This window comes from Vicia villosa, unplaced genomic scaffold (genome assembly GCF_029867415.1).
Source record: "Vicia villosa cultivar HV-30 ecotype Madison, WI unplaced genomic scaffold, Vvil1.0 ctg.000177F_1_1, whole genome shotgun sequence".
Classification (NCBI taxonomy): Eukaryota; Viridiplantae; Streptophyta; class Magnoliopsida; order Fabales; family Fabaceae; genus Vicia; species Vicia villosa.
The window spans coordinates 1236140-1380318 of NW_026705051.1; the positions used below are offsets into that span (position 1 = coordinate 1236140).

At 35.3% G+C, this 144179-nt stretch overlaps 8 protein-coding genes across 8 annotated transcripts; 2 read left to right on the forward strand and 6 right to left on the reverse strand.

The window, feature by feature from the left end:
• Positions 1 to 32802: 32802 nt before the first annotated feature.
• LOC131625014 (DEK domain-containing chromatin-associated protein 4-like) lies at positions 32803 to 42730 on the forward strand. Its single transcript, XM_058895932.1, has 12 exons — positions 32803 to 32951; positions 34361 to 36042; positions 36138 to 36171; positions 37030 to 37109; positions 37351 to 37410; positions 37583 to 37696; positions 37927 to 38004; positions 38124 to 38204; positions 40215 to 40695; positions 40938 to 41047; positions 41574 to 41604; positions 42270 to 42730. The coding sequence occupies exons 2-12, from the start codon at positions 34444 to 34446 to the stop codon at positions 42428 to 42430; spliced, it is 2829 nt and encodes a 942-aa protein (XP_058751915.1). The 5' UTR covers positions 32803 to 32951; positions 34361 to 34443; the 3' UTR covers positions 42431 to 42730.
• A 24378-nt stretch (positions 42731 to 67108) lies between these two features.
• LOC131625000 (uncharacterized) lies at positions 67109 to 67492 on the reverse strand. Its single transcript, XM_058895913.1, has one exon. The coding sequence runs from the start codon at positions 67490 to 67492 to the stop codon at positions 67109 to 67111; it is 384 nt and encodes a 127-aa protein (XP_058751896.1).
• Positions 67493 to 68051: 559 nt separating this feature from the next.
• LOC131625001 (uncharacterized) lies at positions 68052 to 68966 on the reverse strand. The gene has a single exon (XM_058895914.1). The coding sequence runs from the start codon at positions 68964 to 68966 to the stop codon at positions 68052 to 68054; it is 915 nt and encodes a 304-aa protein (XP_058751897.1).
• A 14092-nt stretch (positions 68967 to 83058) lies between these two features.
• Positions 83059 to 84524, forward strand: LOC131625015 (nuclear transcription factor Y subunit B-3-like). The gene has a single exon (XM_058895934.1). The coding sequence runs from the start codon at positions 83620 to 83622 to the stop codon at positions 84187 to 84189; it is 570 nt and encodes a 189-aa protein (XP_058751917.1). The 5' UTR covers positions 83059 to 83619; the 3' UTR covers positions 84190 to 84524.
• A 10443-nt stretch (positions 84525 to 94967) lies between these two features.
• LOC131625002 (uncharacterized) lies at positions 94968 to 96848 on the reverse strand. Its single transcript, XM_058895915.1, has one exon. The coding sequence runs from the start codon at positions 96846 to 96848 to the stop codon at positions 94968 to 94970; it is 1881 nt and encodes a 626-aa protein (XP_058751898.1).
• Positions 96849 to 104603: 7755 nt separating this feature from the next.
• LOC131625003 (uncharacterized) lies at positions 104604 to 106340 on the reverse strand. The gene has a single exon (XM_058895916.1). The coding sequence runs from the start codon at positions 106338 to 106340 to the stop codon at positions 104604 to 104606; it is 1737 nt and encodes a 578-aa protein (XP_058751899.1).
• Positions 106341 to 110368: 4028 nt separating this feature from the next.
• On the reverse strand, positions 110369 to 116437 carry LOC131625004 (glycine-rich RNA-binding protein 5, mitochondrial-like). The gene is made up of 2 exons (XM_058895917.1): positions 116077 to 116437; positions 110369 to 111114 (listed from the first exon to the last, which is right to left on the reverse strand). The coding sequence occupies exons 1-2, from the start codon at positions 116435 to 116437 to the stop codon at positions 110369 to 110371; spliced, it is 1107 nt and encodes a 368-aa protein (XP_058751900.1).
• Positions 116438 to 133164: 16727 nt separating this feature from the next.
• Positions 133165 to 137412, reverse strand: LOC131625016 (uncharacterized). The gene is made up of 2 exons (XM_058895935.1): positions 134807 to 137412; positions 133165 to 133470 (listed from the first exon to the last, which is right to left on the reverse strand). Exon 1 carries the CDS (start codon positions 137153 to 137155, stop codon positions 134981 to 134983), a length of 2175 nt encoding a protein of 724 aa, XP_058751918.1. The 5' UTR covers positions 137156 to 137412; the 3' UTR covers positions 133165 to 133470; positions 134807 to 134980.
• Positions 137413 to 144179: the final 6767 nt, after the last annotated feature.

The window sequence follows — 144179 nt, forward strand, 5'->3', positions numbered from 1 at the left end:
AAGGGTTTCACGATGGTGATCATCCATTCTAGATTATGCTGCATAATGTCTTAATACTAAATTCAATTATTGAGGAATTAAAATTGACTTTTAAGTATTAAGAAGTTCTCCACTAAGGAATTAGGGAAAACTATTTTATAGACTTGATACTCAATCATAATCACATTGTTTCGTTAACAACGGTATTCTCAAGGAGTTACGTAAGATTTATACATCAACCTTAGCATGTCTTCTCATACTTGTATTAAGTTATCATTTTCTCAGCGTTCTTAATTATAAACAGTTAGTTAGCTTTTATCAAACAAACCAAAAACCCAACCATAGCTTTTTGTTCAATTGAAATTTAGTACTGGCTTATACTTTACTCGCAGTCCTTGTGATCGATACTTGGATTCAACTCCATTTTAATAACTACATCGGTATCAAAAGTAGTACACTTGCTATTTTCCGATCAGAAGCCCTGATGAGAGTCTTAGATCAAGCTTTTGTAGATCATGATGTGACTGTTGACCATTTTGATGGGATAATAGCCAACATAACAGCTTGCAACAATTTAAGCTTCTGTGATGAAGAACTCCCCGAGGAGGGTAGAAATCACAATCTTGCTTTGCACATTTCTATGAACTGTCAGTCAGACTCTTTGTCCAATGTGTTGGTAGACACCGGATCTTCCTTGAATGTGATGCCAAAGACGACTCTTGCTCGTTTATCTTACCAAGGAATGCCTATGAAGTTCAGTGGTGTAGTAGTCAAAGCATTTGATGGATCACGAAAATCTGTTATCGGCGAAGTTAACCTTCCCATGACAATTGGCCCACATACATTTCAAATCACTTTCCAAGTCATGGACATTCAAGCTGCTTATAGCTGTCTGTTAGGACGACCATGGATCCATGAAGCAGGGGCAGTGACTTCTACGCTCCATCAAAAGTTAAAATTTGTAACAAAGGGAAAATTGGTAACGATAAGTGGAGAACAAGCCTTAATGGTGAGTCATTTATCCAATTTCTCTTTCATTGGTGCTGATGATGTGGAAGGAACTAAGTTCCAAGGTCTCTCTTTAGAAGACGAATCTTCCAAAAAGAAAGCATCAATCTCTTCTTACAAAGAGGCGGTAAAAGTAGTGAAAGATGGAACTACCACTGGCTGGGGGCAAGTTGTGATCCCTACCAAGAATGAAACTAGAGCAGGACTCGGATGTTCACCAACATTCTCAAACTGCACCAAGAAGGATGAAACCCTTCGTCCGATCAAAGAAACATTCATTAGTGGAGGATTCCTTAACCCAATTCCTCAAGAGGTCAATGTCCTTATCGAAGAATGCATCGAAGAAGGTCTCTCCGATACTGAAGAAGAATGGAAATGTTATCTCAATGACTCAGGATACATATCTCAGGAAGAACCATATCCTCCTTCAGAGAAATCCAAAGGCAAAGAAACTGAGCCTGTTCCTGCAGAAATCTGGGACACCTTGGGACAACCAAGTGGAAAATATGATTATATGGTGAAATATACTGCACCTGAAAGTTCAAAGATTGCGATTAAAGATATTCAACCAACTGGATGGGGAGATTCCTTTGAATATAATAGTCAACCAGGAGAGGCTTATCAGCCCTGTCAATTTTCTCAGCAGCCTGAAATTACTGAAGATTTCGGCTTCAATGCATCTACCAAGATTTACAATCCTGAAGATGGTTATTATCACATAAATGCCATTTTTGAAGATGAAGGGGAAGATGGTCCCTCAGTTGACTCGGAAAGTGTCGCTGACAATGAGTCTCTTCATCCTGAAGACTGGGAAATACATCCTGAAAATTCTGAAGATTGTGACTCATCTTATGCTCTTCAAGAAGTAGAAGAAGACCGTTTCAACTCTACAAAGAACAAGGGTGACAAACCAGGACCTTCAAATCCTGCTCGACCAGCGGTCAATGTCAATTCTGAAGATAATTCTGAGGGGAATTTTCCTGAATACATAATACACAGAGGAGTTCGTTGCTACTGGAAAGCTGTCGACGTTCCGAATGTTGTTCGCCGCTCAAAGTAACCACCCCGCTGTTATTTTGACCTCCTGCCTTGCCCAAAGCAGAGAGATGTTTTATAGGGCTTTGCTTTTAAATGTTCCGCCCAAATAACTTTGTGTATAGGGCTTTGTTTTAAAAGTTTCCCTCTTTGTCCCGCCCAAGACAAATGAGTTTGTGTTTAGGGCTTTGTTTCAAAAATGAATCATAAATAAAGTGTCATTTTGAATTCCCTAAATTATATGTTTTATTTTTGCTTTTTTCTGGAAATGGTAATCCTAAAAAACCAAAAAAAAAAAAAAAAACTTTTTCAATAATCTGCATACACTCTTGCATTCATAAATTTTCTGAAATAAATATAAATCATATGTGCAGATTAACTATTAATAAACCCATTGAATGCAATAACCCTATGCCCTCTCCCAACTTTGAGTTTCCTGTGTTCGAAGCCGAAGAAGAGGAGATCCCGGACGAGATCTCTCGATTACTTAAGCACGAGGAAAGAGCCATTCTGCCTCACAAAGAGCCTTTAGAAAAGATCAACTTGGGTTCTGAAGAAGACAAAAAAGAAGTGACCATTGGATCGCTGCTTGATGCTGATATCAAGAGTAAGTTGACAGACCTTCTCAAAGAATATGTTGACGTGTTTGCCTGGTCCTACCAAGACATGCCTGGGTTGGATACCAATATTGTTCAGCATTACTTGCCATTGAAGCCAGAATGTCCGCCGGTTAAGCAAAAATTGCGAAGGACTCACCTTGATATGGCTAACAAGATTAAAGTGGAAGTTCAAAAACAGCTCGACGCAAGTTTTCTTGTCACCTCTGAGTATCCTCAATGGTTGGCCAACATAGTGCCAGTTCCGAAGAAAGATGGCAAAGTCAGAATGTGTGTTGACTACCGTGACTTGAACAAGGCCAGTCCAAAAGATGACTTTCCATTACCACATATTGACATGCTGGTTGATAACACCGCTAAGTTCAACGTCTTTTCTTTCATGGACGGGTTCTCTGGTTGTAATCAGATCAAGATGGCTCCTGAAGACATGGAGAAGACATCTTTCATCACCCCATGGGGTACCTTTTGCTACAAAGTGATGTCGTTTGGATTGAAGAATGCAGGCGCAACTTACCAAAGGGCAATGACTACTCTCTTTCATGACATGATGCATAAAGAAATTGAAGTTTATGTGGACGACATGATAGCCAAGTCCAGCACAGAAGAAGAACATATTGAATACCTTTTGAAGTTGTTTCAACAATTAAGGAAATATCAGCTTCGCTTGAATCCTAACAAATGTACTTTTGGGGTTAGATCTGGAAAACTCTTGGGTTTCATTGTCAGCCAAAGAGGTATTGAAGTAGATCCCGACAAAGTCAGAGCTATTCAAGAGATGCCTGCACCAAAAACTGAAAAGCAAGTAAGAGGATTTCTCAGACGATTGAACTATATCTCCAGATTTATCTCTCAAATGACTGCTACTTGTGGGCCAATTTTCAAGCTTCTCCGCAAAGATCAAGGGGTTGTATGGACTGAAGATTGCCAGAAAGCGTTCGACAGTATCAAGGAATACCTGTTAGAACCACCAATATTGATTCCTCCAGTTGAAGGAAGACCATTAATCATGTACCTTACCGTATTGGAATAATCCATGGGTTGTATGCTTGGACAGCAAGATGAAACCGGTAAGAAGGAGCATGCTATCTATTACCTGAGTAAGAAATTCACAGATTGTGAGTCTCGTTACTCCATGCTCGAAAAAACATGTTGTGCTTTGGCCTGGGCTTTAAAACGTCTCCGCCAATACATGATCAACAATACTACCTGGTTAATCTCCAAAATGGATCCGATCAAGTACGTCTTTGAAAAGCTTGCCTTAACAGGAAGGATTGCCCGATGGCAAATGCTGTTATCCGAGTACGACATCGAGTACCGTGCTCAAAAAGCGGTCAAAGGAAGCATTCTCGCCGATCACTTGGCGCATCAACCAATTAATGAATATCAATCTCTCAAGCTTGACTTTCCTGACGAAGATGTCATGTACTTAAAGATGAAAGATTGTGACGAACCGTTACCTGAAGAAGGTCCTGATCCTGGATCAAGATGGGGCCTAATTTTTGATGGAGCAGTAAACGCTTTTGGCAATGGAATTGGGGCAATCATCATCACTCCCAAGGGTACTCATATCCCGTTCTCCGCCAGATTACTATTTGATTGCACCAACAACATCGCAGAATATGAAGCTTGTATCATGGGTCTCGAAGAAGCCATTGACTTAAGGATCAAGATCCTCGACATATATGGAGATTCAGCCCTCGTGATCAACCAAATCAAAGACAAGTGGGAAACTTACCACCCTGGCTTGATTCCTTACAGAGATTATGCAAGACGTCTGTTGACTTTCTTCAACAAGGTTGAATTGCATCATATACCTCGAGATCAGAATCGAATGGCAGACCCCTTGGCTACTCTATCTTCCATGTTCAAAGTCAATCATTGGAATGATATGCCTACAGTCAGAATCACGCGCCTTGAAAGGCCCGCTTATGTATTTGCAACTGAAGCAGTCATCGATGATAAACCGTGGTTCCACGACATCAAATGCTTCCTTCAAACTCAAGAGTACCCGCTTGGGCATCAAACAAAGATAAGAAAACTCTAAGGAGACTTTCTGGCAGTTTCTTCCTAAATGGAGATGTGCTATACAAAAGAAACTTCGACATGGTTTTGCTCAGATGCGTGGATAGACACGAAGCAGACATGTTAATGCATGAAGTGCATGAAGGGTCCTTTGGAACTCATTCAAATGGGCATGCAATGTCCAAGAAAATGTTAAGAGCAGGATACTATTGGTTGACAATGGAATCTGACTATTATAAACACGTGAAGAGATGTCACAAGTGCCAGATCTACGCAGATAAGATCCATGTGCCACCGACTCTACTCAACGTTCTCTCATCTCCGTGGCCTTTTTCCATGTGGGGTATCGACATGATTGGGATGATCGAACCGAAAGCTTCAAACGGTCATCGTTTCATCTTGGTAGCAATTGATTACTTCACCAAATGGGTCGAAGCAGCATCTTATGCCAATGTTACAAGACAAGTGGTTGTGAGGTTTATCAAGAATAACATCATTTGCCGATATGGTGTTCCCAGCAAGATCATTACTGATAATGGTTCGAACTTGAACAACAAAATGATGAAAGAATTATGTGAGGAATTCAAGATTGAGCATCATAACTCTTCTCCTTACAGACCAAAAATGAATGGCGCCGTCGAAGCTGCTAACAAGAACATTAAGAAGATCGTCTAGAAAATGGTCGTCACTTACAAAGAGTGGCATGAAATGCTACCATTTGCTTTACATGGGTACCGTACTTCAGTGCGTACTTCAACAGGGGCAACTCCCTTTTCTCTAGTATACGGCATGGAAGCTGTGCTTCCCGTAGAAGTTGAAATCCCATCAATGAGAGTCCTCATGGAGACTAAGTTATCAGAGGCTAAATGGTGTCAAAGCAGATACGATCAGTTGAACTTAATCGAAGAAAAACGTATGACTGCTCTATGCCATGGACAGTTATACCAAGAAAGGATGAAACAAGCCTTCAACAAAAAGGTTCGACCTCGTGAATTTCAAGAAGGCGACCTCGTGCTTAAAAAGATCTTGTCTTTTCAACCAGATTCTAGGGGCAAATGGTCTCCTAATTACGAAGGCCCGTATGTTGTCAAAAGAACATTTTCTGGCGGCGCCATGACTCTTGCAACCATGGATGGTGATGAACTCCCACATCCTGTGAATGCTGATGCAGTCAAGAAATACTTTGTCTAAAAAAGAACAAAAGAACAGCTCGGTAAGTCGAAAACCCGCAAAGGGCGACTTAGGCAAAAATGAGCGTCTCGATGGACTGAAAACCCGAAAGGGCGGTCCAGGCAAAAATTAGAGACAATAAATAGAAAAAATTCATCCTGGTAGATTGAAAACCTGAAAGGGCAATCTAGGCAAAAATTAGGGATTTATGACAAAGTAACTGCATCAGTCCGTACTTCGTCACCTGAGGAGTCTTTTTCATCAAAGGATCTTCAATCAAATCATCGCCAATCTGAAGCGACAGGCACAGTTGGAACTCAAAGTTGTTAGGGGGAATAGTGGTTATTGCTTTCAATGTAGCCTTTTCCGCATAATTACCATTTTCAACTTTTGTAAATACTCCGTGGAATCACGCCTTTAGCTGATTACCATCCTATTAAATAAATTTGAGCCTTGTGCCCATTTGTTTGCAATTCTTGATCTTTTCCAGCTTGCAAAATGACGCTTTAATTGTGTTATTCGTTTTTGAAAGAAAAAAAAAGTTTTAAATGAATTTACTTTCCTTTTTCAAAATAAAAGCGAAATTTTCCTTTGAGTTGTGAACAACAGAAGGAACATCAACAGCTATCTCCATAGGATGAATCAAAGATTATGATAGGAAAAGCTCTTCTATCCCCAGTGAAGAAGCTCTTCTATCCCCAGTAAAGAAGCTCTTCTATCCCCAGTGAAGAAGCTCTTCTATCCCCAGTGAAGAAGGTCTTTTATCCCCAGTGACGAAGATTTTTTATCTCCAGTGAAGAAGTTCTTCCATCTCAATAAGAAAAGATGCTTATCTTCCCCGGAGAAGTCTAAAGCACGCAGCATCATTCATCACCTGTGTTATCTACACCGTGTTGAAGAACATTTGCCAAGTATCTGGTTGTATTGCGACGTCGGTCCCTCTCCAGTATACTTCTTTGTCTGTCAGTATTGTTAGCATGCATGCGACATTCATGACATTCATCATTCATACATATTTGCATCATTTATGCATCATTGCATTTTTCAAATGTCTGCCTAAAATCACTTGTTCAGGATATATCTATCCCAAAAAAAAAGAGAAAAAGCAAAAAAAAAAAAGAAGAAAAAAGAAACAGGTACGGGCGTGTCATCTCTCCATTAGGTTGTCACCCATAAGCAGAAAGAACATCTTCTTTCTCCAGTTCCCCACTGAGATTATTCCTCGTGGAAGAAGGTTGCTTTAGTTTTCTCCTCTCAAAACGAAGGAGAAAATCCCCAGTCGAGTTCATTCCTCATTGGGTACAAAGTCTTGTTTGACTGTTCCTTTCCAATTCATTCTTGGTTAGAACCTTGTCTTTACCAAAAGTTCAAATTCCGATTCCTCAAACAGAGTTGTGAAAAACAGGCAATAAGCAATAGCCTCATCATCTGAGCAGCTTATGTCTCTTTCAAAAGCTTTTTCCTCTCAAGGAAATCAATCATGAAGACTATTTGACAATCAGGGCCTTATTACTGTTCACAAGGCTGAATAACCAGTAATTTCCCTAGCAAAGTCTCCAGAATCATTTTATCACTTGGCTGATAATTGATCATGTCTTCAGAACCACTATCACGAGGCTGGTAGTCGGTAACTTTTTGTTCTGGTTATATTATTTAACATGTCTATCACCATGCTGATAGTCGGTAATATTAACCGAACCTTTGAGATGTATTTACCTTGTCAAGTCTATCACAATGCTGATAGTCGGTAATACAGTTTCATACCTTTCACCTTCGCATTATTAAACAAGTCTATCCCCATGCTGATAGTCGATAATGTCGATAGGTAAGCTTTTCTTACAAAGCTATCATTTCTCGGTGAAGCATACACTTGCTTTCCCGAAAAAAAGAAAAAAACGGATTCTCTTCCTAAAATGGATTGAGACATCCTTCCCGGTCTCTTGTCCCCAGTGGAGTCAGTTCTTGATATCCCCTCGGTACAGATATCCTTGCATCATTCGCAATTTTGGTATCTTAGGTCCAAAATTTGCGTCTTCTGATATTTAAGTCTCTTCCACCCTATCAAAACGAAGATTTTCAACCTTCATGTCTCAGGTTGAAGAAACTTAAATAGGGGCATCTGTCATACCCCAATTTTTGACCTAAGATACCACCTCATATCATAGCATATGCATCATTTGCATCTCTAACAAATTGCATAGCTTGTGTTTGCTACTTGTGACTCAGCAGGGTTTAATCAAGAAATCACTCATCAGTACAACCAACAATCAATTAGGGTTTTGTTTTCCCTTCATCTCAAAAGAACCATCTTCATCAACAATCAACATCTGGTCCTCAAAGATTCATTTCAACAAGCTCAGAGGCTTTGAATCAACCAGATTAGGGTTTTGTCTGAAGATAGCACACCCCTGACTTTTGCTCAGGATTTGATCTAATGACTTGGGACATGACCTCAAGACCCAAGTACATCATTTTGGCCTAATCTATTGGCTCAAGACATCTCCTACACAAGGATTGATCAAGAGTGAAATTTCAAATCATCAGATTAGGGTTTTGAACTATCAGGGACTGAAATCAGGGATCACATTTGGGAAACCCTAAAAATCCCCAGGAAGTCAATCAAAGGTTTCAATCATCCTCAAATAATCCCTATGACAGCATCCAATGGGAATTGCATCTCAATTCAAGATCCACAGTCATCAATCTCATCAGGTCGACAATTAGGGTTTTTGACCTAATTCACTGAACAACTGACTTTTTAATCAGAACATGGTGCCATAACTTAAACCATGGCTCAAGGTCCTCCAATAACTCAATGTGATCCATTCATACCATTCATTTGGTGAGGATAGCCTGGTTCATTTGAAATCTTCAGAAACGCGATTCGTTTGAAAAAGTCAACTGTACAAGATCACCATTGACTTTTGGGGAATTTTGGTCAACCTTGACTTTTGAAGTTTTGAATCATCAATATATGATGTATGAAGTCATTTGATCAAGAAAAATCAAGAAAATCAATCAAGAATCAAAAAGTCAAAAGTTTGACTTTTATACTTAGAAAAATTTCAAAGTGTTTTTCAATGGTTTTTTCCAAACTTTGGAAGGGAATTTCTCAAAATTTCACCTACAAACTGAAAAAAACTTCCAACATGAAAGTTGTAGATTTTGATCCAATAAACAACTTTGACACATATAATTTTTTTCCAAAAGATCAACCATTTAAGAGATATGGAGCTTCAAAGTTGGTATCTTTTGAAAATTTCACTTAAAATCTCACTTTCTTCAAAGTTCATGGATCTTTTTCACCCATTTCCTTAAAGGTCTTGAAGAAACTTCCAACTAGAGTTTTGAAGTACATAACATGAGCTTTCCAAAATGTCCAAGAGCATGAAAAAATATGGAGCCTAGCTATGGTTTTGAATTTTGTCATTAGAGGTCATTATGCATGAAATTACAAGCCATTTTCAATAAGTTCAATACTATATGGCCTATAATCCAAGTGATGACACACCAATGCAATAATTGGAAGATATTTTTCTGGTTTGAGATCAGAATGGAAAGAGATAAGAAGCTTAGAGAAATAACCATGGTTAAGTCACTTTTAACCATATGCATTTAATGGTAAGATTCCTTTCTATCTCTTAAGTGCCAAATCACCATTCTTGGATCAACTTGCAAGGGCTTGTATTCAGAATCCATGGCCTATAAATAGAGGTGCAAATCACTCTTCAAATCACACCAAAACCTCACAATCATGGGTTTTCTCTCTTCTTTCTTGAATTGCAAGTTTCAAGTTTCAAAGTGAGGTAGAAATCCCAACCTCCAAACCTTTGAAGTTCTGAGCAAAGTGATGCTTCCCACAACTCATAAACATCATATGTGATGTGTCTGATCCATCCATACACCCCAAAAACACCAAGAACTCAGAATCACTACCTCACTTCTCAAATATGCATAACATAAGCCTTATCATGCCAATTTTCATTCAAGCTCAGTTCTGTCCAATCTAACCATCCAAACACATCCCATATACCATATATGAACTATCCCAATCATCATCCCTGACCTGTAACTCCAAAATCACCAAGCTTGATCCTCACTTGAGCCCTACTGCAGATCGAGCATCACCAACTGGTCCAGAGGTTTTCAGTTCATTCCAATCATCCAAACATGTTCCATAAGGTCCACTGAAGCTGTCCAGATCAAGAAACAACATCTAGAACCTCTCATTTGCAGAATTCGATTCTCAGTTTGGCCGTTTTTGAAGGTAAGCCTCATGAACTTCAAACTCATACATACATGCATCATAAATGAAAAATTGAATTGCTATCTTGTTTCTGCACTATCACTGATCAATAACCCTCAATCAATTTCATAATTCATCAATCCTACACGATTTCATGTTCAAATTCAGAATTAGGGTTCTTAGTGTTCATCACAAAATTGATCACCTTAGAGCAAAGATAAATGAATTATGAGGGCACCATCATGTTCCTCGTCCAAAACCGAGCAAGATAGACTATCTACTTGATCAAAACAATCCAGTTTTAGAGATTTTCAAAAATCAAATTAGGGTGTGTTCTTGGCGCCATTTTTTGTTCAGAAGTTTCAAATACTTGTTTTTGAATATAATTAAATGAGTGTGTATCATAAACAAGCTGCGCGCGCAGCTCAGTTGGTTGTTGTTTTGAGTAGTGAACCTCAGGGCGTGGGTTCAAACCCTGGCAGGACCAAAACCCAATTTTTTTTGACACTTATTTTCTTCAATTTCTTTACAACTTCAATTAATTATTTAACCAATCAAAATTCATCATTTTCACTTCATTTTTTTTACACTTCTTATTTAATAGGTATATTTTAAGAACATCCAAAAAAATCACAAAAAAATATTAATTTAATACATTTTTAATTAAGTTTAAAATGACATATTTTTAAGTATTTTTTATACTTTAAAATTTGTTTTTTTCATTTGATTTTTCAAACTTAATCACTTGTAAATATTTTGTGATCAAACCCTAATTATTTAGGTCTTAATTAAGCATGAAATTTGTTTTTTATCTTAATTAAGTTGACTCTTGTCAAAATTCAAACCGTTTTAAAACAAACGATCACAATTTTTCAAAACGATAAACCGTTTCTTTTTGGTTTTTCTTTTCAAAAGAAACTATTGATTAAATCTTTTTGGATTGATCAATTGATTTTCCACCATGGGCCTCTCGAATATTAGAGAGTATAAGTCCCTTTCCTTTTTCTTTGTACAATTTTTCTTTAAAAACAAAACTTTCAAACTGTTTTCAAAACGACGAAACCTCGCGTTCTTTAAGAAAACAATCAACCATGTTTTAGAAAATATGGGCCTCCACATAGGTATAAGTCCCATTCCTGTACATGAAATTAGGTATTTCATTGTACACACACCTCTTTGTATATATCTCGTTCAATTTGATTTTTAACCTCGATTAACAAATCAAAAATGAAGGTTTTCTTTAAATCTTCCCAAAAATACCATGGGCCTCCATGTAGGTATAAGTCCCGAGCCCTTTTGTAAATACTTGTTTACATAGCTTTTGAATAAACTCAAGTGGGTCTCTCCCCGAGTATAAGTCCCGAGCCCCCGTGTTTACAAACGGATCATGCTTACAGGTATATTTCCTTCATAAACTCCATTATATACACACACTTTGTCATATATATGTATAACTGTTCATAATTGTTCATGTACTTGTTCATATTTGTTTGTACTTGTTCATACTTGTGATTGTGTTAAATATACTTGTTCAACTTAGTACAACACTAGGTTCCCCATAGCCTCCTATTGGGCTTCGTGCAAAGAATCTCCCTAGTTTAGGTTAGGACATAGAGTATGGTTTCCCGGTGAAATCGCTCTAAGAGCTCAAACCAACTATACCATGCCTCCTCTTGGGCTTCGTACAAACGACTTGTCCCTCCCATAGCCTCCTCTTGGGCTTACAATGCAAGGACCCTGGATTGTCCCTCCCATAGCCTCCTCTTTGGCTTACAATGCAAGGACCCTCGGATAGCCTCCTCTTGGGCTTCGTACAAGGACCCACGGGCTTCTTATAAGCATCCCCAATATCCAAATCAAATACCCTAGGAGATTAGACATTTATCATCTCTATGATAGGAGTATCTCTTCTATATCATCACAAACAATCAATCAATCAAATAACTCTTTCTGCCACAAGGCTGGCTAATCAATCAAACTGTTTTGCCACCATACTGGCTGATTAATCAAAGTTTTTGTCACAAGGCTGACTTCATTGAAACTTTTGCCACAAGGCTGGCTGATTAATCAAAACTTTTTGTCACAAGGCTGACTTCATTGAAAGTTTTTGCCACAAGGCTGGCTAAAAAAAACATCTTTATCATTCTAAGCACCATAAGTGGCATGGCCCAGGGCTTATAATGAAAAGATTTTCAAACAAAAAACAAACAGATGTATGTGATGATATAGATTAGATACATCGAACATTGAGATGACATTTGTCTCTTTTCCTTTGCTTCCACTAGCATAAGTGGGAACTACGATTGCTCTGACTTTCTCAACATCCCTTTGAGAATACGTAGGCACAAGGTCGTATCCTTGGCGAGCAAAACTTCTCCCTCAAACCACTCAAACCTTAGCACCCGTAGACCTCGAGCTACAGATGCTCTGATTCCCTCTAGGGGATATGTATGCAGAGGATCGCGACGATCTTTGCGAGCATAATCAAAAAAACACATTAGGTCCCACCTATTTCACAAGAACCTCTCAATAACATGGAATGAAAAACATAGAAAAGAAACCTATAGAGTACTATAGATACGTTGGGTGCTAATACCTTCCCTTCGTATAACCAACCCTCTTACCCAAAGATCTCTCCCCCCACTTTTAAGGTTATTGCAGCTTTTTTCCTTTTCCTACTTTGGAAACAATAAAAAGTTTGGTCGGAACAAAAGAAAAATCATTTTTTTGAGCACTCGAGCCCAAAGAAGGCATCAGGTGTCTCATCCCGAAAAGGATACGATTTTTCCCCGCGACACACGCTTCAATTGCGCCACTCTAAACATTTATCCCAAGTCAATGTCCTCATTTGATTTTTGCCAACTACCAGATCTACAAGTTTTACATCTAGCTTCTAACTCTCCTTAATACCCACTAAACAATTATTGTTCACCTTTGATATCCTCAACCTTCCACTCTAAGGCCTTAGCTCGTCTAAGACCCATAGAAATACAATAGCATGAATTAGAATTTGAGAATATTAAATTATATTATGCTATTGTATTTTATTAATTTTTTTTATAATTGTCTATAAATAACACAGAATTATTGAGACCATGTCGAAGTGCTACCAAAACTCTATTAATATTAGCATCATGTTCTTATAGTTTTAATTATCCATGCAAAATATTTTTATTGTGTCAAAATTTAAATAGGAGTTTTACAGACAGACCGGGTGAAGCGATTTGACACCGTGTGAAAATTAGGGGACGAAATATTTCGAGTTTTGACTTGTACCAGAATATTTTATTAATCTATGTTGCGCGTAGATCGTGTTGGTAAGCTTATTTTATTTTTTTCGACGGTATTTACAGTCATAAATTTACTTGTCAGAGTCTGTTTAACCAAGTATTTTTATTTAAGATTTTGATCATTTTCAGTCTGTTTTATTAAACTTCGTACCGCGTAGATTATTTTAACATTTTTATTTTTATTTTTTGATAAAATATGCGCTCGACTGTTATTCGTTCCGGTCCCCTTTTCTACAGTTATATTCGTGTAAAATAGTCTTCTTTTATTTCCTAACTATAAAATCTTGTAGCCCAAGTTTATATTATCACGTTGTTTAAAGTGATTAAACTACTAAATTAATTTCTTAAAACTACAAAATATCATGATATTTTCTACTTAGCAATGATGACAAATTTCATGTGTGAGAGAAGGATCTAAGGGCTTGAGAAACATCATCATCTTCATCCAATAGCCATAAAGCACTGTAGTATGTTATAAATGCATGTAGTGACTTAAATCAAATACACACATCATATAATTTTTCTCTCTCTCTCTCTCTCTCTCTCTCTCTCTCTCTCTCTCTCTCTCTCTCGGCATACACCTATCCCATCCTTCTTTCACATTGTCTCTTCTTCCTCTCCTCAATTCCAACACTTTGAAAACTCAGTAAACTTGATATATGATCTCTTCCTTCCTTGTTAGAGATATAACTTCTACCAATTACTTGATTTTATATCTTATGACCTTACAAGCGAAATATAATAATAATGACTATTAATAACTACATGGCTATTGTAATGCTTATATTTAAACATGCTTATATTTAAACCTTGTGCTTTTAGAAAATGGTTTATATCATGTTTAAACTTTATTAATAATTTTATTAGTAACTAGAATTTTGTTAAACTATATTAATAATTTTATTAGTAACTAGAATGTTGTTTTGATTGTTGAGTTAATAATTGATTTGTGATTTTAACTTTAAAAAATGGTATATTCATGTTGGAAAATAAGAATTTCATTATACTTTTGGTCTATGTTAAAACTCACTTAGAAATATAAATTAAAAAAAAGTTTCTACTGTGAGATGAATAACAAATATGATTATAAAATTAAATTAATTCATTACTACTTAGACCAATTTTATGTTACTTATTTATAAGTATAACTAACCTGTTTTGATTAGGAGTATCAAAGTATCAAATTACCAGATATTGGAATTTGCACAAAATGCAAAAGAAAAGTATTTGGTTCTAAATTTCAAAACAAAGAATTTCATTAGTGTGTATTTTTAACTATTCTCCAATTTCTGTTAAATAAATAGAATATATTTATAGTTTTATTCTATTTTAAATAAAGGTTAATTTTATTTTGGGATATGTTTTAAGAAGAAAGTTATGGTGTCTAAAGATTTTAAGATCAAAATAGTTTATTTTGAATAGGAAATAATATTCTTGTTTTTAATTTATATATTTTTTTTATGATATTTTATTTTATAATTTGGATTAAACATTTGGAATTTAAGTAATATAATTTATTTTCAATAATTTTAATCAAGTATGATCAAAATATTTGATAATAATGGGTTGCTCGGAATATAAATGAATTTAAAACCAGTGATTTAGAAACTTCTTTGAATTAGTATTTTATTTTTTATTTAAGAGAAAAATTCATTTTCTATTTGAAAAGATATATTCTTAATATAAAATGTTTAAGTTAGTAAATCGCTATTAAAACATAAACCTAATTGATTAGGTAAGTGGTCAAGATAAATCTCTCATTATGGATGTAGTTAGGTTTGTATTAACTTAATTAAGTTGCATATTTTAAAAGGTTGAAAGTGTAAATCGGATATGAGACTTCGTCGAGAGATAGGTCGTGCTCAAGTAACATAAGTTGAACGTGTGGAAAACTTGCTAAGGTAAGGGCATTTTCTAACGATATTATATATGATTGAATGCATATGTGTCGGTATGAATGATGGTGTGCCCAATTTGGAGTTTTGTGATAATTGTGTGCCGATTGAGAATGTTTAATGTTGTGTGCCCAATTATGAATATGTGTTTATGTTGTGATGCTAAACTTGTGAACATACTTTCATATGATTTGTTGAATATATGAATTGACTGGTGGTTGTGATTACATATGTGAAGATTATGTAAGTTGTTGCATTTGAATATGTAGAGAAAGCCTATATATATATATATATATATATATATATATACACTCATGCATATCATAGTTGTGTGTATGTCGAGTGGACCAAACCGAGTGAGGACTCTAGTGGATTGAGCCCACATAATCCTGCGGGATTTTATTTAGTCGGTGTTAGTAGGGAGCGCTGCACCTTTAGTGAAAAAGGTCCATGACTCTCTGCGGAGAGGTTAAATTCTGGAATTCATGCATGTGAGGAACCCGGTTAGGGAGAATCTTACCCATGTAGAGTCTGCATTAGGCTATTGGTGCATTATTTTATTTATTGAAATAAATATTATGACTGTTGTATATCATGTTTTACCTGCACGTGTGTATTCTTTCATGTATGTTATTTTTAGATCGTGACCCTCTACTATTATTATTGAATGGGCTGAACGCCCCCAAGTTGTTAGGAATCATGATAATTAGGGTATCCAGGTGTCGTGAAGACTTGCAAAATGTGTATGTCTTTGGCGATCAAAATCATCAAGACTCAATGTCATAGTGAGTCTGTTGTACTAAGTCATCCTTGGCTTGGAATTCAAGATCATCTTAGGGGTTGTTGTTGAAGTCATTGTTTACTCTTCCTTACTGTCTTCTCTATAACTTGTATTGTGGAAAACTCTGTTTATTTATTTGTTAAAATAAAGATTGTCATTATGTTCTTTTAGACAATATGTTTGATTTGTGTTCTTAAACCTTTAATTCAGAAAACAATTTATAAAAGAGGTCTTGTGTTATGTTCATTGTCTTACAAAACTTTACTCTGATTTATTTTAAAGATGATCATAGATCTTTTATTTCAAAGACTTTGTTGTTTTAAAAAGAAAAAAATACACTCTCGCTGTTAAAAATTGGGGTGTTACAGCTCGCATATACACTCAAGTCTTCAAACTGTTCAATGTGTCCCAGCTCTTTCATATTCGCCTTCCCAATAGGTCCACACAAAAAGGTGAACGACTATCCTCTCGTTAGAACGTCAAACACTTTACACACCATCAAGCTGGAAAGACAAGTCTATTCCATCCAACACGGCCCCGTCTACTGTCAACAAGAGATTAAGGGTGATCAGTTCCTCAATTTGTCAATAGGTAGCCATAAATCACTATGGGGCATAAACTATCATTACTAAGCTATAATAGAATTCCTTTAGAACCTGTATTCAAAGTTACCAAAAGCATCATGGTCCAATAATCTCCCTCGAGGTTTATAATGCTTCCACAATTTCTGCCTCATTCGATCTTGTTGACGAGACACCATTGCCCAAATCCATTACATGATCCACTTCACACTCCCTCAGCATAACGCAAATGTTAAGTGTCTTCTAACTCAAGAAATGATATTATACTCAATACATTACCATTCATTTTGCTTCAATTTAAGTCTTTATCCATGAAGAGGACTTTCACAACACTCATAACTCTTTAATGTTCCTTTTACCATTACCTCTTCTTTCCCCAAAGCTATTGTCACTCTAATCATTAGTAACTGGCATAAGTTGCATCTCCATGCGCTTCCTCCAACACCTTCGCATCCTTCCTAATACCAACCATCACATTCCCTCAACTCATTCATTAACATCATATCATACTTGACCTCGTCTCAAACAACTATGATTGTAACCAGTTAAGCCCAAAAAGTTTCTAGTCTCAGTAACCAACTTCATAGCTTTCCAACCTAGAACTGCACCTACTTTGGATGGACTCATAGATACTATCACCCGATATAGTATACTCCAGGTAACTCATACCTTCAAACTATAATATACACCTTGACGACTTAGCATAAAGCCTCATTCCTTTCGTCACCAAATTTCAATTTGCGACGTCCAACACGTCCATATTCTTATTTAGATCTAATCATAACATTATCAATAAAACACCACAACGAACCGGCTCAAGTATCCGTAATCTTCTACACCATGCTCCACAAACTTCCCTCTAACTATCTTCACCGTTCATTCTAATCTGAAAGTAACCCAATCCTAAATCCAATTATACTGAAGACATACTCGTCTACTAGTTGGTCCATCATAGCGTCAATTATTTGAAACAGATACTCAATCTCAATAGTCGCTTGTTCCAATGTCTAGAGTCCACCCATAATCTCATACATCCATCTTCCTTCTTACTAACAACACAAGTGCACCCCACATAGAAACATTCGATCAAACAAACTTCTTCTCAAGTAATTCTTCCAATTGTTTCCTCAACTAAACTAATTGTGACGTTGATGTCCCATAAGGAGCCAATGGCATCAGACTCGTACCTGGTACTAACTCTATGGAAAACTCTACCTCTCGCTCTAGAGGTACATCACTGATGTCATCTGGGAATACATCTTGGAAATTCACATACAACATTAATCTCACTAACTACTCATTTACTCTGAGTATCAAACATAGCAATATCACGAACACCATCACTTCATCCTTCACAAATCTGTCTACTTGCTTAGTCGTTAAAACATCAGTCTTCCACCATCACCAAACTCAAATCCACACTCTAGAGGCAAGTCGCAAATATTTTCAGGAAAAACATCAGGAAATACACATCACTTGGCATATCACTAGCCGTCACATTGCTCTCTATTCTCCGAGAAACAAACATCAACAATACATGATCGTCCTTCCTCAAAGACATCCCACCTTGACAGACCGATAGGGATCTCAAATTCGTACTCACTTCAGGTCTAGAAATAATATCGACTCAACAACACTTGCACTCTTGCAATCAGTGGCACACCGAACTCATACTTGACAACTAAAACATCTCAGAGAAGCAAATGCTTCTCCCCCACTTACTTCAAACCAACTCCTGCAGACGAATAGTTAGAAAAACACTCAAGTATCAACAGTGTTTCACACACGTGTTACATACTAAGGAACAAACAACATTAAATAATCTGGTCAGAAGGACTGACTTGCTCTAATACCACTAATGTAACACCCCCTAAAACCCCGCGATTTTCATGAATATTTTTAATAAATAAATAAACACAAAACAAAAGCGAGGATGACACATCTTCATATAATTTCATATAATAATTAATCATGCTCCGTAACACGAGTTGTAAAACATTTAAACATAAATAGCATCGTTAGTGCCATTAATCAAATTATTTCAAACTTCGCAGCAGAATCAATATCTTAGAAACTTTTTCATAAATTAATCATTACCATGAAAAGTAGTTCAAACATCGATAAAATCATCATACTTCGTGTTATTACTTCGTGATTATAAAAGTAATACAAAATCTTCAAAATAACAAAATGCCCAAGGTTCAAAATTAATCGATCCAAATCCCGATGTTACATATCAGAGCAAGACCCATTAAACTCAACGAAACTAAATAGCACACATCGAAGCTACCTCTTATGCTTCCTGCACTAAACTTGATCACCTGTACGTTATCCACGTGGAGTTAACATTCAAACAGGCAGGTGAGTAAATCGCAATCATCATAAAAAGCATAAGTAATAGATATAGTATTCAGGGCGTAGGAATAACAATAAGATGGCATCAATTACGACACCTATTATACAACGTCAACTCGACAATTCTTCTTACCAAACATCACAAATCAAAACATCCAACAAACACATCAATTAATTCAAGTATTTAATACATCATAATCATTATAAAAGACATAAGGAATAGATATAGCAGTCATATCAAGGAAACAACAATCATATAATATCAATTTAATACATTACATCATATAACAACAATTACCTGTTTTTAGCGTCATAGCACCATCAATCCAAGAATAAATTAAATACATCACTTAAAATATACCAAACATCATCTTCCAAGAATCAACCAAAACATCACTCATTCCAATTTCCAAGTATTGTGCAATGCCACAATAATGAAATGAAACTTCATAAGACTCATGCATGTGGTACCAAAACATCACTGATGACTTAGTCATCGTTATTCTCCAAAGATCTCCACCAATAGGATCGATTCCCGCTTGGAACCGGAGCACCTCACGAGTTGCACTTAATCAACACTACGAGATTGAGGCCATCACTAGACCAAACCATCCTAACATCACTGGATAAATATCCTGCAAACTTCATTGGACAAAAGTTCTACAAATTCTATGAATGCATGATGCGCAACACCACATAAAATACGACCACGGTTAGTCAACACGCATCATCATTCATCATATTCATAATACATCATCACATACTTCAATTTACACACATCATCATAACATCATAAATTTATCATATTAATCATATTTCATCACATACGTCATATTACTCACATCATCATAACATCATTGATTCATCATATAACATACGTCAAGTTACGACAAGACATAGTTAAATTAATTCACAATAGAAAGCATTACATATTGGTATATCACCACATGATCTCATAATCTCATCATAAGGAAAACACACATCATCATCATAATAACATCATGTCATCATAAAGAAAACACTCATCAAGTTATATCAAAACATGGCTACATCAACTCATAACAAAGGGCATACTTCCTATGTTAACACTACATAGTTCATCACTTAATCTCAATTAAAGCACTATAATACTACATCTTATGATTCATTTTATTCCACCATGGTATATTTTTGTGTTAGCTTTCCAACGCTTCAAACGGCGCATCAATCGAAGTCTGGGAACTCAAGTTATGGCCTTTACAAGAATCTGTCAAAGTTTGGTCTATCTCGAGTCCGCTTGCACCAACCCATGCGTCGACCGCTTGCTCAAAAATCATAACTTCCCCTTGCCTCGGGTCAGATCACGCTGACCCATGCGTCGACTGCTCTCTTGCTTTGCGTCCACCATTCCTCTGTTTTCGTCGACCATACACTACACGTGTACTGAATTTTTCTGCACTTTTCAAACCAATTCCTTTGCAATTTTTACACATCTTAAGCCCTAAAAACACCCTATAATCACCATATTTCATAGTCCAAATACAATTTTATACATTTTATCTTATGGGTATCATCTATTGAATATTAACACATCTAAATCATCATATCATCCTCAAACCCTCATAACCCAAAATTCTCCAAAACCAAATCATACAATTATCAATCACTTAAACCATTCATCATAATCTAGATAAACTCCCCATACCTTAGATTGTAGTTAGCTTTGATTATCTTCGTGTTCTCTATATGAATCCTTCCGTGTTCTGCTTGCCCTAGCTCTCTACCCCTTTGTCTCTTCTCTAAACTTCGATCGTACAGAATGAATCTTTCTTCCCTCTTTTCTCTTTTTACCCCTAGGACCCCTAATATATCTTTCCTCTTTTTTCCCTCACTTAACCTCTTACAATTTACTATTTCGCCCTTATCATCCTAACACCAAATATTATTCTATTTTATTAATAAAATAATATTAATTAATTAAAATAATTCCACTCACTATTCCAATTATTCTAAAATACTCCAAAATCTCTCAATACATATAAGCATCACACAAATCACCACAACATCACATGAATCATCAAAACGTCACATAAGTCATCATAATCTCAAACACCACAGATCATCACATTTTCAAAGACTTCACAAAAATCACTAAAACATCATATATATCAAATACTTCACGATGACTCGTATATTCATGCCAAAATAATCAAATAAATAACCATTATATAACTTGGGGTGTTACAACTAACATGTTGAGCGTAGCTACCTTTCTTTAAGTAACGCCTGATTCTTCTGATGGGAAATTGAAGTCTGACTCTAATGGATATGGTCACAGCTTTCTTCGTTGGTCCTGCTACTTTCATTCCCCCCCGGTTCCTTTCTTCAATTTGAAAGTGAGATTTGAGTAATTTTTTTTACCTTTGACCAAGTCTCCAGATCTGTAAAAACCAACCCAACCAAATGTCATTTGAAAGTTTCCTTTTAGGGAATTTACAATATTACACGGGTGTTTTTACATTATTTTTGAAAAAAATATCAATGTAAGCAACATCCATGAACGTGAAGACAAATAAAACTTACATGTTAAAGAGAAACCATATCCCCAATTGTTTTGACATCCTTCATAAAGGAGAAAGAAATAGGAGGATTAGTGATTTTAACAAAAACAGTAGAGAGAAATAAACAGAAGTTAAAACTAAATAAGCAGAACTTAGGATAAAACTTTACAAATAGAATAAGTTACATTATTGTAAGGTGGTTTTGACACGCAAATCATACAAAACCAAGAAGGAATGAAAATACCTGGTGAGGAATATATGTCGTCCCATTTGAGGCCCCCATAAATATATCAATACAATTATTGAAGATAAACACATAGTCAAAATCACATAGTTTTTCAAAAAGGTTATCTCAAAACTAATCTTTATAAAAGTTATTCTAAATAACTTTATATTAAAGTGACTTTTGAAATTTTGATATAAAAAACTATAGTAAAATTTTGAAATATTTATTTAATTTAATTTTTCATCTTAATTCCATAATTGTACATAGAAAAATTCCTTCATAAAGTTTCAACTTTTTTACCTCGGTATATTAATTGCACATTTGAACTTCAACCTACAAAAAAACAATCAAATCCAAACAAGGATAAAACACTATTTAATTTAACTAGTAATCGACTCGTGCGTCCGCACGACTATAAAATATTTGGTTTAGAATTGTTTATTTATATGAAAAACATGACAATATATATATATGTTCATTGTTAATATGTATAATTTATCAAAATATATGTAAATTAACATTGAATAAAAAAAATTCATGGAGTAATAGACTTGAGTATTGAAGATAAACATATACCGTCCGTAATGAGAATGGAATAAAGTAGAAAAAACATGCTTAGCTAATACTATATTCTTAATTATCCATGAGAGAATAAACCATTATATTATATGCTTAACTAATACTATATGCTAGTACGCACGTGTTAAAACTATTTTGTACAATATAATTATACTCAAATGCACATTATTGAAAATAGTATGTATGTTTTTTATTTGAAACTAACTGGTTGTGTCCCGCACGGGTTTAAATTATTTTATACGACACAGTTGTATACAAATATATATTTAGGATAATATTTATATATGATTTTTTTAACTGAATCTAACTGTCATTTTATGAGTTATTTGAATCACGTTTTCACTCTAAAATTAATGTATAAAGAATAATTTATTAAAGGATTTAAATAAAATAAATAAATTTTGAAATTACTCATTGTGAGTAGATGAATTGAATGGATTAATGGATAGATTGAATGATAAACTAATAGATGAAATTGCAACCCATAGCATTTAGTTTATTTAAATAAAGTAATAAATTTTCGATTTAGTTGATACATTACTCTTCAAAACATTAATATGTACTATCATTAAGAAATGTTGAATATGTCCTATAAAATCATGAGTTCAACATTAGGAAAGGAAGGATATATCATGGACTTGGGGATACAAAAGGTTTTAAAAGCTAGATTTAAAAGCTAGATCAGGAAAGGAAAGGATGTATCTTAGTTTTGCTGAACATTATATCTACCTTTTGTCTGCTTTATTGCTGAGAATAAACAAAGGAATCTTCTTTCTCACAACACTTCCCTTGGTCAATAGATCATATAGGTACCTTAACTCGCCAAACAAAATGTCAGTATCTTTGAAACTCCTATCCTTTCTTCCTCAAGAACAGTGAGAAATGGTTAGTTTAATGTAAATAATATAATGCTTCAGTGTCATGAGAGTATTCTAACATACCCCAACATGGCGAACTAAGATTAACAAAAGATGTAACTTTATAAAAAGATGATGGCAACTGAGTGGAGAAGGGAATTACTCCGAGGCAGTACGACAATTTAGTGAAGTCTAAAGCGTCGACCACAAAGACTATACCAGCTGCATGAGGCAAGTATTCATCTAGTTTGGATCGAAGGCATGAATATCCAGGAACATCAACAATATGAACAGGTTTTATGTCGCCCTTTGTTAAAACCAAAGAAACGTATGATAATATTTGGCCTGTTATTGTATTTGAATACATAATTATTAAACAAACATGAGACGATACACATAATTTCAACAACCCAAAAACATTCTTTAATCTAACAATAAAAGATAAATATATTCATTTTATATAGACGAGCAGTACAATATTTGCATACCCAAAAAAGTTCCAACTCATGCATTCAAACTGATATTTGAGTGAATGTGGTTAACATTACCTTTGTTATTTCACCATGAAGAATAAAAATATCTTCATTGGGTTCCATTGATGTAACATAACACTGATGAGTAGATCCATCTCTAAGCTGACACATGCATATAATTGTGTCAAGAACATTGCGTTAGCACAAATTTGAATAGAAGTAAAATTAATGGTAATATTACCTAGGGTTTTGATTATATCTCACAGTATACTACCACCTGCTAATGTAATAAGATGCTTTCAGTTTATGATCAACCACCTAAACTTAAATCTTATTTTCTGTCACATCAAAAGAAAGAAGACGAAAATGAGCTGGTTGTAACATTAATATTATAGAAATTGGATTACAAATTGCTACAACAAAAGTCATATCAAATTGATCTCTCAATTATATGCACTTTAGATATACAACTAAAATTAATAGCTATTATAACACTATCAGATTGATTAATAGAAATTTCATTTATGGCATAGTTGTTTGAAAACTTATTCTGAATCTCAAAAGATATTAGGTTAGGTGATATAGTAAGCAAAAAGTAATGTGATAACCAGTGAACCAACTCACTAGTGTGCTTCTCCTACTGCAAAAATTTATATTTCCATCTGAAATATGAATTTCAAAATCAGTGTTGATCAGACAATGCCAATACCATTTATGTTTTAGGAAATAGCTGAATTCTTCCAATAAGAATATCGTCGAAGACTTACAATAGTAAACGTACAAACTGCTTATAAGTATAATTAAAAACAAAAACAATAAAACCAAAGAGCATTATAATAAATAGGATGTTTTTATTAATAATTTTAAACTCAACCTAAGATCGTGAGATCCAATTAACATTACTTCAAACACATTTGACAATTTCGTTACAAGTGGCAATTTAGTAGAAGGAAAAGTGAAAATTCGAAGTGTAATTAGTTAATTACTAAAATGTCATTTGTTAGTGTAATTGTATTTTTATGGAAGAGTATTAATGGCTTAATGATGCTATTTACTTTTCCAAGGTAAGATAGTTGATTTTCCAAGCTCATCATCGTTCCTAATTGCTAAGAATAAATGTCTTGGGATTATTCTATTCTTCTTGTTATCATGAGTGGAATTTCCTGCCAACTCAAGTACCTTCACATAAAATGTAATTTATAAAAATTAGGATTCAAAATTGATAAGTGCCAAAATTTTGTTATTTTGAGTATATAATTGCGGCACTTATTGATTCTATTCTTATAGTTTTTATGATAAAATCCCAACTTTTGTGTATATATTCACATACTTGAGTTTTGATTCGTTTTCTGTACCGTTTGATAGTTTTCCTTTGTTTTATAGGTATTTATGCATATCGGAGTCTCGAGAGATAAAGTGTCGAAGGCACGGCTTCGTTACGCAGTATTGGAGCAAAATAAGGAAAATTATGCAGAAGCTCGCTTAGCCAAGCTCAAGCGCGCTTGCATAGGATTAAAATAAGGGTGATAAAAAAACATAAATTTGGTTGCCATTTAGTCATTTTTAGATAGAGAATTTAATAAGCTTTCCAACGCTTTGAACCGGGCGCAATTCAGAGTTACGGTTCTCAAGTTATGGCGAAAACAAAATTTATTTTTTTCTGCTACTCGCTTAGCAACCTAAGCTCGTTAAGCGAGATTGCCTGTGAGAGCAGCTCATTAAAAAGGGGAAAAATCACATTTTTAGGTTATGTTTTGGGGTATTTGTTCCCAACTCATCAAACTATCATTTTTAGGTTAGATTAGGTTAGAAAACAACTATGGAGCTTGCATTTGGATGATTGGAGGTGGATTGATTGTCGATCGGAGCTGACAAACCGAGTGATTTTTGGTTCATTTCTCTTCCTCTTTGTGTTTTCTCTTATAGTTGGATTTTGTGTATGTATTTACTTTGAACTTATGTATATTTTTCTCCCATGGAGTTATATAAAACTTGCTTTACAAATCTGTGTTGATTGTTGTCTTAGATTTTTGCTTTGTGCTCAGGATTTGGGTTGCTTTAGAGATAAACTTCTTGAATCCTTATCTAGGATGATTATTTGTTAGTTTCTGGACTCTAGAGATAGATTTAGAGCTAACATTCATTGTGGGTATCTGTACTTAATGCTTTCGTGTTTGAGCGGCGCGCGAGAGATCGACGACGTGAGAATACGAATGTTCTCGCAACTTTGTGTTAGAGATAACCTCGGTTGTGAGTTGATCTCGTAGGTGCTATAGAGATGGACACTGATGTGAGAGATACGTGATGACATAGACGAGTATCGTAGGTTGAGTATAATTGGTCGATAAGTTTAAGTTTGTGAGAAGTAGATTATATGCAATGCTTGATAAATCTTTTGTTTCCGAAGAATGAATTCTTTTGTGTTAATATTTACTTTTCCGTTTTTACACTTTTGTTCATTCAAACCTGAGTTCGAAATCATATAAACTGTTGAATGGCATTCTCACCATCTCTGTGGACACGATAAATCCCTGAGTAATATTTTTAAATCTTTTGTTGCTTGCCGCTATACAGCTTCAACAAAAATCCAAATTCCTAACTAACAGAAGTTACAACTCAAATAGAATAACAAAAGAGTTATGAGTTTACCTCAGCATCAAGATATTCGAGAACAATAACTAAGGCTCTATTTGGTAAGAAAATTTTTGAGCTTATAGCTTATAAGCTCATATGACAATAAAAGACCAGTTTGGTAACTTTATTCTTATCACGAGCTTATAGCTTATTTTACTGACTTATAGCTTATTTTTCAAACACTGTTTCAAATAGCGTTTTAGCTTATAGCTTTAAGCTAATCATTTTTTCTCCTAATTTTATCCTTATTATTTTAACTGAATTCCACTTTTACCCTTTATAATTTTTTCTCCCAACCCAATTTAATTAATAATTTAAATAGACCTAATTTATACTGTGTGAATTTAGGATATTGTGTGAATTGAAGATTGCTTTCAGCAAGGTGGAGCATAGTAGCATAGCAGGTGGTCAATCTCTTGCAAGGTTTTTCTTATTCTACTATTTTTTAACTATTGTTATATCACCATGATAGAGGTAGGTTTCAACATAATTCATTTATAGAAATTCTCTCTTTATAATTCTATCATGATATTTATTGTTTCTTTATATAATATTAAGTATGTTTTTAGCAGTACCATGTGTTAGATCTCTGGTTTTAGAGTTGGCTTAATTTTTGTAAAACAAATAAAAGAACTTGTATGTATAAATATATAAGAACAACAGGTACAACAAAGAATCCCACTGGAATGATAGAACATGTTATGTTAGAGCAATTCAACATATGGAATAACATGTCACATGGGATGTTACGACATCATGCCGAGCTGAAGTGAAGAATTAAATCTATGTGATTTAATTATAACAGAAGATTGTAGAATATTCTGGGATATTGTGCAAATTAAATAAAGGCGTGATATATTATATGACAGGTCTGAAGAATCAATATGAAGATTTGAAGAATCATTCAGAAGAATCAAATCAGAATATTGAAGATTATATAGTTTCTAATTATAGAGATATTCTTGCAAACTAACAGATTGAAGACCTTGATTGTAGCATAAGTTACTGCTATATTGGAACATCAAATTTACTGTGATTGAAGGCCCAAATCCAGTTGGGTATAGGTTATAAATAAAAGACTTTGTAACCTAGAAAAAAAGACAACCACTGAGCATATAACGATGTAGTCATTAGGGTTTGTCAAGGTAAACCTCCCGGCCTGTGGGAAGGTTACCTATGTGATCCTCGAAGGCTGTAGGAAAGAGGAGTATTATTCTTGGAGGAAGCTTTGAAGTAACTCCAGGTTCGTGGTTGTAACGCCCTGAAAAATAATTATTTTCTTAATTTAGTCGTTTGGAATGTTTATGGAATTTTCGTGTTTTGGGACGATTTAGTCGGTATTAGTTCGGGATAGCGGATCGACAATTAATCGAAATTTTAATATTTTTAGTATTAGAAATATTATTACAGTGTCGGGTAATATTTTGGGAATTTTCTGAGCAAATTAAATTAGACCGTAAAATATGAGGTGATAAGCAAATAGGGAGTTTTAATAAAATAAAATTGTATGGGTTGTTAGAGCGTTGCACGTGTGTTAGAGGGAGGCCCAAACTGATATTATTGAGGTAATATCTTAGGTTTAGAAACATTCAGTAAAGGCATAACGGTAGAAGGGCAAGCAAGTAGCAAAGAATTGGGAGAGGCACAGTGCACACGTGAGGAAGAAGAATTTTGGGGATTTTCGATCCGGACGAATTAGAGCAACCTTCACTCCAAAGGTAAGGGTGGGTTTCTTGCTCTATAAACGGGAACATGATAGATTGTATGTGGGTTTAGGGAATTTTATTGTCTCTATGTATCGATTGAATCCTCGGTTATGTGTGAATATTTTGTGTGCCACTGTGTTGAGATTTGCTGTGAATAATATGTTGTTGCCAATGTTGGTTGAATTGTGTTTCTGTGAATGTATTACTTGAATATAATTTCTGTGTGATGGTGATGAACTTTAATTGAATTGAAATAGTAAAACTGTGACCTGAAAACTGGAAACAAAAGTGCATCTGAGACGAAGAAGAAGAGTTGTGGGGTGGGGAGCCCTTGGGCTAGAGGTGGGCGCCCCCTGTTGAAATGAAAAGAAAAAAAGAAGAAAAGAAATAAGTGAGGGTGGGGCCCTTGTGCCTAGGGTGGGCACCCCCTTCCATGGTGAATGAGTCCCATATGGGACGGGTGTCATGTAGGTAAGGGGCGGGTGTCCCCTGTCTCACTATATATATATATATATATATATATATATATATATATATATATATATATATATATATATATATATATATATATATATATATATATATATATATATATATATATATATATATATATATATATATATATATATATATATATATATATATATATATATATATATATATATATATATATATTACTCATGCCTTCAGTAATTAGTAACCATTATGATAATTTATAATTAATACTAAGAGTGACCTATTAGATTATATTAGCAACTTAAAATTAATAAGTTAGTTACAGTAGTAATGTAAATTAGCAGAAGTATGAAGAATGATAGCAGGTATATCAGTAATAAAAATAAAAAGAAAACAGTTGCATATAAATTAGATAGCAGTAGCAGACTAATTATATAGCAGTAACAGAATACAAATCTTTTTTTTATAGTAGCAGGGTAGCCCATTTAGGTAGTAGAACCAACTTTGAGTATACTTCTAACCGAACCGACAATTAATAATAGACCCGGAAATTAAGTGACCGAGTAGTATAATTTAGGCGAGTCCAGGATTGATTTGGTGTCCGTAAATTGGCGATGTTTTGGCGATGTTGTGACGTAATGCATATGTTGAGATATTGCGAATTTTGTGATGTTGCTGGAAATTAACATGACGAGTACTTATCAATAATGATTGATATATTTTGACGATGTAGGCGAATGCCTTATGCGACATTGTTATGTGATTGATTGTGACTTGTTGCATTTCATTAGTGTCTCATGAACCGCATGTTTTATCTCTTTGCTTGTTCCTCAACACTTGTTAAGTGATTGAGAGGAGTTTTATCTCTTTGCTTGTTCCTTAACACTTGTTAAGTGATTGAGAGGAGTGTTATCTATATGCTTGCTCCATGTTATATCTTTTGTCCTTGAGACTTGTTAAGTACTCAAGGGGGGTCTTCACCTCTAAATTGATTTCACTTGTGCTTGGGTGTTTAATTACACACTTGAGTTTACTCTTTGCTATATTTTGCTTTATGTTTTCCATATTCCCTTAGGATGGTGACTCTATCTTAAGAGAAGTCACATAGACCTTAGGTTGGAATCCATGTATGCTAACACTAAGTAGAGATTCCCCCTTCATCCTTATCCTTAGGGCCACCATTGTATGATGGCAAATAGGAAAGAGATTCCTCTTAGTTTGTATGTTCCCCAATATGCATAAAAAAACTAAAATCTCTAACCCTTAATAAAACACTTAATAAAAGTTGAAACTCATCAAAAGGGAGGAGAAACTCAAGTCTCGCTTGTTTAAGTGAGTCACTTGAATGTATTTTCCCAATCAAAACACAAACCACACTCTTTCTTTTCTTTTGCCTTATGGTGCTTAGGAGCACGTTATTTCCTTCCTACCTCCACTGCATAAGTCTCCAAAGGTCGAGCTGCTTATAGGATGCGAATGTAACTGTTCACCTAAAAAACACACAACAAACAATAAAAAACATAGAAAGTAGTTAGCAGAACTACGACACACTGACTTCTCCACTGCATTATGGAGGTACGTAGGTATAGAGTTCACACTCTAGCAAGCATAATAATTATTAAAACACTTTAGTTAATCATGCATTGCATCCCCCCTACTAGCAAGTAACTAGTATAGTAGATACACCCTTTGATTAGAAACAAATAAAGAATGACCCCGTCAAGTACGACAAATATGTGAGGTGCTAATCCCTTCCTCTCGTGTAGCCGACTCCCGTACTCTTTTCTCTGGTCGTAAGACCTTATTCTTGTTCTTATTAGGTTTTCTAATATTCCTTTCTCTTTATGGGATAAATATACTAGTGGCGACTCTGTTATTTTTTCGTGGTAGCGGCACGTAGCTATGGAAAAAGTACAAGAAGCATGAAGCTATGATGGAAACTTCATCCACCCTGTACTTCTTCTTCATAGCTTCACAAACAAGATGTTTTTCATATTCTGTTGACAAATAAGTTTGCATTTTCACATGTTGATAACTTTCATGGTTATTGTAGGACTCAACAAGAACAAAATATTTTAGTTAATGAGGAAACACAAGCGACAACAAACTTCATCTAGTTTGAGATAAAATGATAAGAAATATAAGAAGTATGAAGCTGTTGTGTAAGCTTCTTCCTCCTTATATTTATTCTTCATTGCTTCAGAAACTAGATGAACTTCAGAATTGATTCTTGTTCCATGATTAATTTCAATAAAAGGTGCGTCCTGGAAATTTATAATATATTTTTTTCATTGCTCTCACATTTATAATACCTGATTCTGTTGTATGATGTTATTCGATTTTATTATATAATATGTAGAATACTTATTTTCCATACACCTCACTTAAAATACATTCATTTAAATTGACATAAATAATATAATCTAAAAATTAAATTGTATTTGAAAACAAATAAAACAAACCATTATTTTCAAATTACATGCGTCTCATCGTTCATTTGATTTTCTTTTACATATAGATTATAAATTTCGAGGTCGCATCATTGTCTTCGATTATAGTTAAGTTTCATTAACTACAAAAAATTTAACTATAATCGAAGACAACGATGTATGTAAGAAGTTAGACCAATAAACCATAATATATATGTAAAAGAGAATGAAATGCACGATGAGACGCATGCAATTAGAAAATAATGGTATGGTTAAGTTGGTTTTCAAGAATAGCTTAATTTTTAGATTATAGACTTCTTCATCGATTTGAAAGCTTGTATTTCTTTAATGAGGTGTATGGAAAACACGCAATCTACATATTATATAATAAACTCTAGGCACTTTTCACAACGATTATATATTGTAACCGTGATCAAAGATCATTTATGATTTACATAATTTGTGCTGATGAGTTTCGAACCCAGTACCTATGTGTAAGTATCACAACGGTTTATAAGTATAACCGTTGTGATAAGTGGCGCGCGTCCTGCCTTTCAATAACGGTTCCCAGACCGTGATAGAAATAACAAACTTACAACCACACCCTACTTAACAATGGTATGACACGCGTAATGGTACCCCTTTTCCAATCGTTGTGAAAGAGGTTTTCCGTAGTAGTGCAAACACCTTCATATAAAATGTAATTCATCAAAATTAGGGTTCAAAATCCAAATCCCTAACTAACAGAAGTTCCAACTCAAATAGAAGAACAAAAGAGTTATTAGTTTACCTCAGCATCAAGATATTCGAGAACAACCACTAAGTAAAAAAGAGCACCAATACCAACACGTTGAGCGTATATACATTTCTTCAAGTAACGACCGATTCTTCTGACGAAAAAATGAAGTCCGACTCTGACGGACCTGGTCACGACTTTCTTCGTTGATCCTCCTCCTTTCCTCCCCCGCTCCTTTCTTCAATTTGAAAGTGAGATTTGAGCAATTTTTCTTACCTCAAACAAAGTCTCAGGATCTATAAAAACCAACCCAACCAAAGGTCATTTGAAAGTTTTCTTTTAGGGAGTTTACAATATTAAATGAATGTCATTACATGATTTTTGAAAAAAAATTTCAATGTAAGCAACATCCATTAAACGATGAAGACAAATTAAACCTACATGTTAAAGAGAAAATCATATTTCCTATGGTTTTGACATCCTTCATAAAGGAGAAAGAAATAGGAGGATTAGTGATTTTGACAAAAACAATAGAGAGAAATAAACAGAAGTTAAAACTAAATAAGCAGAAGTTAGGATAAGATTTATAATCGAGTAAATTATATTGTTGTAAGATGTTTTTGACTAGCAAATCATACAATACCAAAAAGGAATAAAAACACCCGATGAAGAATATAGGTCGTCCCATTTGAGGTTCCCCATAAATATATCACTACAATTATTAAAAATTAACACATGAAAATCACATAATTTTTCAAAAAAGTTATCTCAAAACTGATTTTTATAAAAAGTTATTCTAAATAACTTTAAATTAAAGTGATTTTTGAAATTTTAATATAAAAACACCAGAGAAAAATATTGAAATACTTATTTAATTTAAATTATTTTAACTTTTCATCCTAATTCCATAACTCAAAAAAATTCTTTAATAAAGTTTCAACTTTTTTACCTCGGTATATTTATTACATTGATTTGAACTTCAACCTACCAAATAAACACTCAAATCCAAACAAGGATAAAACACAATTAATCAATCAAAACAACACTCCGAAAACATGCACAACACAACGCATGGAATTTCAAATCACAACCGTCAATTTCACACGTCCCTCCCAGAAAACCCATCTCATCCATCCGATCCAAATTTCAACGACGTACATCTCTTACGTGTCAATTAAATTCCAATTAAAATCCGCATTTGAAGTCCGAACTATAAATAGACCAAAATAACCCCGGACACTTTTTGTTACTGTCAGTACACCGAGAGAGAGAGAAAATAATCATTCGCGAAAGAGTGAAGAAGCTCTCTGATCTTTCTCCTCCGAATTCTGAATCTGTAAGTTTTGAAACTCTTTTACTTCGTTTTTCTTTGAAACGTTCCGTTTTAGGGTTCAAAGTTTGTGTCTTTGTGTTTTCTGGAGTCAATTTGGTGTTTTGGGTTAGGATTTGAGGTCGAGATTTTTTAGGGCTTTGGATTTTGAAGAGAAATTTCCCAAAAAAGAAAATTTGGTACTTTCGTTGTTTTGATTTGATTTTTTTGGTTTATTTTCGAATATTTGGTTTCCTTAGGGTGTAAATACGAAACATTACGATGTATCGAAGTTAGTTTCTTGCTGTGGCTGTGCTTTACTGTTGGGAATTTTGTTTAGAGTCGCGTGTTTAGGGTTGATCTTTTTAGGGTTATTGTGAGTTTTTTTATGTAGTTAATGTAAACAGAATATTCTAAAGTGAGTTTTTTTTTTGGCTGCCTAATTATACCTGCACCTGAGCTAAATATTATGTTCTCCGTAGCTCCGGCACCTTTGAAAAGAGGTGTGTGTGTGCGTCTGAGTCTGTGTCGGTGTCCAAAATTGAAACCTTTGAAAAAAGTGTCTGGTGCCGGTGTCCAAAACTGACACCTCTAAAGGAAGGTGAAGAAAGGTGTGATTGAGTCAGTGAGTCAGTGTTGGTGTCCAAAACTGACACCTTTGAAAAAAGAAAAGGCGTGTCTGAGTTGGTGTCGGTGTCCAAAATTGACACCTTTGAAAAGAGGTGTGTCAGAGTTAGTGTCGGTGTCCGAAATTGACACCTCTAAAAAAAGATGTGTCTTAGTCAGTGTTGGTGTCCAAAACTGACACCTTTGAAAAAAGAAAAGGCGTGTCTGAGTTGGTGTCGGTGTCCAAAATTGACACCTTTGAAAAGAGGTGTGTCAGAGTTAGTGTCGGTGTCCGAAATTGACACCTCTAAAAAAAGATGTGTCTTAGTCAGTGTCGGTGTCGAAAACTGACACCTCTGCAAAAAGGTGGGTCTGAGTCAGTGTCGGTGTCCAAAACTGACATCAACACTTGTTATTATTGGTGTCAACGTGTTAGTGTTGGTGTTTTGTTTCCGGTGTCCCGTGCTTCATAGATTATGCTTGATTTTTTAATTTGTGAATTGCATTGCTTTGTTTGATTTGTGGTTGGAGCCAATTTTAATGCTCTTCTTGCAATTGGGTTTCATGAAGGAAATCTAATTATTTTGTTATTATCTTTATTGTTTTGGTTGTTGTAAGGGCTGTGGAAAGTGATTTGGCTCCATTGTGGTTCAATTGTTCAAATTGTTGATTGTGATTTAAATTGAAATACCATTCAACTGTAGCCCTATAAGATTTACTTCAATGTTCTATGGAGGCTTAGCATTTTTTAATTATCTTCTTATTTTCCCTTCTTTCTTTGTACTATGCTGTTTGTTGCATGTATTCTAAATGATTTCTGTTATCTGCAGGTTGGTTTCAGTTGTTCAATTGAACAAACTGTTGTGGAGAGTGTCTTTGTGTAAAGTAATTTCTCTAGGTAAATAAGATTGGTATGGGAGAGGAAGAACCAGTGACTGAAGTTGCTAAGACTGATTCAAATGGCGGTAGCGTTGCGGCCAAGACATTAGATGAAGTTGTTGTGAAGAAAGATGTGGGAACTGATGGAGGGAAAGTCTTTGAGAGTAATGGACTCAAGGGAATTGAAGAAGATAAGAAAGCGGATGATGCGGAAGAGGTAAAAGAGGTTGAGAAAGCTGATGTAGTAGAAGAAGTAAAAGAGGATAAGAAATCTGATGTAGAAGTAGAAGAGGATAAGAAAGCTGATGTAGTAGAAGAATTAAAAGAGGATAAGAAAGATAATGAGGCTGATGAAGTAAAAGAGGAGACGAAAGATGATGGGGTGGAGGAAGTAAAAGATGATAAGAAAGATGATGGGGTGGAGGAAGTAAAAGATGATAAGAAAGAGGATAGAGCTGAGGAAGTAAAAGAGGAGAAGAAAAATGATGGGGTGGAAGAAGTGAAAGATAAGAAAAATGATACGGTTGAAGAAGAAAAGGAGGACAGGAAAGTTGATGAGGTGGGAAAAGTGAAAGATGATACGGTGGAAGAAGAAAAAGAGGATAAGAAAGTTGATGAGGTGGAAGAAGTTAAAGATGATGCGGGGGAAGAAGAAAAAGAGGATAAGAAAGTTGATGATGTGGAAGAAGTTAAAGATGAAGGGGTGGAAGAAGTAAAGGAGGATATAAAAGATGGTGCGGTGGAAGAAGTAAAGGAGGATATAAAAGATGGTGAGATGGAAGAAGTAAAGGAGGCTGCAAAAGATGGCGGGATGGAAGAAATAAAAGGGGATAAGGAAATCGAAGGTGCTGAGGAAATAGAGGTGGAAAAGAAAGATAGTGAAAGCGAAGATGTAAAAGAGGATATGGAAGTTGATACTGTAAAAGAAGTTGTGGAGGCTAAGAAAGATGATGATGACATTCAAGAAATAGAAGAGGATGACAAAAATGTTACTGAATCTGAAAATGAGAAAATGGATGTTGATACTGAGGTTAAGGAAACTACAGAAGGTAAAGAAGAAAAGGAAAAAGTTGAATCTGAAAAAGAAGAAGCAGATTTGATGGAAACAGAGGGTAGCATTGAGGAAAAGGAAGAGGGCGATGGAGAGGAGAAAACCGAAGCAGAGGTAGAGGAGAAGGAAGAGGGTGATGGAGAGGAGAAAACCGAAGCGGAGATAGAAGAGAAGGAAGAGGGAGATGGAGAGGAGAAAACCGAAGCAGAGATAGAAGAGAAGGAAGAGGATGATGAAAAGGAGGAATCTGAAGCAGAGACAGCGGAGAAGGAAGAGGGTGATGAAAAGGAGAAAACTGAAGCAGAGACTGAAGAGGAGGGGGAGGAGGAGGAAGATGACAAGGATAGTATTGATAAATCAAAAGAAGAAGATAAGGCAAGGGGTAGTAAGGGTGAGAAAGGATCAAGAAAGCGTGCGAGAGGGAAGGTTAACGAGGAGAAAGTGAAGGAGAAAAGAAATGAACTGAAGCAACTAGAGCCTAAGACTCCTACTAGTGATCGTCCAGTTCGAGAAAGGAAATCAGTTGAGAGGTTGGTAGCAGTAATTGATAAAGACACAAGCAAAGAATTACACATTGAGAAGGTATTTGTTTTTCCATGTCACATTTGAAGTAATTAGCCTTAGCTATGCATTTTTATTTACCTTAATTTGTTTACAGTTTCCTTTTCAAATTGCAGGGTCGTGGCACACCTTTAAAAGATATACCCAATGGTATGGTGCTTCTCTTTGATTTTTTATTTTATTTTATTTTATCAGTAATGGATACATATATATTTTGAGGGTGTGTTTGTTGCACACTTAACTCACCCTCGGTTAAATTTGGCTTACAAGCAAACAATATAGGGTTGCTAGAAACACTTTTCGACACTCTCTCTTGACACTCCCTTTTTTATTGGGGTGAATCCCTAATGGGCCCACCACGTGTTATGTGCGACCCAATTTCAAAGGGGAGACCAACATGTGTTTCACCAAATAAAAGACTGTGTTGAAATATAACATGCCGACTATGTATTCCCTCACATTAAAAGAAAATTTAATATGTGGATCTTCCTTCTCACTCACTGTACATTTAAAGATATTAATAATAGTGGCAAAAATTGGAGATAGTCGATCCTCTTTCTCATGCTTTTTAATGTCATTTTACTGATTTATGTGACTGTTGGAAGATCAATTATAAATCTGATCTTTGGGATCCTTAGGACTTGGAGATAATGGCAGAACATAAATATAGTTTCTTATCATTTAGTAGTTCAATATAGTTTATCCATGCTTTTTAATGTCATTTTACTGATTTATGTGACTATTGGAAGATCAATTGTAAATCTGATCTTTGGAATCCTTAGGACTTGGAGATAAAGGCAGAACATAAATGAACTGTCAAATTGACCTTAGTTCAGCAGTAATAGAAGGAGTTTCCTGTTACATATATATTTAAGTGAAGTTGACCTGATAATATGTTGTAGTTGTTTTGTAGTTTTTATTCTTATTTACATTGGTTACACTGGATACATAACTATGCTTCTTCAGAATAGCTAATAAACTTATGACTCCTGCATTTTTCTTCTATAGTGGCATTTAAGTTATCTAGAAGGAAAACTGATGATAGTCTCAAGTTGCTCCATACAATCCTCTTTGGAAGGAGAGGGAAGGTATATACACTTATTCATTAATTATCTGTGTCTTTTTGTTACACCTGTTTCAAACCACCTTATTGATTTTATTTTGTTTTTCATATCATTGTGGTTCTATAGATCAGGATTTTGTATAGTGCAAGCCTTCACTGTTGAAAAGTTTAACACTTCTATTTGTATGTGATATTTCGGTTATGGAACTGACAAGTCAGACTCATGTTACCCCATGTGACTTTTTTTTTTTAAAAATCCTTTGCAGGCAGTTCAGGTCAAGAGTAATATATTGAGGTTTTCTGGTTTTGTATGGCATGCCAATGAGGTAATTATTACCGCAACAAGTACCTCATATAATACTCCTAACATGCAACTATATCATATAAAATAATTGAAAGGTTTTGTTGATGTGTGTAGTAATTTCTTTTACCGACTTCTTGCCTTTTTTAAAGTCCTTGTCTGCCCATGGTTGTAAAATCCTAATATTGTTTCTACAGGAGAAGCAAATGCTTAAAGTAAAAGAAAAGCTAGACAAATGTCATAGAGAGAAGTTACTGGAATTCTGTGATGTGTTTGACATAACACTTAGCAGCAAGTCAACAATAAAAAAGGTTTGTTGGTTTAGTATCCTTGCTCTTGTTCTTGTTGTGGATGAAACATTAATACATTAATCCCGCCACGTGTTCATGCTTTGGTATGTGTATGCCGAAGGGTTATGAAGAATCTCCGTTTCTTGTATTCATAATGCACTGTATATATGTTCTAGCCCTAAATGGAGACCCTGTTGACTGATACCATTTAACACGCCTTTATTGTTGCCAATGAATTTCTGCATGTGCAGGAAGATATTATTACTAAGCTGATAGACTTTTTGCTTGCTCCTCATGCAACCACAACTGTGCTACTTGCAGAAAAAGAGGTTTACTTTCTTTCGTGTGTTTCAATTTTTTTTTCTAGATGTTATGGAAAATTTCTTTTACTAAGAAAGTATAGTTTCTTGTGCAACATATTCATAGTTTTATGGTTAACCTGCATCAGTCCAGTAAAAAGCGCAAGCGTGTTGTGAAACGAGGTGCATCAAGGCCTAGGACTAGTGCTTCAAGAGGTTCTTCTGCAAAGGTAATAATCTCACTACTTCAACTGCAGCAAATGTGATATTAGCAACTTGATATAATTTGTGAGTGCCTTTTATGCTTGTTTCACTTTCTGCATTGCTTGAAAAGGACTAGTTGTTTTCGTCCTATAACTAGTTGTTTTCCTCCTATGATTAGTTTCGTCCTATAACTAGTTGCTTTCCTCCTATGATTAGTTCAATTTTATTTTGTTTAGTTATAATTGTATAATTAATTTGAAAGTATATATAGTTGTTAATATTGTTGTTTATATTTTGTGGTGTTGAGAGGAAAGTGAGTTTAAATTTTCATTGTAGTTTTCATTTCCAATAAAGTACTAAATAAAAAAGCAACAGGTCCAAAAACAACTTTCGACACTGCTAAACCTATTTTCAAAAAGAGTCGGGTCAAATTCTAGCCATAACGGGCCGGTTTGTATGATGTGGAACTGTGTCGTAAATGGGTTGGGGGTTCTCAGATTTTGGCCAAATCAGAACGAAACAGATCTCTAATTTCACTTGTTTATGATCTTCATCGGTGTGCTGACCTCTCTCCCATCTCCAGCGATCTTTGCATCGATCCAACTCGGTGACTGGTTGAGGGAGCGCAATATTGTACGACCTTAGGAGTTAATGCGCGATCCTGACAATCATGCTCCTGGTCATCGTTCAACCAGTTAAACTGGGTTTGAACTAATGGCTAATAAATAAACATAATAAATTAATATAGTGCTAAACTTCATAGATAATTAATACAAATAATTTATATAGTAAAATTAATATAATTCATCAAGTATAAAGATAAGATTAAAAAAAGAATAGTTTCAGAAAAAGATAATGAACAATATAAGTTTGGCTCAATACAAGTAAACAAAGGCCCAATACTTTTTACTCTCAACTGAGAAACTCTAATTATCTGATTAGCCACAAGCCCACAACACTAGATTTCTTTTCTTGAGACGCGCTGCTACTGCTTCATCTATCTATGGCACCTGACAAAGCTCTCTCCGCAGTTCATGAAGCTCTCTTCAGGTGTTCTGCTACTGCATCTCCTCTCGATGTTGATATGCCATGGCACATGGTGTCTCAATTTGGTTTTTGAAAAACAAATAGAATAATATATATGAGATCTGAAGCTAATTTCCTCTGTACTACTGATTGCTAGTTATGAATGTATTTAACTGTGTATTCTTATATTTTTGTGCTCTTACATATGTGTGATATAAATAAGTTGCTTGTATTGTTTCTCTAAACTTCGACATAACCATACTTCTATCCACCACTGACTTTGTAAGTTTCTCACCTACCGAGTGAAAAGATATTTTGGGTCACCAAATATTGAAATTTAACAGTAATAACTGACATTTATTGAACAATCTCAGGAGAAAGTTCTCAAATCAGAGATTTAGTCGCACAATTACACAAATTATATACATCAGAAAATTACAGAGAGAAATATGAGAAATAGGACTCATTTATACAGTTATTTCTTCCAAAAATTGGAGAGCTTGGCCTTTCCCTTCCATTACCACTGGAAGTAGTAGCTTAAAGGAACAAGGAGCATATAAAAGCTCCTAAGCTTACTTCCTATGAGAGGACAATAGTGCATGTCAATAATATTTTTGTGGGCCAAGATGCATTTAAATAATAAATTGATGAAATTTATGGATGATTAGTCATCAGTGTGGCACAATATTTTATTTTGGAGATGTTGGATTGAAGGTTGTGGTCTTTATGAGGTGCTTAAGTTGAAAAAGGTTAGTGATAAAAGGCTTGGGTGGGGTTTACAAGAGTTTCTCAGATCAATTATCAGTTTCGCCATTTACCCAAAAATAATTTTAATCGGCAAAATAATGTACCAACTCATAATCTGATTATCAATATAATTGATATTACATGTTTGTATGACATTACATTTTATTCAAAATGAAATATCAATTTATGCAATATGTGAAGTTTTAGTTGTTTTTGTTGTGGTCTGCTTCTTATTTCTTAACTTTTGGCTGTATATTTTTCAGAGGCAGAAGAAAACTGAAGGTTCTTCAGGAGTGGAGAAAAAGAGCACAACTGACACAGAAGATGAATCAGAGGGAGAGGAGAAAAATGAAGAAAATGAGGATGAAACCGACAATGAGATTCCTGAGAAATCTGAAGATGAAACTCCAGAGAAATCTGAAAGGGAAGAAAGGGAAGATAAAAGTGATTCTGGGAATGAATCTGATGATGTGAAAAAAAAGAGAAAGCAGTCTAAGTCATCATCTGCTAAGAAAGAGTCCTCCGGAAGAAGCAAAATCGAGAAAACTACGGTCACAAATAAATCTCGCTCACCACCTAAGAGAGCACCTAAGAAATCATCAAATTCCAGACCAAAATCTGACGATGATGTTGATGAAAGTCCAAAGGTATTTTCTAGGAAGAAGAAAAATGAGCAAGGGGGAAAGCAGAAGACATCAACTTCAACTCCAACTAAGTCTTCATCAAAGTCCAAAGAGAAAACGGGTATATGCCATGAGCTCTCCTCCCTTGCTGTCATTATGTCATTTATCACGTTCGGAATTGCATGCCTATTGTGTTTTGTTTGAGAATAATAACTTTCAGCTGAAATGAAACATTTTAACTGTTACTCAACAACTCGGCGTGTTTAATTTTTCTTTTTCCATCAGTAAAAATTTAAATGTTTTTAATTGAAAAACTGATAATATATTCTATAAGTAATCATCTTTACTGTATGCACTAAGCAGAAAAGGTTGCTAAGGGAAAAGGCAAGAAGAAAGAGAAGTCCTCAGGTCCCAGTGATAATCAGTTGCGCGATGCAATATGTGAAATTCTTAAAGAAGTTGACTTCAATACGGTAAGATTTTGGAATTAAAGTATTACTTTTTGTTTGTTGATTTTTTAAGTTTGATTTATAAAATATTTTTAGTTGCAAGGTTCTTCATAATGGTACCTTTATTGACTGGGATGCTGTCAATTTTCCTCGACAGCCTGACAAAGAAGCATAGCTTAAGATATCTTTGCCTTTTCTTTGTCAACATTACTAGAGCTATATTAGATATTTATTTACATTCCATCAATTTATGTATGGATATATCATAAAATTATGGACAGTCTCATAAAATTAGCAAATTGGATGATTAAATGTGCACCATATTTCTTATAGGCTTGAATGTAGCAGCAGATTTGCTACATGCTAACCCCGTGTTATTTTTGGCGGTTGTATGATTCTATGATTCCTTCACATCAGTTGAATTTATAAAACAAAATTGGATGTAATATTGAATATTTCTATGTGCGTTGTTATTGGTAGATTGAACAACTTGGTACTCTACTGAATGTTTCATGTTTTCCAAAATTAATAATCCTTTTCTCTTTTGTAGGCCACATTCACTGACATTCTGAAGTTACTTGGTAAGTTTTCTATTCTCTTTTAACTTCCTTTTTCCACAATATTAATATTTATATCTTTTTCAGTTAAAACTATGAAATAGTGCAACATTTATACCTTTAAGATCAAAACACTTTTATGTGTCTATTTTTGGTTTTTTGCATTTTCTAGTGTCTGCTTATCCTTGCAGCTGAAGGGGTATAGTTTACAGTAGCTCTTTCCCTTAACAATCTAGGATATTCAGTTTTAGGCTGAATCACACTTTTAGTTTCTTTGATATCATTAGTATGCAATATGCAATTTTTTTTGTATGTAATTTTGGTCCTTGGTACTTATTGAACTCTTGAATTTTTGAATTTGGTCTCCTCTATTGGATCTACAATATTCAAAATGACATTTTTTCACCCAATCATTTAAAAGTTTATGATGAATTTGTGATGTTAAATAGTTATAACAGGTGGGACAATTTGGGATTTTTTATTTATGTGAAAACGTTTTGTGAATAAACTGGGTTAGGTCTAGCTTGAGACCAGTCTCCCACAATAAGACGAATCAGGTTTGAATCTAAAGGGATGTCTCATTTAGTGTTACTGTTGGGCTGTGCCACAAACCTTTCGCGGATGCGAAAAAAAGTGTTGTTGAATAAGCTTTGACAAGAAAACTAACAAAATTGCTCATCATTTTCCAGCTAAACAATTTGATGTGGATCTCAACCCCAAAAAGGCAGCTATCAAGCTCATGATTCAGGAGGAGCTGACAAAACTAGCTGAAGAAGCAGATGATGAAGATGAGGACGAAGAAGAGGATACCGAGAAAGACGAAGGCCGGTCTACCGGCCAGGAGTCCTAAGTCTGACTGTGGATTAGACATTACAGCTTGTTGGTTAGGTATTTAGCAAGGCATACTGTAATTCTCATGTACACTTTAAGTTGTGTAGAATTGGCTGTATCTTATTCTTAATTCTTAACATCCTTCGAATCTTAAGATATCAAACATGTATTTGTCATAATTTAGTGCAGCCTTTTGTTTGGCTGCCAGTATGTAGTTTATTGTGTACACCAACGTAATTTTTAGGTTTTTCTTTTCTAGTTTAAACAATTTGTCTATTTAATAAATATCTAACCTTTGAAGTTGACACCTTTCTGTGCATATTCATGTTGGGTGATGAAGAGTCTCTATCTTTCTATTCAATATTTTGATTCATGCCATGATAAGGACCCCTCACCCCACTTGTATTATTTGGTGTTTTAATCCAACATGTCTCTATCTTCCTTTTCTATCATTTGTTTTCAATTTCATATCTGTATTTTTAAAGTTAGGTTTGATTCTTTCATGCACGCATATCTTTTACTTATAGGGATGTCAATTTCTACCTGTATACTGTGGGGGGTTCACTGCCCCCGCTTTGGCCTATTTTACAACACTCCGTTGATGTTTTCTGAACCTATTTTACAACACTCCGTTGATGTTTTCTGAACTGTTACTGTGACCCGCATTGGCCTATTTTACATCGCTTCGTTGACTTTTTCTGAACTGTTAGTAGTATAGAACACACTCAAGGAGTCCTATTTTACATTGCTCTGTTGATGTTTTCTGAGCTGTTAGTAGTGAAGAACACACTGAAGGAGTCCTGTTGGCCAAAGTCTAACGTAAATTGTAGGAGTGCATTATTGACATGTAAGTGGAGCAAGTCAAAAAGGTTTTTGGTACAAACCTTCTCCACCAAGACTAGTGGAGCACCAACAAATCCAATTATATGGTGGAATATGACAGCTAAAGAAACACTCTAGATTAGGTCAATGTTTAAATAGGGTATTTATTTCACTAGGTACAACAGTTAATATGATAATATAACTCTAAAGGTTAGATTCTACAACATAACTTATTATACTTGGCCATGCATATTTTAGAAAGTCAGAATTCTATTGGGGATTATAAAGGAGAGATGAGATGAGTATTGGAAGTCTATTGGGGATTATAAAGGTGAGATGAGATGAGGTAGTATTTTGATCAATGTGTCGTGCATGCTTGATGGAGTTCTTTTAATCTAACTGTTTTTTATTAAAAAAATTATAACTTTCATTAAAAGATGTCAAATAAATACAAATTTACAGCTCCTATGGGGAAAGAGATATTATTAGCGCTCCACTTATATTTTGTGAAAAAGATGTTTGAAAGAGCATCTATATGGCATATTGAGTTTTGGAGAATTAACGGCTCGAAAGATGAGATGTTTGAATATTTTAAAATGAAGGAAGTAAAATACAAATAAGTAGAGTTTAATGCAACATAAAAGGTCCGTTTGTTTGGAAAATGTTTTTGGGTTAAATATACAAAAACTTTTTGTAATATGAAATTCGTTTTCTTCTTTTTATAATTTTTTTTTTCAAACACCCTCTTAAAATATAAAAATACTATGTTTTTTTCTTCCTAAATGTAAAATTTATCCAATGTAATATATATTTTTTTGTTTGAATTTTACCCTCTGATTTGGTGTTTAAATTGCACGCTTAGGGGGAAATTCAAACAAAAAAATATTATAGGGAGAAACTAAAAAAAAAATTATAAGGGGGATAAAGTAAATTTCACCTGGGTGAAAAATGGTATTAACCCTTCTTTTTTAAAAAATAAAATTTTATAGTGTTTCATAGTTCTGTAAAATAAATTTACAAAATTTTTTTTATAAAAATTTCAAATGAAAATTTGGTTTGAATAATTATTTTTAAAATATTATTTTAATATTTCATTTTTTTATTAAATTTCTTTTTAATATCAAATTTTCAAAAAATTACTTTCTGAGAGAGTAATTAAGCTTTGCTTTTCAACCATTTCCATGACAAAATTTTAGCTTCTTCAACTATATGCTCAACTGATCTATTTTTTTCTCTAAAAATTTCTCATTACACGCTTTCCAAATTATTAAAATACAAGCACACCAGATAACAATAAATTTTTCTGTCTTGATTCTTCATGTTCCGTACAATCCGCTGAAATGTTGAAAGTTTGGAATAATTGAATTGTGTAACACAGTAAAAATGCTTAACCATCGGGTGATTGCCGCCCACACACGCTAGTGTAAATCACACTAAAAAAAATATGAGAAGTACTTTCTATAGACCTGCAACCAAATGAAAATTTTGTTTGAGAACTGTTCAACACTCCTCTATTGTGAAGGTTATCCTTAGACTAAATTCTGATTTGAAATAATTGCCACACGAAAACTGCTACCTTTAAAAGGACGGATTTGTTCAAACTTCTACGAGTTTTAGTCTTTCAACGTTAATCGAGTTCTCCATAATTAAGTTTTACGCTTCTTTAACGTTATATATTTCCGAGTCCCATGTCCAATTATCTACTTTCTCAGTATTAATGACAATTTTTTAAAGTTTTCCTCCAATTTCACCTCTAATGTGGACTCTTCTCAAGATAAATTCTTATTCCAATTGAAGTTCCATTGACCTGTACCTATTTTCAAATCCTTTACTCTCAGATTTTTATCTTGACATATTGCATACAATCTATCTCGCATCTGTTGGAAAAAAACAAAGCATAGAGAAAAAAGAGGAACAAAATAACAACACAAGAGATTAATGTGGAAACCCCAAAACCGAAGAAAAAACCACGATCATTGTCGAATGACAACTATAAAATAACACTATGTGAAATTGTTACAACACATAAACTATCCTCAACCACCCCAAGGTCCCAATATAACCGCACACTCCAAAGCAAGTATTTAACTACCCCTCACAATACTCTAAAACAAGAGTATAAGAGAAAATATAAAAAGTCAAATACAAGCTTAAAGTGCTTTTGATTGGTACATCTTGTAAAGAAAAACTTGAGTCCTGTATATAACTAAACGATGTGGGACTTTTTAAACATGTAGATTTTTAACCAACCCCAACAATCTCCACCTTGATTGAAAATAATACATTAACTTTCACCGTCTTCATCGACAATCATAATCCACCATAAAGAGTATATTCTGTTGAAGCTAAACCACTACAAGAATTTTCATATTGTTTTCACCGACAATCATAATTTTAAAAACTATCATACTCCACCTAACCAAGAATATACTTCACTTGAAACTAAACCACTTCATAAATTTTCACATGTTAAAAACGAGGTTAAAACTTTATGGTGCAACTTTCATGTTGGTAGGAAGCTCTTCAACGATCGACATAATCTCATAACTCATTTTGCATCAATAGCCATGGGTTAATTCCTAGAAATAACTCATCCTTTTCCATGACAACAAAAACGTCACGAGTACACACTTCTCAATTTTTAGATAAGATCACCCTCTCTCATAGTGAGAGATACAATACTAGCATTTGACTCAGAGCCCTTCTCTGAGCTGCCCCATCAAGACACCTATATATATATATATATATATATATATATATATATATATATATATATATATATATATATATATATATATATATATATATATATATATATATATCCAATCTTTCCACATTTTCAACATTTCACACATGTTCCAATGATTTCTTCACATAAGACATTCCTCTAACAACCAACACCGAGTTTGAAGAAGTATTATCCTCACTCTTTAATCTTCTTTCTTCAGAAATAATTTTACTAGCACTTTCATCAAAACTCAAAGTTTCGTTCCCATATATCAAAATATGTTTAATATGCTCATAGGAAGATGGAAGAGACCATATGAATCTCAAAGTTTTATCTTCATCATCAATCTTGATTCTAATAGTTTTAAATTCATGAACAATACCATTTAGAACACTTAGATGATCAAATACTTTTGTATGCTCATTCAACAATAAACGATTTGATATATCCTTTTCTTGATATAGCCCTTCAAGTTTCTTCTAAAGCTCTTTGGCTGACGGCGTATGAAGAACATTCACAAAGAATATTCTTAGCCAAAGACATGCAGATTGTACTCGAAACTCTCAGATATAGTTCCTCCCATTTCTCGTTGTCCATGTTAGAAATATTTTCTTTCAACACCTTGTGTAATCCTAATTGAATCAAAACATCTTTGACTTGAATTTTTTACAAGGCAAAATTGATTTTTCCATCAAAATAACAACACAAGAGATTAACGTGGAAACTCAAAACCGGAGAAAGAACCACGATCATTGTCAAATGACAATTAGAGAATAACACTATGTAAAAATTGTTACAACACATAGACTATCCTCAACCATCCCAAGGCCTCAATACTCCCACACTCTTTAAAACAAGTATTTAACTACCCCTCACAACACTATAAAACAAGAGTATAAAATAACCTATAAAAAGTCAAATATAAGTTTAAGTGCTTTTAACTAATATATCTTGTAAAAAAAACTTCATCTTTCTTCACAAAACCAAACAATATGAGACTTTTTCAACATGTATATTTTCAACTAACTCCAATAACATTATCATACAATCTATCCGGTTGAGTTTGAGAGTTAAGGAAAAGCCATCTATATTGCATCATCAACATGACAATTTAAAACAATGGTCATTGGTCGGTGATCCACTTGATGATGTAGTAGATCAAGATTGAAAAATCATAATGAATATGTGTTTTGATTACTATTGAATAATAAAAATTTGAGTGAAGACCCATTTTAGTCCCTCGCAAATATTACACGATTCAAATTAGTCCTTCACAATAAAATAGACCAAATTTAATCCCTTATAAAATTTAACCGGATCATATTAGTCCTTCTGTTAATATTTTTCTCAAACCGATTTTTTCTTAATTTTAAATCGTGACTGGACTGCCACGTTGGATTTTATTTATTTTTCATTTTTTAAATACTAAATTGATTTTATTTTTAATTTCATTTTTAAACAATTATAAATTAATAATATAAAAAATCCAAAATTGTTTCTTATAAAGAGTTGAACTCAGACCCATGTGGTTAATCTTAAACAATTCTAAATTTAAAATAAAAAATACAAAAATTTATCAATATGGTCTCGAACCTAAGTCTCTTCAGATTAAATGACAGTCAGTTTAATATAATAGAAATTGATTTGTCAATTTGTAAATGATAGTCATTTTACTAACAATAGAAATTGATTTGTCTAGTTGTTATTGATAGTCATTTTACTAATCGTAGAAATTGATTTGTCTAGTTGTAAATGATAATCATTTTATTAACAATAGAAATTGATTTATCTAGTTGTAAATGATAGTCACTTTACATACAATAGAATTTGATTTGTCTAGTTGTAAATGATAGTCACTTTATTAAAAATAAAAATTGAATTGTCTTGTTGTAAATGATAGTCACTTTATTAACGATAGAAATTGATTTGTCTAGTTGTAAAGTGAAAATCATTTAACTTGAAGGACTTGGATTTGAAACCGCATAGGTAAAAATTTATGTATAAAATTTGTTAATATTAGTAGAAATAATGAAAATTACTTGTTTAAAAATTACTTTGTAAGAAACAATTTTGGCTTTTTTGATATTATTCATTGATAATTGTTTAAAAATGAAATTAAAAATAAAAATTAATTTAGTATTTTAAAAATAAAAAATTAAAAAAAAAATCGACGTGTCAGTCCAGTCACGGTTTAAAAGTATGAAAAGAACCAGTTTAGAAGTAGGAAAAAACGGATTTGAGAAAAATATTAGCAGAAGGACTAATATAATCTGGTTAAATTTTGTAACTGATTAATTTGGGTTAATTTTTTTGTGAGGGACTAATTTGACTCGTGTAATATTTGTGAGGGACCAAAATGGATTTTCACTCTAAAAATTTAAAAATGATGAAGATGTTAATGATTAATTAAACATTTTGGAAGAGAAATGACGTTGAATAGTTTATGAGTATTGATTAGTTGGGAAAAATATGGAATAAAATAAAAAATTGATTAATTGAAACAATCTAAAAAAAGTTAAAAGTAAATTAATATTATTGTTTTAAAATAACTTGATTATTTGTTATTGTAGGTAAAAAAAATACAACTTTCCCATGGTAGATTAAAAGTTGCTTCTCTAGATTAAACAACACCATGATTCGGGGCAAAAGAAACTCTCTCAATAGAGAGCTATGAGATTTAGTAGTTGAGTTTGAGAGTTAAGGAAAAGCCATCTATCTATATCACATCATCAACATGATAATTTAAAACAATGGTCCATTGGTCGGTGATCCACTTGGCAATTTGAAAATGTTTATTAATGGTGCTGCTACATTTGTCACTTTCCAAGTTGCCAACATGCATGTGACAACACTCACTATAAATAGTGCCATACCATGTTTGAATTTAAAGGTCCAATTAACCATTAATTAAGTTTAAGGTTTTTATACCTGAACTTAAGGAATGAAATTAATATAGTAATTTCTATAAAAAGAAAATGTACTAGTGTATAATTTCTGTCTGACTAAATTAGTACTTCAATGTATTATTTTTTATTTTAAAATTTTAAAAAATTAATAATAATAATCAAGAGTATTAAAAAAACTACATTATTATGAGTATATTATAAAATAAATTAATATTTTATATGTTCACACTTTCTATAATTTCAATAGTTCCTATTTATTTTTCTTTGAGAATATAATTTTGTGTGCAAAAGCACCATTTCGACAAAGTTTATTGTTATCGAAATATTTTGTGTGCCCAAATTTGTATAGTTGTCCAAATGGCGAAGAAGTGTATCTCGACAGAAATTTAGACTTAGTTTTATTTTGTGTTTTAAACTGAATTAGGTTAGTTGGAGATTGTTTGGTGTTCAAGCAATCTCACCCTATAAACAGGGAGGTACTCTATGATTGTAAAAAAAGCAATTGCGTAGAGAAAAGATAGAATAAAATCTCAGTTGAGAGCAGAGAGAAACTCTGCAAAAATATTCTTCTTCTTCCCCTTTTCTCTTAAGCTCTAATTTTTTTCCTCAATTCATCTTTTCTTTTCTTCTTTCATAATCATTGTGCAACAGAATCATCTTGAAACCAAAGTGTGGTTGATTCACTCGAGTGAAGAGTGAAGAGCAAGAGACGAAATGAATAGGAAGAACTGATTCCTGTTCATCAAGATTGATTCAGAATTCTCCAACATCAGGTATCTAGAGCACTGGCAGTGTGATTCTTGAGAAGCATATCGCGATGAATCATTCGAACGAGCATTTTCCAGCAAGTCTTTCAATTCTGAAAGATAAGAATTATGAGATTGGTGTAAGCAGATGAATATTGTTTTTTGTTAACATGTTCTTTGGGATCTTGTGAAGGAAGGAGTAACGCCACTTGTAGAAAACGTGACAGATGAACAAAATGTTGCACACAAAGAACTGGAGAAGAAAGATTATAAAGCTCTATTTATAATTCATCAGTGTGTTGATCCAGATAATTTTGAAAAGCTGAGTGATGTTGAATTAGCGAAAGAGGCATGGGAAATTTTTGAGAAATCGTTTGGAGGCGCTAAGAAGGTGAAAGAGGTGAGGTTACAAACTCATAAAAGAATGTATGAATTGCTTCAAATGGAAGAAAATGAAAGCGTAATTGGTTTGTTCACTAGGGTTACGAAACTGGTGAATCAAATCAAGGTATGTGGAGAAACGTTGACATCAAGATCAGTTGTTGCAAAGATCTTGAGGTCATTCGCTCCAAAATTTAATCATGTGGTAGTAGCCATAGAAGAATCGAAAGATTTTTTAACATTGAAAAAGGAAGAGCTTCGAGGGATGTTTGAATGTCATGAACAAAGAAAGGTTGAAAGAGCTGCAAGTAAGTCGAAGAGTGATATGGATTTGCAGGCTCAATCAGCAAGAGAAAAGAAAGGAAAATGGTTCGACAACAAAGGTAGAGGAGGTTACAACAATTTGACTGGTAGAGGAAACCAACAAGAAGGAAATTCGTCGAACCAAAGAAGAACCTCATACCAAAGCAACCACAAAAATGGTGTTTTAGGTAGAGGAAGAGGTGATGGATGAAAACCTGACAAAAGTCATATTCGGTGTTTCAATTGTTAGAAGTATGGTCACTACTCTAATGATTTTCTTGAAAATCAAAAGAATCAAGAAAATGATGCAATGCTTGCAAAGCATGAAGAAGAAGAAGAAGAAGAGATATTGTTGATGGTCACAATAAAAGATGAAGAAAATTCAAGGACCAATGGTACTTGGACTCAGGATGCATATCACACATAACTGGTAGGAAATATTGGTTTGTCAACATAACACCTTCGATGAAGAACATGGTGAGAAGTATGTTGAAATCTAAGCACTCACCTAAAGAATTTTGGGGAGAATCTGTGTTGACTGCAACATACATTTTGAATAGATGATGGACGAAGAAAATAGAAGGAATCACGCTAGAAGAATATTAGGCTAGTGTCAAGCCTATCTTAAGTCATCTGAAAGTATTTGGATCTATAGCACATAGACATGTGCCTAATCAGTTGAGAAGAAAACTTGATGATAAATCGAATCAAATGATCCTAATAGGATATTATTTGACTGGTGGAAACAAACTATTTGATCCAGTGAATAAGCAAGTTGTGATCAGCAAGGATATGATTATAAATGAACTTAAGGAATGAGATTGGAATAAAAGCTAATTCTGTTTGCTCATTCTAATTGCACCATTTTCTTATAAAATGCTAAAAGCTCAACCATTAAGTTAGATACAATAATTTTTAATTGATGAGCAAATAAAAAAAGCCCTTATTTAAAGTTTTAATCAGAGTTTTTCATTTATTTAACCTTCAAACAATGTACTACCTTGATTACCACGTAACTTTGATAAAGACTTCTCCTTTTGAGGGAATGACAATACAATGCCGTACATCCTTTTGTACAGACCATTGGATGCGAACGTTAGTTAAACACGATATATATATATATATATATATATATATATATATATCCACTATAGACTTATCTTCTTATCCTACTAAGAGGTTATTTGATCATTAAAGATCAGAGAAGTTGATACCATCCTCAACGAACGTTTGCTTTAATCACAATCATTGATATACACCATTAGTGAACATCCTTGGATCACCAACATCATTTCAGAAAATCACGATTGCATAATCTAAAGTATGCACTTTTCTTTACACAATTAACACTTCATTAAAACTGTAAAATATCCCTCCAAAACATATTAGATTTGCACCTTACGTACCCAAATTTTCATGGGTCCTGGTATGTTAGTAGTTGTAAGAGGTCCAGGGTTATTACCTTTAGACCCTATCAATTTATTAAAACAAAATGACTATAGATGGCAAAACCTATTGCAATGGGAACATTTATAGGCATTGTTGATTTTCTTTCTTCATATTTAATCCCCTACCATGAGTTCTACCAGACTTAAACCCTGATCCAGTTTTATTTAAGGAAGGTCTTTGACTTGATAGAATGAAGTAAAGGTTTTCTTTCCCCTTAGTAAATTTACTTAGGGTTTCATGCAAATTTTTTACTTTTTTTTCATTGATACACAAGTCTCACATGTTCCATCTAGGTTTCTAATATTAGGTATTTCGTGCCTAAGTGTTGCATTACTCATTTCTAGAAATTCAAGATAATCTTTAAGGTGTAAGTTACGCTTATTTGAACAATTGCTTGTATGATAACTTTGTTACCTCATGGTCATTCTTCTTGGATGGACGAAGATTCTCCAAAGGTTCTACTCAAGGTTCATTCTTCGAGGTTCCTTGTTGATGTCAAATCTCTGAGTGTGTTGTTCATTGGGATTTCTTCTCTTCTCTTATCTCAAATATTCCACTAGATGAAGCTTCTTCTTCATATTCTCTTCTAGATGAAGTTCCTCAAATTGACGTTGAATCTTCTAAGGATCGTTCAACTACCAAGATTGTTCTTTCGAAGGAGATTTTTGGAGTTGATTTGTCTTCACAAGAGTTTGCTGATTAAGTTTCTAGGAATTCTTCTAGACTTGATCTAATGCCTTCATCATTTGCAGTTGAATTTATTAATTTAACTTCTCAACGATTTCTTCCTTGTTGGATTTTTCTTGAAAGTTACAAGCATTCTCATCTCTCGATTTAAGGATTGGATTTGGTTTTTTATTCAAATTCATAAGTCTTATATATTTTTTAGTAACAAAGGTTCTAATATTTTTTCCAACATTTCTAAATTTAGAGAGGAATTTATGAATGAAACATTCATCGTCTTTGCCTTGTGTATTCATTCAATCTTGTTCGACACTAGGAGAAACTCCATATATCATTTCGAGAGTGTCCCACATTCTCTTGACAAATTCACAATTATTAACATAAAAGAATTGATTTTCATCTAAGGACATAACTACAAAAGTTTAGTTTTAAAATCAATTTCAAACTTTTTCTTTTCCTCTATGGTCCAAAGGAAATATGGTTCATCTCATACTTCTCCATTAACATGATGAGTAGGGATAAACAAACCATTGATAATAGTTCATAACTTTGAATGAAAATTTTAAATCTAGCTTTCCATATTTCAAACCTATCATCATTAAATGGTGGAGGTGTGTTTAGCAAAGTCTTGTAAAAATCAATGTTGGAAGTCATCCTCCTCACGAGATGAATAATTTTTGAACAAGAGTTAGGATCCGATGCCACTTGTTGAACATGTGACTCCATACAGAAGAGGGGGCGTGAAATATGAAGGTTTGAAAAACGATAGTAAAACAATGTTATTTTCTAAATTATAGTTTGAAATTTTTTTCTAAAAAACATTTGGATATGCAACGAAAAATAAGAATAAAGAAAATAAGCAGAAAGTAAAAAAGTTAACACCAGAGTGTTGAAATAAGTGTAAAATAAGCAGGAAAATAGATAACACTAGAGATTTATAGAGGTTCGATTTTAATGAAGTGACTTACTCCTCTCCCTAAGAATTATTCTTGAGAGTATTCAATAATGATTGAGAGCTTTTTGAAGGTTAAGCCCACTAACCCCATTACACAAGGAAAATAGAGATTTAGGTTGACTTCCCAAATAATGAACTGAGGAATGAAGCGTTTAGTCTTCATGCCAAACAATGAACATAGATTTGATTAGTTAGTCTTTAAGAAAAATTGAGATTTTGCTCTGGCTAATCTCAAACCAAGTTGGAGTTTTGAGTTGGCTATCCTTCAAACTGAATATAGGTTTTGCACGGGCTGAACACGAACTGAAACAAGATTTTTACCGGGTGATATGGAATCTACTGAGCTTTTATATTCTTTGAACTCATAAATTTGAGATTTCATACCGGGCTGATCTCAAACCGTTGTTCGAGAGTTTGGAGGGGAGAGCTTTGAAAAAGGGGAGGATGAGTGAAAAATATAGAAGGAATTAGATGAAGAGGATTTTGAGGGATTTATTTTATTAAAAAAACAAAAATCTCCCTCATTTAGGTTGTTATAGTATTTCAAAAATTAAAAATATGTTAATAATGAGTCATCTTTTATCATTCTATTCAAAATAGTTTTTTTTTTCAAAAAAAGGTTAAAATTTTATTTATATTTTTATAAAAAATCTTTTTTCAAGCCCCCCCCCTCCAAACTCCAAACAAAGTTTTTCTTTAATGGAGGAGCTCATGGGCCAAACAAAGATGTATACTAATTAAAAAAAGAGTTTTTATACACGTTTAGCTTCAAACCCAAACAATTACTTCTTAAGGAAAAATAATATACTCTAGAGGGAAAAGCCCTTGCTCAATTTACAATAAAGCCCTTGCCGAAAACAATTTCCTCACTAAACTCAAGAGCATTTTTCAAAGTTCTATGACTAAAAACATGTGAGAGAAAGAGAAGCAATTTAGAGTGATGTTGAGAGAGAGAGAGAGAAAGAGAGAGAGAGAGAGATATCTCACGTTTTGTGATGTGTTTAAAATGAAAGGAAATGCCTCTATTTATAGGCTAAAAAATGGTTCATTTTAGGAAAAATTCCATGGGAAAAATAAGTAACTTACTAGATTATCTAATCGATTAGGTACATGCAGTAATCGATTATTGCTTCCCAAACTGGAAGGTTTTGATAGAGAGGCATTACCATTCATTAAGATACTGTCATAATTGATTATGGACTTGATTCGCTCTCATCTAATCGACTAGGCATTTGTTCTAATCAATTAGATAGTTTAAAAAGTTATCCCTATCAATCTGACAGTTCTCAATTCATCTGGCTAGGTTCCAAAAACATTTCTTGGTGATTTTGTTTGAAAAAGAGAGGCTTCAAAAAACGTCTTGTGTTTATTTTCCTTAATGCTTCCAAAAAATCTCTTGTGTTTTTACAATACTCTAAATACTCAAACATACACAATTAAACGAGCTTTCAAACTTACTCTCTTTCACACTCTAAAGTTTCAAGTCCTTTTACTGTTAGAACAAGATTTGTTCTTATCAATTATCTTAGTTTTGATGATAACAATTATATGAATTTTGCTTAAGATAATATGGTACTCTAATCCAATGCAATTTCCCTTTCAGGAAATATATATAAAGAGTACGCATAATTCAGCGCTCAGAAGCTTTGTCTCAAATGGTTCAGCATGCAACATCAGAACATGGTCTGGCAAGACATCAGAAGATGGTCGAAGCAGAATCAGAACATGGGTCTATGGAAGCATCAGAAGAACAAGAGATCAGAAGCACTGAAGCTCAGAAGATGGTATCACGCTCAGAAGCACTTCAAGATCAGAAGATCAGAAGATGCTATGCACCAAGCTGTTTTGACTCTGATGATATTCAAACGTCGTATTCACAAACATCAGATCAGAAGGAAGTACACGTGGCAGACTACGCTGACTGACAAAAGGAACGTTAAAGCTACTAAAGGCTACGTCAGTAGACACAGCGTGAACAAGGCTCGAGGTAGTTGACAAAAGCGTATAACATTAAATGCGATGCTGTACGGAACACGCAAAGCATTAAATGCATTCAACGGTCATCTTCCCAACGCCTATAAATATGAAGTTCTGATGAGAAGCAAGGTGACCAATTCTTAACAACTCTGAACGAAAATAAACTTGCTGAAACGCTATTCAATCAAAGCTCAGAATCTTCATCAACTCACTACATTGCTGTTGTAATATTTTAGTGAGATTAAGCTTAAACGTTAAGAGAAATATCACAGTTGTGATTATCGCTTTTAAGAAGCATTTGTAATACTCTTAGAATTACATTAAGTTGTAAGGAACTAGAGTGATCGTGTGGATCAGAATACTCTAGGAAAAGTCTTAGGAGTGAACTAAGCCTAGAGTGATCGTGTTGATCAGTAGACTCTAGAAAAGTCTTAGAGGGTATCTAAGCAGTTGTTCCTGGAGTGATCAGTGTGTGATCAGAAGACTCTGGAAGACTTAGTCGTGGACTAAGTGGAAAACCATTGTAATCCGTGCGATTAGTGGATTAAATCCTCAGGTTGAGGTAAATCATCTCTGCGGGGGTGGACTGGAGTAGCTTCGTTAACAGCGAACCAGGATAAAAATAATTGTGCAATTTATTTTTATCGTCCAAGATTTAAAGTCACACTTATTCAATCCCCCCCTTTCTAAGTGTTTTTCTATCCTTCAATTGGCATCAGAGCGCCGGTTCTAAGGTGCAAGCACTTAACCGTGTTTAGAAAAGATTCAGGAAGAGAAAAACGCTTCAGTAAAAGATGGTTGATGAAAGTGAAAAGTCTACACCTACACCTGCATCTACATCTGGCTCTGCTGAGCAATACAACGGTAACAATGGTTATACTAGACCGCCGGTATTTGATGGTGAAAACTTTGAATACTGGAAAGATAAACTGGAAAGTTACTTTCTGGGTCTAGATGGTGATCTATGGGATCTTCTGATGGATGGTTACAAACATCCAGTAAATGCCAGTGGCGTAAAGCTGTCAAGGCAAGAAATGAATGATGATCAAAAGAAGCTTTTCAGGAATCATCATAAATGTAGAACTGTTTTGCTGAATGCTATCTCTCATGCTGAGTATGAGAAGATATCTAACAGGGAAACGGCCTATGACATATATGAGTCCTTGAAAATGACTCATGAAGGAAATGCTCAAGTCAAGGAGACTAAAGCTCTAGCTTTAATCCAGAAGTATGAAGCCTTCAAGATGGAGGATGATGAAGACATTGAAAAGATGTTTTCAAGATTTCAAACTCTTACTGCTGGATTGAGAGTTCTTGACAAGGGATACACCAAGGCTGATCACGTAAAGAAGATCATCAGAAGCTTACCCAGAAGATGGGGTCCTATGGTGACTGCATTCAAGATTGCAAAGAATCTGAATGAAGTTTCTCTAGAAGAGCTTATCAGCGCCTTGAGAAGTCATGAAATATAGCTGGACGCAAATGAGCCTCAAAAGAAAGGTAAGTCTATTGCATTAAAATCCAATATCAAGAAATGCACTAACGCTTTTCAGGCTAGAGAAGAAGATCCTGAAGAATCAGAATCTGAAGAAGAAGATGAACTGTCCCTGATCTCCAGAAGGCTAAATCAACTCTGGAAGACCAAGCAAAGGAAGTTCAGAGGCTTCAGAAGTTCAAGGAAATTTGAACGTGGAGAATCTTCTGATGATAGAAGATTTGACAAGAAGAAGGTCATGTGCTATGAATGCAATGAGCCTGGACACTACAAGAATGAATGTCCAAATCTTCAGAAGGAAAGTCCCAAGAAAAAGTTTCATAAGAAGAAAGGTCTTATGGCAACCTGGGATGAGTCAGAAGATGATTCAGAAGATGAGCAGGCCAACTGTGCGCTGATGGCGACAGAAGATGACGGATCAGAATCTACATCAGAATCAGATTCTGAAGAGGTATTTTCTGAACTTACTAGAGATGAGTTAGTTTCCGGTCTAACTGAACTTCTGGAACTCAAGTCTCAAATTAGTCTCAAATACAAAAAGCTGAAAAAGCAATTTGAATTTGAAACAAAGAAGCTTGAGTTGGAAAATTCTGAATTAAGAGAAAAACTTTTAAAATTATCCAATAATGTTGGATCTCCTTCTGATTCAGAAAAATCCACTCCTAGTCTAAACCATATTCTGAAAGAATATGATTTAAGTTTCAGGAAGTTCTTATCTAGAAGTATTGGCAGAAGTCAGCTAGCTTCTATGATATATGCCGTGTCTGGAAACAAAAGAGTTGGCATTGGTTATGAGGGTGAAACCCCATACAAACTTGAACCTGTTGATGAAATGAAACTCACATACAAGCCATTGTATGATCAGTTCAAGTATGGCCACTCTCATGATATTAGGCACACTTCACATGCACAAAGTTTTCACATAACACACACCAAGAAGCATGTGACACAACCTAGGAAATATCATGAAACTCATATTAAAAATTATCATGCTGTTCCTCCTATTGCTTATAATGTTAAACCCAAGTTCAATCAGAACTTGAGAAAATCTAACAAGAAAGGACCCAAGAAAATGTGGGTACCTAAGGATAAGATTATTCCTATTGCAGATATCCTTGACTGCAAGAAGGACAAAGCACAACATGTCATGGTACCTGGACTCTGGATGCTCACGACACATGACAGGAAGAAGGTCTATGTTCCAAGACCTGGTGCTTAAGTCTGGAGGTGAAGTCAAGTTTGGAGGAGATCAGAAGGGCAAGATAATTGGCTCTGGAACTATAAAGTCTGGTAACTCTCCTTCCATTTCTAATGTACTTCTTGTAGAAGGATTAACTCATAACCTCTTATCTATCAGTCAATTAAGTGACAATGGTTATGATATAATCTTCAATCAAAAGTCTTGCAAGGCTGTAAATCAGAAGGATGGCTCAATCCTATTTACAGGCAAGAGGAAGAACAACATTTATAAGACAGATCTGCAAGATCTTATGAGTCAGAAGGTGACTTGTCTTATGTCTGTTTCTGAAGAGCAGTGGGTCTGGCACAGGAGATTAGGTCATGCTAGTTTGAGAAAGATCTCTCAGATTAACAAACTGAATCTTGTCAGAGGACTCCCTAATCTGAAATTCAAATCAGATGCTCTTTGTGAAGCATGTCAGAAGGGCAAGTTCTCCAAACCTGCATTCAAGTCTAAGAATGTTGTTTCTACCTCAAGGCCATTAGAACTCTTGCACATTGATCTGTTTGGACCAGTCAAAACAGCATCTGTCAGAGGAAAGAAATATGGATTAGTCATCGTAGATGATTATAGTCGCTGGACATGGGTAAAATTCTTGAAACACAAGGATGAGACTCATTCAGTGTTCTTTGATTTCTGCATTCAGATTCAATCTGAAAAAGAGTGTAAAATCATAAAGGTCAGAAGTGATCATGGTGGTGAATTTGAGAACAGATCCTTTGAAGAGTTCTTCAAAGAAAATGGTATTGCCCATGATTTCTCTTGTCCTAGAACTCCACAACAAAATGGAGTTGTAGAGCGAAAGAATAGGACTCTGCAAGAAATGGCCAGAACCATGATCAATGAAACCAATATGGCTAAGCATTTCTGGGCAGAAGCAATAAACACTGCATGCTATATTCAGAATAGAATCTCTATCAGACCTATTCTAAATAAGACTCCCTATGAATTGTGGAAGAATAGAAAGCCCAACATTTCATATTTCCATCCTTTTGGATGTGTATGTTTTATTCTGAACACTAAAGATCATCTTGGTAAGTTTGATTCCAAAGCTCAAAAGTGTTTCCTTCTTGGATATTCTGAACGCTCAAAAGGCTACAGAGTATACAATACTGAAACATTGGTTGTAGAAGAATCAATCAATATCAGGTTTGATGATAAGCTTGGTTCTGAAAAACCAAAGCAGTTTGATAATTTTGCAGATTATGATATTGACATATCAGAAGTTGTTGAGCCAAGAAGCAATGCATCAGAAGCAGAGCTTCTCAGAAGCAAAGAACCAGAAGATCAAGTATCAGCTTCTCTGGAGGATCTAAGCATTTCTGAAGAACCATCTGTCAGAAGATCATCCAGACTCATCTCTGGTCATTCAGAAGATGTCATTCTTGGAAAGAAGGATGATCCAATCAGAACAAGAGCATTCCTTAAGAACAATGCAGACTGTCAATTAGGTCTAGTATCTTTGATCGAGCCAACTTCTGTTGATCATGCTCTGGAAGATCCAGACTGGATAATTGCTATGCAAGAAGAACTGAATCAGTTTACAAGGAATGATGTTTGGGATCTTGTTCCTAGACCAGATGGATTCAATATAATTGGTACAAAATGGGTCTTCAGAAACAAGCTCAGTGAGAAAGGTGAAGTGGTAAGAAACAAAGCCAGACTGGTGGCTCAGGGTTATAGTCAGCAAGAAGGGATTGATTATACAGAAACCTTTGCACCAGTGGCCAGGTTAGAGTCTATTCGTCTATTAATTTCTTTTGCCACTCAACATAACATCACTCTCTATCAGATGGATGTTAAGAGTGCCTTCTTAAATGGTTATATAGATGAAGAAGTTTATGTCCATCAACCTCCTGGTTTTGAAGACTCTATGTCTCCGAATCATGTGTTTAAACTAAAGAAATCATTATATGGATTGAAGCAAGCTCCCAGAGCTTGGTATGAACGCTTAAGTTCTTTCCTTCTAGATAATGGTTTCACTAGAGGAAAAGTGGACACTACTCTCTTTTGTAAAACCTTTGAAAAGGATATTTTAATCTGTCAAATATATGTAGATGATATTATTTTTGGAACATCTAATGCTACACTTGGAAAGGAGTTTGCTAAGTCTATGCAGGCTGAGTTTGAAATGAGCATGATGGGAGAACTCAAGTATTTCCTTGGAATACAAATAAATCAAACATCAGAAGGAACATATGTTCACCAAACCAAGTATGTGAAGGAACTTCTGAAGAAGTTTAATCTTCTGGACTGCAAAGAAGCCAAAACTCCTATGCATCCAACATGCATCCTAGGTAAGGATGAGGTAAGAAAGAAGGTAGATCAGAAGTTATACAGAGGTATGATTGGATCTCTTCTATATCTGACTGCTTCTAGACCTGACATTCTGTTCAGTGTTTGTTTGTGTGCTAGATTCCAATCAGATCCTAGAGAATCTCATTTAACTGCTGTTAAGAGAATTCTAAGGTATCTGAAAGGTACTACTAATGTTGGCTTAGTTTACAGAAAATCTAAAGAATACAACTTAGTAGGATTCTGCGATGCTGATTATGCTGGAGACAGAATTGAAAGAAAAAGTACTTCAGGAAGTTGCCAATTTCTTGGAAGTCATTTGATCTCCTGGTACAGCAAGAAGCAAGCAACTATTGCTCTATCAACGACAGAAGCAGAATATGTAGCTGCTGCTGGTTGTTGTACACAGATGCTCTGGATGAAGAGTCAGTTAGAAGATTATCAGATATTTGAGAGTAACATTCCTATATTCTGTGATAATACTTCTGCTATATGTTTATCTAAAAATCCTATTCTTCATTCAAAAGCTAAACATATTGAGATTAAACATCATTTCATAAGGGACTATGTTCAGAAGGGTGTTATATCTTTAAACTTTGTTGATACAGACCATCAATGGGCTGATATCTTTACAAAACCCCTGGCTGAAGATAGGTTTAAGTTCATTCTGAAGAACATCAGTATGGATTTATGCCCAGAATGAGAAGATGAGAAGTTCTCATGTATGAGTATCTTCTGAAATGAATGTGGAACATTCTTTTTTAGTCAGAAGTTCTGATTGAATTCTTTTAGAAATTATGATTCGGTTATTACTAACGTTTCATTGTCTAAGTTGATTCAGAACCTCTTTTAAAGCAAAACAGCTGTAACGTTTTATCTCGGGATGGTAAACCTGTCGTTACTATTCATGGATAAGCGCGCGTGCAGTTGAAGGGACGCCGACCATAGGTAACTGTGCTAGTCACCTCTTTTGTCTTTATTATCTCTCCTCACGTCACGTAACATTAAATGCTTTTCATCATTCGTTTCACTTTATTTTCTTTTAAATTCTCTTCAAAATGGTTTTTGGTTTCCTATCTCTTTGTTTTCCTCTTAAAGTTTTTTTTTTCTCTCTCTCTCTCTCGTTTTTCATTTCTTCTCTCAAAACCCAGCGTTCACCCTAAGCCTGTTGAAGCTCCATGACTCAAAGGCGACAGATCTCTGTGCATCTCGGGATGGCTCTTCTAATACCGCTCAAGTCAGACTCTTCTTTGATGTTGTTATCAACTTTCATCCAAAGACAGAAGACTTTCTTGAGTTATGGGAGGAGGTTAAGAATGATATTCTTGACTTCTATGTTGAGGGAAAGCCCCGTTTGCAACATTAGCTCTCTGTCTGTGAACTGTCCCTCACTTCCTCCTTGGTTCTGGGATCTCTCCTACAATGGAGGTTTCAGTCTGGAAGACAAGAAGTCCTCCGGGATTCTTGATGGGTTGACACAGAGCGTGTCTAGCTAGGGTTCTGTTTTTAATTTTTGTAGTGATTTCCTCTTTGGAAATTCTACTTTGTATTTGCTAGGAATGTTTTTCATCTTATTAAACATAGGAACCTTTTGTAATATCTTTTGATTATCAATGAAAAGTTTCTTTGTGTTTTACATTCCAGTGATTTTATTTGTCGTTTTTTGCATCTGAATCTTTTTAAATTTTCTTTTTGATGTTATGACAAAAAGGGGGAGAAGATAAATGATAAATGATTTGATTAATCTATCAGTTGCTGAGTAAAGGCTCCCACACATTCACTAACAAGAACTGCAAGTTCTATATGGTTTAAGTGTTTTGCAGGTACAGAGAAGTGAAGTGAATCTTCAGAAGCAAACACTAGTAGCAAAACCATAAGAAGCGTTATTCTGTAAAAGGAATAAGCTCTTGGAAACTGAAGCAAGCTGAGTGCTGTCAAGCTTCAGAAATCAGAAGCAAGAAAGAAGAATGAATCAGAAGCACTGATAATAGAATTTGAATATCATTGTCTATCCTGTTCTGGCAAAATTCTATTTGCTCTGATACATATAATGTTATGGCTCTGATACATTATTTGCTCTGATACATTATTTCAGCCTATATGGCTCTGATACATATAATGTGTTCAAACATACATTTTATGTTCTAACTCGTTCATGCTGACTTTTGTCGTTTAGTTTTTGTTCTGTAAACATTTCAGGATGTAGAGATGCTCTGATGATGCTCTGGTACATTCAACAATGTTCTGATACAAATCTAGCATGAAGTGATGTTGGTAGACATTCAAAGTTCTGAAGCTATCCGAGGGAAGCAGAAATCAGAAGATGTGAATGTTCTAAAAGATCCAGAAATTCAAGTTCTGAAGCTGTCCTGAATGGAAGCAGAAATCAGAAGCTGTGAATGTTCTGAAGATCAAAGAAATTCAAGTTCTGAAGCTGTCCACGATGGAAGCAGGAATCAGAAGCTGTGAGTGTTCTAAGGATCTAAAGAAATTCAAGTTCTGAAGCTGTCCAATGGAAGCAGAAGTCAGAAGCTATGAATTCTCTGAAGGCAGAAGCTTATATGATCGTCTCTACCGAAATAATCAGGGAAGTCTTTTATCAAAGTTCTTCGAGTATTTATTTCAGGGGGAGATTATTTATCTCAGGGGGAGATTGTTAATCTCAGGGGGAGACATATTCATATGCTTATGCTATAGCTGTGTAATTTGTCTTTTGCCGTCTACTCTTTCTGATCGCAAATTCATATCATTTATATATGTTTTTGTCATCATCAAAAAGGGGGAGATTGTTAGAACAAGATTTGTTCTTATCAATTATCTTAGTTTTGATGATAACAATTATATGAATTTTGCTTAAGATAATATGGTACTCTAATCCAATGCAATTTCCCTTTCAGGAAATATATATAAAGAGTACGCATAATTCAGCGCTCAGAAGCTTTGTCTCAAATGGTTCAGCATGCAACATCAGAACATGGTCTGGCAAGACATCAGAAGATGGTCGAAGCAGAATCAGAACATGGGTCTATGGAAGCATCAGAAGAACAAGAGATCAGAAGCACTGAAGCTCAGAAGATGGTATCACGCTCAGAAGCACTTCAAGATCAGAAGATCAGAAGATGCTATGCACCAAGCTGTTTTGACTCTGATGATATTCAAACGTCGTATTCACAAACATCAGATCAGAAGGAAGTACACGTGGCAGACTACGCTGACTGACAAAAGGAACGTTAAAGCTACTAAAGGCTACGTCAGTAGACACAGCGTGAACAAGGCTCGAGGTAGTTGACAAAAGCGTATAACATTAAATGCGATGCTGTACGGAACACGCAAAGCATTAAATGCATTCAACGGTCATCTTCCCAACGCCTATAAATATGAAGTTCTGATGAGAAGCAAGGTGACCAATTCTTAACAACTCTGAACGAAAATAAACTTGCTGAAACGCTATTCAATCAAAGCTCAGAATCTTCATCAACTCACTACATTGCTGTTGTAATATTTTAGTGAGATTAAGCTTAAACGTTAAGAGAAATATCACAGTTGTGATTATCGCTTTTAAGAAGCATTTGTAATACTCTTAGAATTACATTAAGTTGTAAGGAACTAGAGTGATCGTGTGGATCAGAATACTCTAGGAAAAGTCTTAGGAGTGAACTAAGCCTAGAGTGATCGTGTTGATCAGTAGACTCTAGAAAAGTCTTAGAGGGTATCTAAGCAGTTGTTCCTGGAGTGATCAGTGTGTGATCAGAAGACTCTGGAAGACTTAGTCGTGGACTAAGTGGAAAACCATTGTAATCCGTGCGATTAGTGGATTAAATCCTCAGGTTGAGGTAAATCATCTCTGCGGGGGTGGACTGGAGTAGCTTCGTTAACAGCGAACCAGGATAAAAATAATTGTGCAATTTATTTTTATCGTCCAAGATTTAAAGTCACACTTATTCAATCCCCCCCTTTCTAAGTGTTTTTCTATCCTTCATTTACTAGATATGCCAATCATATAAGCACTTCACTTGAATCTTTCAGAGACTTGAGATATCTTCAAGTTAGTCATCATCATAAGAGAGTAACAATCTCACAGGTTATTCTTTAGCTAGATTAAGAGAAATAAGTTGATCAACCATTTTGTACATCTTTGACCTTATGGGTTAACTTCAGTCATTGCTTGACTTTAAGATTGTTACCATCAGGTCTTTTCATCATCAAAACAATAATTTCATGAGTGGTAGACAAATCTTGTTTATCAATGAGCTTTGATCACTTCTTGATTATACCTGTAAGTAATCTTTTTCTAAATCTAAAAACATTCCTTATTTCCGGTGATATGATTACTCCAACCCGAGTCAAAACACCATATTTCTTCTCTCTTTGTTTGATGTGGATATTCATAAGACATCAACAAAAACTCATCTTCTTCATCCAACTCAGCATAATTTGCTATCTCTTCACAATCAAGACAGTCGTATTGAAAGTGTTCTAAGTTATGGCATTTGAAACATCCAATAATTACTTTGATTAGAGAATGTCTCCCTCTCCCTCTGCCACATCCTCCTCTAGATATGCCTTAACCATTTCCCCTACCTGGCATGTCTTCATGAACTACTTTTAACACATGTTTCTCCTCTTGGTATCCGTACATGTGTTTTTCATGTACAAGGAAACTCCTATGCAACTCATCAATGCTTAAAGTACTTAGATCATTTGACTCCTTTATCAAACAATCAACATCACTAAACTTGGTCGTCAATGATATAATTATATTACTAAGCTCTATATTTTAATTCATTGTCTCACCATTTGACTTCATCTTGTTCACCATAACCAAGGTTCTTTCCAAGAAACTGTCCATTTTTTCTCCTCCTTTCATGGTGAGCAACTCACCATTTTGTTTCCTTTAGTTCCAAATTACCTTCGACGTTCCCTTGTCAAGAACTGTTTCCAAGTTTTCTCTATCAATCGCCTATAACAAGAATTTCTCGACCTTCAAAATCGTTGAGTTTGGCATCCTCCACATTCTTCCTCCGCACTTCACTTGTCGGTCCTGTCCCAATTGTCGACTCAGAGACTCCTTTGTCCAATAGGCTCCATATCTCCCTGCTCCTCAGAAAATTCTCCATTATCAATGAATAATGATCATAATGGCCATCGAACCTCAGAATGGATGGTTGCACAAACTTCTTTGAGGTTGACATTATTTTCTCTCTTTGTTTAACTCACACTTTATTAGGCCCATTTTGTAGCTCTGATACCAATTGTTAAAACTCAAAGACAAAGATATAGCAGAAAGAAAAACTCTCTTATTGAATGGAACAAAAAGAGATTGATTATAGCCTTTTCACATAATAGGAAAGTGGCAAAAACTATGTTTACAAGCCTACAACGTGGTTACTAAGAAATTGGAACAAAAAACTAATTCTCCCTAAACAATTAGGACTTCATAACTAACCTATTCTTCCTAAAAACTAGGACTTGATAAAAAATAAAGGCTAAAACATAAATATAACAAATAATATCTAACAAAAACAAATTTGTCAAAATAAATTAATTCAAAATCAAATTTCTTCCCCGCTTAACTAAACATACACATAGTCAATTCTAAAACTTCTCCTAAAACAACAACTAATTTAACACACTGTTTGATTTATATATTCTTTTAAGTTTCTTCCAAAATTTATTGGCAAATAATATTCGGTATACCTTCTCAAAAATATTCTTTCTCAAAAATATTCTTAGTCAAACACATTTTATATTTGGAGAATTTCTAACCTCACCCCATACATTTCTCACGCACCACTGAATTGGAAAAAATACCCTCCAGCTTCCGTAGATGCATCTACGGAAGCACCTTTTTTTAACATTTACGTAAAAAAGTTCCGTAGATGCACATACGGAACACTTCCGTAGCTGTATCCACGGAATCAACCCAGACCTAGAAAACACGAAGAACAACATTTGTAACGATAAAAGAAACATTCATTGATTAAAATCGGCATTACATCAAAATTTCTAATAGAAAATTAAGAAATCTAAGAAATTACAATAGTCAAAACGATATCATCTGATCCATGCATCAATTGAATGACATCAGTATTGTTTTCCACCTCATCCCACTAACGTTCCGTTTCTCCGGTCTCAAGCGAGGTCTTTGTTCTAAGCCTCTGAATCCTTCTGATGACTTCTCCAATTTTGTAATCCCCCTCTAACCAAGACATTCGACCGCTTTTAAGTTGGTCCAAGGAATGGATGTGTCAAAATTTCATCGGCATCAGGGGTTTGAGAGGAGAGAAAATAACATGCCCATCCCTTTTGAAAATAATCGGTTCAGGAGAGGGACGCTTGAATGATGTTCGCTGCCATGAGCATGGCCTAGGGGATGCCATTTTTGTGTTTGTGTGTAATACAACCCTAGAAACCCAAACTTTATAGAAGCCATTGGTGAATATGGAACACACAATCTCTGTCACAGAATATTCCGTAGGTATATCCACGGAGGATCATAGATATTTTGCTTCTGTAGATGTACCTACAGAAAAAAAAATCCATAATATTCCAAATTAGAGCCTTCCGTAGATACATCTACAAAAGTTTCCATGTTATTTTTCTTAACAGAACAGAATGCAGTAGCAATAGAAGTAGAAGTAGAAGGAAAACACATAAACACATAAACTAATACTTGACAAAAAATGATTATATTGCAATGAGTGCATATATTACACTTAGAAACTAGAAAATACATCAAAAGAACCGTCACCGGCTAAATGTATTGGTGGTTCCAATTTTGACTTTTCCTTATTTGCTTCTTTCTCGATGTTGTTCAATCTTTCGAATTCGTGCATCCTATCAACAAAAAGATCCGACCACGTTTCGACATCTTCGATATGATGAAGATCCCATTCCGGTGACGTAGGTGGTATGGGGAATCCTGGTTTCAAGTAAAGTTGCACACAGTGATTCGCTTTTGAAAGCCATCCATTACACATAATGCGAGCATTTGAATTTGTAGGTGGTGCGATTCTGAGTGGGAAAAAGGTTTCCGAAAAACCATAACGCGTCAAATGAATGCACACCATATCATAGGCGCATGCAATAAGATGTCCCATTTATGAGAATTTCATCAATTTTGACACCGATGCGTAAGGGCCCATCCAAGGCACAAGAGCTTCGTTAACCGCTTCAAACTTAGCTTCCTCTCCATATAACCGCGTGTACGATTCTTTATGCGTATTCAACTCTTGGATGAGTTTATGACGAAAAACCATATGGCTATCCTCCCCATGACCAAGCAACGCCGAGACGGCTCAGTAACCGCAATTACCGTCCCCCAACATCTACGATCTACTCGATGTAAGGGTGCATAAAAATCGACATCTCTTCGATGAAAGGAATGTTCGGTGGAATAGGCATCTCTTTGATAACTGGAATTTTGGGTGAAATAGGTGTCAGAGGCGGTTTGCTAATGCGAGCTCCTTTGTTTGAACTTTTTTGAGATTTCGGAGTAGGTGAGTTGGGAAAGAGTTTGTCGACGTGCTCACAATATGAAGGAGACCGTGTAGTTGAGTTGTCATTCAGCATAGGATTCACTTTCTTTGGAGCATCCTTTGTCTTAACCGGTTGAGACGGCGGTTTCATGTCAGTTGTTTCTGGAAATCCGATCTTCCGCTAGTGCTCTTTGATGTATAGTTTCATGTTGTCATCGGCCTTCGAAAAACTCTCATGTATCGTCTCCAATTCGGAAGTAATAGAGATATTCGATTTTTCTCCTTCGATGTAACCATCATCATCAAAACTAAGTCTCTTCCAATGAGGAGTGACTTTATCCATTCTTATTAGCTCGCCTAGTCTCACCTTTTTAGTAATAACACAAGCACACAGGAGACCATACGTCATAGTAATAGTGCAACCACATTTTGCGCTATCGCCACCAAAAATTTCACCTCGTTTGGCCTCGTGAAAGATATAGTTCAATCTGGCCTGAGACATATTGCCGATCAATTGAGAGTAAAGGATGTTGTCCTTAAATCGATGCTCCAACACAATAATTCTCTGACCGAACGAGGTTTGTATCTCATTGTGTTGGTTTTTAATCATGAGATTTATGGTGTCCCAATCTTGACACAAATCACCCTTGCTATTACCCAACCAATTTTTCAAAGTAACATGTGCCGACTCAACTCTATTGGTGGTTGTATTCCCAAGGTGTCGGACATTATTAGTCCATGCACAAACAAACTTCTCTTTCACCTTGTCAAGAATGGTGCTTTCAACATATTTCAATAAATCAGGATACTTTTCACATACTTTTCGAAATTGCAATACGGCATCGGCGTATAATTCTTTTGTCGAAGAGCTTGCAATACATGCCCATGCATCCATTATTTGGTCAACAACCACTTCGGGCTTCACCGGTTTACCACCTTCGGTCTCTACTTGTTTCACCCCCACAACGGGTTTAACCTTACTTCTCATATTACATGCTATGTGATATCGACAAAGTAATGCATTAAAAGAAGCAAATACCTTTGCAACTGCATTCATCAAAGCGGTATCGCGGTCCATAATAATCGCCTTAGGCATCTCGACTTATTGCTTCAAAAGTGACTGGCACACCTCTAATGCCCACCTAAAATTATCCTCTTTTTCACACTCCAAAAAAGCAAAACCAACGGCGTGCGTTTTTTTGGTGGATGTAACACCGACCATCTCAAATAATGGAAGTTGATACTTGTTGGTCTTGTAGGTAGAATTGAGAAGGAGCACTGTCGGGAATGTGTTGAACAACTTTATCGAATCCGGATGATTCCAAAAAATATCTCGGACTGTAACCCCGTCATCACAAGTTTTGTACCACGACGCATATTTGTGATCATCCAACATTTTCAACAGTTGTTGCATCTCACTCCTATCTCCCCTATTCGCCTTATTATTACGGTACCGTTGATTATACACTTTCCTTATATTCGATACATTGTCGGGTTCCTTCCTTTTCAATATGGTAAATATATTTTTCGGTTGGACAAGATTCAAGGACATGCCATTAATACATGTCTTCTCTTCCAGCTTGAGCCGAAATACACTGGGGTGTCCTTGTAATTTTGCGCACAAATCATGGTTATGCAAACCACAAATAACCAAGAATATCCATTTCTTGATAGCCAACATGTAACCACGAATTTTAAATGAACACTCACACTTCCTAGTACCCGTGTCGTCTCTTTTAAAATTCCTTAGAGGAGGAGGGTATTTCCCGCTTCTTTCGCACAACATTGTTACGAAAGGGTTTCTTCTTGCCGTATATTTATCCGATCTTCCTATTACCTCAGCAAAACCAAGGTTAGTTGCATTCCTACGAATCCATGTTAGCATGCTTTCACGATCATCAAAGTCTTTCTTGCTATTAAAGTCACTGCCGACATCTACCGCCTTTACAACTACCCTTTCAACACTCGGAGAAATATCGACTAAAGGAACTACTTCTCTTGCGATATTATCGGGGTGCATCATACCTATTTGCAAACAATTGTCAAAATAAAAAAAAATTACAACACTGCTGGCCAAAATAACACATCCATTGTTTCGTAGATGCACCTACGGAAGTGTTCATCTCCAACACGTTCTGTAGATGCATCTACGGAAGTAACATTACTTTTTTTAATAGAAATTTAATGCATAATGTGAGCAATGCAATGGTTGAAGATGGATATTTACCTGAAATTCGGTCTTCTCTTGCTCCCTTTGATTTGTTGCACAAAAAAAAAATTGAGTTTTAGAGTGAAAAATGGTATTGAAGAAGTAGGATTTTTAGGTTGGGGAGAGTGAGTGTTGATGAAGAAATGTAACAATGGGGGAGTGATCAAGCTGGTTCAAACTATATCAAATACTTCCGTAGATGCATCTACGAAATAATGTGGCTCTAAGTCATTCCGTAGATGCACCTACGAAACAATCTCTGAGCTGAATTTATGTGTATTTTATCCTCATTTGTACTAGTTTATTATACTTCTGTAGATGTATCTACATAAGGTGACAATTTTTTTTAAAAAAATGGTGCTTTCAGATGTGCATCTACGGAAACAGAGGACATAATTGCAATTTCACACGACGTGTAAGAGAATTATGGAGTACATTGAGAAATTCTCTATTTTTTTTTATTTTTTATTATTTATATTCAAATTGTATTTGAATTTGTCACAAAACACAAATCTAATTTCTTTCATTTTTTATTATTTATATTCAAATTGTATTTGTATTTGTCACAAAAGAGAGACAAAAACCAACTCACTATCGGAGAGATTTCAAAATAAAAACAGGAATTGCTTAACTACCTCAATTACTATATATATTAGAGAAACTTTTAATTCAAATTATGGGGTTGTCAAAAATGCCCTCCTATTTTTGAAGGTGTATTTTTGGAAACACATTTTCTTATTCAACGTTGATTTGTTTTGTAGATGCATATACATAATCTTTTCTTAATTGAATTATTTTGGAGTTTTCCCCAACGTTTTCTAATTTAAAATATTTTTGTAGATACATTTCCGGAAAAATCTAAATTTTGTAAAAAAAATACTTTCTGATGTGTATCTTTGAAAGTAGAGAACATAAATATCTTTGAAAGTAGAGAATATAAATGTAATTGTATTACTATTAGGTGCCTAAGAGTATAATGAGATGATTGGAATATTGCCATATATTAAATAACCTTAATTAAGTTTATGAGTTTTTTCAATGTGTGGGACATTCTTTGTCTCCTCCCAGACAAATAATAGTAATAATAAAAGCAAAACTTAAAGAGGAATTTTAATAATTTTGTGAGTTTGGCCGGTTTATTTATGTTGAAAAGGCACTACATTAATGTTAGAATAAAACGTAGGCCCATATTAATCAAAATATAAAGAAATTAAAATGCTAGCTAATGCATTTCTTGAAATGATAAAAACACTTCTTTTGCATTTTCATTGTTTCTAAAAATAATACATATATTGATCACTTCAAGAGTCTATTATCTATTTATTTATAAGTAAAATTAACATAAATTTAAAAAGTAAAAATATAATTTTCAAAATAATTAGGGTTTTAGTCATTTATCAAATCATATTGAAATAACTATAATCAGACAATTCTACTGTGTTTATATGGTGGCAACACACAAGTATTGAAATAAAAAAACTAAAAAAATGCGCAATAACCTTGGAGCATGACATGATCCTTAAAGGCAAACAACATTGCGAATCCTTGAAAAATCATGTTGCGATCGTATATCAGTGAGACGCGATTCAAGTTTTGTTATGTCTGCCACGTCAGTATAAGTGATTGATTGTGGCACGATGGGTTATAGGAGCGACGTTATCGCGCAATAGAAAAACCTAGTATTTAAGGTAAACTCTTGACAAATCATAAGGGTTCCAAAATTTAAAGTTAGAGATTTTTTTTGAGCTTTTATGAACAAAGTTGTACCTTTTCACCATTGAAGCTTCATCGTTTATTGTATGATTTATGTAATACTTCCTTAAACTCTATTTTATTGTCTAACTACTCTACGAATAGATTAACTTCAAAATTGTGTACTTGATCTTAGATATTAGGAAGATCCCAAATCCCACATTGGTTAGAGATAAAACTTGAAAAGACTATATATAGAGAGTGACACCCCTCACTTTACAAGTCGGTTTTGTATGGATGAGTTAGGCCAAACTCTAATTCTAATATGGTATTTAAGCCTATCGATCAGACTATGGACCACCCACCGTTTATATCTATGCACCAAGTACAATAATTTTGACCATGAGTGGGCGTATTGAAAAGATCCCAAGTCCCGCATTGGTTAAAGATAAAGCTTGAAAATAATTTATATAGAGTGACACCCCTCAGCTTACAAGTCTGTTTCGTAGGGATAAGTTAGGTCAACCTCTAATTCTAATATTAAACCATAACTTTGTAGCATGGATGCAATTTCTATGTTAATGGTTGTTCTTTTATTAACTATCAAATATCTAGTTTTAATTCTATTTATTGATTGACAACCAATGAATTGATTAGTAATTTAACTTGTGACACTAGACCAAAAATAGATAAAGACTTTGAATTAGATATTCTAGTCGGCCGCCACCAAGAACTAGGGGTGAGAATATGAAACTCTTATATTCATGTTATTTTATCACTTAACCTCAGATTGTGACTTACTAAAGAATTGAACGGTTCTCTTAAATGGATAAAGGTTCACCAAGGACATGGGATTAAATAATCTACAAAATGAGTAATTGCAATATTGCGACTTACTAAAGAATTGGACGGTTCCTTTGTATGTGAGGCCAAACCTTGGGTATTTTTCGTTATGAAGCAAAAATTGAAAAAACCACTCGTGCAAGCAAAAAGGAGTTAGACACCAAGAAAAAAAATAAGTAAGACAACAAGATATAAGCTCCACCAGTTGATCCAAAATGACCTGAAAGAATACTTGGAGACTATGGAGGGCGTACACTCAAAGGTAACAAATTGACCATTGTTAACCAACACGCAACCACAAGTAACTTCAAATTCAATCCTTTGTTACTTTTCAAATTGGTACAAACACAATATCATAGAAAGATGAAGGAAGATGCTAAGAAGAATTTAAAGTGTTTCCTCACCATGTGCACATCTATCAAGGTAGAAGGACATATTGAAGAAGATAAGCAATTGAAATTGTTTTCTTGTACTTTAACATATAATGCAAAAGAATGTTATGATCAGTTGACATCATATAGAATCGCCACTTGGGATGAAATAGATAATGCGTTTTTGGAATAATAGTTTCCGACATCTCAATTCATTAGAAAAGATACGATAGACCCACTTTCAGATAGAATGATGGAAAATCACTAGGTGAAGTCAAAAGAGATTTAAGAGACCCTTGATTGTGTGCCCAACACATAGTTTAGATGACACAAATCAAATGTAAATCACATACAATGAACTATAGCTCAAGTGGAAGCCGATACTCGATACAACAACAAGTGGTTCCTGAAACTTCAAAATCGATATCCAAATTGTAGGAATAATCAAAGTTCTTGATGCTAACAAGTATTTGTGAAACTAGTTGATCTCAAGTTGATGGAGGACAACAACCAAAATATTGAAGAAATGATATTGGTTGAAGTGTATAACAAGTTAGCCTCACTCAAGATGTTAATTACCTAAGTTCAATAATTAGGATGTGAGCTATACGGGGGACCTCATTTTGCAAAGCATTTTTGAAGCTTCTTCAGCTATTCTAATAAATATAGCTTTAGTGAATTACCCTAAATATCAAGTAGATTATTATCAAGGGAATTCCTACACAAGAACATACAATCCATAATGGAAGAATCATCTAAACTTTTCATGGAGAGACCAATGGGTAACCCTTAAAGACAAGGGGGGTCAAAGGAGTTCAACAAAATAAACATTTAGCTCAACAACAGAAACAAGACAAAGAGATTAAATTTGAAAATCTATCTAACGAAAGTGCTTAGATGGCCACACAAACTACTAAATTTTAAGAAAAGACTAGGAATACACTAAATAATACCTTCACATCAATACAAAATTGGAGACTCGTGTCGGCTAGATATCTCCATAACTCTCACAATCTTCTCAGGGAAGATTTCTCAACACCATAATGACAAATCTAAAAGAGAAAAACAATGTGAATTCTATTACAAATAGAATTCAAAAAGTTGTCAAAGAACAACCAAGCAAGAAGATATCATATGGGAATGGAACATCTCCCAACCTCATAGAAAGGGATCCCGAAATTTTTGAGCCTACTAAAAAAGAGATGGATGGTGAAGATAAAATAATCATAGGAAATAAATAAAATTTCCAAAGTTCGAGATCATACTTATTTATCCTTAATGAGTGCAAAAACCTAAAGATGAGTAAAGTTTGAAAAATTTATAGAAATATTTAAGAAGTTACAAATTAACTTCCCATTTGAAGAAGCATTGGAGCATATGCGAACATATGAAAAGTTCATGAAGGACATCATCGCTAAAAAGAGATACAAGGCTGAAAAAAAGTAAATATTGCAGTTCCATTTAGAAATGAAAGATACATATAAACCACAAAGATCTCGTGAAACATTTACGAAGTCTCTTATCAATCTTTGTGAAAGTGTAAGTGTAATGCTTCTACCCATTTATAAGAATTTGGGTATTGAAAGAATAGGTGATACAAAGGATGACAACTTAATTTTTAGACAATTATTCAAAAACCCTTAAGATATTATAGAAGATGTGCTGGTAAGGGTAGACGAATTCATGTTTCCTGTATATTTTATGGTGATAGACATACCAGAGAAAAAAGATATCACATTTATCTTTGATTGGCCATTCTTTCTACTAAGTAGATGCAACATCAACTTAGAAGAGGGTAAACTATCCCAAAGGTTTACAATGAGGTATTCAAATTAAATGTGCTTAACACCATGAAACATGAAAAAGACAAAATATATTGCTACCAAGTCAACATGATCAACTCTAGTATGGAGGATACCAATTAAATTTAGATTTAAAAATTACCGCCTGAAAGTTCCTTTAGTATACCAAATAAACTTTTCCCAGGAAGTCATAAAGAAGATGAAGTCTAAGAAATGTTTAAGGGCATGCCATCCTACAACAAACATGCACCATTAACTCTTTTAATATAGAAGGTTCGAGTGTTGACTCCAACAACCAAGAAAAAAATATGAAAAAGCATCGTAGATGGGAGGTTGTGGACCAGTTCAATAATTTGGTACAAAGAGTATTTCCTTTATTTTGGAATAGCAACACCCTAATCCGAAACAAGAAGAGAAATTTTGCTTATGAGGTATAGTATCCCCCATAATTGCATGATGAAACATTTATCTAATGACGTTAAAAAAGCACTTGATGATAGGCAACCTATCAAATTTTCATTTTGGTTTGATTGTTATTTTCAATTATTTAAGTTTTAATAAAAGATAAAACATGTCCCTTGAAGATATAGAGTCCCAATGAGTAAAGTGTGAGTGTATTTTTTTTACCTTTCTTAGTTATTTCACTAATGTCAACATCAAAATATGATTTCATATAACAATGACGCGGTTTAGCGATTTCAGCATCAATCACAACGCTATTTACAAATAAAACGACATAAAACAATAGTTTCTAGCCATTATGTGACCGATGTCACATCCAATTGCAATGTGATATACGAAGTTCATGGTGCAATGTAGCCATTTATAGCCATTATATGACCATTGATACATCTAACTATGGCATGATTAAGATTCATATCGGCGAGATCTAAGCAATCTTTATAAATAACATGCGAGCTTTGCCATGCATAATCATTGCTCATCCAAATTATTTCCTATATATCACTTTAATCTCCCCAAGTTCTAACCTTTTTCACTTTTTCTTCCATCTTAACTATTCCAAAGGCCTCCCAAAAGAAAAAAAAACTTCAAATTAAGTGCCTTTGCAAGTGTTCATGCAACTCAACTTTCCCAACATCTAACTTACACTAAATTATTAATACTACAATTCGAAGAGAAATGACAGTCCACTTAAACTTATAAGTTTAATGGCGAATAAAGGTTCAATATCAAATACTTGTGGACTTATATATAAATCTTATACATGCTATACAATAGAAAATGGGTCAAGCTCAACAATTTTATGGGCGAGGCAAGTCGATCCATTATGTTAGATTTCTTTGCAAAGGCTTATGGGTCGGTCATTAGCTACACTTCTTAAGTGCGAGGTAAGTTCATTGGTTATTGTTCCGATAATATTAATAACTCATTAGGCTTAGAGGCACCGAAAATTTTTATTGTGCAACATAGAAGAATTTTGACGAATATGTTTGATGACGATGAGGGAATCATTGTTAAGCTCCATAGAGATATGCAGTTTGGTTCAAAAGACCAAACATGAATCCAACATGGCTTACAACTGAAAACCTAAGGCCTATTTCAATGTCTTGGGAAATTTTCTTTACTTCTACCTCAAAGAGTACTTCCAACTAATCTAATTTCATTATGAAGAAGATACTCTCAATTTTAGACATTATAAGGGGAGAAGAGATCGGTGTTACGATATTGATTGCTGAGAGCATCAAATACTTAGGTAACTCCAACTAGAGTAGTTTTGGACATTGTTGCATAAAAAATATCTTATACAAAGACAACAATGTACCATAGGAATATGGACACATCACGCTTAGTTTAATGTTTCCAATGAAAAAGAAATTTTTGCATAACCAAGAAAGAGGGTCAGTGTAATTGGCATAGCAGCACCAAGTAAGATCTTAGCCTATAAAGAGCGATTAAGAAATGCATCAACTTAAATTTCACCAGAACATGTATAAATATACTTTAGGAACAATGAGTTGGGTAAATGATGTATGTGCTTCTAATTTTCAAGATCCTCCATATTTGGAGTCTGGGCTTCACGAAGCAACACATGCATACCAAGTGCAACATCAGTGACCTCAACCGGGCATTTTGGAACAATAGAAAACATGGATGCCTAATTTAAAAAAAGAAAAGAAAGCCTTAGATACTAAAAGGGAGGAGCAAATGAGAGCCCTATTATACAAAGGAGAACACGATATCACCTATTTATACAAGTATATGAAACATCAACAACCACCACATTCTGACAAGATGTGAATCAAGCATCTCACACTGACATCCTCTTAGTTTTTATTTTTCTATAGTTTTATTTCATTTATTTCTTTTATTTTTGTTAGTTAGTTTGTTTATTTGATGTAATTTTGTTTTGTTTCTAGAGGATAATTGATTGAGTAGTCCTCGCGACACCATTTTTTTGTAATGCTTACTTGTTCTAAGGAATTTTCTTGTCTTATGAATTTTTTATATATTTAAGATGGTGAAATTTGTGATAAATTTACACTGCTTACCTTTTCCTTGTATATTAATTTTTCCATGCAACTATTTATTGCATTTCTAACCACCCGTGTGTTATATTATTATTCATTAGCCTTTTTAAGGCTTATCCAAATTTAAAGTGTTTCCTCACCATGTGCACATCTATCAAGGTAGAAGGACATATTGAAGAAGATAAGGAATTGAAATTGTTTTCTTGTACTTTAACATATAATGCAAAAGAATGTTATGATCAGTTGACATCACATAGCATCGCCACTTGGGATGAAATAGATAATGCGTTTTTGGAATAATAGTTTTTGACATCTCAATTCATTAGAAAATATACGATAGACCCACTTTCAGATAGAATGATGGAGAATCACTAGGTGAAGTCAAAAGAGATTTAGTAGACCCTTGATTGTGTGCCCAACACATAGTTTAGATGACATAAATCAAATGTAAATCACATACAAAGGACTATAGATCAAGTGGAAGCCGATTATCGATACAACAACCAGTGGTTCCTGAAACTTCAAAATCGATATCCAAATTGTAAGAGTAATCGAAGTTCTTGATGCTAACAAGTATTTGTGAAACTAGTTGATCTCAAGTTGATGGAGGACAACAACCAAAATATTGAAGAAATGATATTGGTTGAAGTGTATAACAAGTTAGCCTCACTCAAGATATCAATTACCTAAGTTCAATAATTAGGATGTGAACTATACGGGGAACCTCATTTTGCAAAGCATTTTGAAGCTTCTTCAACTATTCCAATAAATGTAGCTTCAGTGAATTACCCTAAATATCAAGTAGATTATTATCAATGGAATTCCTACACAAGAACATACAATCCATAATGGAAGAATCATCTAAACTTTTCATGGAGAGACCAATGGGTGACCCTTAAAGACAAGGGGGATCAAAGGAGTCAACAAAATAAACATTTAGCTCAACAACAGAAACAAGACAAAGAGATTAAATTTGAAAATCTATCTAACCAAAGTGCTTAGATGGCCATACAAACTACTAAATTTCAAGAAAAGACTAGAAATACACTAAATAATACCTTCACATCAATAAAAAAATGGAGACTTGTGTCGGCTAGATATCTCCATAACTCTCACAATCTTCTCCGGGAAGATTTATCAACACCATAATGACACATCTAAGAGAGTAAAACAATGTGAATTCTATTACAAATAGAATTCAAAAAGTTGTCAAAGAACAACCAAGCAAGAAGATATCATATGGAAATGGAGCATCTCCCAACCTCATAGAAAGGGATCCCAAAATTTTTGAGCCTAATAAAAAAGAGAAGGATGGTGAAGATAAAATAATCATAGGAAATAAATAAAAATCTTCAAAGTTCGAGATAAGACTTATTTATCCTTAAAGAGTGCAGAAACCTAAATATAAGTAAAGTTTTGACAAATTTCTAGCAATGTTCAAGAAGCTACAAATTAACTTCCCATTTGAAGAAGCACTAGAGCATAAGCGAACATATGAAAAGTTCATGAAGGACATCATCGCTAAAAAGAGATACAAGAAAGAAAAAAAGTAAATATTGCGGTTCCATTTAGAAATGAAAGATATATATAAACCACAAAGATATCTTGAAACATTTACAAATAAATTTAGATTTAGATTTAAATTTAGATTTAAAAATTACCGCCTGAAAGTCCCTTTAGTATACCAAATAATTTTTTCCCAGGAAGTCATAAAGAAGATGAAGTCTTAGAAATGTTTAAGGGCATGCCATTCTACAACAAACATGCACCCTAATCCAAGAAAAAAAGATGAAAAAGCATCGTAGATTGGAGGTTGTGGACCAGTTCAACAATTTGATACAAAGAGTATTTCCTTTCTTTTGGAATAGCAACACCCTAATCCAAAACAAGAAGAGAAATTTTAGCTTATGAGGTATAATATCCACCGTAATTGCATGATGAAACATTTATCTAATGATGTTAAAAAAGCACTGGATGATAGACAAGCTATCAATTTTTCATTTTGGTTTGATTGTTCTTTTCAATTATTAACGTTTTAATAAGAGATAAAACATGTCACTCGAAGATATAGAGTCCCACGGAGTAAAGTATGAGTGTATATTTTTTTACCTTTCTGAGATATTTCACTAATGTCAACATCACAATATGATTTCATATAACAACGACGCGGTTTAGCGATTTCAGCATCAATCACAATGCTATTTACAAATAAAATGACATAAAATAGTAGTTTCTAGCCATTATGTGACCGTTGTCACATCTAATTGCAATGTGATATACGAAGTTCACGGTGCAATGTAGCCATTTATAGCCATTATATGACCATTGATACATCTAACTATGACACAATTAAGATTCATATTAACGATATCTAAGCGATCTCTATAAATAACATGCGAGCCTTGCCATGCATAATCATTGCTCATCCAAATTATTTCCTATATATCACTTTAATATCCCCAAGTTCTAACCTTTTTCACTTGTTTTTCCATCTTAACTATTCCAAAGGCCTCCCAAAAGAACAAAAAACTTCAAATTAAGTGCCTTTGCAAGTGGTCATGCAACTCAAATTTCCCAACCTCAATTCGAATAGAAATGACAGTCCACTCAAACTTATAAGTTTGATTGCGAATAGAGGTTCAATATCAAATACTTGTGGACTTATATATAAATCTTAGACATGCTATACAATAGAAAATGGGTCAAGCTCAACAATTTTGTGGGCGAGGCAAGTCGATCCATTATGTTAGATTTCTTTGCAAAGGCTCATGGGTCAGTCATTAGCTACACTTCTTATGTGCGAGGTAAGTCCATTGGTTATAGTTCCGATAATATTAATAACTCATTAGGCTTAGAGGCACCGAAAAAGTTTACTATGCAACATAGAAGAATTTTGAGGAATATGTTTGATGACGATGAGGGAATCATTGTTAAGCTCCATAGAGATATGCAGTTTGGTTCAAAAGACCAAACATGAATCTAACCTGGCTTACAACTGAAAACCTAATGCCTATTTTAAAGTCTTGAGAAATTTTCTTTACGTCTAACTCAAAGAGTACTTCCAACTAATCTAATTTCATTATGAATAAGATACCCTCACTTTTATACATTATAAGGGGAGAAGAGATCGGTGTTAGGATATTGATTGCTGAGAGCATCAAATACTTGGGTAACTCCAACTAGAGTGGTTTTGGACATTGTTGCATAAAAATGTCTTATACAAAGACAATAATATAACATAGGAAGATGGACACATCACACTTAGTCTAATGTTTCCAATGAACAAGAAATGTTTGCATAACCTAGAGAGAGGGTCAATGCAATTGGCATAGCAGCACCAAGTAAAATCTTAGGCTATAGAGAGTGATTAAGCCATGCATCCACTTAAATTTCATCAGAACATGTATAAATATACTTTAGGGACAATGAGTTGGGTAAATGATGTACGTGCATCTAATTTTCAAGATCCTCAATATTTGGAGTCTGAGCTTCACGAAGCAACACATGCATACTAAGTGCAACATCAGTGACCTCAACCGGGCATTTTGGAACAATAGAGAACATGGATGCCATCTTTAAAAAAGAAAGAAAAGAAAGCCTTAGATACTAAAAGGGAGGAGCAGATGAGAGCCCTATTATACAAAGGAGAACACGATATCACATATTTATACAACTATATGTAACCTCCTCAACAACCACCACATTCTGACAAGATGTGAATCATGCATCTCATACTGACATCCTCTTAGTTTTTATTTTTCTATAGTTTTATGTCATTTCTTTCTTTCATTTTTGTTTGTTTGTTTATTTGATGTATTTTTTTAATGTTTCTAGAGGATAATTGATCGAGTAGTCCTCGCGACACCTTTTTTTGTAATGCTTACTTGTTCTAATGAATTTTCTTGTCTTATGAATTTTCTATATATTTAAGATGGTGAAATTTGTGATAAATTTACACTGCTTACCTTTTCCTTGTATATGAATTTTTCCATGCAACTATTTGTTGCATTTCTAACCACCTGTGTGTTATATTATTCTTTATTATCCCCTTTAAGACTTATCCAAATTTTTTGTTATAAAAGACATTATAAACCCATGAGTTTAAATTAATTGTTATTACTCACCCCACTTTGATTACTAGACGATTTGGCTCCAATCACAACCTTATCAAAACAAATTTTAGGGGATGATTTTTCTTGGTGAGGGGAGATTTTCTTCTTTAGAGAATCTTCTCGGCTCCTACGCCCCATCTTATGGTCCCAGACTCCCTTTCTGTCACCATTCCGCATATACTCCGTAAGTCGCCCATTCTCAATTAACTCTTATATCACACCCTTCAGATGGATTATCTCCTTTGTGTTGTGGCTGTGACTCTTGTGGAAACGACAATATTTGGACTTATAAATCCTAAATGATTCTATGACAAGGTAAAAAGTGTAGTCGTTAAACTTATAATAGGGTCTGTGATCCTTGACTTGTCTACAACAACAGTTATCTCTTTCTAGTGATCAATCTAATTTGTAGTTCCCTGCTCCCCAAATTCTCTATTCCTCTTTAGCTAGGAAATCTTTATCATTATTGATTTAGGGTTGATATCTATTCAACAAATCACTAAGATTACAGGCTCCCTCGAACCCTAGATTTTTCAAGAAAATGCAATCTGTTCATAAATGCTTCTTGAATATCAAACATTTTAGCCCGTCATCCTTGTCCTCCCACTACTACTGCCACTTTTGTGAAACAATCAATGTACTCGGACATAGTTTCCTTCTTTATTTGAGTGACCCCATTAAATACAACCATGGTCGTGAATGGTCTCTTCCGGGAAGTAAACTAGGCAGTGGATGTGTCACACATATCTTTCCATGAGTCTATACTCCCATTCGAAAGGGTTTTAAACCACACCATCGCGATTTCGATCAAGTTTAACGTGAAGAGATTGTAATTCACCACCCCTTAGGCGTGGTAGTAATTCAACATGTTTAACATGTTCGTCTGGATCTTCGTTTCCATCATAACTTTGCATCTTTTGAGGCTTCTCTAAACACCTCGAAATTTTACTATCGAGGATGCAAATGAACAACATGTTCTTCTTTTTGCCCCATAGTTGGAGCATCTGCGCCATATCTTTCATTTCTTTGTGAATGATAAGGACGAAAAACTTTGCAAGGAGTATGATTGCCATTTCTTCCTTCAGAATTGAACAAGGGAGTTCTACGTCCTTGGTACCGATTGCAAGTTGGTGACCTCAAGAATTCTCTCTGTGGCGTAGTTGTGCCAACGAGAACCGACTATGGTGACAATCTGATCGTCTCGGGAGGTCACCTCCCATATAATATTGTCCCTTGATAGAGCATACTAAATGTTATCGTCAATCCTAAGTATCTTTTCAACTAGGAATTGTGAGTTCTGCTGGTGCATTAGGTTGTAGAAGTTGTTTAGCAAGTCTGTGGATCTTTGCATTCTGAGGTTCTCTAGTTAAAACAAAGGTCAACATGCTCTCCATATCTTTAGACTCCAGATTCGCTCTTGACCTTTTTCTATAAACCTTACAAATAACACAAAAACACATTTCACATTTGTCCTTAGTTTAAACACTTCTAAATTTTTTTAAAAAAATCTTGTAAGTGTTAGATTTGTTTAATTAAAATTTATTATAATATCTCCATTTTTATACATAGAAGATTTAGTTTAAAGGGTATACAATTGTTTGATGTCTCGTCAAGTTGTATGATTGTCACTAAAAATATTCAAAATAAACAAATAAATCAAACAAAATAGAAAAGTAAGAATTTCAATTAATCTCAACAGCACGTGCCAGATACCAAACCATCGGTCCAGATGAAAGAGCACTAACCCAATCCAAGGGCCACAAATTCATCCGTACAAACTCTCACTTATCGACTAGCAACGGTTCAAACCGTCCCACGTGTTCAAAAGATAAACGTTATTAACCCTTCTGATCCAACGGATCCTGCTCATTACCTCCCAAAAATACAAACCCTTACCGTTCCGTTTCACCCCTTTTCCCCTCGCCGGAGCCACCGTCAAACACCGCTGTTCACAGTCGCCGCACTCACAACATACCGATTTCAAGTTCCACAAAACTCTCACGTTCAACTTCCCGACGCGTTTTGTTCATCTTTCAAGAAACAGAGCTTCAACTTCACGCTGAAATTCTGAGTCAAACCGATTCGTGTGGCGCTTACAACTTGTTAAACCGAACTCCGATTCTTTGATTCTCATTCAGTTCTATTCAATTTGAGTTCAAAACGATCCGAATTGAGTTCTTGACTCGTCGTTGGTGAAATAAGATTCGAATTGAACAGTCGGAGCTTCAAGAATGGCGGACTCCGACAACGATTCCGGTGGTCCGCACGGCGGCGGTTCAAGCGCTCACGGCAGCGAGATGTCCCCGAGAGAACAAGACCGTTTCCTTCCGATAGCGAACGTAAGCAGAATCATGAAGAAAGCACTTCCGGCGAACGCGAAGATCTCAAAGGACGCCAAAGAAACAGTTCAAGAGTGCGTTTCAGAGTTCATCAGCTTCATCACCGGTGAAGCCTCAGACAAGTGCCAGCGCGAGAAGCGAAAGACGATCAACGGCGACGATTTGCTGTGGGCGATGACGACGCTAGGCTTCGAGGAGTACGTGGAGCCTCTCAAAGGCTACCTTCAGAGGTTTAGGGAGATGGAAGGGGAGAAGACGGTGGTGGCGCGTGACAAGGACGCGCCTCAAGGTTCTAATAGTGTAAACAACAGTTCGTTTGAGAGTGGTGGTAATTATGGTGCGGGAATGATGATGCATCAAGGACACGTGTATGGTTCTGGTGGATTTCATCAAGTTATGGGTAAGGGTGGGCCTGGGTATCCCGGGCCTGGGCCTGGACCTAATACTGGTAGGCCCAGATAGGCAATTTCCACTCATTCCAAACAAATCAAGATGTATATTTCAGAACAAATCAAGAATTTGTGTGTTATCTAGAGGTATACTTGGAAACCTATGTGTGTAATTGTGATCACACTTTTTAGATAATGATAGAGATTTGGTTTGGGTGTTTTGTATTTTGATATCATTGGTGATTGATGTCATAATCTAAAGTCAATGCACTTTGTAATGTTGTACTACAATAGAAATAGTGCTTATTTGTATTGGGATACTTTTAAGTTGGTCTGATATTTTCCTTTTACTATGTAGTGGAGTTAAGTTGAATTTTTGGAGATTTTATGTAGTGGAGTTAAGTTGAATTTTTGGAGATTTTATGAGTGGAAGTGAGGTTAAGACATTGGTATTTTCCTTTTCTCTTGCATAAGTGAGGATCCTCTCCATTGCATAGCAAGTACCTATTATTGATTGATATTAAAAAAGTGATTGAATTTTTGGAGATTTTATGAGTGGAAGTGAGGTTAAGACATTGGTATTTTTGCATAGCAAATATCTAATATCGAATGTTGTTAAAAAAGTGATTAAGTTGAATTTTTTGGAGATTTTACGAGTGGAAGTGAGGTTAAGACATTTGTATTGCATAGCAAGTATTTAATATTGATTGATATCAAAAAAAGTGATGAGACACATTTGTAACTACTAGTTACTAAATAAAATATGAGTGAATTTGTTCCGTTCATGGAAAAAAATGGATGTAGTTGAAAAACGCTAATCATGAAACATTGATGTTGATATCCGTCACGGTGGTGCGAAGTAAACCAGCATGATCATCACTCTAAAGAGCAAGTCAATTCAAGATTTAAGATGTGTAGTGAAAAGTGGAGATCATAGAATATACTTTATTCTTTACGTGTGAACTGATTTTATATCTTGGATGAAGCGAAATGAATTTGAGATGAATTGGACCTTGAAGGAGCCAGGGAAAGCCTTAAGTGATGTTGGTCGGTCTCTAGGATGTTGTTTGATGTGAAGTAGAACCGAACGTCTGAAATTAGTTAAAAAAAGTAGTGGGGAACAATCACATTAAATACAGTCTCATCATTGAAATGTTTCATAGCATTCTTCTACATGTGTGGTGACGTGACTAGCCAAGGCATGGTGCGATTTATAGTGTACTCGAGTTTTAGGTGTTTTCTCAAGGAGGAATTTAGACGTTGATCTGTTAAACACTTCCCTTAGCTAATTTGGATCATTCCTTTTCCTTCGCCTATAAGTAAGAGGAGTTAAGTGTTTTGGAAACCTTTCATAATCATTTTTGTTTGAGTCATTAATATTCAATGCCTTAGTAAACACCTTCACTTCTTTTCCCATGAGAATATTAATCAGAATAGCTGCAACTCTTTTAATCGAAATCTATGATTCTTTCGTTCGTTCTGCTTCATCAATCTCACACCCCATGTACCTCCCTAAACTAATGTTTTTCTACAACATTTCTTGTTTTCTAACTAAGATGAGTCATAACAGTGTTGACCTAGTGAACGATTCTACGAGTGATACTTCTTCTGTTTCGAGAATGGGGATATCCCCTGATTCTCATCTCCCTCCCATCGATCCTTACCATTTGGAACCAGAGGTAATATCCTTGTCTGATGATTCTGATTTGAAAAGAATATCTGGGAACTCCCTGGAAGAAATGGCTTCTTCATCTAATTCATTAAAGGCCCTTTTATCAAACGTCGACGAAGAGGTTAATCACGCAAAGGTCCTTATGCCTCTCTCATCTTAACTAGGGAGGAAATACAAGTTAACCGGTAAAGAAGAGAGCGTGCTAAAAGCTTTATCCGATTTTGCCTGAGAAATAATAACTGTGAGCCTAGCGATGCTGAAATGAAGGCTTACTTGGATCTTCTAGACGGGCCAGCCACGATAGAGTATAACTGGGTGGATGCCGAAATAATGGCTACTTCATCTGTTTTGAGCATAGGGGTGGAAGTAGAAGCTTTCATAATCGTGGTCAGCGATCCTCTAAAATGGTCGATTCTTTTAGTGGGGCCTAAAAAGAGGATATGTAGTTCCTTCAGCGATTGTGCGATCCCGCTCTATGACTACTTGTTCACAAGAATAGGGCTACTGTTTTCTTTTTCTGATTTTGAGGTAGTTGTTCTAAAGCACTTAAAAATGACTCATTCCTAGATTCATACAGGGTTCTGGGTGTTCATGAGGGTATTCCAATGATGTGTCGAGCATAAATCTCGAAAACCTTCCCTGGGTTATTCCTTGGTGTGTTCCACTCGAGGCGCACTTCTCAAGACAACTTCCATGATCGTGGGGCTCATTAGCTTCTCTCAAGGTAATCCTTGGTTCGACAACTTCACCCAAGATTGGGGTGATTTTCTAGGGCGCTTCTTGCTGGTGAGGCAACTTATGTTAGAGGCCCATCTCACTTGGTGTTACCTTCCTACTCAGTCTTCTAGCTTCTGCAGGAGTTCATTCTCAAAGTACTGGTATAAAATTCACTTTAACTGGGGCGTATATTCATACCTTACCAAGTTGGGCTTTCTTTCTTCGGACGACATGGCAATGCAGGAGCAAATATGATCTTGGTTCTAAGGGTTTAGTTATGAGGAACAGTTCCTCCTTGTCGAGGTTCCTTTCGCCGAAGTGAGGAAAACACAGATTGCCACTTTTTCCATAGAGAGTGTTGTCATCCAGGAGGAGAGGAAAGAGATATTTGGTTAAAGTAGAGTCTTATTGTTTTTTTGTTGACATGTGTAATTGTGTTATGCAAATAACATGGAAAAGGTGAACAAGTTGAAGATGTTCTACGAACTTGTAAGTGCTTAAGGCATTCAGGCCGTGGTGCCTCCTCCGACGACCACTACTCCTACTCCGACCCTTCTGCTTTGGATGCTCTAATAACTAAGTTGAAAAATGCTCTTAAAGTGGCGGAGAAGCGATATTGGGATGCTTCTGATGATGTTGAGGAGAAGACTCGTTAGACAGAGCAGCACCAGAAAAATCTTCTTCAGGTGTCCGAGAATCGTGCCGAGGCCCTGAAAGCTCTTAGAGACGGGGTAGCCGGTCTAAGGCAGTCGCTCTATGACTCCCTTCAGCGTACTATGCAAGTCGTGTCTGGGGTTCGTGACCAAGTCGTGGAGTAGGCGAGGAAGTTCTGCCCTACTGCCATAATTTTTACCTAGGCCCTGAACCCATTTCAGGATTCTCCCGAGGTGACTCAAGAGGGTCATCATGGTACCCTGGGTGTAACAATTATTATTGTTGTTATGCCACCCCTCTGGTTGTTTGCAAGTTGTTATAATGCTAGGGCTTTCTTGTTATCCCTACAATGCAAACTTTATATGTCTCAGCGACATTGCTGGTATCCATCAGGGTAGCCTTAAATATGATCCACACTAGCAACGAAGAGTTTCATGCTTTTATGAAGAGAGAAAATAAAAAGAGAGTTTCATTGCCTCGAAGTGGAAGATGTGTTATTCGAGCTTGTATGTTTCGTGATTTGCACCTCGTCATAATAGATGATGTTAGCTACCTTTTATGGTCATCATGTTTGCTCGTTATATTTAGAGTTCACTATGATACTATATTTCCACCACCCAACATCATTGGATTGGCTATATCTGAATGGATGGAGGGGGAAGGTACGCCAGCTACCCTAAAAAGCATTTAGTATGTATAAGATGGGCATAAGTCATGCGAGGAATGCATTTAAGTCGTATCAGATACGGATAAATGCATTTAGTTTGTATCGGGTACGCATAAATCATGCGAGGAATGCGCTTGAGCCGTATCAAATACACAAAAATGTATTTAGTCTATATTGTGTATATAGAACCGCGTGTCATTCTTCTTACCCATATCTTGAGCACTCTAAAAGAAAGAGAGGCAAGGAAACATACAATAGTGGAAGAAAGATAAGATACAAGTATTTGTATTAATATTGAACTAAATTAGTTACAAAGAAACAATATAATGATTTAATTAATAAACATCCAATAGTAACCCTATTGTGGACAAACGCCATTTTAAGTCTTTGGTATCTGTCCTTCCTTGGGGCTTCGAAGGATGCAATTCTCACTTTTAAGGTATCTCCTTCAGTTGGACGAGATGTCAAAGCACCCCGCTTTCTATTTTCTCGCTGGTGTATCGTTGGGTGGTCGACTTCATCGGGGACATAACTCGAGGGCGACCATTTCTTAGGGCCCCGAAGCTGCCTATGTCGAATGCCCTAGTGAAGTGTCTTTTGACTACTGAGAAGGAACTTCTTGGCTACTGTTTTACTCCGGAGTGGATATATACCTCCAGTGGTCGACTAGTGGCTAAGAATATGTTTATAGAAGATATGGCCTTATGACTGGCTCTCCCTGGACCTAGAAGGATGGTCTGATGTGGACAACGTTCCTTGAAAGACTTGCCTTTCTGATTTATGCTGATGGAGTTTGGATATCTTTCTTCGTCTAAGCTTTCTATCTGAACAATCATGTCGGGAAGGAATTTGAGATTACTACCACCCGTCTCCTTGCAATCAGAGATTTCTTCGGGGCGTATTCAGTGAATCTCTGTTACTTTACTGACCCAAGCGATAAAAAGGGTGTGGCGAGCTTCACCCCGAACTGTTGGGTTTGGCTTGACAAGGTCTCCATTCATCAATTGGAGATCCATTGGTGTTGATAGAAGGGGCCCCGCTACTTGATATATGCCCAACGTTAACTATGATCTCGTTGTATACGGATGACGTTAACTATGAACTCTTTGTATCTTCAACGTCGCCACGGTAAGTATCCCGATTGTGGCGAAAAGTACAAGTGACGCTATGTTAGAATAAAAGGTGGATTGCAAACCTTCAACAAGATCTTCAAGAAATTTGCCTTCAGTCTCTGGTGTATATATTTGCCTTCAAGCAAAAGGTTAATTTGAGACCGATGTAAACTTTCAGCATGATTTTCAAGAAATTTATATATTTGACTTATATTAATGTTTGAATTTTTTTATGATGTATTAATAAATAAACAATGAGGTGATTTCATATTCCTTATTGATAGTAAATCAACAACTAAAAAATATTTAATCAATTATATTCCTTATTTCACTACCATTAATCATAACAAAAATATCTATGACCGATATCTCGCGGTCTACTTATCTTAGTTTCTTAAATATTGAATAAAGCAGAGTGTAACTCTTACCTCAACCAAAATTGAATAGACTAGGAACAACATCATAAAAAATGAAAACGATGGGTGTTTCGTTTGTTTCTAAAAATAATTGCTTTTACTTTTTCAATCATGGAATCCCATAATTTAGGGGTTGTTTATTATAACTTTATAAAAATAAACTTTTCTTTTATATGTTTAAAATAAATTTTATAAAGTGTTTTTTTGAATATTACAATTTTTTTATAATTATTTATTTTAATTAAAAAATTAATTTTGATATTCTATAACATAAATCTATATTGTTGAAGATTAAAATATAGTTGAAATCATAATCTTTTTAAAAAAAATTGCATTTTAAAGTAATTTTTATAAAAATTTATTTAAAATAACTTTAAGTGATTTTTAAAATTTTTATATCTAAAAAAAGTTTTAAATAAGATGATAAAATATCTAAAGCAACATTTTAAAAATAACTATTCAAACCAAATTTTCATTTAAAATTTTTATAAATTTTTTATATAAAATTGTCTAACACTATAAAAAACAGTTTTTAATTTAAAAAAAAAAAAACTAGCCCTTAATAAGAGTTGAAGTATTTGTGATTAAAATAATGTAATCTATTTTGCCTTAGCATAGATCTTTCAGAAGAAGCTCTACACCATTTGCTTGGTTTTTTTTAATTTTTATTTAAGCACCCCTCTTATTACTAATGACAATCATTTGCAAAGTTGTTTTTAGCGGTTTCATTTTTTTTTAGCATTATGATCATTAATGCGAATTGTGTTTCACCGATAGAAGCAATTTTAGAGTGGAAAAATCATTAAAAATGGTCAATGCCATAAAGTGGGTTGTTATGAAAGTCTTAAGAAAATAATTCATCAATCAATTTAGTGACATAATTGCATTCTTATATATATATATATATATATATATATATATATATATATATATATATATATATATATATATATATATATATATATATATATATATATATATATATATATATATATATATATATATATATATATATATATTTTTTTTTTTTTTTCACTTCTATCAATGTTAGTAGATGCACATATTTAGTCACGATTTAACAGTGATAAATATTTTATGAGGTTCTATTTAGCCACGGTTTAACGGTGACAAATCTTAGGTCCTGTGCGGTAGCCCGCATTGCACGCTTTCAAATACAGCTCTGCCGTCAGTGGACCTTGATAACAAGAAGTTCAGTGACTACACTATCCCATGTCTATGGAGACACCCACTAAGCTAAATACATACAATGGCACTAGACACCCTGACGAGCACATGGGCACCGTTCTAGATTACCACCAAGTCAGAAGTGTAGTCAAGTGTAAGTTCTTTGTTCTCACGTTAAAGGGGGATACCGTGACCTAAATTGAAGGCCTGAAAGACAACTCCATCAACTTTTGGAGGACACTGTGTAAAGAGTTCACTTCCTACTTCACCTAACAAAAGCGTCAACTAAAGAAAATATACATGCTCAACACTATTTTGCAGAGAAAGAATGAGGCATTGAGAGAGTACATCAACAAGTTCCCTAGAGAAGTTATGGAGTTTAAGGGAGTAAACGATAAATCGAAATGCTGGATCTTTGAAAAATGTATGAGGTCGAATTGCATGTTTAGAAGAACTGCAGAGCATAAACGAACTACTCGTCAACGCTTAACCATACATCAGCTACGAGGACAAACTACTAGCCAAAAAGATCAACTAGAATAAAGCAACTAATTCCACAAAGAATAGGGACCACTAGCGACGCGAAGAAGAGGACAAAGAGAAGAACAAGGGACCTCGCTTCTGATTCTCAGAGTACACCCTTTTGAACACATTCCGAGAAAGAGTTCTACAAGAATGTGTCATCATAGTTAAAGAAGTTGGGGTTAAATACTCTCAAGTTAGGAAGTAGTCGAAGGAAGGTATAAAAGGAGAGAAATTAGTGAAGAAGAAGATCACGAGAAAGGAAAACAAACTTCTATCACCTCAATCTTAGGAGGAAGATTCCCTTTCGACGCCTCAATTGCAAGGGGATTCTCACTCCCAAAGAATATGTCAAATAGAGCTATCAAGAGAAAGATCGTAGAGATGCTTTCTATTGACCATAATTGAAAACTGAAACTATGTGAGCGATCTCTTATGGGTTTTGGGGACATCAAAATGGTAGAAGAAATAACCAATGAAATATTTTCTCTCATAATTGCGGAAACCACGGCCAACTACGATGCATCTCGTATTCTCGTCAACGAAGGGGGTTCATGTGACATTATGTACAAGATTTGCTCACCAAATTGGACTTGAGAAAAGAAAGTTTAATATCACACAAAGAGATGGATATGTAGGGATTCATTAGTACAATAACCCCCCTCTTGGGATTTGTTGGAAAAGGAAGCGTATAACAGACCATAAATGTTCAATTCCTAGTTGTTCCAGGTTGATCCAATTACAACTGCATTTTGAGAAGGCCTGTTTTATCATCCTTAGGGGAGGTATAAAAGAAAACATTTTGACATGTGCATGGAATTAGAGAGAGCCATACATTGTCACAAATCTTTCAAAAAGAAGCATGGACGCGGCCGCCATCCAAGCAAAACGGAAGGTGACGTAGGTCAGTTCTTCTTAACAACACCTTCTAGACATCAATGTCATAGACTTTAACATATGTCTAGAGGAAGCCACATCCAAATATGAGCATGGCCAAGAGAGGCATATCCCCATTGAATTTATAATGAAGATTACAAGACAGATAATAGATGTAGACTTTGTTTCCCTCTAGCTTGACGACAACCCAATACACATTGTTAAAATTGGGGGAAAATCTCCCCAAGTTCATGGAGGTCTGACTCATCAAGTGCCTCAAGACCAATATAAATTTGTTTGCATGCTCCCCCAAAGAGATGTCTCATATTGACACCAGTGTGGCGAGTCATCAACTCAACATCAACCATTATGCCAAGTACATCACCGAGAGAAGTTGTTGTCATTCCCCAAAGAAGGTCGGGGCTACCAAAAACATAATATACAAACTCGTTCAAGCCAACTTCATATTTGAGTTGAACTACATAGAGAGGTTCCTAAATGATGTATATGTGAAAAAAAGCAAGCGACAAATGGCATATATGCGTCGACTACACCGACTTGAATATAACATACCACAAAGACGCATACCCTCTGCCCAACATAGATAAGTGGTAGACAATTCAAAAGGACATAAGCTATTGTTCTCATGGATACCTATTCTAGCTACAATCAGATCCTCGTGAATAAGAAGGATTAGAATAAGACAACATCATAACATAAAACACCAATTACATGTACAACGCAACTAGGGTGAGAATAAGCCAAACTAGATTTTGAAAGGTATGAGTCTAAACTATAATATATTTTTTAAATCTAAGTTTGATCTATGATCTATAATAAAATGACTTACAACCTTTTTAAAAGTATAACCCACCTCCTTTTTAAAAGTATAACCTTAACGCATATTTATTTCAATTATTTAATTATTACTATAATAATAATAATAATAATTATTATTATTATTATTATTATTTAATAAGAACTAAGATAGAAATAAAAGAGGTGTTATTTTTAAAAGGTAGAGTCTTATTATTATTATATACACACTCTTACTAAATAGATTTTACGAAATGCTTGATGTGGGACTTTTTATATGTCTTAAGTTACACATAAGTGATGTATGCATCTCATAAATTGAATGTATTTTTACGTTTATTTAGTTAAATGGCCTTTATAAAAAAATCTAAGCATAGCCTTTTTATTAAATGGGCTAAATCAGTCCAGACTTAAATAAGCTATGTTGTATGTCCTTATTAGTTGGCTATATCTATTCCCACACTTAGATGTATCCTACTAGAAAATGATGAACATGATCTTCAATGAAGAAATTTGAGACATGTTTGAGGTCTAAATGAACAATATGATAATAAAATTCAAGGAGGATAAACTACACATAATCCACTTCATTGTCGTGTCCATTCGTGTACGCCAGTTCAACATGAAACAGAACTCGAAGAAATGCATGTTTGGAGTCAAGTTCCACAAGTTTCTCGGCTTCTACCTTGCTGAAAGAGGAATTGAAAAGAAATTGGACAAGTGTGATGCCATCATAAAGATGGAAACCCCTTCCACCAAAGAGAGAATAATGGATTTGATCAGTATGTTCACCACCTTATAGAGCTTCATCTCCAGGTCCTCCCAGCACGCTCTTCTGTTCTACAAACTCCTTAGAAATGGGGTACAATTTGAAGGGACATCATAATGCAAACACACCTTCATACAGCTGAAGCACATGTACTCTCTCTAATCCTATGGTAATCTCAAGATCCATGGCCGAAGAGACCCTATTTATCTACTTGTCGGTCTTAGTAGAAGTAGTCACTGTTGCCATCATAGAGAGGTACATACAAAACTGAGCCCAATGTTGAGAAGTTCTTCAAGAATGTCTTAGGCCGGTAGGGGATCCCGCAGTCTGTGGTCACCGACAACGACGCTCAATTCCCGACAAGAATTTGAAAAAACTCTTGGAAGATTTGGAGGTCAAACACCACTTCACATCAGCGGAACATCCTCCGACCAATGATCAAGAAGAGACCAACAACATAGTCAATAAGAGGACTAGAAGTGTCCAAGGACAATTGGCCAGAAAAGCTTCCACACGCCCTATGAACATACCTAACAATATCGGTATTTGGCAATTAAGAGTTGCAAACAGTATTAGCATGCATTTAATTTATATGTTACTAAAATAACATTTGTGAATGGTTAAGACTTTAGAATGTAGCTGAACAAAAATATCTCAGTGGCCAATATTAATTGTTTCTGTGCTTACTCTGGTCAGTTTATTTCAAGCAAGCTGGAGCTAGTGAACTTTCCACCAATTATATAAATTGAGCATATCTTATTCAACAATCATTAGGTTTCTGATTTAGGTCATGTTTAACAAATCTTGATATATACTGTGAATTGAAAGATCTTTTTTCTAAATCATGAGCTGATATTATTATGAACTATACTAAACAAGAGCAAAAGACAAAACTAGAGAGATGTAATAAACTCAAACTGATAAACAAATATCAACAGCTATGAATGATTACAATAATAGAATGGTTAGCTCTCTTTACCTCATAACTAATATTTTCACGTTCTACCAAATTGTTAGGAAAATTGATACAACAGTGAGCCAATAAACAAGGGCACAACATGAACAACTGCTGCAAAATCCTAGTCCAACATTCAAACCAAAAATTCTAAACAGTCTACTATATGACAGACTTCAGCAAGTTAAAACAGTTACACCAAAATTGTTGGTTTAATCATGTAAATTAACTAAACATAAAATGCAAATCGAAAGCGAATAACTTCATAGAGCAGAGTTTAACTTCTTATCCAAAGCTAACATTTTTCATAGAAAAATATGCTCCAAACAAGAAGCAACCATAACAAGTGAATGAAATAAAACAGCTACTTAACAACAACCAGAGAATTCGAACAATGATTACGAATCTGGAATTTAGTTACTGTTCTTTCCTTCATCAACGAAAAGACTCTGATATAATATGCAGGATACAAAGTTATTCAAAAGTTAAACTATCTCCTTTTTCCATTATGTGAATATTTTCTAGTCGGGTATGATAATCGTGATTTGATGCTAGGCTTTGTTGACTGTCCCCTCTCCTGCTCATCATTGTGCTGTGGCGCGTGGTCTGTGAGTCTAGGATGATCAGCATATCCGTCCCTATCTTGCCTCTGCCTTTCACGATTCCAACCTCTTTCGTGATCACGGACATGGTCTCGAGATCGTGAACGTTCACGGTCTATATCACTATCCCGAGATCGTGCACGACTAATTTCTCTATCATCAAGATTCCCTATTTCTGGATGATCATGCTCCGAATCATTTTCAGTAGGCACATATCTGTCAAATTCAGGAACTCTATCATCCTTGAATGTTCTTTCAGATGTACCTGGCAAATCCCTCTCCGATCCTCTATCTTTTTCGCGCATAGCATTAGGCAAATCACCTCTATCACGATTCCAACCTCTTTCGCGATCAGGGACATGGTCTCGAGATCGTGATTGTTCACGATCTATATCACTATCCCGAGATCGTGCACGACTAATTTCTCTATCATCAAGATTCCCTATTTCTGGATGGTCATGCTCCGAATCATTTTCACTAGGCACATATCTGTCAAATACAGGAACTCTATCATCCTTGAATGTTCTTTCAGACGTACCTGGCAAATCCCTCTCTGATCCTCTATCTTTTTCGCGCATAGCATTAGGCGAATCACCTCTATCACGATCCACCTCATCGTTCTGATGATCAGATGCAGCTTCCTCCCCATAACTTGCCCCTGCAGCCTTGCCTCCACCATGTTCATCACCACCCAATCTTCCCATATTAGGACCACCCATACCTGACCGCGGAATCATCCCCTTACCACGCATAGGCATCCCTCTTCCACAGAAAGAATAATTACCATAAGGTGCTACACCGCGCAAACCAACACTGAGGTATGAAGGCAAATTCCCAGAGGACTGAGGTATCGGGCCACCGGGAAAGCATGCATCCCCACCCATTCTACTCATAGGACCCATCCGAGGATGCATCAACATTCGTGGGGCAGCACCACCCGTTCTACCCATGGAACCACCCATCATGATCGATCTACCACCCATTCCACCGCCCCGATTCCTCATCAGATTACCATGTCCTCTACTCCCCCTCCCAAGATTGTTCCCTCTCCCCCAATTACCTCTTCCATAACCTCTATTATCCCCATCTCCACCTTCTTTGGCACCACCTCTCCCACCATTACCAACACCAGGCTTAGTGGCCTCAACCTCATCAGGCCCCTTCTTTCCCGAATTATCCCCATCTCCACCTTCTTTGATACCACCTCTCCCATCATTTTCATCACCAGGCTTAGTAGCCTCAACCTGATTAGGCTCCTTCATTCCCTTATTATCCACATCAGGTTGATTCGTACCAAGAAAAGGCGTCCAAGACGAAGAAACAACACACGGTCTACCATTAAACCTATGTCCATCCAACCCTTTCTTACAAGCAGCTGCAGCTAAAGGATCATAAAACTCAACCTTACAATACCCTTTGGATTTTCCACAATCATCATAAAGAAAAAAACTTAAATCCCTAACTTCTCCATACTTACAAAGCTCGTATTCAACGTCAGCATCAGTAGTCCACCAGTGCAAATTACTCAAAAAAAATGAAGTACTTCCTACACCAACACCCAAAACTGGTTGCTTTTGCCCATTTCCACCGGCCCCTGGAAACGAAACCGCACCCGCATTTTGAACTGACGGCATTGGCCGTGCTGGTGGCGACTTCTTATTGTTAACTCCGTTGTTTTTAACTCCTGAAGCATCGTCGGCTTTGTTGCGGTGGGAGTGATCATCGGTATCAGATGTTTCACGGTGCCTTCCTCCTTTGCCTTTGTCCATTCTTGGTTTTTTTCTTTCCCTCTTCTTTTTTCTTTCTTAAAATTACGGTTTGAAAAATGGATGAACAGAAAATGGCGCGTAATGAAGAGAGAGAAAAATAAAGAGTGTGGCAATTTTTGGAATAACAATCATTATATACTGTGACATGTTGAACTCTACTCTTTATATTTTTACTTACCATTGTATACATGATGATTGATTGTTAAGCATTACTCTAATAGAATGGTTGTTGATTAATCATTTAAAAATTATGTTTTTATGAAATTTATGTGATTGTTATTGGATATTTTTTTAAATATTCAATTTTTATTGTCTTTTAAAACTTTGAAATTAAGAAATGTAATATAAATAGGTTTCTCTTAAACATTTCTGAGAAGAGTTATAACAAATAAATTCTTGCATCTCTTGAAAAATTGCTTAATGAGTATGTTGAAGGCGGCTTGGTGTAAAACTAACTAGGGTTCTTGATTGTGGTCATCATATCCTAATTAAAAAATAGAAAGGATATAACAATTCGCGGGTCTAAAATATTTTATATTTAATAATCATTAGTTAGTTGAGAGTAAGATTCTTAGTTACTTACTAATTTATGAAACATTACTGAGGTTTAGGGTTGAAAAGTGTTTGTTCTGTTGTAGAAATTTAAAGCTCTCAAAGTAATTCTTAAATTTTGAAATAGAGATATTTTTAGTAACCTTAATTCCCGAATTGATAGGTTGAGAGAGGAAGTTAGTAGGATTGATTCTTTGTCTGATTTTGGCGACTTATGTGAGGAGGAGATTGAGATTAGATCCAAAGCGATGGTAGATTTGTGGTCACTCCTTAGAATGAAGGACTCCCAATTGATTTAGAGATCTAGATCCAATTGACTCAAGATTAGTGGTGCTAATTCTGGATTCTTACATGCTTATGTGAAGATTAGGAGTAGGAGGAATGCTATTTTAGCGCTTGAGGTTGTTGAGTTTTGGATTGAAGGGCTTTTTGATATTAGAAAGTAGGTTATGAATCATTTCACTAAGATCTTTAGAGAACCTGATGTTGAAAGAGATCATCTGGATGGTGTAGTCTTCCGCTCTCTTTTGGATGATGATAACATTTTCTTATCAGCGCCCTTTAGTTTTCATGAGCTTGGTGTGGCAGTATCTCAGTGTGAGGGAGTTAAAAGTTCAAGTCTAGATGGATTTAACTTATCTTTTTAAAAAAAGATTTTGGAATCTTCTTAGAGTTGGCCTGGGGATCATGTTCGTTCAATTTCACCATTTTGCGTCTCTACCTCGGAGTTTTGTTTCTTACTTTGTGACTTTGATCCCTAAGGTCAAGTCCTCATTCAATCTTGGAGAATTTTTTCCTATTTACTTGGTTGGATCCCTATACAAGCAGGTGGTGAAAGTGATGGAAGTTATATTAGGGGTTGTAATGGAGAAACTCGTGTATCCTAACAAAATAACTTTTCTTAAATGGAGAACGTTTGTGGATGAAGTTGTGGCAAAACAACTTTTCTTAAATGGAGAATGTTTGTAGATGAAGTTGTGGCTATTAATTAGGTGGTTGATTAGGGAAATACACTAAAAGTACTTTTCTTATTCTTAAGATGGATTTTGAGAAAGCATATGATTCAAGTAATTGGACTTTTATGGATCCACTACTAGAAAAAAAATACTTTTTATGACAACGAATTCACCTCACATATAAAAAAAAAACTAAGGTATAATCACTGCATGCGCCATGTTTTTTCTTAAAAAATATGAAATTTATCCCATCGTTATTTTTTTTTATGAAAATTGAGGGATAAACTAGTTCAGTGTCTATGCTTCGAATTCCAACAGCTTCAGATTATATTTTTATTTCATCAAAAACGGCGCCTTCCTAAATATTTTATTTTTCATATAAAATGTATCATCATGTCGGTTTTTACGAAAATCGAGGGGTAAACTAGTTCAGTGTACAAGATTTGAATCCCAGTAGCTTCAGATAATGTTTTAATTTTATTAAAAGTGGCGCCTTCCTGAATATTTATTTTTAATCTAAAAATACACCACTTTTCACCTCGGTGTTGTTTTTCAACCGAGATGAATTTATATATATATATATATATATATATATATATATATATATATATATATATATATATATATATATATATATATATATATATATATATATATATATATATATATATATGAGGAGGGATATATTTACTCCAAGAGTAAGTGTAGAAGACTTACTCCAAATTTTAACCATTGATTTTCATTAATCTAACGGTTTTAATTGATCATTTAATCTAATTATTTTTGGAAATATTTTTCTACATAATAAATTAATTACAGCCGTTAGATTAATGATAATCAATGGTTAAAATTTGGAGTAAGTGTTCAACACTTACTCTTGGAGTAAATATATCCCTCCTATATATATATATATATATATATATATATATATATATATATATATATATATATATATATATATATATATATATATATATATATATATATATATATATATATATATATATATATATATATATATATATATATATATATATATATATATATATATATATATATATATATATATATATATATATATATATGAAGGTTAAATAATTTGAATGTGGAGAAAAAGGACATGTCAAAAGTGAATGCCCTACACTTGAAAAGAAGAATAAATACTTCAAGAGAAATAAAGATAAAAAGTCAAAGAAAGCATATATAGCATGGGAAGATACTGAAGTAAGTTCATCTTCCGATTCCAAAAGCAAAGAATGTGCAAATTTAAACATTGATGGCTTCACACCATTCCGATGATAAAGACAATGAGGTTTGTAATGAATTTTCTCTTTATGATAATGATGCACAAGGTGTCATAAATGAACTCCTGAATGAATGCAAAATTCTATACAAAACAATAGCATCTCAAAAGAAACAAATTTCATCTCTAGAAGAAAAAGTTAAGACAATGGAAAAAGATTTTAAGGATGAAAAACAAAAGATGATTAGTGATCAAAAATATAATGTTGTATGCAAAAATTGTGAATCACTTTCTTTTCAAATTGTTCAATTAAAGATAGTTCTTGAAAGGTATGAAAATGGACAAATTGGGTTGGAAGGTGTCCTTAGGCAACAAAGATTCTCTAATGATAAAAGTGGTCTTGGTTATTCAAAGTCTAACAAACCAAGTAATAGTAAAACTATCTTTGTAAAGGCAAGTGAGCAATCGAACAAGAAAAAATTGGATAACACACAAAAGGTTGATTATTATCATAAAAGAAAAGGTTTTGTTAAAAAGAAATCTCATACTCTTAGATATAGAAGCAGTTTTGAACCTACTTGCTTTTATTGTGGTATTGTTGGCCATACACCTAATGCTTGCTATGTTAGAAACTTTAGTGTGGCAAGTGGACATTATGTGTGAGTTAAGAAGGGAACTAACTATGATGGACATAAAGCACATTGGGTACCAAATCAAACTTAATTTGTTTTGTAGGTTTGCTTGAGGACCACTTAAAAGTTTGGTGTTTTTGATAAATGGTGGTTCTAAGCATTTGATGGGATACATAAACTAACTTTAAAATCTAGTTCTAAAGTTCAATGGTGATTTCACATATAGGAATACCTTAAAGGAATAATTCTTGGAATTGGCAAAGTTGAAGCACTAAATTTCACAACTAATTGAAGATGTACTTTATGTTGAAAAACTAAATCAAAATCTTCTAAGCAAAAGTCAACTTTGTGACAAAGGCTTCAAAATCATATTCACCAAAGATGAATGTTTGATGAAGTCATTCATGAGGTAAAACTCATAGGTAAAGAAGTAATATTTTTCATGATTTATTTAGATTATTTATCTTTTTCTCATCCTTTTTGCTAATGACAAAGGGGGAGAAGATATATGTGTATGCTTGTCTCTAACTTTTGCAGCCATAAAGAAGTCAAATTCTCTATGAATCAAGGGAGAGCTTGGATCAAGGGGGAGTTATCAAAGTTAGAGGGAGCATTCACATAACAACTTCTCATTTATTCTAAGAGATTCAAGCATTTCAACTTTCAATGGTTGTCATCATAAAAAAGGGGGAGATTGTGAAGTCAAGCTTCTGTAACATTGTGTTTTGATGAAGACAATTTTAAATCTCTCAAGACCATGGACATATATCAAAAAGAAGGAAAAAGATGCACGACTTTGTTCAAGCTTTGCGATCAAGTTTCAAGGTATATGAAATCTTTAACAAATATAATCTTAGTGCTCAATCTTTTAAAATCATGCATTTATAAATTTATCATGTATTTATAAATTTTATATAAACCTTGGTAAAATTATTTTCAATTTTTTTTTACAAGTGTTGGAAAGTGGGGTGAATTAGGACTTTGAACTTACACTAGGAAAGTGGGGTCAGAGTCATACCATTTCCCTTATTTGAAGTTGTTGAGCTCCACATAAGTTATTTGTTTTTCATTAAAGTTAGTGCATGATAGATTCCCTTCCATAGTCAACACGTTTATAAGAGTGGTGTTATCAGACACTAGTAGAATTTCTTGTCCTTTTTGTGGGTTTCTAGTAAAGACCGCTTCTAACCTTTTTATTACTTACGAGATAATCTCATCAATATGGTATAGAGTTTTCAGGTGGTTGGGATGGTAAGTAGTTATTCACAAGGAACTTAGGCTGCTTATTGAGTATTTTCTTTCTTTAAGAGGTATAGTAAAGTATAGGGGTGGTTACCTTATAATTTGGTATGCTGTAATATGGTCTATTTGGAAAGCCCAAAGTAATGTTATCTATAATGGAATCACAAAAACAGCGAAAGAAGTGGAGGAGAAGAGATTATTATTGGCAGACCATGCTTAAATAGGAAAGGTTTTAGGCCTCTATTAGTTGGTTATGACTATTCCTGACTATTAGGTGCAACCTACAAGAAAATGATTAACATTATCTTCAAGGAGGAAATTTGAGACATGTTGAAGGTCTACATGACCTATATGATAGAAAAATCCGGGAAGGATAAACTACACGACAGCCATATCAGTTTCAACTTCAACCGTGTATGCATGTTCAACTTATGTATAAGAACCCAGAGAAATTCCTGTTCGAAGGCAAGTTCGGTAAGTTCTTTAACTTCTACCTTGCTGATAGAGCCACTGAAGCAAATTTGGACAAGTATGACACCCTCATAAAGATGAAAACTCCTTCCACCAAAGAGAGAATTACAACTATGAACAGTAGGCTCATTCCCTTCTAGAGGTTCATCTCTAGGTCCGTCCAACACGTCCTTCTGTTATACAAACTCCTAAAAAATTAGGTACAATTTGATTGGACATCATAATACAAACACGTTTTCATATAGCTGAATCATATTCTCCAAACCTTAGTCCTCTCAATAGACCCTTTTTATCTACTTGGTGGTCTTAGCGAAAGTAGTCATTGTTGTCCTCGTAGAGAGGTAGCCTCCAAAGAGAGCCTATAGTATTTGATATCTAAGGCCTTAGTAAGACCTAAAACCCATTATTAGAAGAGTGAGAATATTGTTCTAGCATTGGTAGTAGCATCAAGAAAACTAAGGCATTATTTCTCAGTCACTCAATAGTGGTTTGTAGTGATCAATCATTGAAACATTTACTATTTAAGCTTGATATGGATAAACAAATAATGATGTGGTCCATCAAGATAGTTTGACATCTCCTTTAAACCCATGAAAGCCCTTAAAGCATAGGCGTTTCTTGACTTTATTGCATAACTCATTCCGACCACGAATTAACCCATTCCGACCACGAATTAACCCTAGATGAAGTGAATTGCCTTTACTGACAATACTTCAAATAGCAAGGGAATTGAAGTGGCCTTATCCTTGAGGGATGGTGTAATGCCCAAGATTTTAATCCAAAACATTACTTTAAAATGTATATTTACTTTTAAAAATATGTGACTATTTTTTTTATTGAAAGCTCTAAAAATTAGAATATTAATTGCAAATGAAACTTACTAATGTCATTTTCTAATAGAGTAAAAACTTGCTCCATATTTTAAGTCTGCATCGATCTTAAATAAATGACCGAATTGAAATATTTTATTTTAAATCAATTACATATCCAATAAAAACCAATTTTTATTCTCATGGCCAGGTTGCATCACATCAAACTCACTTTATATCTTCAAATTTATTGTACCTAAAATATTTATTTGTAAGGAGTCAACTTCTATAATCCACACAATGGTACAAAACTAAAGTAAATTAGAAATTAAATATAAAAAAAATAAAAATATACTCTTATTTTGCCCAAAATTGATTATATAGATCACTTACTAAATTTTCTCAAGATTAAGTGATTAAAACATTAGAATCAAAATAAAAAAACAAATATATTCACACAACTAAAAAAGGTTTGTTGTCCTTTAAATAGAAAGAAATCTTAACGCCCTCACAACTCGTTTTAGAGGTAAAAAAATGTTGATGTACTTGTTGTCTAGCTCCTAGTCCTAGCATTCAGGCCTATGCCCTGCCTTTCCAATCTATAATTGAGGAACCATTTGATCCTCCTTTGGTCCCAAATACTTCTTGAAGGAGCATCTTTGTCCAAACGAGCAAGAGTATCAGCAAAAATGGAAACCTTTAAGCTTTTTGCAATAATGTTCAATTGACATGGTCAATTAGCCAAGAAAACTTCTCACCACTATCATTACCAACAACTCTGATTTCTAATCCAACACAAGCACCCTCAAGAGCAAGAAGTATCTCTTCATATTTTAAAAAATTTATAGCACTAGGATCATCCCGAAAGAACCCAAAATCATGTACTGGATCTCTGTATATATGTTGCAACGGAGCCTCTTTGTGGTTGAAGAACATTGCTTCTGGAACAACATGTCCAGGCTTGACAACGTAGCAATTGGTGAGAATAATACCATCGTGTTTGTCATCATGTCTAAAATAACATTTTAAAACTATTCCGTTTTTACTTTCAGCAAGTCTAAAACTGTGAATGGTTAATTAAGAGTGTAGGTGAACAAAAATATCTCACTGGCAGTATTAACTCTTTTTGTGCTTACTCTTTATATATACTGTGAACTGAGAAAGATTCTTTTTTTGAATCATGATGTGATCTTATTAAATCATGAACTGATCTCATAAATAATAAACGTCAAACAGGAAAATAATATCAATAAATACATGAAAAATGTAATATACAATTCTCCAGCTATGAATGATTACAATATTTGAATGGTTTGCTCTCTTAACATCATAACTAATATTTTCATGACCTACCAAAATGTTGGTGAACAAAACATTGAAGAAAAAAAAGGAAAATTGATACAACAGTGAGCCAATAAAAAAGAGCACAACATCAACAACTGCTGCTAAATCCTAGCACAACATTCAAACAAAAAATTCTTAACAGTCTAATGACAGGCTTCGGCAAGTTACACCCCATTGTTGGTTTAATCATGTACATTAACTAAACATAAATGCAAATCGAAAGCGAATAATTCCATAACGCAAAGTTTAACTTCTTATCAGAATAAGAAAAGGATTGTCATGTCATAACTTGAACTTCCAATACTGAAAACCATGCTCAAAACAAGAAGCGATCATAACAAGTGAATGGAATAAAACAACTGCTTAACAACTTGTGAACCAAAGGAGCACAACCAGTGAATTCGAACAACAATGACAAATCTGTAATTTTCAGTTACTATTCTTTCCTTTCTCAGTGAAAAGACTCTGATATAATATGCAGGATACAATGTTATTCAAAAGTTAAACTATCTCCTTTTTCCATTATGTGAATATTTCCGTGATTTGATGCTAGGCCTCGATGACCGTCCCCTCTCCTGCTCATCATTGAGCTGTGGTGCATGGTCTGTGAATCTATGATGATCAGCATATCCGCCCCTATCTTCCGTGTGCCTCTCACGATTCAAACCTCTTTCGCGATCAGGGACATGGTCTCGAGATCGTGAACGTTCACGGTCTATATCACTATCCCGAGATCGTGCACGACTAATTTTTCTATCATCAAGATTCCCTATTTCTTCATGGTCATACTCCAAATCATTTTTTCTATCATTTTCAGAAGTACTGGGTGAATCCCCCTCTGATCCTCTATCTTTGTCGCGCATAGCATTAGGCGAATCACCTCTATCACAATCCTCCTCATCGTACCGATGGTCAGATGCAGCTTTCTCCCCATAACCTGACCCTGCAACCTTGCCTCCACCATGTTCATCACCACCCCATCTTCCCATATCTGGACCCGGCCACATTCCCATATTAGGACCATACATACCAAACGGCGGAATCATCCCCATACCACTCATAGGCATCCCTCTTCCATAGAAGGAATAATTACGATAAGGTGCTAGACCACGCAAACCAACACCGGGGTATGAAGGCGAATTCCCGGGGAATGGAGGTATCGAGCCACCGGGAAAGCCTGCATAACCATACATTCGACTCATGGGACCCATCCGAGGATGCAACAGCATTCGTGGGGCAGCACCACCCATCATGATCGATCTACCACCCATTCCACCGCCCCGATTCCTCACTGGATTACCATGTCCTCTATTCCCAATCTCAAGATTGCTCCCTCTCCCCCAATTACCTCTATTATCCCCATCTCCACATTGGTTGATACCACCTCTCCCACCATCACCATCACCAGGCTTAGTAGCCTTAACCTCATCAGGCCCCTTCTTTCCCTCATTATCCCCATTTCCACCTTCTTTGCTACCACCTCTCCCACCATTATCATCACCAGGCTTAGCAGCCTCAAGTTCAACCTCATAAGACTCCTTATTTCCCTGATTATCCCCATCTCCACCTTCTTTGATACAACCTCTCCCATCATTATCATCACCACGCTTAGTAGCTTCAACCTCATCAGGCTCCTTCATTCCCTCATTATCTCCATCAGGTTGATTCGTATCAAGAAAAGGCGTCCAAAACAAAGAAACAACACACGGCCTACCGTTAAAACTATGTCCAACCAACCCTTTCATACAAGCAGCTGCAGCTAAAGGATCATAAAATTCAACCTTACAATACCCTTTGGATTTTCCATTAGTTCTATCAAACAAAAACCTTACTTCCCTAACTTTTCCATACCTACAAAGCTCGTATTCTACGTCAGCATCCGTTGTCCACCAGTGCAATCCACCCAAATAAAATAAACGACTTCCTCCTCCCACAAATGGTTGCTTTTGTCGAATTCCACTTGTACCTGGTAAAGAAACCCCACCTGCATTTTGACCTGGAAGAAATGGCCGCTGTTGTGGTGGTGGCGGCGGCTTCTTACGTTCAACTTCATTGTTTTTAACTTCTGAAGCCTTATTCACTGGCGAAGGTTGAAGGAAATCCGGATCAATATATATATCACCGTAAAGTTCATCGTAATCTTCGTCTTCTTCGGCCAAGAAAGCATCGTCGGCTTTGTTGCGGTGGGAGTGATCATCGGGATCAGTGGTTTCACCGTGCCCTCCTCCATTACCTTTGTCCATTCTTGGTTTTTTCTTTCCCTCTTCTTTTTACTTTCTTCAAATTACGGTTTGAAAAATGGATGAACAGAAAATGGCGCGTAATGAAGAGAGAGAAAAATAAAGCGTGTGGCATTTCTTAGAATAACAATCTTTTATATTTTTAATTAACATTGTATTCATGATGATTAATTGTTAAGCAATATTCTAATAGAATGGTTTTTGTTTAATCATTTTAAAATTATGTTTTTATGAAATATATGTGATTGTTATTGGATGATTTTTTGAAATATTCAATTTTTATTTTCTTTTAAAACTTTGAAATTAAAAAATATAATATAATTAGGTTGCTCTTAAATATTTGTGAGAAGAGTTATGATAAATAAATTCTTGCATCTTTTGAAAAAAAATATTTAATGAGTATGTTGAAGGCATATGACTTGGTATAATCCTAACTCGGTTTCTTGGATGTGGTCATCATATGCCAATTCAAAAATTAAACAAATACAAATAATCAGTTGTGGGGTTTAAAATCTTTAAAATTTAATAATTATTGATTAGCTCACAGTAATTTTTTGAGTTAATTATTAACTTATAGAACACTGTTGAGGTCTAGGTTGGAAAACATTTTTTCGTTGGAGAAACTTAAAGCTATCAAAGTGGTTCTTAAATCTTTGAATATAGAGGTTTTTGGTAACTTGGATTCTCGAATTGATAGGTTGAGAGAGAAGGTTAGTAGGGTTTATTATTTGTCTGATCTTGGTGTCTTATCAAAATGGAGATTGACATTGGATCCAAAGCGATAGCACATTTGTGGTCCTTCTTTAGGATCAAGGACTCCCAATTGATTCAGGGATCTATATCTAATTGGCCCAAGGTTGGTGATGCTAATTCTAGATTCTTTCACGCTTATGTGAAGATTAAGAGTATGAGGAATGCTATTTTAGTGCTTCAGGTTGGTGAGGTTTGGATTGAGGGGTTTCTAATATCAGACAAGAGGATATGTGAATAATTTCACAAAGATATTTAGAGAACCTGATGTTATTGACCGCGTCTAGATGGTGTAGTATTTTTCTCTCTTTTGGATGATGAAAACCTTTACTTATCAAATCCCTTTAGTTTTCATGAGCTTGATGTGGCAATATCTTAGGGTGAGGGAGATAAAAGTCCATGTCGATCCAGGTGGATTTGACTTCTCTTTTTTAAAAAGATTTCAGAAACTTCTTAGAGTTGACATGGGGATCATGTTTGATTAATTTCATTGCTTTGCATTTATACCTAGTAGTTTTGCTTCTTACTTTGTGACTTTGATCCCTAAGGTTAAATCCCCCTCTCATCTTCGAGAATTCCATCATACTTCCTTGGTTGGATCCCTATATAAGTTAGTGGCAAAAGTGTTATTCATTAGACTAGGGGTTGATATGGAGAAGCTCATCTATCCTAACCAACCAACTTTTCTTAAGGGAAGAATGTCAGTGGATGGAGTTGTGGCTATTCATGAAATGGTTGACTTTGTCAAAAGATCTTGTACATACTAAAAATACTTAGGCCGACTTGTGAACCGGAAATCTGAGATTGGAGCCATGGCAAGGAAGCCGATTTATGTCATGCATCCGGGTAGGCCTAAACATCACCCCTGCTCAGGGACGACACACAAGTTGGAGGGATCTACAGAGTACCAAATCAGTCCCCGGTTAATCTTAGTCGGCCTGACGGTTACAGAATCATGAAAAGACTTCCAGAACCATCATGCAAGGCGCTACGCTTTATAAAAGTGACAGCAGAGGTTAAGAATTCCACCATTATTAGAGATATCCAAGGGTTTCTCCTTAATGAGGATAGGAAAGACATTTCATTCTTGAGTTCACACATATCACCATCGTGCAACTCAAATCCCTTAAGCAATCCATATACCCACCAGATCATACCTAAAGAATTGGAGCCTCCCTGGATTAACTTTCGGGAGGTGATCCAAACGTGTTTTACAGGACCAGATCTATAAGACCTTGCCTTATTCTTAAGGTGGATTTTAAGAAGGCATGTGATTCAGTAAGTTGGAATTTCCTATATTATATGTTGATCAGATGCGGGTTTAGTGAGAAATGGAAGTCTTGGGTGAAAGCATGTGTCTTTGTTGGGAATCCTGCAGTGTTGGTGAATGGGTGCTTACCCAAGAAATTAGCATTCATATGGGTTTGAAACAAGGGGAGCCCTTACCTCCTTTCCTTTTTCTCCTGGTTGCTAAGGGGCTTAGTGGTTTGGTTGTGAGGGCACAAGAGATTCGCCTTTACTCTGGGTTTAGAGATGAGAATTCTGGGTTGATAATGTCTCATATTAAGTATGCTAATGACACTCTTCTGGTGGTTGATCCATCCTCTAGAGAAGTTGTGGTGTATTAAGACTATTCTTAGAGGTTTTGAGAGAGCTTCAGGTCTTCGGGTTAACTTCTTCAAAAAAGTAGTCTTATCGGGGTTAATGTAAATCATGTCTTTCTTACTTCAACTGGGGACTTTTTCCACTATGATCAGATAGCTTATCTTCCTTTTAAGTACTTTGGGTTGCCAGTGGGAGGTCAATTCTCGTCTTGAGTCTACTTGGGATCTTTTGGTTGCTTTGTTGGAAAAAAGACTCAACTCTTAGAAGCATAGATATGTGAGTTTGAGGGATAAAGTGGTTCTTCTTAATTCGATGCTTAATGTTATTTCTATTTTCTTTTTGTCATTTCTAAGACCATTTTTAAGGTCTTTTTCTAAATTCCAATAGTTTCGTTTTTCAATAATTTATGAATGAAAGTTAAAATAAAATATTAAAATATTCTAAAAATATCAATTTCAAAATTAGGTAAAAGAAACTTATCCCAAAATAGAAATTAAACTTTAAGAAAATATTGCTCATATTCACCCAATCGTTTTGGTTGGTTTAAAACTTAGAATAAAACTGAGAAACATTAGCGCACAGCTGATTTGACACCAGAATCAAAGTTTCTTCGTTCCATGATAATCTTAAGGGGTTTTACCTTTATATTAGTTTATTTATCCTCAAGTCTACCGTGAGGTATAGAAACTGTCACCCATTTATTAACATAAGTTTCATTCCCCTTTTGAAGAAGCCTTAATGCCCTCATAAACAACTCTAATTTCTAATCCAGCAAAAGCACCCTCAGGAGCCAGAGGTATCTCTTCATATTTTAAAATTTTTACAGCACTAGGATCATACTGAAAAAAACCAAAATCATGTACTGCATCTCTGTATATAGGATGCAACGGAGCCTCTTGGCGGTTCAAGAACATTCTTCTAGAACAACATGTTCGGGCTTGACAACATGGCGATTGGTGAGAATAATACCATGGCATTTGTCGACGATGAAACCAGTAGCGTAGCTGGCGAAAGCGGACTCAGGGTCAAAAGCAAGAGTAGTGGTTATTCAAAAGACGAAAGCGGATCAATTTCCATTTCAACTTAACGAGTTACATTGTTTTTACGGAAGAAAGTACTACCTAGTCAGATCAACATTGCCAATATATTATCAATCCCACTCTGATTCAGTTGTGATCCAACATCATTCCAGATCTAAAGCATTTCATTTTTACTTTCAGCAAATCTAAAATTACATACGTGAATGGTTAAGAGTGCGGGTGAACAAAAATATCTCACTGGCCAGTATATTGTTTGAATCCTAGTAGTTAGTACAACATTCAAACCAAAAATTCTAAACAGTCTACTACATGACAGACTTCAGCAAGTTAAACCAGTTACACCAACATTGTTGGTTTAATCATGCACATTAACTAAACATAAATGCAAATTGAAAGCGAATAGTTCCGTAGTGCAAAGTTTTACTTCTTATCAAAAGCTAACATTTTTCACAGAAAAATCATGCTCCAAACAAGAAGCAACCATAACAAGTGAATGAAATAAAACAGCTACTTAACAACTTGTGAGCGAGATAATTCAAACAAGGATGACGAATCCGGAATTCTCAGTTACTGTTCTTCCCTTCCTCAACATACTCTGATATAATAAGCAGGATACAAAGTTATTCAAAAGTTAACCTATCTCCTTTTTCCATTATGTGAATATTTTCTAGACTGGTCTTTGAATCTATGATGATCACCATATTTGTCTCTATCTTCCCTGTGCCTGTCAAGATTCCGACCTCTCTCGCGATCACGAACATATTTGTCCGAATTATTTTCACTAGGCACACATCTGTCAATTTCATGAACCCTATCATCCTTGAATGTTCTTTCAGAAGTACCCGGCAAATCCCTCTCCGATCCTCTTTCTTTTTCTCGCATAGCATTAGGCAATTCACCTCTATCGCGATCCACCTCATCGTACTGATGATCGGATGCAGCTTCCTCCCCATAACCTGACTCTGCAACCTTGCCTCCATCATCTTCATCGCCACCCCATCTTCCGATATCTGGGCCCGGCCACATTCCCATATTAGGAACATACATACCGGACGACGGAATCATCCCCATACCATGCATAGGCATCCCTCTTCCATAGAAGGAATAATTACCATAAGGTGCTAGACCGCGCAAACCAAAACCGGGGTATGAAGGCAAATTACCGGGGAACGGAGGCGCCGGGCCACCGGGAAAGCCTGCATAGTCACCCATTGGACCCATCATGATAGGTCTAGCACCCATTCCACCGCCCCAATTCCTCATCGGATTACCATGTCCTCTACTCCCAATCCCCAGATTGTTCCCTCTCCCACAATTACCTCTTCCATAACCTCTATTATCCCAATTTCCACCTTGGTTGATACCATCAACAGCCTCAGCAGCTTCACTCATTTGAATAAAAGGTGTGAGATATTGGATCGAACTCTAGTATGGTCGAAAGGTAGCTTCTTGGTTCGATAGGATTGAGCATGAAGTCGAAGGTTGTTCACATGCTTGTGTCGAAGATGCTAGGGTTGTTAGCATGTTAAATTAGGTTTTAGTGTTTAAACCCTAATTTGTTAAGTTAGCTTGTTTATTAAGTTGGCTTGTATAATGGGTCTTGTGGAAAAAAGCCCATTAGTTAGTATATTAGGTTTTATTATAAATAGCATACTAGTCTCTCATCATTGCTAAGCTGCAAATCCTAATTTAGGGTGAGAGAGGTTATTTGTTATTCTTGTAAACTTGTAATCTTGTTTTAAGAGAAAGTAAAAGAATAGCAGTTATAACCAATTCTTGTGTTCTTATTCTCTTCCCTAATTCCCTATTATACTTTGTTATTGGTATCGTTTTTCACAACAAATTGGTGCGGTGAGCGTGGAGAAGATGCCTTCAACAAAGTATGAGATTGAAAAGTTCACCGGAGTGAATGATTTCGGTCTGTGGCGCTTGAAGATGAAAGCCCTACTGGTTCAGCAGGGTTGTTTGGAAGCGTTGAAGGGAGAGGCAGCCATGAATGCAGAATTGACGGCAGCGGAGAAGACAAATATGATCGAGAAAGCACACAGCGCAATTTTGTTGAGCCTTGGTGATAAGGTTCTCCGGCAGGTATCAAAGGAGACGACGGCATCAGGGTTATGGGTGAAACTTGAAAGTTTGTATATGACCAAATCGCTGGTAAATCGACTCTACCTGAAGCAAGCTTTGTATTCATTCAAGATGATTGAAGACAAAGTATTGGCTGAGCAGTTGGATATGTTCAACAAGCTGATTCTTGATCTTGAAAATATTGATGTGAAGATCGATGATGAAGATCAAGCGCTGTTACTATTGTGTTCTTTGCCTCGATCACATGCTCACTTCAAAGAAACTCTCTTGTATGGAAGGGAGTCCCTGACGTTTGAAGAAGTTCAATCAGCCTTGTACTCTAAGGACTTGAATGAACGAAAGGAGCATAAACCTTCGACTGTTGGCGAAGGTTTGGCCGTTAAAGGAAAACTCTTACGAAAGGATGGTAAGTTCGACAAGAAGAAAGGCAAAAGTCAGTCGAAGACTTACAGTGGCGAAGCATCTGGCATTCGATGCTACCATTGTAAGAAGGAGGGTCACACAAGAAAGGTGTGCCCTGAACGCTTGAAATATCATGGAGGTAAGGATAATGGCAACGCTGCCATTGTTCAAGATGATTTCGAATCATCTGATGTTCTTGTGGTTTCAAGCAGTGACTCTAAGAAGGAGTGGATTATGGATTCAGGTTGCACTTGGCACATGACTCCAAACAAAGACTTGTTCGAGGAATTATGTGATCAAGATGGTGGATCAGTATTGCTGGGAAACAACAAGGCTTGCAAGATTGCAGGTGTTGGATCTGTGAGATTCAAGCTCCATGATGAGTCAATAAGGTTGTTGACTGAAGTCAGGTATGTTCCTGATTTGAAGAGAAATCTGCTTTCTCTTGGTGAATTCGACAAGAAAGGATATGTTTTCCAAGGAGAGAAAAGTATCCTAAGAGTCATGAAGGGTTCGAAGGAAGTCTTGAGAGGCGTGAAGAAACAAGGCTTGTATACCCTTGAGGCTGAAGTTGTAAGTGGTTCGACAAATGTTGCATCCACGAAATCTTTGTCGAAAACAGAAATCTGGCACATGAGATTGGGCCATGTCAGTGAAAGGGGTCTGGTCGAATTAGGGAAACAAAATCTGCTTGGTGGAGACAAAATCGAAAAGCTGAAGTTTTGTGAACCCTGTGTACTTGGAAAATCTTGCAGAGTGAAGTTCAACAAAGGCAAACAAAGAACACATGGATCCCTTGATTACATCCATGCTGATCTTTGGGGGCCTGCAAGGTGTCCATCACATTCAGGAGCAAGGTATTTTCTATCCATAGTAGATGATTATTCCAGAAAATTATGGGTATTCATCCAGAAGACTAAGGATGAAACTTTTGAGAATTTCAAAAGTTGGAAGACTCTGGTTGAAAATCAGACTGGCAGAAAGGTCAAGAGGTTGAGAACCGACAATGGCCTTGAATTTTGCAATGAGGCATTCGACAGTTTTTGTGCTGCCTCTGGTATTGCAAGGCATAGAACTACTGCAGGTACTCCACAGCAAAATGGTTTGGCGAAAGGTTTAATCGAACTATTTTGGAGAGAGTCAGATGCATGTTGACTAGTGCGGGGTTAACAAAGGTGTTCTGGGCTGAGGCTGTTTCGACAGCAACATATCTGATAAACAGATGTCCTTCGACAGCGTTAGATATGAAGACACCTGAAGAAGTTTGGTCGGGACATCCACCAGATCTCGACAAACTGAGAGTATTTGGCTGCGTAGCCTATGCTCACATTAGGCAAGACAAGGTCGAACCTAGAGCTCTGAAATGCATGTTCATGGGATACCCTGAAGGAGTCAAAGCTTATAGGCTATGGTGCCTAGAGCCAGGTCACAGGAGGTGTATCACCAGTCGAGATGTAGTTTTCAATGAAGCTGAAATGGCTTTTAAGAAAACTGATGATGTTGGTCGAAGTACAGAAACATCTGACGAAGAGCTGGAACAGGTAGAGATTCCTGTTGAGGTGGAGCATGTTGATGCTGAATTGCATATCCCAGATGAAGTCGAAGAAGAAGCAGAAGATGCTGAAGTTGAGGAAACTGACGATGACTACCTATTGTCGAGAGATAGGTCGAGAAGAGTCATCAAGCCACCTCAAAGACTTGGATATGCAGATCTTATAGCTTATGCCTTAATCTCTGCAAGTGAGGTTCTAGACGAAGAACCTAGAGACTATAAGGAAGTTATGAGGAGTCGAAATAAGACTGAATGGCTGAAGGCCATGGATGATGAGATGAAATCTCTTCATGATAATCATACTTGGGAACTGATCAAGAAACCTGATGGGGCAAGGTTAGTCAGCTGTAAATGGATTTTCAAAGTTAAGGAAGGAATTGAAGGAGTGACGTCGAAAAGATACAAGGCAAGGTTAGTTGCAAGGGGTTTCACTCAGAAAGAAGGTGTCGACTTCAATGATGTGTTTTCTCCTGTTGTGAAGCATAGGTCCATTCGAATGTTGCTTGCCATGGTGGCACAGTTCGATCTTGAACTGGAACAGATGGATGTGAAGACTGCGTTCTTGTATGGTGATCTAGATGAAACGATCCTGATGAGGCAACCTGAAGGGTATGTCGAAAAGGGGAAGGAAGATTATGTGTGCAAGTTAAAGAGATCTTTGTATGGGCTGAAACAATCTCCTCGACAGTGGAATAGGAGATTCGACAAGTTCATGGCACGCATAAGTTTCATTAGAAGTCAGTTCGACCACTGCGTTTACTTCAGATTTCGACCTGGTAATTCATTTGTTATTTTGTTGCTTTATGTGGATGATATTCTCATAGCAAGCAACAGTGTTGAAGATGTGATGAGGGTGAAGGCTGAACTCAATAAGGAGTTCGATATGAAGGATCTGGGAGCTGCTTCCAGGATTCTTGGAATTGACATTCGGAGAGATAGAAAGAAGTCGAAGATATGCTTATCTCAAGAGGCATATCTACGGAAGATTCTTGAAAAGTATGGTATGTCGAATTCGAAGCCAGTTGTGACTCCAACAAACCCTCAATTCAAGCTGAGTATTGATCAGTGTCCCAGTACTGATGTCGAAAGAGCCTATATGAATAGCATCCCATATGCTAATATAGTCGGCTCTTTGATGTATGCTATGGTCTGTACTAGACCCGACATAGCTTACGCAGTCAGTCTTGTAAGCAGGTACATGGCGAATCCTGGAAAGGCTCACTGGCAAGCATTGAAGTGGATTTTAAGGTACATAAATGGGTCTCTGAATAGAGTCCTAATTTATGGTGGAGCCTTGAGTGAAGATAGTAAAGCAGTAATAGAAGGATATGTCGACTCTGATTATGCAGGTTGTATGGATTCCAGAAAATCTATTTCTGGATATGTTTTCACTATGTTTGGCACTGCAATTAGTTGGAAAGCAACACTTCAGAAGGTTGTTGCTCTATCAACCACTGAAGCGGAGTATATTGCCCTAACTGAAGCTGTGAAAGAAGCATTGTGGCTTGAAGGTTTTGCGAAGGAGCTGAAACTTCAAGGTCGAGGTATCACTGTTAAATGTGATAGTCAAAGTGCAATACACCTGTCGAAGAATTCAGCCTATCATGAGCGAACTAAGCACATTGATGTGAGGCTGCATTTCGTCAGAGGAGTAATCGAGCGTGGAGAAGTCCAAGTGTTGAAGGTTTCGACTGAAGACAATGCTGCTGATATGATCACCAAGACATTGCCGAGTTGCAAGTTTTTCCACTGTATGCAGTTGATAAAGCTGCATGAAGAAAGCTAGTCTGTTCCTTGACGTTGTAGAGTTAGGTCCAAGGTGGAGATTTGTGAGATATTGGATCGAACTCTAGTATGGTCGAAAGGTAGCTTCTTGGTTCGATAGGATTGAGCATGAAGTCGAAGGTTGTTCACATGCTTGTGTCGAAGATGCTAGGGTTGTTAGCATGTTAAATTAGGTTTTAGTGTTTAAACCCTAATTTGTTAAGTTAGCTTGTTTATTAAGTTGGCTTGTATAATGGGTCTTGTGGAAAAAAGCCCATTAGTTAGTATGTTAGGTTTTATTATAAATAGCATACTAGTCTCTCATCATTGCTAAGCTGCAAATCCTAATTTAGGGTGAGAGAGGTTATTTGTTATTCTTGTAAACTTGTAATCTTGTTTTAAGAGAAAGTAAAAGAATAGCAGTTATAACCAATTCTTGTGTTCTTATTCTCTTCCCTAATTCCCTATTATACTTTGTTATTGGTATCGTTTTTCACAACAAAAGGCATCGGAATCGAAGAAACAACACACATCCTACCATTAAACTCATGTCCAATCAACCCTTTCTTACAAGCAGCCGCAGCTAAAGGATCATAAAACTCAACCTGACAATACCCTTGGGATTTTCCACAATCTTCATAAAGAAAAAATCTTAAACCCCTAACTTCTCCATACTTACAAAGCTCGTATTCAACGTCAGCATCAGTTGTCCACCAGTGCAAATTACCCAAAAAAAAATGAGTACTTCCTACACCAACACCAAAAAATGTTTGCTTTTGCTCAATTCCACCGGCACCTGGAAACGAAACCGCGCCTGCATTTTGAACTGATGGCAGTGGCGGTTGCGATGGCGGCTTCTTATCTTTATCTTCGTGCCCTCCTCCTTTGCCTTCTTCCATTCTTGAGTTTTTTCGTTATCTCTTCTTTTTTCTTGGTTTAAAAAACGGTTTAAAACAAAATGGCGCGTAATGAAGAGTGTGGCAATTCTCAACTTGTTTAATCAAATTTTATTTCTTATGGTCTAGTCAACTTGTCTAATTTAAATTCCAAACAAAATTATGATTAGGGGAAACTGAATCCTCAACTCATTTTTTTCCCGCAATCACGCCTTTAGCAATTGTTTGATCTTGATTACGATGCTATAAAAATAGATTTGATTTTTTTAAAATTATCAATTTTAAATTAAAATCATCCGATCAAGATCAGACGGTTTGATACGACTGAATACATAAATGTAAGATAATTAGATTACAGGGAATCAGAATCCTAGACCTCAATGCAATTAAATTGTGGCATATTGATAATTGAGCAGTTTCAAACGGGTTTCGAATTATCTTAATAGGTTTTTGGATAGTTTGGGACAATTGAAAACTTTTCTAAGATGAATAATATCTTATATAAAATGTTTTGGAATACAAATTTTAAAAAGTGGATACAAAAACTCACTCCTTTGAATCAAATTTCTATTATTTTAATTGAAGTTTTTCTTTTTAATCCCCTCTTCAACTTTGTCTTTCCTACATTGTTAGCTTTTCATAAACATTTTTAATCTTTAACAACATAAATTATTAACATAAATTATTAACAGTTGCTTCTTTAAGTTTGATTTCTACCCTTATGCTTCTTATGGTGATGATGAAGAATAAAATGATGATGGTGATGACGACGACGATGAAGAATAAAATGATGATGATGATGATGATGATGATGATTTATAGCTATACACACGAAGTTTTAGATAATTGAATCTTAATACAAAACAACGGTTGTTGTTTCTTCAAATTTGGTTCTTACCCTATGCTTCCGATGATGATGATACGCGAGTTTTAGATAATTGAAGTTTAATATAAAATAACATGAATTATTAACATTTTCTTCTTCAAGTTTTATTCTTGTTCCGTCTTGGAACCATAAATGAGATGTGTAAATGGAGATGACGGTGCATCGCAGCCTCCAACGCGGTGAGGTGGGGGTATCTTCGAGGTTAACACTCCAATGCTCAAGTTAGTATATGAAGGAGAAGAGCGACATGAAAATTGTATTTGAATTTTGTTACCTCGATTTGGTGCCTACTTTATTTTTATCTAGAGAGAGAGAGAAAATAACGAACTAGTTATTTGTGTGTGGCTCTTCGCGGGTGGTCGTTGGATGTGCTTTACGGTCAAGATCTCCTAGGACCCTCAGAGTAACTTTCTTTGACAATTTGAAATACTCTTGAAGATCTGGGACCTTTATTGGAATGCAGGCCGAGATGGCGCGGTAGAATTAGTTCACATCGGGTCTTCTTGATTGACCCAAAAAAGTTGCCCCCCTAAGCCCTTGCCGAAACATGAGTAGGTGGAGGCTTGTTGTTATGACTCCGGATGAAAACCATGTCCTAATTATTTGAAGTAAATGAGCGAGGATTGCTTCAACTTTTTAAGGAACCGTGCATTTAATGCACCATGCTTCAAACATCTTTTCGTAGGTATCATCATGATGGCTTCTCAGGAACTTAAACTTTGAAGTGTTACGCGTGAGAGATTTGGATGCGTTTGGTGAAATCTTTTTGCCTTCTAGGGCACTGTTTCTTTTCTAAGGAATAAGTGTTTCTCTTCCTTTTCTGAATCTTCTTTTCTAGTTTGACAGTTTCATTGGTTCTTCTTCTCGTTCTTCACCCCTAATGCTGGGCATATTTAAGATTCTACCAGCATTGGTGTGATCACGTGATGGGAATACTATGTGTGTTCCTTTTTCTCCACCTTTTCAAATGTCTTCGCGGACTGGACCTCTTCCGAAACTCCCGCCTTTTTTTGGACCGGTTTTTCTTGGTGATGACTGCCATCCTGGAAGTTCATGCAACACTTTATGATATCATCACTAGAGTGAAGGTATGATGTACCGACTTGTTTCCAAAGTACTAGGCAGAGGGTCACTTTTTGCTGGGAAGTAGCTCTTTCACATTGTTGAAGCGGTAAAGCGGCAAGCAAAAAGTAATAGGTATTATTTATTACCGGGTGATATAGGTTATATCGTATCGTAGTCCACAGAGATTGGTTGAGAAGAACTGCCGTTCGACTATCTCGCGTTCTAAGTTTCATGATTGGTTGCGGAAAGGTAAATGCGGGAAAAGTAAATAAAAGCAGATAAACATTCTCAATAGTCTAAGAGAAATAGTTATGGAATTGCATTTCGTTCTACCCGTCGAATACTTAAATCTGAAGATCTATCGCTCGACACTCACAATACGCATCAACATCACCGGGCATCACTCGAGATGCCACATCGGTGTCCATGTCTGCAACACCGACGAAAGCTCAACCGTACTATTCACATCAGCGATTTCTCCACCGACACAAACAACACGGAGGCATTAGACTCGATACCCACTATGATTGTTAGTCCTAAATCCATGTCTGCAACCCAGAAACTAACAGTTATCATTCCTAATCAAGATCTATGGTGTCCATGTCTGCAACAACACAAATCCAGAGCATTTAAGCAAAAAGATCAAGAACAACAACAAAGATGATTTGTAAAGCGAATATATAAACGATCCCAAGATCCACAAATATACATACAATAAGAGTAGAAACATACATACAACACCCACCATTGGAATGAAACAAAGGGAAGAGAGAAGATGAACCGGAAAGATCTCACCGGTACAATGAAATCGAGACAGATCCATGATCAATCCACATGACGTCGCACCCAATGGTGTTTCCTAAGCCTCTAAACTATCAAAATTGGACCAGAGCCACTCCATGGGGGAAATGGATGATAAAAAACCCTAAAAATGTGATTTTACAACATATATACCAAAACTGAAGTCGCAGACCGCGCTAAGCGCGCCCAGCGCGCTAAGCGGGCTGTTTTTTATTGTTCTGAAACCTCCAGACCGCGCTTAGCGCCAAAAACCCGCGCTAAGCGCCCAACTTTCTGCCAAACGGGTCAAAAATGCTCCCAGACCGCGCTTAGCGCGGTCAAGCCCGCTCAACAGAAAATGGAAATCTTATTTTGGTCATATCTTGAGAACCGTAACTCCGATTTGCGCCCGGTTCGAAGCGTTGGAAAGCTTATTCCATGCTCTATCTAACAATGAACAAATTGCAACCAAATTGATGAATTTGATCATCCTTATTTTGAGCCTTGCCCGTCGATGAATTGGTAAAATCGCGTGTTCGCCGCCGTGTCTTCGACACTTTATTCCTCAAAGCTTCGAACACACATAAATACCTACAAAAAGACAACAAAACTATCAAACGATATACATTTACATGAAAACGTAACAAAACACAAACAATACAAATATACACAAAAACGGGGAATTATTCAAACGGTATTAACAAAAAGTATCGATAAGTGCCACTATTTACAAACACAAAATAACTACATTTTGGCACTTAACAACTCTCCCCAACTTGAATTTGTTTGTCCTCAAACAAGGCCAAACACTCAAAGAATCAAAAGTAAAAATCCAAAGAATCAAGAATCAACACAGTTTAGAAAACGAAACAATTGCACAGTTCAAACCAAAAACGTACAAACAAAGTAAAAACTTACCACAATCCTACAACGACGCATGAAAATGAAACCAATCGTAAGTACAATAATCATACAAAACATTCTAAACAAAAACAAGCTCAATAATGAATCACGCCTAGCAAAAACTCATCGGTAGATGGAAAACACCGAAAGGCGAGGGCTTTGACACACACCCGACAATCTTGCAAACAATAGACAAAATTATGCATTCATCCAAAAATAGTATCAAAAATGCAACGGCACGAATCACAAGGGCTTTAAAGGTTGTAATGTGGCTCGGTTAACAAACAAGCGATAAGTCCTAAAGCTAATCGAAACAAAAACTTGCCTAAACCTAAGGGAGTAGTTACTTCCACAAAGTTCCAAACAAAGGAATTTCAATCAAACTTTCTTTTTCATCACATGTTTCACACCAAACCCAATACTTATTAGCACCATCTTATTCCCAACTCTTTTTGTTATTTTCTATTTCAAATTTTTTTCTCTTTTCTCTTTTTTTCTTTCTTTTTCTTTTCTTTCTTTTTCACATTTTTTTCTTTTCTTTCCTCAACCTCACATCAATCACAACATAAACAAGCAAACATCCTCTTCCCAACTTGAATTCAACCACAATATAAAGTGAATACTCCCTACTTTCTAAGGCAAGGTAAAAATACAACTAAACATCATAGTTAAAGGTTCAAGAAAAACGATAATCAAAATCGATCAAAAATGTGAACTATGTCTCAAGTTCAAAAACAAAATGGACAATGACGAAAAGGTGCAAAGGGGTTACGAATGGTCACACACTCACAAGGTGAATTGATACTTGGCTAAGGTAGTTGTGCTCAAAATCAAACAAGTGCCTTGATCACTTTCGTGCATTCACAAAATCAATACAAACGACAAATTAAACATAATAATATCCAATTAAAACAAGAAATGTCGGTCACTCGCATATGTATACAATGGAAAGCCACCTCACATTTATGGTAAAAAGGGGAAACTAATGTGATTCAAGTCATGAACAAGTTATGCAAAAAGAATGAATAATATGAAAAATGTACAAATGAAAAGTCTCCTAAACATGTTAAGTTATAGAAAGCGATAAACGAGTACCTTGCTATGTACAAATTCGAACAATCATTACCGCACAATTGGCATGTTGAATCAATCAAAATTGGAGAATTACCAAATGCGACTTCAAGTAATCGAGCCAAAATTTGAGTCTAAACAACAACAAAAGAATTAAAATTATAACTATAAAATACATACTATAAAGCCTTGGTGTAAGTGGGAAAAAGGTGAGGCAAATGAATCATTAAAAAGAATACATTAGCCAAAAGCTACAGACTGCGCTAAGCACGGTCTAGCGCGCTAAGCGCGCTACACCAGAAAGACAAAAACCAGTGCAACAAAACAGAAATTCCAGTGTGCCTCCGCTTAACACCTATACATCTCATTTACAGAAAAACAAAAAAAATAAAACCGTTGGGGTGCCTCCCAACAAGCGCTCGTTTTACGTCGTTAGCTCGACGCCTTTTATTGTTTCGCGAATGATAAGTAACTTCCTCGCGGTACGCCAATGCTTTCGCCTCAAACGCCACCTAAAGAAAACGTCCTGCCCAAACACTTAACAAGCGAATCAAAAGCAAAAGTATATACAAGTATGTGTAAAAACACAAATTTACATAAAACGCAAAATTTACAAAATCCTTAATTGGCTAAACAAATTGAAAAGTGAAGATTTAGAATTTACGAACTATCCGAGTTCAATTTGTTTAGCCAACTTCACCTTGCTAAATAGCAAAAGTAAAGAGGAACAAAATCAAACACACAAACATGTACAAGTATGAAAACATAAACATGTATAACTATACAAAAACACACAAGTATGAGAATATGCACAAAATATACCATATGAACATATTTACGAAACTTAAAACGTGAAACCATCGCAATGCGATTAATCTCAAAACCAATCCCCGGCAACGGCGCCATTTTGTTGAAGCGGTAGAGGGCAAGCAACAAAAGATTTGGAAATATATATCCGGGAATTATCGTGTCCACAGAGATTGGTTGAGAAAAACTGCCATTCGACTATCTCGCGTTCTAAGTTTCATGATTGGGTTTGCGGAAAGATAAATGCGGGAAAAGTAAATAAAAGCAGATAAACATTCTCAATAGTCTAAGAGAAATAGTTATGGAATTGCATTTCGTTCTACCCGTCGAATACTTAAATCTGAAGATCTATCGCTCGACACTCACAATACGCATCAACATCACCGGGCATCACTCGAGATGCCACATCGGTGTCCATGTCTGCAACACCGACGAAAGCTCAACCGTACTATTCACATCAGCGATTTCTCCACCGACACAAACAACACGGAGGCATTAGACTTGATACCCACTACGATTGTTAGTCCTAAATCCATGTCTGCAACCCAGAAACTAACAGTTATCATTCCTAATCAAGATCTATGGTGTCCATGTCTGCAACAACACAAATCCAGAGCATTTAAGCAAAAAGATCAAGAACAACAACAATGATGATTTGTAAAGCGAATATATAAACGATCCCAAGATCCACAAATATACATACAATAAGAGTAGAAACATACATACAACACCCACCATTGGAATGAAACAAAGGGAAGAGAGAAGATGAACCGGAAAGATCTCACCGGTACAATGAAATCGAGACAGATCCATGATCAATCCACATGACGTCGCACCCAATGGTGTTTCCTAAGCCTCTAAACTATCAAAATTGGACCAGAGCCACTCCATGGGGGAAATGGATGATAAAAAACCCTAAAAATGTGATTTTACAACATATATACCAAAACTGAAGTCGCAGACCGCGCTAAGCGCGCCCAGCGCGCTAAGCGGGCTGTTTTTTATTGTTCTGAAACCTCCAGACCGCGCTTAGCGCCAAAAACCCGCGCTAAGCGCCCAACTTTCTGCCAAACGGGTCAAAAATGCTCCCAGACCGCGCTTAGCGCGGTCAAGCCCGCTTAGCCCGCTCAACAGAAAATGGAAATCTTATTTTGGTCATATCTTGAGAACCGTAACTCCGATTTGCGCCCGGTTCGAAGCGTTGGAAAGCTTATTCCATGCTCTATCTAACAATGAACAAATTGCAACCAAATTGATGAATTTGATCATCCTTATTTTGAGCCTTGCCCGTCGATGAATTGGTAAAATCGCGTGTTCGCCACCGTGTCTTCGACACTTTATTCCTCAAAGCTTCGAACACACATAAATACCTACAAAAAGACAACAAAACTATCAAACGATATACATTTACATGAAAACGTAACAAAACACAAACGATACAAATATACACAAAAACGGGGAATTATTCAAACGGTATTAACAAAAAGTATCGATAAGTGCCACTATTTACAAACACAAAATAACTACATTTTGGCACTTAACACACATACAACGAAAAGGACCTTTCGGAATAGGATCACTATTAAAAAGGTCAGCTGATAAAGTTCATCAATAAAATGGGATATATAGGGTGAGTAACCCAGGCGATAGAAGTGGATGAGAAGCGTTTAAAGCACTGTTGTACCCCAAAATTTGTCCACCATCTTCAAATATTCGAAATTATTTCAAAATTGGATTTTAATAAAAATCTTGGGGTCATTTACATTGACATCTTGAATTTTATAAATATTTAATTTAAAGTCTATTTTAAAATATAATAGTTTACTCTTAAATTATTTATATTTTAATAAATAGTAAAATATTTACCTATGTTTCATACACCTTCAATTGGCTTTTTATTTCGAATAAGTGAATAGCCCAGTTGGTAAGGATTTGAGAGTAAGGCTTGCAAGTATAAGGTTATGGATTTCGAATCTCACTTTTCCAACTTTTGACATTTTTTCCCTTTTATTTTGTTTCTAACTTTATTTTTATTTTTTCATTTAAAAAATCACAAAATCGTATTTTTTATTATTTTAATTTCAATTTTCGTATTTTTAATTAATGCATTTTTAAAAATATTATTTTTTATTAAAATCATTATTTTATGCAGAAAAAAAAGTCAAAAATCATAAAAAATAAATAAAATCTTTTCAAACCAAATCCTGCACTCAGTCACAAAATCATCCAGATTCATAATCTTGTTCACCAAGACTTGAATCAAATCTCAATCAATTTTCAATCTTCAAAACCATGCCAAAAATATATTAATTTCATTTTACTCTTAACCTAATTCTCATCTATAAATAGGACTCTATTTTCACAATTTTGGGAACAAACAAACTCCCCCTTTTCTAACTTTCTCACGTACAAAAATTCCAAACTAACAATTTTAACACTTTTCAACACTACACCAACAAATTTTTCACTCACTCTCTGCAAGATTTGCAAGTTTTACGGTTATAGCTTTTCAAACAATTTCTCCTAGAAAACTAACAACACCAACAATCACCTCCAAAACCTCTCCTAATTCTCCTTCCACAAGTATAGTGTTCTTGATAGGATTTTTCTAGTTTTTTTTTTTGTATTTTGTTTGACTGATTTTCAGGGTTACAATTCCGGCTGCAGTATAGTGATAAATTTTCCAGCCTATCAGCTGAGTTCTGAAACTACTTTTTCGATTTGCTCCGAATTTTTTCCAAAAGTTCAGAAAAAAATCGTGGAACAATACTCCTTTAGAATAAAATTCTAAAAGACTTCGACCCTCAAAATCGCAAATTCCTCTTTTTTCTATTTTATTTGGGTTCGAATCTCACTTTTCCAACTTTTGACATTTTTTCCCTTTTATTTTGTTTCTAACTTTATTTTTATTTTTTCATTTAAAAAATCACAAAATCGTATTTTTTATTATTTTAATTTCAATTTTCGTATTTTTAATTAATGCATTTTAAAAATATTTTTTTTATTAAAATAATTATTTTATGCAAAAAAAATAGTCAAAAATCATTAAAAAATAAATAAAATCTTTTCAAATCAAATCTTGCACCCAGTCACAAAACCATCCAGATTCATAATCTTGTTCACCAAGACTTGAATCAAATCTCAATCAATTTTCAATCTTCAAAACCATGCCAAAAATATATTAATTTCATTTAACTCTTAACCTAATTCTCATCTATAAATAGGACTCGATTTTCACAATTTTGGGAACAAACAATCTCCCCCTTTTCTAACTTTCTCACGTACAAAAATTACAAACTAACAATTTTAACACTTTTCAACACTACACCAACAAATTTTTCACTCACTCTCTGCAAGTTTTACGGTTATAGTTTTTCAAACAATTTCTCCCAAAAAACTAACAACACCAACAATCACCTCCAAAACCTCTCCTAATTCTCCTTCCACAAGTATAGTGTTCTTGATAGGATTTTTCTAGTTTTTTTTTTGTATTTTGTTTGATTGATTTTCAGGGTTGCAATTCCGGTTGCAGTACAGTGATAAATTTTCCAGCCTATCAGCTGAGTTCTGAAACTACTATTTCGATTTGCTCCGAATTTTTTTCTAGAAGTTTAGAAAAAAATCGTGGAACAATACTCCTTTAGAATAAAATTCTAAAAGACTTCGACCCTCAAAATCGCAAATTCCTCTTTTTTTCTATTTTATTTGGGTTCTAATCTCACTTTTCCAACTTTTGACATTTTTCCCTTTTATTTTGTTTCTAACTTTATTTTTATTTTTTCATTTAAAAAATCACAAAATCGTATTTTTTATTATTTTAATTTCAATTTTCGTACTTTTAATTAATGCATTTTTAAAAATATTATTTTTTATTAAAATCATTATTTTATGCAAAAAAATAGTAATAAATCATAAATAAATAAATAAAATCTTTTCAAATCAAATCTTGCACTCAGTCACAAAACCATCCAGATTCATAATCTTGTTCACCAAGACTTGAATCAAATCTCAATCAATTTTCAATCTTCAAAATCATGCCAAAAATATATTAATTTCATTTAACTCTTAACCTAATTCTCATCTATAAATAGGACTCTATTTTCACAATTTTGGGAACAAACAATCTCCCCCTTTTCTAACTTTCTCACGCACAAAAATTCCAAACTAACAATTTTAACACTTTTCAACACTACACCAACAAATTTTTCACTCACTCTCTGCAAGTTTTACGGTTATAGTTTTTCAAACAATTTCTCCCAAAAAACTAACAACACAAACAATCACCTCCAAAACCTCTCCTAATTCTCCTTCCACAGCTATAGTGTTCTTGATAGGATTTTTCTAGTTTTTTTTTGTATTTTGTTTGATTGATTTTCAGGGTTGCAATTCCGGTTGTAGTACAGTGATAAATTTTCCAGCCTATCAGCTGAGTTCTGAAACTACTGTTTCGATTTGCTCCGAATTTTTTCCAGAAGTTCAGAAAAAAATCATGGAACAATACTCCTTTAGAATAAAATTCTAAAAGACTTCGACCCTCAAAATCGCAAATTCCTCTTTTTTCTATTTTATTTGATTTAATTTCTATTTCCATTTTTTTTTTAAATCCAAAAAAAAATTGTAGGTTCGTGATCTTATTTTATTTGATTTATAATCATGTTTTTATATTTTTTTTATTTTATTTTAATCACTTTTCTATTTTTCCAATTGCTTTCTTAACCGGAACATTGCAGGTGAGGATCAAAATGTTTTTGATCATATCTTATTATTCGTATGAATGCATAGAATGTTTTCAGATCATTTGTTTTGAGAATTAGTGCAGGTATGGTGAATTGTCATGGCTAGGATTTGTTCTTCGTAATTTTTGGACAACTGTGGTTTATGAACAGGTTTTCTATGGATTGGCCAAGTGGATGGAGCTTTATCCCTTGACCTCAAGGGAGTGGGTTCAAGTCCTGCCCCATGCAAATTTTTTGGCCACTTGTTTTTCACTCCATTTAATTACTAACACTGATCTTCTTTTTATCACTAAATCTCTAACATTTTTGGCCAAAACCTATTTTATGCCAAATTAGGGTTATTCTTATTTTTTTGTCATAATCTAATTTTCCAAATCATTTAAATATTTAGGTTTAAGTTAAACAATTGGGGTTAATAATAAATCATATTTTCATTAATTTAACCTAATAATTAACTTAACTAGCCCTAAAACTTTTTTTCGAAACCCTAATTCCCTTTTTTTTATTTTTTCTACCTATTATTCATTTTTTGAAAAATTGTATATGTTAATCAAAGCCTTGTAATAGTTTAGATTTTACTTTCCCGCATTTTTTTACCAATTATTGTATCTGCTCCTGGGTTGTAATAGTTAATTAAGATTTTACTTTTCCCCATTTTATTATCTGTACCCCCGCTCCCGAAGCCTTCTAATAGTCTAGGACCTTTATTTCGTTTTGCCTATTACTGTATATAATTGTTAGTAATTAGCGTGTGCATGGAAAGACTAACAAATTGGACATAACTAACCAAATTTCAAAAGATAAATAAACTGAAAACAACACACTTCTCACACATACACCTCTAGGATAATCTCTCTTGTTGCCTTACGATTACAATAGTCATGTTCCTCGAACGTAGGGATATCTTAGCAAATGACGCTCACAAATAAATCATCGTCCCTTCGACACAAAAAAATCATAGTCCCTCATTGATCCTTCGAGTTGCCTTCAGAAAAATGATCTTGTCCCTCGATGACCCTACAAAATGATGATAGTCCCTTCGAGAATTGTAAGATATCCTTACAAATGTTGCCTTCGATGACTATTCGATGACCCTACGCATGTCCCTTCACATCCAGTAGATAGGATTTCCTACCGACTAATGGCATGGATAATACTATCTCCAAAGGAAACAAAATAGAATAGGAAGGACCAATACTTAGTGGGTAGATGCCCCTAATTGCTTGCTCACACTCAAAAATTCTTTTCACACCTCACGCTTTCAAAACAATCCTTTCAAACGCTTTATCAACACTCTTCAGGACTGATACAAGAGTTATCATAAAGCAAACTGCCTTACTATTGGCACTCTAAACAAATATTTTCATAAAAACGCTTTGTATACATTCTTGAGGACTAATACAAGAATTATTACAAATTTTGCCTTACTGTTGGCACTCCATATATTTTTCAAAAGCACGCACACACAAATCAAACAAAATGAGCTAAGCAATTAAGAGCTCATGGATAACCATGAATACAAAGGGTGCTAACACCTTCCCTTTGTATAATCTACCCCCTAACTCAAAATCTATCAAGGTCTTTCCTGTTCTTTTCAGTCTTTCCTTATTGGATAAAAGAAAAGTCGATGGCAAATCTTGCTAACCACAATATGTTTTGTGACAAACAAAACAAAAAGTCAGTTATCCCACTGTATTACAAGCATCTCATTGATATCCCACTGCTGGTGAAAGCCTGCTCTCGGGAAGAGAGAAAAATCATTTTTGGTAATTTTCAAACTTTTGTTTTATGAGATTTTTACTCTGAATACATTTGACGTATATTCTTTACTTATTCCTGTGTAGAAGGCGTGGGTAAGGAGGAGCATTTCCTACTTCTAAAGCGGGGAGTGTAGGCGGCTAGAAATAATGTTGTCGCAAAAAATGTGTCGGCTTTATTGAATGTCTTAAGTCGGATCCATCTCAGGGAAGCGCATCCATTTAACCTCTGGTGGATGTCCACTGATGCAAGGTACAAGAGAGTTATAAATTTCTTCAACTTTCTCTTTATTCCCGAACACCCGTGTGTATATTCTTTATTGCTCCTTAACTCTTGGATAAAGGTATGGAGGACAAGTGTGTGATCCTCTTCCCCTTTACCGAGTAAAGCAAAAACAGCCTGAAAACCACAATTACTGTCACCCTTGACATTGACAATATGTTCAATGTAATTGTGCATAAAAATCGGAGTCTCCTCGATGAATGAGATTTTTGGTGGAGGTAGTGTAGGAGGCGGTTTGCTAATGCGAGCTCCTTTGAAAACACTTTTTTGAAATTTCAAAGTCGTTAAATGGGAAAAAGTTTGTCAACGTGTTCAAAATGTGATGAACTCCTCATTTTTGAATTGTCACTCGGTGTAGGTTTGATCTTCTTAGGTGCTCATTTTGTTTTTACCGATTTAGAGGGTGGTTTCAAGTCTATGGTCTCCGAAAATGCAATCTTCCTCAATTGCTCTTTGATGTGGAGCTTCGTGTTGTCATCGGCCTTCAAAAATCTTTCTAGTATCGCTTCCCATTCAGTCCAGGATGGAGATATTCGATTTATCTTCTTTCATAAAATCGTCATCATAAAAAATGAGCATGTTCCAATGATTGCAAAATTCATCCATTCGTACCGGGCTATCAAGTTTCCCTTCTTAGATATAACACAAGCACATGAGAGACCATAGGTTCTCGCCAGTTTACCACCATGCATTGAGTTATCTGAACCTAAATTACTAGCTCGTTTGGCATCGTGAAAAATATAATTTAGAGCCGATCGAGATATGTAGCTGACCAACTGAGAATATAGAGTGTTGTCCTTGAACCTGTGTTCCAACACTGTGATACTACGACCAAATGATGTTTGTATCTCATTATGCTAGTTTTGTATCATTTGGTTCACAGATTATCAATTTGCACACAAATCACTCTTACTATTTCCCAACCAATTCTTCAAACAAGCATGAGCAAACTCAAGTCGATTTGTTGTTGTATTTCTAAGGTGCATAACCTGATCGGTCCAAGCACAAACAATCTTCTCCTTTACCAGGTACAAAATTTTTCTTTCAACATATTTTAGTACATTAGGATATTTCACGCACACCTTCCTGAAATGTATAACAACGTTCGCATATAGGTCTTTTGTAGATGTATTTATCATAACATTCCATGCATCCATAATTTTCTCTACAATAACACACATCTTGACCAGTTTTCCATCTTCGACCTTTATTTATTTTGTCCTGATCGTGGGTTCAACCCGACTTCTCACATTCTTTGTAATGTGGTACCTACAAAGTAATGCATAAGAAGTAGGAAATACTTTTGCAACCGAATTCATTAAAGCGGTATCACGGTCGGTAACAATTACTTTCGGAATTTCTTCTTGGTCCTTCAACATTGAATGATAAACCTCTAAAGCCCGAGCAAATTTGTCCTTTTTTTCACATTCAAGAAATGCAAAACCAACAGAATACGTCTTCTCAGTAGACGTAACACCAATAATTTCCAATAATGGAAGCGTGTACTTGTTGGTCTTATACGTTGAATCAATTATAAACATATTGGGAAACATATTGAACAATTTTATGGAATCAGGATGAGTAATATATATATCTATTACTATTACTCTATCCTCGCATCTTCGGTTCCTAGATATGTAATTGTTATCATCTAGAAGTTTCAAGAGGTGTTGCATTTCGGTTTTATCCCCCTAAGTGCTAATTTTTATTAATAGCGCCTATTGTACACTTGCTTGATATTTGAGATATTCCCAGGTCTTTTCTGCTTCATGGTTGCAAATATGTTTTTGGGAGGTACCAAATTCAATGTCATGTCAAAAACACATTATTTCTCTTCCGGAAAGAGGCGACATGCAATTGGATGATCGGATAACTTTGCACATAAATCATGGTTATGTGAACCACATATCATATTAAATATCCATTTATTATTTGCCAAGCGATAACCACGCAACTTAAATGGACACTCACTTTTTTTTTGAACCGGTTTCATCTCGTTTGAAATTTCATAGAGGAGGTCTATATTTACCACTTCTTCGCATCCCAATGTCACAAATGCACTTCTTCTATCTAAACCATTATCGGACCTTCTGATCACAATACCAAACCACGGTTTGTGGCCTCTGTACGAATCCATTGCAGCATGTCATCACAAAATTCATACTCTTGTTAATTTATAAAATGGTTTTGAATATCTACAACTTTCACTAGGATGAGTGAAGCATCTTGAGACACAATAGATTTAGGGATAGCATCGGGATGCACCATACCTAATGTAAACAAAAACATTAAAACTAAAAAACATCCATAACACGAAAAAAGATTGTTGGTAAATCAGCACAGACAGATTCCAGAAATGTATATCCGGACGAGTTCATAGAAATTCCGGAACTACACTTCTCGTAAAAGTGTGACCTTTTTTTGTTTCAAAACCATACCTTAAATTTCACTTCCTTTATCTCTTTATGATTTGATGAAACACAAGAATGGAGATTGTGGGTGAAAAACTTGATTGAGAATGGAAGGATTTTTGGAGAGGGTTTAAGGAAAATATGGCAAATGAAGTTTATCATGCAGGTTTCTGTTTTAACAATTTAACTTTTGATTTTTCTAGAAATGCATCTCCAGAATAATCTGACATGCAAAGGTGACAGAATTTCAATTTCCCGCACAATTTTACTAGAGATACATCTCCAGAATTATTCTTGTAATGGTTCACGTGGCAATTTACTATATCACATTTTCGGAGATATATTTTTGAAGATATATCTCCGAAATATTTTTTATTTTGACTCTAGGGTGGCACCATATTTGCTCGCTTTTGTGTGATGTGTCCAAAAATTTATTCCTGAAAACAGAAAGACAATTTCAAGTTTTCAAAAGGTTCTTTTGAACTATATAGGACATAATAAGAAATTTCCTTTTCAATTGTGAATATGTGACAGTGGTGGAGACAACGAACCTCGCAAAGATAAAAAACACCAACTCAAAATCCTACGTAATTTTGATTTTTCCTTAAATAACTATATAAAATTTATGATTTAAGGGCTTAAGGAATGCAATTTTACTTTGATACCTCTCACTTTGTTTTTGTTTATTTTATTTAACGTCAGAGTTTGATACCTCTCACTTTGTTTTTGTTTATTTTATTTAACATCAGAGTGTTTTTGTTTATTTTATTTAACGTCAAAGTAGTTGCAAATATCACCTCCATTACTTCTAACTCGAACAGATTGAAAGTTATCCTCCAAAGTCACTTATCTAAATCCAATCAATTCACTAGATCAGACATTATCTAAACCCTATATGTTTACTTAGAGGATGGAGAGAGAAGGAGGGAAAAATGAAGGAGAGGATCCAAAGTGGTTTACTTATTAGTTATTACTTATTAGATTGTTATTAAATTGTGAGAAAAATTAGGAGTTTTTATTTGCCAAATAAAAAATACAATTCACAATTTTTTGTATTTGTAAGCTGATTAATTTCTTCCCCAAGGACCACCAAACCTTCCAAAATTTTCCCAACATAAATTAATGAAAGTTGAAATTAAGTAGTTGAGCCACAGCCACTTGGAAATTCTTAGCATCATGCTGTGTGGTATTGAATGTTATTGGTAGTAGAACCAATCACCAATAAGTTCATACTTTATTGAATACTCTTGTAAATGTAGTATGTATAAGGAAACTTTTCTATTTAACAATTTCAAATATATAACCACCCAAGTTTTTAGTAATTTTTCATACAACCGGTTGAGCAGCACTACTTAGATTTGAAAAAACAGTAAAAAGAACAACGATACCTAGATTTTAAAATATATAAAAAAATAAACAGTACCTTTACAAGTGTCCAAGAAAAAAACATATGGAGAGGAACAGAAAAACTAACTAGTAAAATGTCAAAGGACTAAATACCAAATTTAGAGCAGATTCAGATTGATAATAAATTTGGCAAATCACAGTAGCATCATTATGATTTTGCTGAAAATGGTGATATCCAATACCATGGTTTCTCCAAATTTACCATCGATCCAAATATGCACTCAATTCTTACATAAGGAAGGGGAAACAAATAGCATCTGCCACTAGTGAGTTCTGTGAAGAGTTCACAGCATTAAACTGTCTAAAAATCTATGCATTTTCAGACAACACATGTGAAAAGACTCTTAAAATCCAATTATCAAGACTTACATTTCATTTGACTAGTTGTAAACAAGAGAAGATATATACAAAACTGGAGATAGATTAACCTTTAGTAATCAGAAAAGTACATATCATTTATATACATGAGAAAGTGATATATACAATTCTCCAGCTTAGAATGATTACAGCAATTGAATGGTTAGCTAGCTCTCTACATGATACACAAAATTGGCATGCTCAACCGGTATGTATACTAACTAATTGTTAGGGAGAAAACAAAAAAAATGGAAGGTGGGAAACATATGATACAACAACAGAGCCAATAAAAAAACGGCGCATAATCTGCTAAATCCTAGTACATCATATTTCAAACAATATAAGTTCTAAATAGTCTGCAACATTTCAGACTTCTCAACAAGTTAAGCCCATTACATCAACACAATGGTTTTAATCAAGAGCTAATAAAAACATAAATTCAAATCAAAAGTTCCACTTCTCAATGTAAGAAAAGGATTTTGTCATGACTTGGCTCTCCAATATTGATGGCACTTGATCCTCAAAGCAACCCAGGTGTTTGAATGAACAGTTTCCTTTCTCAAACAATTGTCCCTACAAAACATACGGCAAGCCCATAACAATAATTGGGGCAGTTCAGATGGCATTAAAAAAAAAGGGGCAATAGCAGGTTTATTTCATATAAAAGGAGGGTGGGGAACTATCACAGTTCAGTTAAACAGTACATCGGAAAAATAGAATTTTTAAAAAATCAACCAAAACACAAACACCACAAGCAATTTACACCCTAGAAAAACATCTAACTTCATGTTTGCCTACAAATCTTGAATAAAAACAATATGGGAATGGCCAAAACCCAAGCATTTCTTCCTCCAGTACTAGACATCTTTTGCATGTATATAAATGACTTGAAAGTATGCAGACATAGTTTAATACAAGGGGATAACCATTGTAATGAATAGTCGGACAAACATGATACCACAAACAAGACTATGATGATTATTATGACCATATATTCAACAAGTGCATTTCTGCCAAATTTTAATGTTTTATATTCAGAAAGTTTAAGTGTCAACAAATGGGGGGAGTGGAAAGGAAGCATCCTTGGTAAAATTTCTAGCCAAACCCAGTAACCATTACCGGCACAATGTTGTTAATTGGCAGTTTATGGCATATGGCCAAAATTCCGCATATAAACATGGAATTGCGGCCTATGGTCCTGCCATGACCAGTGGTGCTCCACAAATTGCCAATGAAGGCTAGCACAAAATCCTGCAGGCCATTCTGCCATGCCCCTATTTAACAACACTGTACCAGCATATCCACATGTAGAAAATACATAACTAGAATGACCATACACATAGCTGACTCAAGATTCTAAATCCCTTTGTTTACTTAATTGAAAAAAGAAATTGTGTTAAATGCATGTTTCTACTTTCTAGCAGAGGACATTCAGAATTATGGATTTCAATTTTACTAAACATAAATAGTCGAACATCCACCTGATTTTAACAAAAAGATCTTCCGTATGTCCGACATCAAATCAGGAAAAATACTAAACTAAGAAAAGCAAAGCATCATATAGCAAATGAAGACAAGAAGAAATAAACAGCATCGTCACATACTGGAATCACAGGCAAAATAGTACCATGAAGCTTGGGGGACAAGCAAGAAAGTAACCCTTCAACATATAATGATATGAAAATGAACCAAAAACAAGTATCTAACAAATGGAAGAATGGAATTCTAAATTTAAAAGTTATACTACCGAAAAATATGTTTTGTATTTAACCTAAAATTGGATAATGACAAGCTTTTATATGGCAGGCTATAGTATTTAAATCATAATAAGCATAGCAGACAAGTATCACAATGCATTATAGAAAGACATATACAATAACCAAGCAAAGAATGGAGTCTGAATACTAACCACTTTCACAAGAGAGCAAAACAACACTCCTGACAAGATGCAACTGGAACAAGTGAATGAAATAAAACAGCTACTCAACAACTTCTGGGTGAAAGGAGCACCAAGTAAATCCAAACAACCATGACAAATCCTGATTTTCCAGTACCTAATATTTCCCTTCAACGAGGGAAAGTATTACTCGGAGGTCAGTCGCCTCCTCTTCCCATAATCAGCATCTTTTGACCTAGAATGGTGTTCCTCATCCTGTGACAATCTTGATTTACTGTGAGTCCTAGACGACCGCCCTCTTTCCCACTCATCCTCGTGCTCTGGTTCACGGTCTCTGTACCTGTGATGATCTGCATATCTGTCCCTATCTTCCCTGTATCTGTCCCGCTCACGATCTCGATCCCCCCTTTCGCGCTCACGGTCACGATCCCGAGACTTTTCCCTGTCACGGTCACGGGATCGTTCTCTAACCACCACTTCTCTATCCTCACGATGCTTTCTTTCTGGCCATTCAGGATCATGTCCCACTTCTTTTTCTCTAGGTGCATCTCTCTCATATCCTTGATCTCTATCATCCCTGTACCTTCGCTCAGAAGAACCAGACCAGTCCCTTTCGGATCCTCTATCTTTTTCCCTCGTAGTATTCTGCCACCCAGGTCTATCATGACTCACTTCACCACCATACTGATGCTCTGATGCAGCTTCCTCCCCATAACTTGATTCTCCAGCCCTGCCACCACCAGGTTCCTCACCACCCCATCCGCCCATATTTGGATCCGGCCACATTCCCATATTGGGACCATCCATACCCGACGAAGGCATCATTCCCATTCCATTCACAGGCATCCCTCTTCCAAAAAAGGCAGGATTAACATGAGGTGCTACTCCAGGCAGACCAACACCTCCAACACCAGGAAATGAAGGCATCATCCCCGAGAATGGAGGTGCCGGGCCACCAGGATAGCCTCCAAAGGCTCCCATTCTACCCATGGGACCCCCAAATGCAGGATCAAAACCCTGATTCATCATTGACTGAGGATGCATCATTGGCGGGGCACCACCAATACCCTGTCCGAATCCATTTCCACCATTACCCATAATACCTCTGCCACCCATTCCACCACCTCTGTTCCTCATCGGATTAACAGGCCCTCTATTCCCCATCCCAGGATTGTTCCCTCTCCCCCAATTACCTCTTCCATAACCTCTATTATTATTATTATTCCCATCTCCACCTTGATAGTTACCACCCGTCGCAATATTGCTACCACCAGGTTTAGCCCCCACATCAGCAGGCCCCCTCCTTCCCGGATTAACCCCTCCTCCGGCAGCTTGGTTCACCTGTTGATTCCTATTATTCTGAGCCTCTCCCATTTTCTTAACAGTAAAAGGCGAAGCAAATGCAACGACACAAGGCCTCCCGTTAAACAAAAAACCATTCATCCCTTCCTTACAAGCAGTGGCTGCATATGCCTCATAAAACTCAACCTGACAATACCCTTTGGATTTTCCACTAGCTTTCTCATCAAAAAACCTCACCTCCTTAACTTGTCCATACTTGCAAAGCTCAGCTTCCAGCTCAGCATCAGTAGTCCACCAATGCAAATCACCCACAAATAACACAGTACTTCCTCCACCTCCTCCGCCACCAACAATACCACCACCTTCACCTCCTCCTCCAGTGTTAACACTATTAATAGCAATCACATTATTCCCAGCTCCATTTCCTCCAACCCTATTTAGATTAACCCCTCCAACAACACCACCAACACCCACACCTTGAACTTGTCTCACCAAACCATCATTTCCAACAACACCACCATGTTGTTGTTGTTGTTGTTGCTGTTGCAACTGCACAACTCCCTGCCCTCCAACACCATCAATACCTCTCTGCTCTTCAATTTCACTCAATTTCCCAGATGCTTGACCTAATTCAACCCTCATCCCACCACCACCGCCGCCACCACCAATCCCCGAACCCGATCCAACTCCAGAATTCCCCCCTCTAAACCCTTGATTCTGAAACCCATCAACTCTCCCAGAAACCCTAGATTCATCCCCACCAGCAACAGCCCCCAAACTCCCATCACCACCACCGACACCAGCCACCGCAACCCCACTCGGATCCTTTACAACAGAACCCGATTGAACCTTCTTCTCCTCACCACCATCATTTCTAACACCCGAATCATCGTTCTTCCGCAACGATTGAAGAAAACCCTCACCAACATTAACATCGTTGTAAAGATCCTCGTAATCATCATCCTCCTCCGCTAAAAAACCATCGTCAGCCACCGCTGATATAGCCTCGTTACGGTGGAACTGATCCATAGGATCTCCGCTCTCACCAGCTTCATCCATTATCGAGGCTTTCTCCCACAAGGTTTGATAGAAAAAGAAAAACAAGAACGATTCTTGAATTTAGGGTTAAGAGCGTAGAGTGAAATTAGGGATCGAAACGGCAGCGTATAGAAGGTTTGAGAGAAAGAGAGAGATGCGTGTTGTAGAAGAGAAGAGTCAGACACAACACAACACAAAGCGAAACCCTAACGTAAGAAGTTGTCCACTCATCTAATCCTCTTTGTCATTGTTTTTAGGTTGCTCATAGTGTGTGTTACTCTTATGTTGTGTCTACTATTTTTATTTTCTCACTTGTAGGGTTAATTAAAATTAAAAATTAAAATTTTAAAATTAAACTACATCTATTCAATCATAATTCATAATATCAAAATAGAAAAATATATTTATTTTACATCCATTAATATTAATTTTCTCTTATCTTGATATTTAAATAACACGATTAGAAATATTTATCACAGAAAATGATAATATGTGTGAGTTTGTTAAACACAAGCATGTATTTTTCTTTTTTAGTTATCAAACAAGTATTTTTTTTTCGTTTTATCTAGTTGATTGTATTCGGATAGTCATGTGATTCTTCAATTTCTCTCTATGGTGAAAAATGAATTTCGTATGAGTATTGAGAGGATTTATTTTGATAATGCCAAGGATTAACTTAATCATTATCTTGATTCTTTATGTCAAAATGAAGGTATCATTCATGAGTCTTCATGTGTTAAAACACCCCAACAAAATAACATTACTGAAAGAAAAAACGGGCATTTGTTAGACCAAACATGTGACATGATATTTCAAAATAAAGTTTCCAAAAATATTGGGGTGAGGCAGTTTTAACTGCATCGTATCGCATAATTATCTGACTTATACTGTCCTTACCTTCAAAACTCCTATGGAAGTCTTATCATCATTTTATTCTAATGTGTCTACCTCTAGAAACCTAACTCATAGGATATTTGGGTGTACATTGTTTGTCCATATTCTTAGTGATGGTGGAGGAAAACCTGGTCTTAGAGCCTTAAAGTGTATCTTTATAGGATATTCTTTCATCCAAAAAGATTACAAATGTTATCATCCACCATCTCATAAGTTTTTTGTCTCTCGAAATGTCACTTTTCATGAATAAGAAAGTTATTTCGTTCAATCTCATTTTTAGGGGGAATCTAAATAAGGAAGATGAATCCCTTATACTTCGTGACCTTACTCTTGGAACTGAGAGTGATTTTGAAAAAGATGAAACTAATGTAAGATATGAGAAGAATTTAGTATATACAAGAAGAAAGGCCATTCCTAAATTTGCTCATATCCAAGAGTCTGACTTGACATTACATGAGGTAAATTCTAACTCTAATGATTCAACTTCTCAATTTTCTAATGAACATGAACTAGAATCCAATTCAACTCCACCACCATTACCATCACACTATAAAGATTTTCATCTTCCATTTTACCCTTTATTTAACTACCTAAGTTTTGAACACGTTTCACCTACCCATAAAACTTCCTTACAAATCTAAACACTATAAAACTATCTACCTCTATATTTGAGGCATTGTTTGACAGAAAATTGAAATAACCCATAGATTTGGAGATGGAGGCACTGGAAAAGAACAATACTTGGGAATTGGTTTCTTTACTTTCTCTTTCTCTCAATCATTAACCCCTAATGATCAATTTCAATAACAACTCTATTGATTGTTGAATTTACAACTCAACTAAGACAAACCAACTCTATTGATTGTCAGCTCTAAATCCATCTCTGGAGTCTAGAATCTAACAGAAATATATCCCTAATCAGAATCCGTGAAGTTTATCTCTAAAGCAACACAAATCTCAAACATAAATGCAAAAATATTAAAGAAGATAACAATAACGATTTATAAAGCAGATTTTATACAACGTCATGAGCGATAAATATACATAAGATCCGAGAAAATATACAAATAAGACCCAACACAAAGGAAATACACAAAGAGAAAGAGAGATAAATCGAACATCTCGCGGGTTGTCAGCTCCGATTGATGAGCAATCCACCTCTAGTCATCCAAATGCATGATCCTGTGTTGTTTTCTAAGCTAATCCTAACCTAAGAATGAAATTGAAGGAGTTGAGACACAAAAACCCCAAAACGATAACCTAACTATGTTACAAATGAAAGAATATAAAGAAAAATCTGTGCAGGCTCGCTAAGCGAGCTAGGCTGGCTAAGCGAATCTACACTTATTCTTAAAATATCTAGTACAATAAAAGAGACCTTGCTTAGCGAGCTAAGCGAGCTCAGAAAATATGCTCTTCTTTATTTCAAAAGCTCCTAGCGCGCTACAGCTTGGCTAAGCGAGCTTTTGCAAAATTTCCATTTTATTTCTCCAAAACTGCGTATTTGAAATTGTGCCTTCGACACTTTATTACTCAAGGCTCTGATATGCATTAATAACTATAAAACAAAGGAAAAACTATCAAACGATGCATAAAACTAATCAAAACTCAAGTATAAGAATATTTACATAAAAGTTGGGATTTTATTACAAAAACCAAAAGAATAGAATCGAAGAGTGCCACAAATATATACTCAAAAAAACGACAGTTTGGCACTTATCAAATACAAGTAACAATAGACTCAAAATCCCTAGCACAAATAACTTTATCCAAGGGCACAATATTTATCTTGAACATGAGAATTAAGTCTCCTTAAATAGCAATGCGTTATGGATTGTTTTTCCTTTGGATCTATGAGTTAAATTCATCTAGATGAATAGCTGAATCTATTAGATTTGATTTGATCCATAAAACTCTCCAACAAAAAATATGATTTGTTGTGTTTCAAATTCATATTTAAATCTGATTTGACATTCACTGTTGTCAAACAAATCTCACAAACATTGTTGTTGTTGTTGTTGCAATTGTACAATTGTCTTTGCTACCAAAACTCCTATGGAAGTTGTATCCTCGTTTTATCCTAATGTGTCTACCTCTAGTAACCTCACTCCTAGGATATTTGGGTGTACATTATTCGTCCATATTCATAGTGATGGTAGAGGGAAGTTTGATCCTATATCCTTAAAATGTATCTTTATAGGATATTCTTCCACCCAAAAAGGTTGCAAATGTTATCATCCAGCATCTCATAATTTTTTTGTCTCTCGAGATGTCACTTTCCATGAATAAGAAAGTTACTTCATTCAAACTTATCTTCAGGGGGAATGTAAATAAGGAAGATAAGTCCCTTATACTTCTTGACCTTACTCTTAGAATTGAACGTGACTCTGAATAAGATGAAATTGATGTAAGATATGAGAAAATTTTAGTATATACAAGAAGAAAGATCATTCATGAATCTACTCATATCAAAGAGTCTGACCCGACATTACATGAGGTAAATTCTAACTGTAGTAATTCAACTTCTGAATTTTCTAATGAGCATGAACTAGAATCCAATTCAACTCCACCACCATTACCATCACGCTATAAAAAATTTCATTTCCAATTTCCCTTAAGAAAGATATCAGAAACTATACCAAAAAGCCACTCTATCCAACTATCTAAGTTTTGAACACGTTTTACTTACCCATAAAGTCTACATTTCAAATCTGAACACTATAAAATTACCTACTCTCTATTGAGACATTGTTTGACAATAAATGGAAATAAGCCACGGATTTGGAGATAGAGACACTTGAAAAGAATAATATTTAGGAATTGGTTTCTTTACCGAATGTGAAATGTTTATGAGGGGACAGATGTTGGACATGATGTTGGAACAACTCATCCAACTTGTTAAACCAGTATGACATCAGAATAACAACAACAATAACACAATGCAGAAAATAATAAAATAACATAAGATATTGGTAACTCAGTTCGGTGAAACCATACCTATGTTTGGAGGGGAGTTTACCCAAGAAAAGAAATGCACTACTTTGAATTAGTACAGTTAGTCTTATAGGAACACCAAGCCCATGATGTTCAATGTATCTTCCTAATCCTCATGTTTATGACTCCCCCTACATATGATAACGCTTTTCACTTTATCTCAATAATTAACCCCTAGTAATCAACTTCAATAATAACTGTTGATTATTGAATTTACAACTCAACTACGACAAACCAACAACTATGCCAAGTTATCGAAGCAATAGTATAATGTACAACAAATAGATTCAACACTAATCCTTATGATGGTATTAACATGGAATACAAGTAACAAAAGACTCAAAAACCCTAGCACAAAGAACTTAATCCTAGCGTACAAAACTTATCTCAAACATAAGAGTTGAGTCTCCTTAAACAACAATGCATTATAGATTTTTCTCCTTTGGATCTCAGAGTTAAATTCATCCAAAATAATAGTTGAATCTATTGGATTTTATTTTATCAATAAAACTCTAAAAAAAACATGATTTGTTATATTTCAAATTCAAATTTAAATCTCATTTGACCTTCACAACTATCAAATAAATCATACAAACATTTCTATATAATATGCAACATATCTGATTAAATCTTAATCATAAATTTCGCACCTAGCAACGTCGATCATGGCCTGTGAACCAGAGCCAGATGTTGCACTGCACCCATATTGGAACATCGTATTCCACATGTTGCGCCAGAACATCCAATTTAACCTTCTTCGCATATATTCTTTGTAAAGTGAATCTTGGATATAATAGGTCTGAACCAATACTGCAATAACACATGTCTGTTGTTAGAGACCAGATGTTACAGCATACATGTTGGAACATCATGTTCCACATGTGTCCCTTCTACACCAGAAACAACGTGAATAAACTTCATGTTGCTTTGTATAATGCAGTCAATCCAAAAGAAATAACAATCTCCATTTTGTCAAATTTTGGCAAAACAAATTTTCAAGCATAAACATAATTGAGTACCAAAAGATCCCATACTGAGAACAAACATCAGTAACATAAGAGGAACATCCATCTGAGCATATATCAACAGCAAAAGCAGAACATCATCAACATAAATCAGTAGCATGGTAGTTGCAACATATCAGTTAGTTGACACTCAACGCTCCCATAAATAGTTAACATGCAATCATTCATGATAGGTTAGTCATGCATGCACACACAGTCAGTAGTCAAAGATCAGAAGCTACTACTAACATACCAAGATATCAGTACATATAGTCAAATAAGGTTGAGGTCCAAAAAGGTCAAAAGCTACTACTAACACACAAAGATATCACCACACACAGTCACACAAGGTTGACAGCCAGATGTCAGGCCAGATGCTTCAACATGTGTGCACATAAAAAAACATCAGTTAGTACTAAGCACAATAGGATATATCAGTTGAACCTCATACTCCACAAATTTAGTAGTCAAGTTAGTAGTTACACCATTCCACCACACCCACCATTTCTCCCCCTTTTGCCACAATTTGGCAAAGGCATGAAGAGAAATAAAATATGAGAAATACTACAATACAACTCATATCAGAGAACCAAATCTTCCAGCAAAGTATATCCAATTAAATATTTTCTTTAATGAAAATCCAATCCTCCAAATTTTCTTCCAAATCCTTGTTTGGATTAACAAACTACATCTTAAATACATCTTTTGTTCATTCCATAATCAATAGATATTTTTTGACCCAATGTAGTACTTGAAGTCTACGCGCCAAGATGTCCTAGAACATGTTCCTGACATCTTGCTTTCCATTTTGCCTAGAAAAATAAGCCAATCAAAGGAACAACAATCTCCCCATTTGCTTATTTTTGTAGGCAAATCACGGATTAAACACTTCTTCAAGATTGTATCACATCTAGTGCACAAGAGACAAACATTGTCAAAGAAGTGGGCCTTTTTCTTTTTCTCCCCCCATTTGCCTCAAAAGAGACAAAGGACAACAGTTGTAGGAGATCATGCAAATAGACATGATGAGATAACAAAAGCACATAACTTCTTGCAAACACCAATTGGAATCCACATCATTTCTTGAAAATCATCATATCATCATCTTCCCCATAAACTTGCAGTAGCAGCAATCGTAAGTTAAGGTGAAAAAATCTCCCACATTTATTCATTAAAAACCATATCAAATTTATCAACTGGTACACATATGTTGGACATAATGTCTGAGATATATTAACCAACAAGCAACATATAACTGAAATTCAAAAACCCACAAGGATTACCATCATTCTTTACCTGAATCTCCTTCATCAACCTCGGATAAAAAGCTCAAGCATTCAACACTATCTTCAACCACTAAGCATTATTATGAATCTCCATAAATTCATTAAACTCTAGTGCTTCAACAAAGATTTCGCTTGCATCCTCGTGTTCAGTTTCTTCTTCTTCCTCAGCTTTCTTTTCATTTGTCACAATTTTGTCAATAGAGGGAACCTTACTTCTGTCCAATTAATTAATAATTGAAGGTGGAAGCTTCACACACTTTCCTCTATCATACACCATTCTATACTCCTTTCTGCCTTCAACATTACACACAACAGTAATGTTAATAATAAACTCCTTGACTAGATTTTCATAGCAGGACCAATAATAGTAACAGTCTTCAGTAGCCTAACAGCTTCCAAGATTTATTTGCAATTAAAAGCTTGTTTTCCTAGCTCTCTCTCAGCTGTAATCCTTCTATGAGAAACATATTTTCACTTCTGAACACTTGTTTCAGAATGGAATGACACATTATCCATGGAATGAACAGGAAGATTCACATGAATTCTCTTTCCAAAAACCTTTCTCCTTATGGTGGACACAATATCATGGACATCTTCTTCAGCACATGTCTTAGAGTCACTTGATTACACAAGCTTCCTCTTTAAAGACTTCTTCTTCTGACACATTATCCTATGTTTATTATTTTTTTTAAAAAAAATCTTAAATACCATTACTTAAAAACCTAAAGTCTTCATAAGAAAGGTTAACATGTAAGTTGGGGTGACTGAAAAGTGTAAGAATATGAACTTTGGAATATAGATAATAAGATAGGACCATGCTAGTTATCTCTGAGGAATTATGGTACAAACTTTTTCGTTTTATTACTG

Bases quoted from the DNA above. Each gene is read 5' to 3' on its own strand.
- LOC131625014 (XM_058895932.1), top strand. From the start codon at position 34,444: ATGGGAGAGGAAGAACCAGTGACTGAAGTTGCTAAGACTGATTCAAAT. The intron at 37,411-37,582 runs GTAATTATTACC...TTGTTTCTACAG, and splicing joins TTGTATGGCATGCCAATGAG to GAGAAGCAAATGCTTAAAGT. The intron at 40,696-40,937 runs GTATATGCCATG...TGCACTAAGCAG, and splicing joins AAAGTCCAAAGAGAAAACGG to AAAAGGTTGCTAAGGGAAAA.
- LOC131625000 (XM_058895913.1), bottom strand. From the start codon at position 67,492: ATGGGACATCTTATTGCATGCGCCTATGATATGGTGTGCATTCATTTG.
- LOC131625001 (XM_058895914.1), bottom strand. From the start codon at position 68,966: ATGCCTAAGGCGATTATTATGGACCGCGATACCGCTTTGATGAATGCA.
- LOC131625015 (XM_058895934.1), top strand. From the start codon at position 83,620: ATGGCGGACTCCGACAACGATTCCGGTGGTCCGCACGGCGGCGGTTCA.
- LOC131625002 (XM_058895915.1), bottom strand. From the start codon at position 96,848: ATGGACAAAGGCAAAGGAGGAAGGCACCGTGAAACATCTGATACCGAT.
- LOC131625003 (XM_058895916.1), bottom strand. From the start codon at position 106,340: ATGGACAAAGGTAATGGAGGAGGGCACGGTGAAACCACTGATCCCGAT.
- LOC131625004 (XM_058895917.1), bottom strand. From the start codon at position 116,437: ATGGAAGAAGGCAAAGGAGGAGGGCACGAAGATAAAGATAAGAAGCCG. The intron at 111,115-116,076 runs GTAGGATGTGTG...AAATGAGTGAAG, and splicing joins GATTGGACATGAGTTTAATG to CTGCTGAGGCTGTTGATGGT.
- LOC131625016 (XM_058895935.1), bottom strand. From the start codon at position 137,155: ATGGATGAAGCTGGTGAGAGCGGAGATCCTATGGATCAGTTCCACCGT.